The sequence below is a fragment of the Dreissena polymorpha genome, chromosome 3 (assembly GCF_020536995.1).
Source record: "Dreissena polymorpha isolate Duluth1 chromosome 3, UMN_Dpol_1.0, whole genome shotgun sequence".
In the NCBI taxonomy this organism is placed as follows: Eukaryota; Metazoa; Mollusca; class Bivalvia; order Myida; family Dreissenidae; genus Dreissena; species Dreissena polymorpha.
In genome coordinates, this window is record NC_068357.1 from 28,056,936 (window position 1) to 28,201,114 (window position 144,179).

General features: G+C 36.8%; 3 protein-coding genes and 1 long non-coding RNA gene across 6 annotated transcripts; 2 read left to right on the forward strand and 2 right to left on the reverse strand.

Moving 5' to 3' along the window:
* Positions 1–17,336: 17,336 nt before the first annotated feature.
* Positions 17,337–98,656, reverse strand: LOC127873415 (uncharacterized). 2 transcript variants are annotated; one of them, XM_052417260.1, is made up of 8 exons: positions 97,804–98,656; positions 94,491–95,536; positions 92,358–92,447; positions 90,151–90,240; positions 87,221–87,442; positions 82,338–83,555; positions 24,422–24,873; positions 17,337–21,316 (listed from the first exon to the last, which is right to left on the reverse strand). In XM_052417260.1, the coding sequence occupies exons 1-8, from the start codon at positions 98,203–98,205 to the stop codon at positions 21,057–21,059; spliced, it is 3,780 nt and encodes a 1,259-aa protein (XP_052273220.1). In that variant the 5' UTR covers positions 98,206–98,656; the 3' UTR covers positions 17,337–21,056. The 2 variants fall into 2 exon arrangements, with proteins under 2 accessions (XP_052273220.1, XP_052273221.1); XM_052417261.1 differs by lacking the exons at positions 17,337–21,316; positions 24,422–24,873 and adding an exon at positions 71,867–73,041 and having other exon boundaries at positions 81,892–83,555; positions 97,804–98,648.
* LOC127873429 (uncharacterized) lies at positions 41,139–49,239 on the reverse strand. Its single transcript, XM_052417294.1, has 3 exons — positions 48,959–49,239; positions 45,963–46,154; positions 41,139–41,199 (listed from the first exon to the last, which is right to left on the reverse strand). The coding sequence occupies exons 1-3, from the start codon at positions 49,222–49,224 to the stop codon at positions 41,169–41,171; spliced, it is 489 nt and encodes a 162-aa protein (XP_052273254.1). The 5' UTR covers positions 49,225–49,239; the 3' UTR covers positions 41,139–41,168.
* Positions 98,657–116,105: 17,449 nt separating the features above from the next.
* On the forward strand, positions 116,106–142,133 carry LOC127873422 (delta(14)-sterol reductase TM7SF2-like). 2 transcript variants are annotated; one of them, XM_052417275.1, is made up of 11 exons: positions 116,106–116,205; positions 116,681–116,706; positions 117,118–117,357; positions 118,226–118,414; positions 118,980–119,172; positions 120,210–120,404; positions 121,353–121,576; positions 127,109–127,277; positions 128,267–128,347; positions 132,679–132,801; positions 140,126–142,133. In XM_052417275.1, the coding sequence occupies exons 2-11, from the start codon at positions 116,701–116,703 to the stop codon at positions 140,284–140,286; spliced, it is 1,581 nt and encodes a 526-aa protein (XP_052273235.1). In that variant the 5' UTR covers positions 116,106–116,205; positions 116,681–116,700; the 3' UTR covers positions 140,287–142,133. The 2 variants fall into 2 exon arrangements, with proteins under 2 accessions (XP_052273235.1, XP_052273236.1); XM_052417276.1 differs by lacking the exons at positions 116,106–116,205; positions 116,681–116,706 and adding an exon at positions 116,780–116,890.
* LOC127873435 (uncharacterized) lies at positions 128,363–130,730 on the forward strand. The gene is made up of 2 exons (XR_008046148.1): positions 128,363–130,090; positions 130,228–130,730. It is a non-coding gene; the product is annotated as an uncharacterized LOC127873435 (long non-coding RNA).
* Positions 142,134–144,179: the final 2,046 nt, after the last annotated feature.

The window sequence follows — 144,179 nt, forward strand, 5'->3', positions numbered from 1 at the left end:
AAAATATACCAATATCAACTCGGGCGGCTTTAAATTGCATGATGAATGACCAAAGTACTATTGGGCCAGGTTTTTCGCAGCTAAATTAAACAGTATCCGTCTGCAAAAGATGATTAATATTTGTGGAAAACGATTTGAAAACTGCAAAAGTAATGACAAAGTTAGGCACCTGCCAAAGTTGGAACATACGCACACATACTAGTTTTGCACATATATACACTAGACCAGTGTGTTTTATAATTATATAGAGCTTTCATTAATCAGGCTATAACAAATTTAATTTATAGAAGTGCTCATGTTACAAACAGTTTAGGCATACTCACCCAATTGTTTTGCTTTGGACAACACAAGTTTTGCTGTTTTTATTACTTGTTCCTACATGCTTTGTGGTTTCTTCAAATGTCACACTTTTAGTTCTGAGGTCAAAAATGGCCATAACTGAGCTTGTCCAGGTCATATCTATGTCGTTCATTGTGCGATTTTAAAATCATTTGGCACATTTGTTCACCATAATTGGACGGTGTTTCATGCGAAAGAATTATGTCGATATCTGGAACGTCAAGGTCACACTGTGAGTTCGAAGGTCAAACATGGAAATAAATGATCTTGTCCGGGCCATAACTATGTCATTCATTGTGATAATTTGAAAATTACTCGGTACATTTGTTCACAATCATTGGACGGTGTGTCATGCGAAAGAATTACGTCGATATATCCATGGTCAAGGTCACTCTTTGAGTTCAACGGTCAACAAGAGCACCGCATAACGGGTGCCACGCTCGGCTGCGAAAGCTTGTCAGAATTTTTTTAAAGAGGTCACTGTGACATGGACCTTTGACCTAGTGACCCAAAATAGGTGTGGCGTGTAGAACTCATCAAGGTGCATCTACATATGAAGTTTCAAAGTTGTAGGTGGAAGCACTTTGATTTTAGAACAAATGTTAAGGTTTTTGTTAAAGTTTTATATTAAAGGTCACAGTGACCTTGACCTTTGACCTAGTGACCCAAAAATGGGTGTGGCATGTAGAACTCATCTAGGTGCAACTACATATGAAGTTTCAAAGTTGTTGGTGGAAGCACTTTGATTTTAGAGCCTATGTTAAAGTTTGATACAAGAGGTCACAGTGACCTTGACCATTGACCTAGTGACCCAAAAATGGATGTGGCGTGTAGAACTCATCAAGGTTCATCTACATATGAAGTTTCAAAATTGTAGGTGGAAGCACTTTGATTTTAGAGCCAATGTTAAGGTTTTAGCACGACGCCTACGGCGGACGTCGGACGAGCTGGCTATGACAATAGCTCGGGTTTTCTCCGAAAACAGCCTCGCTAAAAATGACCATACATGATCTTGTCCGGGCCATAACTATGGCATTCATTGTGAGATTTTAAAATTACTCGGTACATTGTTCACAATCATTGGACGGTGCGTCATGCGACAGAATTACGTCGATATATCCAAGGTCAAGGTCACACTTGGAGCTCAATAGTCAGAAATGGCCATAAATTAGCTTGTCCGGGCAGTAACTATTTCATTCATTGAGAGATTTTAAAATGACTCGATCTGTACGTTAATTTTGTTCACAGTCATTGGACGGCGTGTCGTGCGAAATAATGCAGGAGTTCAAAAGTCAAAATTACCATACATGATAATGGCATAATAATTCTTAAACAAGAGTGCCTGAAAGGCCCAAAGTCGCTCACCTGAGATAACAAGATATTATTGGGACAAATCTTCTGACCAAGTTTCACGAAGATCGGAAAATAAATGTGGCCTCTAGAGTGTTAACAAAATTTTACTAAAGCAATATTAAGAAAAATGCCCCGCCCCTTGGAAGCCATTTTTTTCAAGCAAACATAATTAATTTCGAACTCATCCAAGATATCATTAAGACCAATCTTCTGACCAAATTTCATGAAGATTGGACAATAAATGTGGCGGCTGGCCTCTAGAGTGTTAACAAGGTTTTACTATAGCCATATAAGGAAAAATGCCCCGCCCCATGGCGGCCATGTTTTTCAACCAACCAGCATCATTTTTTACCTCGTCCAAGATATTATTGGGATGAATCTTCTGACCAAGTTTCATTAAGATTGGACAATAAATGTGGCCTCTAGAGTGTAAACAAGATTTTACTATAGCCATATACGGAAAATGCCCCGCCCATTGGCAGCCATGTTTTTCAAGCAAATGTTACCATTTTTTAACTCATCCAAGATATCATTTAAACCAATCATCGGAAGATTGGACAATAAATGTGGCCTCTAGAGAATGAACAAGGCAAATGTTGACGTCGCACAACAGACAACGCACGACGGACAAAAGGCGATCACAAAGCTCACCATGAGCACGTTGTGCTCAGGTGAGCTAAAAATCGCAATAAATTAGCTTCTCTTTTTTATGAGTGTGTTGCATGACACACCGTTCATGATGGTGAACAAATGTGCCAAATGATTTCAAAATCTCACAATGGACGACATAGTTATGGCCTGGGCAAGCTTATTTATGACCAGTTTTGACCCTTGAACTCAAAGTGTGACCGTGACCTTGGGGATATCGACGTAAGTCTTTCGCTTGCCACACCGTCAAATGATGGTGAACAAATGTGACAAATGATTTTAAAGTCTTACATTAAATGACAAAGTTATGGCCCGGACAAGCTCATTTATGGCAATTTTTACCTTTGAACCCCAAGTGTGACCTTGATCTTGGAGATATCGACGTACTTCTGTCATCGTACTTCTGTCTCATGACACACCGTCAAACGATGGTGATCAAATTTACCATTTAGTCATTTTAAAATCTAACGGCAAATGACATAGTTATGGTCCGGACAAACTTTCGGTTAAAAACGCAACGACCCGGCATTACCCATATTCAAACTTGACCTAGACATCATCTAGATAATACTTCTGACCAAGTTTGGTGAAAATCGGATGAAATTGTCGGAACAGATAGACCAACCGACCGACAAAATGACTTCTATACCGATGGTAATGGGGGTAAAATTAAAATCTGAGTGAAATTTTACTGTCTGCTAACATATAAAAAAATCTAATAAATGTTAGTCATTCTTATGCTTCAACCACATCAGTAATGGATAAAAAACAACACCTTTTTCTAACTTCTGTTACAGATTTTCAATAACCAATATGTCCTTAACAGGGACATCTTAATGCTTAATAACTAGATACGAGTCGAAACGAAGAATGTGTATGTTGAGGTTTACTTATTTGCGTAGAAAAACAAAAAGTATTACATGTACATGTATCTATAACATATAAGTCCTGTGATGACATTGTTGTGATATGATTTGTGAAATCATATATTGTTCATTGGCACCACCTCCTGTTCTTAGCGCCATCTCCTTGGCATTTGCTCCACCTCTTTTTGAAGAATGCAATATTACATATTTAAAATGAAATATAACTAGGCTTCCAGTATAGTCTTTTATCTGTCGAAAACATTTCACTCTTACATTAAGTGTGTATCCGTTGTACTTCATGTATATACAATATAAGTATTGATGCAAAGCATCAAACGGCGTCGGGAATTTCAGTGTAAAAGGCCCTCAATGAAGCTACATGGAACGATTTTTTTCTACTGTAAATATCAATATATTGGCCGATTATTTTAAACAAAATAGAACAAGAAACGGTCGGAGACGGGTGATGCTCCCGATAGATTTTTTTGTCACAATATTGCACTATATATTCAGATAAAAGGAAACGTCTTGAGGGCACAGTAGTTGGAGGGACAATACATTTTTTATAGAAAATTTCAAATTTCAAAGGGCCATAACTCTGTGAAAAATCATCCGACCAGAACCCGCTGATAATATGCACATCTCCTCTTGGTAGTGAAGCTTCCCATTAAGTTTAATTGAATTCCGGTCATTAGTTGCTGAGAAATAGCCCGGACAAGAATTGCACTATATGTACAGTTAATGGAAAATTTCAAAGGGCCATAACTCTGTAAAAAATCATCCGACCAGAACCCGCTGATAATATGCACATCTCCTCTTGGTAGTGAAGTTTCCCATTAAGTTTAATTGAATTCAGGTCATTAGTTGCTGAGAAATAGCCCGGACAAGAATTGCACTATATGAACAGTTAATGGAAAATTTCAAAGGGCCATAACTCTGTGAAAAATCATCCGACCAGAACCCGCTGATAATATGCACATCTCCTCTTGGTAGTGAAGCTTCCCAAAAAGTTTCATTGAATTCCGGTCATTAGTTGCTGAGAATAGCCTGGGCAAAACTTGTGCACGGACGGACGGACGGAAAGACGGAGCGGCGACTATATGCTCCCTCCAAAATAAAGTTTGGGGGAGCATAAAAAGATACTGATAACCATTATCTATGATTGTGAGTTATAACTCACAATAACCAATATCTATGATGTTGTGTTATAACCACCAAACAACCATTATCTATGATTTTGTGTTGGAACCCCCAAATATTTCATAGTTCATTTTATTTACATTGGTTTCCTTTTTTTACTGGCATCCGTGTGCGTTTTCATTAATGGAACAGAACTGTGTAGGTTTAAAAAAAATCTGCTTCATCTTGTAAGCGTAATTTCATATTTTTCTCAACTTCAAGGGGAGATGATTCTAAACTTATTCTTATGTTGCTCATTTACGATAGGGGTTGAGTACTCATTGATATGAAAACACTGTAAAAGTTTTAATGTGTTTACGAAGACGCCCCACCCTCTCACACATATATTTCATGGGCATAATAAAAACAAAAAATGGTTACAATAAAACAGCATATTTATTTAAACTAAAATGTCTACATCAAAACAAAAAGTTAACATATAACACAAATAAAATAATTTGATTCTACTGGTGCTCGAACCTTGGGCCTCTCACATGTGAAGCGAGCATGTAACCACTACACTACGGAACCGCTTGTAAAATCACCTTCTAACTAAGATATTAATAAGTGACTGTAGTGTAACGGTTATCAATAAAGCAATAAACCGTGTAATCGCTGTCGTCTTGTGAAATAGAAGAAAATACGCGTTAACCAAAACTCTAACAGCAAAAAGTCAGCGCTATTGTTAGAAAAACCACAAAATAAATATATTTTGATTATGTTTTGTTTTTATACAAAACCAGAAAGTTTCACCGGTTCGTGTATTTGCCCAGTCCCTGTGATCTTTTATTATTGCCCAGTCCCTGTGATCAGTTTTTAATTAAAATAATTAACTTTGCATTATAAGCAATAAATGTTGTAGTAAATGTAATAGGCACAAATGCAGTACTTATTCACACTAATTTACACAAAAAAGCACCACTATGCAAGATATTCTGACAACAAAAATATATACATTGATCCGTAAAATAACTTCTCCTCCCATAAGCGAATAAAAAACGTATTACAAACGAGTCGCCGCACTTCAGTGCGACGCCAATAATGCGTCACCTGACGCCATGTGTGCATTGTGTAGTGTTGAAATTCTACTACGATAAACAATGGACAACGGAATGTAAATTTAGACTTCTTGAAAGATGCACAAGTCATTTTCTGAAAATCAGAGAGAGTGAGAGTAATAGTTTTAATAAACCAAACTTTGCTTGTATTTTAATAATCAAAATGGTCAAACTCATTTATTTTTTATTTCGTCTTTGTATATTGTTTTGGTTCTAAAGTATGTTAGCAATTCTTATGAAAATAAATATCGTTATTATTATGTTGCAAGCAAATCTCTACTCCAAGATCATCTTCGGGATTTTACTTTGCGTTAGGTTTTGGGTCTTGATACGGCAACAAAACAAAGTCAATAAGCGCATCTGGGTATATAAATCAAGTGACGAGTGTACTGCAAACTGCATAGGTATGGTAAATTTAAAAACAAGAAACCGTCGGAGACGGGTGATGCTCCCAAAAGGTATTTTTTGTCACAATATTGCACTATATATTCAGATAAAAGGAAACGCCTTGAGAAGCATAATTTGGACAAAATAATGCGATGGATGGTTTAGCAACTTAAAAATTTCAAAGGGCCATAGCTCTCTAAACAAGGCTATATTGTCAAGCAATATGGTCCCCTACCGGCTCCACCATTGTCAAAAATTCCACCATATTCAGAATATTTTTTTGGGTTGCCATAGCAACAACAATTTTTGACGTAGGAACAAAATGAAATGACGTGCATAATGTCCATATTGCCATCTATCCATGTTGCAAGTTTCATTAAAAAAATATTGAGAACTTTTAAAGTTATCGCAGGATCCAGAAAAGTGTGACAGACAGACGGACAGACTGACTGACTGACAGACGGAGTGCAAACCATAAGTTCCCTCCGAAGAAACCGGTAGGGGAGAATAAATCATCTAACCAGAACCCACTAATAACATGCGCATCCCCTCAAGGTAGTTAAGCTTCCCATAAAGCTTCATTGAAGTCCAGTCGGTAGTTGGGGAGAAATAGCCCGGACAAGAATTGCACTATATGTACAGTTTATAGAAAATTTCAAAGGGCCATTACTCTGTGAAAAATCATCCGACCATAACCGGCTGATAATATGCACATCTCCTGTTGGTAGTGAAGCTTCCCATAAAGTTTCATTGAATTCCCGTGATAAGTTGCTGAGAAATAGCTCGGACAAGAATTGCACTATATGTACAATGGAAAATTTCAAAGGGCCATAACTATGTTAAATATCATCCGACCATAACCGGTTGATAAATGCACATCCCCTGTTGGTAGTGAAGCTTCCCATAAAGTTTCATTGAATTCCCGTAATAAGCTGCTGAGAAATAGCTCGGACAACAATTGCACTATATGTACAATGGAAAATTTCAAAGGGCCATAACATTGTGAAAACTCATCCGACCAGAACCGGCTGATAATATGCACATCTCCTCTTGGTAGTGAAGCTTCCCATAAAGTTTAATTGAATTCCGGTAATTAGTTGCTGAGAAATAGCCCGGACAAGAATTGCACTATATGTACAGTAAATGGAAAATTTCAAAGGGCCATAACTCTGTGAAAAATCATCCGACCAGAACCCGCTGATAATATGCACATCTCCTCTTGGTAGTAAAGCTTCCCATAAAGTTTAATTGAATTCCGGTCATTAGTTGCTGAGAAATAGCCCGGACAAGAATTGAACAATATGTACAGTTAATGGAACATTTCAAAGGGCCATAACTTTGTGAAAAATCATCCGACCAGAACCCGCTGATAATATGCACATCTCCTCTTGATAGTGAAGCTTCCCATAAAGTTTTATTGAATTCCGGTCATTAGTTGCTGAGAAATAGTCCGGACAAAAATTGTGCACGGACGGACACACGGACGGACAGACGAAGCGGCGACTATGTGCTCCCCCCAATTTTTTTTTTGGGGGGGGGAGCAAAAAACAAAACAATCCCAGCTCTACGTAACCTAGCAACACATTTAGTAATAAGACGACGGGTATCTGCAAACTTTGCATAATCAACTGAATGGCTAGTTGCATTTACTGAAACAATTACCTGATCGGAAAATTTCAAGCGCCCCGGGGACTCTGATTTCGAACTTTAAGCGTCCCGCCCAGTGACCGTTAAAAAGTCCATGGAAAGCACATAATACCTTTGTATGTGTATTTAATGGCAAATACATACTTTGAATCTTCAAAAAAAAGGCAAATAAATACTTTTGTCTCAGTATAAAATGGTCAAAATACAAAGTTGTGTCTACAGCATGCAAAACATGTGCTTGAAAATACACTTGCCATTGAATTGGTTTGTAAAGTAGCGATTAAACAACAAAAGTTATGGGCAATGGTTAAGTTTTCGGACGGACGCACAGGCTGACAGACAGACGGACGGACAGTTCAACTGCTATATGTTGTATTATAGCATCATAAGGGTTCCCGCTAAAGCCTGCTCCGGCGATAAGCCATGCACACTAAATATCTAGCAACGCGACAGTATAGACGCTTATATGCTACTTGTAAATATGTTCAATAAAATTGTAGAATAGAAGTTCGTGTTTCTTGTGATATCGCCTTCACATTAGTGTTGACATTCACAGACCAAATACACAATATACAACATGGTGTCAGAACTACGGACTTAACGTTCACGTGAATATGATATAAACTGGATTTTGTTCACGACGCGCGGAATACTAAACAGTGACAATGAATATGTCTGGAATTACACCGCCCAGCATGGACTGGGAGAGATCGAATCTACCTGAAGCATGGGAGAAGTTCGAACGTCACACCGAACTTGTGTCCAAAGGGCCGTTAAATGACTAAAAGAAGAAGAAAGAATCGCTTACGTTCTTCTATGGATTGGCGACAAAGGGCGAGACGTATATCAAACTTGGCAGCTCTCCGACGAGGAAAACACAACTCTTGAGGCACACTATAAGAGATTTCAAACGTATGTGCAGCCGAAACTTAACACTGTCTTCGCCAAATTTCGTTTTTACAATAAAATCCAAGGGGCAGACTCAGTCGACACGTTCATCAGCCGACTTTGCCTCAGAGCGCAAAATTGTCAATTTAAAGATAATGGCATCCAATACGAGATGATCCGGGACAGACTAATGATCGGTACCAACAACACACGAATTCGAGACAAACTGATCAACGAGGGTTACAACTGCCAACATCAAATGGCACTGATGAACATTGTTTCAAATCAAACCGGCGCAACGGTCAATGACGGCAACACCAGTGGACATCATCGCCTCCAAGCGGAAATCAGGACCGAAACGACGCCAGACATCGCATAAGCAGTTCCCACAACAACAACAACACCGTGGACAGCAACCCTGTGACAACTGCGGCAACAACCATGGATCAAACAAACAATCATGTCCTGCTTTCGGAAAGCAATGCAGAAAGTGCCACAAACTCAACCATTTTGCCTTTAAGTGTAGACAACAACGGATAGCGCACAAATCTGTGCATGACATTGGCAGTAGTGCTGTGGAAGGTGCATGTGAACGAACACAGTGATAATGGATACGGCGACAATTTGGAGTACTACGTTGACGTGTTAAGTGCACATTCTTCACAATCTCCAGACCGTGCATTTGTATTTCAATTGGGCCAAACATGACTCTCGTCAATTTCAAAATTGATACAGAAAGTGAGTGCATTATAATCCCTCACGATACATTTCGCAATTTTAAGCTGAGCAGCCATTTGGAACCCCCCGACAGTAAACTAACCTCATACTCAGGTTACCTCATTAAGGTTATAGGTAAAGTGCGTATCCCTTGCCCCAAATATCAGACACAGTAGAAGCATTATTCTATGTAGTCGGAAACAAAGCCCCTCAACTGTTTGGCCTCAAATCATCACTTGATCTAAAATTGATCAAATTGACGTATTCAGTAGAAAACTCCCCAAAAGAGCAGACGCCTCTTACCAAGGACACCGTGATGCCTGAATTCAAAACGCTATTCAGCGGTGTAGGGGAAATTCCAGGTTATGCCATGTTGCATTTGAAAGAAAACGCAGTCCCCGTCATGACCCCCCCCCCCCCCCGCGCAAAGAACAAGAAGCCCTCAAATCTAGGTTTAAGGCTGAGATTGATCGAATGGTTTCCGATGGAATCATCACAAAGGTCACCGAACCAACCTCGTGGGTATTCAGTACAGTTCTTATAGAGAAACCGAAGACGGGCAAACGCAGAGTATGCATAGACACAAAAGCTTTGAATGACGCTATATGCATACCCCATTACCAAATGTCCACGTTAGAAGACGTTACGAATGACTTATCAGGAGCTTCACACTTTAGCATCCTCGATATCACACATGCCTATTGGAGTGTGAAACTGGACCACGATTCTTCCCTACTGACGTGTTTTTCGACACCGTTTGGAAGGTACCGATACCTACAACTGCCGTTCGGAATAAGTTCCTCGGGTGACATTTTCATGCGGAAATGCCATGAATTTTTTGAAAATTCACCAGGAGTCCATTGTTTTGTCGACGACATTCTTATTAGTGGCGGGTCAAGGGCAGAGCATGATCAATACTTGCGCAACGCGCTAAAACTAGCTAAAAAATGATGTCCGTTTTGACCCGGACAAGTGTAATTTCGGTGCGACTGAAGTGCCATTCTTTGGCCATGTCGTTTCCAGTCAAGGTCTGAAACCCGATAGTAACAAAAATGTTACGCAATTACGGATCTAAAAGCCCCACAAACTCGAGCCGAGTTAGAGACGTTTCAAGGCATGGTCAACTTCCTGGCGAAATTCGCGCAATATCTCGCAGAAATTACAGCCCCCTTAGGAGCCTCTTGCAAAAGGTGGTAGAATTCCTCTGGGATGACCCTCAAACGCGCGCTTTCAAAAAAGGCCAAGGCCGTGATTACGAATAATGCGACGCCTCTCAAAACGGGTTAGGTTGCACCTGTGGCAGAAAGGTAGGCCAATTGCGTATGCTTCAAAAAGCTTGACCGCAAGCGAGAAGCTGTGTGCAAACATTAAACGCGAACTACTTGCAATTGTGTTTGGTTGCAAACGATTCAACCAACTGACGTTCGGACGACACGTGACTGTTCACAGTGATCACAAACCGATTCCATCAATCATAAAAAAGCCTCTACCGGCAGCGCCACCCAGGCTGCACAGACTACTTCTGTAATTACAGAAATACGACATTACCGTGGAGCATGTGCATGGTAAAAACATACCCCTCTCCGACTGTTTGTCAAGACGCTCGGTAAATGGCACGTACCCAACTCTAATTGACGGATTGACACACACGTGCATTCGGTCAAAAAGCAACTGCTGGTGACTGACAGACGTTTAGAAATTATCAGACAAGCAATTCGTGACGAAAGTCAGATGCAAATTCTAAAGCAGACGATACTTGATGGCTGGCCAGAATCTCGGTCAAAATGTAACCCGTGGTTACGGAATTCTTCAATCATAGGGATGGCTTTCTTATGAGGATGACCTAATTTTCAGTGGTCAAACACGCCTAATCCCGAGATCTCTGCAGCCTTACATGATCAGACAGATAGGTCATTTAGGCGTGACCAAGACCCTGCAGCGGGCCAAAGACTATGTTTTGGCCTGGAATGGAACAGCAAATCTAAGAGCACATTTTACAGTGCTCACTTTGTCTCACTCACAGAGACTCCAATGCTAAAGAGCCAATGAATACGTCAAAATTCCCAGACGGACCGTACCAAGTATTGTCAACAGACGTGTTTCATTTTGACATTAGGAATAACCTACTCACAGTGGACCATTATTCAAATTTCTTCGAGATTGACTTTTTATCGGACACAAAGTCGAACACAGTAATTCGAAAATTGCAGACACATTTTGCTCGCAACTGAATTTAAAAAGTGCTGCATAGTGACAATGGACCTCAGTTTTCTAGCACTGAGTTTGCAGACTTTGCCAAATCGTAGAATTTCACACACTCAACAACATCGCCATTACACTCGCAAGGAAACTGTTTAGCCGAGCGAAGTGTAGGCATCGCATAAAAACTTACGAAAAAGGCTAGAGATAGCAATCAAAATATCTATGTCGTACTGTTATAGTACCGAAACACACCACTCAACTGTCAGCCCTGCACAGATGTTACTCAATCGCAGAACTAAGTCAGTCTTGCCGAATACAAACAAAGCAATGTGCCCCAAGGTTATCAATGCCCGCAAGGTAAAACAGTGTTAAAACAAGGATATCAGTAAAACTTATGGTTGCCAATGATGCTTTGACGATATATGGGTTAATTGTGTGGAAAAAAGTGAGACCTTGAGAAAATCTAATATTAGCCTCAGTGACCTTGACCCCAGTGACCTCAAATCTCATAAAAAAGGTCCATGCAAGGTATCTACATGCCATATATGAAAGAGATCGGTAAAGTATTGAAGGTGCTATGAGAAACTGTAACAAAAGTGTGACGGAAACATCTATTATTAGGTTTGGTGACCTTGACCCCAGTGAGCTCAAACATCATCAAAAGGTAGAGGTCCATGCAAGGTATCTACATGCCAAATATGAAATAGTATTGAAGGTGGTATGAGAAACTGTAACACAAGTGTGACGGAAAAATCTATTATTAGCCTTGGTGACCTTGACCCCAGTGACCTCAAACGTCAGCAAAAGGTAGAGGTCCATGCATGGTACCTACATGCCAAATATGAAAGAGATTGGTAAAGTATTGAAGGTGCTATGAGAAACTGTAACAAAAGTCTGATGGAAAAATCTATTATTAGCCTTGGTGACCTTGACCCCAGTGACCTCAAACGTCATCAAAAGGTAGAGGTCCATGCAAGGTATCTACATGCCAAATATGAAAGAGATCGGTAAAGTATTGAAGGTGCTATGAGAAACTGTAACAAAAGTCTATTAAAAGCCTTGGTGACCATGACCCCAGTGACCTCAAACGTCATCAAAAGGTAGAGGTCCATGCAAGGTATCTAGATGCCAAATATGAAAGAGATCGGTAAAGTATTGAAGGTGCTATGAGAAACTGTAACTTTTTTCCGTACGGAAGTGCGGAAGGACAAACTGGCAAGTATATGGTCCCCATATATATATATATATGGGGAGCATAACAACACTCAAGCGAGAAGCAAGCAGAACTACGATAGGTCGGTCAGATCCCTCCCGCCGCTTAATGTAAATGACCCTGTTAGGATACAGATGGGTAAAATTTGGGTTCCGGGAAGTGATACAAAAGCACTGTCCAAGTTCTTACACCGAACAAACGCGAGAAGGAGTAGTGTATCGCAGAAATCGCATTGCTTTACACAAAACTAACAAAACTGTATCAGACATATTTGTACCACACTACAACATTCTTGCAAATACCCCTATGGAACTCCCAATCAGCTGCTTCAGCCAGGACTGCCCAGGTCATACCTTCAGACAAATCTTAAGCAACACGGTCTGGGAGAGTAGTAAAGAGGAATGCGCGCTTCTATGGAGCAGAGTATGATAACCGAAGATTTGTATGATCATTCAATACAGTACAAACTCATTACATATACAACTTCATGTTCTATAATTATGCTTGAATTTTAATCTTGTTATATTTTTATTTAATCATAGCACATAAAATCAATACAATACAAACTCATTACATGAGTTCTTTGTGTTCCATAATTATGCATGAAGGTTAATCTTGTTATATTTTGAATTATGCATGTATTTTAATTTCCATTGTTTATGAAGAGGAAAATGTTGTATTATCAGAACATCATATCAACCATGTGTTAAGGGTTCCCGCTAAAGCCCGATCCGGCGATAAGCCATGCACACTAGCAATCTAGCAACGCAACTGTAAAGACGCGTATATGCGACCTGTAAATATGTTCAATATAATTGCAGAATAGAAGTTCGCGTACCTTCTGATATTGCCTTCACATTAGTGTTGACATTCCCATACCAAAAACACAATATAAAACACTATATGCCACCCTATCGGGGGCATAACAAATAGTCAGAGCAAGTTTCTTTTTGATTGTGAAAACCATGACTTTTAACGTGTTGAAAACATTATGCTATAGGCTACAAGGAAAGCTGCCTATGCTAGTGGTGGTTATATTTTGTGTTTAATAAATACCATGCCAGGGCCATTTAAGACCCTTGGGGCATGAGTTGAACTTACTTGTAAGATGACCACAAAATAATGTTACATAACAATTGACAAACATCTGTATAAGGGAATGGAAACAACAGAAACATGCTACCTCCAGAATGTTGACAATGTTGAAAGCACATGCATGATTTGGAGAAACTTGATAGAGAATCTGATGCTACATACGAAATACTTAACCTCTACCTTGAGGTTTCAGAGGAGAATATTTATTTGTTCGGACAATAAATGTTGTCTCTAGACTGTTAACAAAGTACATGTGTCCGATGCAAGAGGGACAATACAAAAGGCAACCACAAAGAAGTCTAGAACATAAACATTTCAAGATAACTGCGTCACCTCATTGCAGTCAGGTACTTATTTCGAAAAAATGTTTGAACTCTCCCGAGATAATTATGTTTATATAACAAGAGGCCCGAAAGGCCCAAAGTCGCTCACCTGAGATAACAAGATATTATTGGGACAAATCTTCTGACCCAGTTTATTGAAGATTGGACAATAAATGTGACCTCTAGAGTGTGAAAAGGTTTTACTATAGCAATATATAACCATATAAGGAAAAATGCCCCGCCCTTGGTGGCCATGTTTTTAAAGCAACCAAAACCATTTTTGAACTCATCCAAGATATCATTGGGACAAATCTGCGGACAAACTTTCATGATGATCGGAAAATAAATGTGACCTCTAGAATGTTAACAATGTTTTACTACAGCCATATAAGGAACAAGAGCTGTCACCATAGGATGACGTATGCCCCTATAAACGCTTTGATAGAAGTTATAGCATTTTTTTCGAAACCTAAAAGCATATTTCGAAACCTACACGCGGACACTAAGTTCAAGGTCAAGGTCAAAGGGGTCAAAAATTTTGTGCGTATGGAAAGGCCTTGTCCATATACACATGCAACACAAATATGAAGGTTATATCTCAAGGGACATAGAAGTGATAAGCATTTTTCGAAACCTAAACGCATATTTCGAAACCTAAACGCAGGCCCTAAGTTCAAGGTAAAGGTCACAGGGGTAAAAAAATTTGTGTGTATGGAAAGGCCTTGTCCATATATACACATGCATATTAAATATAAAGGTTATATCTCAAGTGACATAGAGGTTATGAGCATTTTTCGAAAACTAAACGCAGATTTTGAAACCTAAACGCGGATCCTAAGTTCAAGGTCAATGTCACAGGGGTTCAAAATTGTGTGCGTATGGAAAGGCCTTGTCCATATACACATGCAAACCAAATATGAAGGTTATATCTCAAGGGACATAGAAGTTATGAGCATATTTCAAAACCTACACGCAAAGTGTGACGGAAAGAAGGACAGACAGACGGACAGTCCGATCACTATATGCCCTCCTTCGGGGGCATAAAAATGCCCTGCCCCCGTGGTGGCCATGTTTTTCAACCAACCGGCATCTTTTTTTAACACGTCCAAGATATTATTTGGATGAATCTTCTGACCGAGTTTCATGAAGAATGGACTATAAATGTTGTCTCTAGAGTGTTAACAAGCAAATTCGTAGAATTGATATCCCCCGCAAATATATGCTTTTTGACACAAAAGTGTTATATTTGACACTCAAAAAAGCATTTTTTCAAGATACAAAGGGTCATAACTCCGTTATTAACAGATGGTGTACAATGCCATTTGGCGTGCATCATCATCTCATCCATGTATATACTCATATCAAGTTACAATGAAATCTGCCAAAGCACTTCCAAGTATGGCTCCAAATGGACGGACGGACGGAAAGATGGACGGATGGACAACGCCAAAACAATATCCCTCCGCCTATGGCGTGGGAAAACAAGATTTTACTATAGCCATATAAGGAAAAATGCCCCTTTCAAGCAAACGTAACCATTTTCGAACTCATCAAAGATATCAATAAGACAAATCTTCTGGCCATATTTCATGAAGATTGGACAATAAATGTGGCCTTTAGAGTGTTAACAAGGTTTTACAAAAGCCATACATAGCCATATAAGGAAAAATGCCCCGACCCCCGGTGGCCATGATTTTAAAGAAACCAAAACCATTTTCGAACTCATCCAAGATATCATTGGGACAAATCTTAGAACCAAGTTTCATAAAGATCGGAAAATAAATGTGGCCTCTAGAGTGTTAACAAGGTTTTACTATAGCCATATAAGGAACAAGATGCGTTTGTGAAACACAATGTCCCCCTATATGACGTTTGACTTTGAAGGATGACCTTGAACTTGTGAAGGATAACCCTGACCTTTCACCACTCAAAATGTGCAGCTCCATGAGATACACATGCATGCCAAATGTCAAGTTGCTGTATTCAATATTGCAAAAGTATTCATAAAATTAGCGATTTGGGCCACATATATTTGACCTCTGACCTTGAAGGATGACCTTGACCTTTCACCACTCAAGCTCCATGAGATGCACATGCACGCCAAATATCAAGTTGCTATCTTCAATATTGCAAAAGTATTTATACAAGGGCTGTTTGTAAAAGTATAAGTTGTAGTAGCAGCCATTGTGTGAATACGTTTTTTGTCACTGTGAATGGTGGTGGTGGTGGTGGTGGTGGTGGTAGCAGAAGAAGAAGTAGTAGTAGTAGTAGTAGTAGTAGTAGTAGTAGTAGTAGTAGTAGTAGTAGAAGTAGTAGTAGTAGAAGTAGTAGACTAGTAGTAGTAGTAGAGTAGTAGTAGAAGTAGTAGTAGTAGTAGTAGTAGTAGTAGTAGTAGTAGTAGTAGTAGTAGTAGTAGTAGTAGTAGTAATAGAGTAGTAGTAGTAGTAGGTGGTGGTGGTGGTAGCAGAAGAAATAGTAGTAGTAGTAGTAGTAGTAGTAGTAGTAGTAGTAGTAGTAGTAGTAGTAGTAGTAGAAGTAGTAGTAGTAGTAGTAGTAGTAGTAGTAGTAGTAGTAGTAGTAGTAGTAGTAGAAGTAGTAGTAGTAGAAGTAGTAGTAGTAGCAGCAGCAGCAGCAGCAGCAGCAGCAGTAGTAGCAGTAGTAGTAGTAGTAGTAGTAGTAGTAGTAGTAGAAGTAGTAGTAGTAGAAGTAGTAGTAGTAGTAGTAGTAGTAGTAGTAGTAGTAGTAGTAGTAGTCGTAGTAGAGTAGTAGTTGAAGTAGTAGAGTAGTAGTAGTAGTAGTAGTAGTAGTAGTAGTAGTAGTAGTAGTAGTAGTAGTAGTAGTCGTAGTCGTAGTAGAGTAGTAGTAGTCGTAGTCGGTGGTGGTGGTGGTAGCAGAAGAAATAGTCGTCGTAATAGTAGTAGTCGTAGTAGTAGTAGTAGTAGTAGTAGTAGTAGTAGTAGTAGTCGTAGAAGTAGTAGTAGTAGTAGTAGTAGTAGTAGTAGTAGTCGTAGTAGTAGTCGAGCAGTAGTAGAAGTAGTAGTCGTAGTAGTAGTAGTAGTAGTAGTAGTAGTAGTAGTAGTTGTAGTCGTAGTAGTAGAGTAGTAGAGTAGTAGTAGTAGTAGTAGTAGTAGCAGTAGAAGTAGTAGTAGTAGTAGTAGTAGTAGTAGTAGTAGTAGAAGAAGTAGTAGTAGTAGTAGTAGTAGCAGCAGTAGCAGCAGCAGCAGCAGCAGTAGTAGCAGTAGTAGTAGTAGTAGTAGTAGTAGTATGCATTACAAAAATGCAGTTAGCCTTACATTTGGTAAAATTTAAATATATTACAAGGGAGGCAAATCTGTAACAATAAATTTAAACTTATTGCATTTGTTTCCCCTGTAGTGTATTACCTCCCCTGTCCTGCTTATATTTATATTAATCAACAAAATTAAACATTAATACAATATTTAATATACAAAATATACAAAAAATCTCATATTCTGATAATATTTTTACTGATCCACTGTATTTTACTAAAAGGATGATGTTTCATTGGACTGATAATTATAGATTTAGGATTACAGACCAATTGCTTCAGTTATATTGTTCAGAGTGTGCCCTGTTGGCCACGTATGCATTCTTGAATTATCATTAAAAAAAACACTTTACTATTTCGAGTCACCGTGACCTTGACCTTTGACCTAGTGACCTCAAAATCAATAGGGGTCATCTGCGAGTCATGATCAATGTACCTATGAAGTTTCATGATCCTAGGCCCAAGCGTTCTTGAGTTATCGTATGACAACCACCTGGTGGACGGACAGACCGACCGACCGACAGACAGACCGACATGAGCAAAGCAATATACCCCCCTCTTCTTTGAAGGGGGGCATAAAAATAAGCGATTTGGGCCACATATATTTGACCTCTGACCTTGAATGATGACCTTGACCTTTCACCACTCAAAATGTGCAGCTCCATGAGATACACATGCATGCCAAATATCAAGTTGCTATCTTCAATATTGCAAAAGTATTCATAAAATGAGAGATTTTGGCCATATATATTTGACCTCTGACCTTGAAGGATGACCTTGACCTTGACCTTTCACCACTCAAAATGTGCAGCTTCATGAGATACACATGCATGCCAAATATGAAGTTGCTATCTTCAATATAGCAAAAGTTATTGCAAAATGTTAAAGTTGGCGCAAACAGACAGACCAACAGACAGACCAACAGACCAACGGACAGGGCAAAAACAATATGTCCCCCACTACTATAGTGGGGGACATAAAAATGCCCCGCCCCTGACGGCCATGTTTTTCAACCAAAGGGCACCATTTTTGAACTCGTCCAAGATATTATTGGGATGAATCTTCTGACCGAGTTTCATGAAGATTGGACAATAAATGTGGCCTTTACAGTGTTAACAAGCTTTTCTAAAGCCATATATAGCCATATAAGGAAAAATGCCCCGCCCCAAACGGCCATGTTTTTCAACCAACCGGCATCATTTTCGAACTCGTCCAAGATATCATTGGAATGAATGTTCTGACCAAGTTTCATGAAGATTGGACAATAAATGTGGCCTCTAGAGTGTTAACAAGATTTTACTATAGCCATATTCGGAAAAATGCCCCGCCCCTTGGCAGCAATGTTTTTCAAGCAAAGGTTACCATTTTTTAACTCATCCAAGATATCATTGGGACAAATCATCTGCGCATGTTTCATGAAGATCGGAAAATAAATGTGGCCTCTAGAGTGTTAACAAGGTTTTACTAAAGCCATATAAGGAAAAATGCGCCGCACCCTGGCGGCCATGTTTTTCAACCAACCGGCATCATTTTCGAACTCGTCCAAGATATTATTGGAATAAATCTTCTGACCAACTTTCATGTAGATTATGCAATAAATGTTTACAAGGTTTTACTATAGCCATATATGGAAAAATGCCACGCCCCTTGGCAGCCATGTTTTTCAAGCAAACGTAACCATTTTCGAACTCGTCCAAGATATCATTGAGCCCAATCTTCTGAATAAATTTCATGAAGATTGGACAATATATGTGGCCTCTAGAGAGTTAACAAGGCAAATGTTGATGGCGCACGGCGGACGACGCACGACGGACAAAAGGCGATAACAAAAACTCACCATGAGCAGGTTGTGCTCAGGTGAGCTAAAAACAAAAGTTCCGATCAAGGTGCAAAATGATTATGCAAAAAAATGTGAGTTCTTTCTTGTTCACAATGTTTCAATTAAGTCACACACAGAACTGCCCAACTCAAGCAGCAATGCTTTAAACCACTGAAACCATTGGTAATGAAAGTGGCTTTAAGAGTGTTGACCATAAAAAATGTTTCATATTTAATACTGACATTCAAGGGCATACAAAAAAGCTCCGTTGATGACATAAAACAATTTATATGTTAACATATTCAGGACTTTGATGTATTACAAACTAAATACAGACATGCAGCCGGATTGTTTCTGAAACAATCAGTTATGAAAATAATACTTTTGTTTAAAGTAATTTATGACACATCAATATTTAATTTCTAGGCAAATTGTAATGACAAAACATGTGATAATTGTAAACATTTCCACTACAGAACGATCTATATGACATGTACAATTTTAACCCTTAGATTAATGTATGGGTGACAATTCTACTGGCATTACAATTATGAAACAAGAAACTGTCGGAGACGGATGATGCTCCCAAAATGTTTTTTGTCACAATATTGCACTATATATTAAGATAAAAGGAAACATCTTGAGGGGCATAACTTTGATCAAAATAATACGAAGGATGGTTTAGCAACTTAACAATTTCAAAGGGCTACAACTCTCTAAATAAATCATCTAACCAGAACCCACAAATAACATGCGCATCTCCTCAAGGTAGTTAAGCTTCCCATAAAGCTTCATTGAATTCTAGTCAGTAGTTTGGGGACAAGAATTGCACCATATGTAAAGTTAATGGAAAATTTCAAAGAGCAATAACTCTGTGAAAAATCATCCGACCAGAAGTGGCTGATAAAATGCACCTCTTCTCTTGGTAGTGAAGCTTCCCATAAAGTTTCATTAAATTCTGGTCATTAGTTGCTGAGAAATAGCGCGGACAAAAATTGTGCACGGACGGACACACGGACAGACGAAGCGGCGACTTTATGCTCCCCCCAAAAATACAAAGATACAACTTCTGACCTAGTTTGGTGAAGATCGGATGAAATTTTGGGACAGACTGACAAACTCTTATATAGCCCGCATTACCAATGGTAATGGGAGTATACAAAAACAAGAGGGCCATGATGGCCCTGAATCGCTCACCTGACTAACCAAATACAATCCCAATCCAGATTTCATCAAGATAAACATTCTGACCGAATTTCCTAAAGATAAGATGAAAACTGTGACCTCTATTGTCTACACAAGGTTTTTCTATTATTTTACCTAGTGACCTAGTGTTTGACCCCAGGTGACCCAAATACAATCCCAACCCGGATTTAATCAAGATAAACATTCTGATAAAATTTTATAAAGATTGGATGAAAACTGTGACCTCTACTGTCAACACAAGGTTTTTCTCTTATTTGACCTAGTGACCTAGTTTTTAACCCCAGATGACCCAAATACAATCCCAACCCAGATTTCATCACATAAGCTCACCATGTCACTTTGTGACAGGTGAGCTAAAAAGCCAAAAGAAACTGTACAAATCATTAAAATATGATTTGTACCTTTTTTTTGGCTATTATTTGGATACCCCCATTACCATTGGCAATGGGGGTATACAAATAAAAGCCAAAGGAAAAAGTACAAATCATTTAAATATGATTTGTACAGTTTCTTTTGGCTTTAATTTATGACAATAAAAGGTAAGTAACAATGTTCTTTTGGAGCACAGCCTTTATATTAAATGAGACTCTTTCTGGTAAAACAGGGCCTAATGCATGTGCGCAGTGTCGTCCCAAATCAGCCTCTGTAGTCCGCACAGGCTAAAAAGAAACAAAACTCTTTGCCCAAACTTTATTTTTGTTTAGAACAATTCCATAAAACCAAAGTGTCTTCCCTTATTAGCCTGTGCAGACTACACAGGCTTATCTGGGATTATCCTTTACATAGATGCATTAAGCCCAGTTTGCCCAGAACAGGCTCAAATGGCATCAACTGGGGTGCTCCTTCTTGTTGTGAGCATTCAGCACTTTAGCGTTCTTGAACAGGACATTGCAGGCCACACACTTGATGGCAGTCGGTAAGCTGTGGATTCCCCGATGCTCCTTAAGCTGAACATTCCACGCAGCCGCATAGCTGCATTGGTCACACTTAAATGGCTTGGTCCCTGTGTGCGTGCGCATGTGGGAGGTCAGCTGGAACGGCTGAACAAAGCTCATTGTGCATTGGTCACATTTGTACGGTTTGATACCTGCCGGAGAAGAACATCGGAGCATTAACCGATATTCACAATGCTCAAGAAAAAATCAAGATTTAACCCTTTACCACATAGATACACACTTTGACACATTTGTAGGCCCTTAAGAAATCAAATTAAACTTTGTTTATCAAAAGTTTTAAATTGTCATCCCTAACTTTAAGATAACGATGAGCACTAAGCAGTAAACAGCAAAACCTAAACAGCCTTCCAGTTACTAGCCAGCTGTTCTGGTTTTATGCTGGCTGCATATACCCATATTCACTTTGCTTCTGAGGAAAGGGTTAAACAACAAGGATAGGCTCTATTGTGTGATGGAGCTTCAACAATCATTTCTGTAAAGAAAATTAAGTTAACAAATTGTATTTTTCGGTATAGTATATATGTGAAAACTTATTGTGCGCCGTTACTAGGGTTATTCACAGACTAAAAGAATGGCAGAGGCCTGAAAAAGGGGCTGGGTGACCATTTTTGTGAAATTTAATGGATTGTAGACAGTGTAAATTATATGTGATTGAATTATGCTGTTTGTGCTTGTACTTATATTCAACTATCCGTTCAACATGAGTAATGTTCTTTACTAAATACCATTGATGTTTATATCAAGTAATGCTTCATGTTACTTTTTGAATGGTCAATAGGAAATAAAAACACATAAGGTGTTTCTTTATTAACAATTTTCTGTAATCTGTATTAACTTGACCTAGCAACCTGGTATATATGTATGTCAGACTACTTCCCACAAAGGTTCACTTCTGCGCAGTTATTTTAAAATCGATCCCTCCTAGGCTCACACCCAACACTATGCCTCATCATTCTCATAACTTCGGCCAAGTAATTTCAAATTCTACTCAAGGTTGACAAGTGATGATCCTGACACCTAAAGGTCCTTGAACCCATGCAACAACAACTTTTTCCAAAATGTGGGTGCTTTATGACAGGCATATACAACTTGTAATAATAATTGAATCTTTGTCTGGGAAAACGGGGCTTAATGCATGAGTATTAATTGTCCCTGATTAGTCTGATTAGTTTGAATGTTCTGCTGAAACTGGATTTTTTCAGCGAAGAGACTTTGTTTGAACTTAAAATACCATAATGGCAGAAAGTGGCCTGTGCAGACTGCCTAGGCTAATCTGAGATGACACATAATGCACATGCATTAAGCCCCATTTTCCCAGATTGAGGCTCAATTATAATTTCAGAAACCCCAAACATCAGTTTTTTTAAACAATATTCACCCTAAAAAATATATAATTAAATAAACATCACATTGCTCTTTATGTGTGAAGCAAGTTGAATAATCATAATATTATATCATGTAAGTATACATGTACATGTAATGTACTTTTCCAGTCATGACAGTATTTATTGTTGTATACATTTATAATCAGTGTTATCTGTCACCTGATGTATCCTCCAGGTATGACAATATTTAGTGTTATATAATCTGTATTATTTGTCACTTGATGAAACCTCTCTCTAAACATAACTATTAATTTCTTTAACATCTAACACATGTTGTGTGATATAACAGTTCTTGCAGACATGAAAGCAAGATGATAAAAGTGGGGCATAAATCAGTGATTTTTTACCATTTGGGATCATGAATGGTATCTGTAAAATCAGGAAATTTCAAGTCGTAAAACTAGGATTGCAGAAAATGGTTTCCAGATCTCGCTCTTGAGGAAAAGTATTTAAGTAAGCGTGCCATAACATCTAATGTCAAATACTTAAAGGGGCCTTTTCACGGTTTAGTAAATTGACAAAATTAAAAAAAAGTTGTTCCAGATTCGCAAATTTTCGTTTTAGTTATGATACATGTAATTGTGAGGAAATAGTATTTCTGAATATTAACCATGCTCTAAATATCCTCTTTATGCATCTTTTGATGATTTGAAAACTCGAAAATTATAAAGCGTTGCAACGCTAAACGATTAAATAATTTGGAAAGTTCTGTTGTTGTCGTTATATTTTGGGAAACTACGTGGATTGCTTACATAGGTAAAAAATACATCCGCTCATAGCATGAGCATGGATGGTCAAGTGGTCTAAACGGGGACTTTTTACTCCAGAACTCCAGGGGTCAGTGGTACGAGCCCAGTTGAGGGTTAACTTTGTTATTCATTTTTTAAAATTGTTTTCTTGTTTCCTTTACTGGAGTTTTTAGGTCCAATGTTTAAATTTATCAATATAAAACATTTAATGACCAGCTTCAATACATGCCAAAATCTGTGAAAAGGCCCCTTTAATAGCATTTGCTACCCCACCCATTATAACAAATACAATAACACACATCTGAACCAAACTGTACTTGATTAAACAATTTCATAAATTGAAGGACCTGATATAGTTTTAACAGACAGTGCATTGTTTGGGCATGCAGAAGACAATACTCTAAACCAAAGCAGAATGATTTGAACAATATTTAGAGAAATATGCAAACTAAATTAATGTTCAGTTTTTATTGGGAATTTTTGTAATATTTAAATAATGAAGGGTCCATTCCATTTGGAGAATGGGTTGGTCATTGGGAACAGGTCCGCAATTTTTTATTTAAGAAAAAAAATCAATGGGTCAATTGACAGCTTAAGGCACACTCAAATCTCAAAGATACCAAGTATAATTTAAATACATGTACCTTTATAAAATATTAGCCTCATTCTGAGTAAACAGGGCATATATCGTGGTCCCAGATTAGTCTGTGCAGTCCACACAGGCTAATCAAGGAAGATACTTTTTATAAGTTAATTTTTCACTTAAAAATCCAGTCTAGGCAGAAAGTGTCGTCCCAGATTAACCTATGTATATCGCAAAGGCTAATCTGGGACGATACTTTACGCAAATGCATCAAGGTCTCTTTTCCCAATGGAAGGCTCACATGTAGTAGCAAGTAGTTTTGTTTGCAAAAATGCAAATTTGAACCTCACAAAAATGACAAAAAGGGCTTGAACTGTGCTAAGTTTAAGTCGAGAAATATTGTCTTTGGGCGATTACCTTACATAATGACCCAGAAGGCAGTCTAAACATGGTATGTGGGTATCTGTAATAGATAATTTCATTGCACAAATCTTACTCAATCTTACTCACACAACCTACCATCATGAGTCCTCATGTGATACTTGATTTTGCTTGAAGATTTTGCAGTGTAGGAACATTTTGGGCACTGGAAGTCTCGAATGTTGCAGTGCACATGTTTTATGTGTTGAGTGAGATCATTCTTAGAGTTGATCAGTTTTCCACAATCATGACAAAGCCAGCCTTTTTTCACATTGTCTTCTGATGCGCCTTGGCAATTTGCTACATGTTGCTCATAACAATCCTTAGTCATGTCTAAGAAACGCAACTTGCACTTTTTACAGTATGCCATAATTTCGGGGTGAACTTCACACTTATGTTTTTTAAGCTCACTCTGCTTGAAATAAACAGCTTCACACTGGCTACAATTCCACCTAGCTTCATTGTGTTGTTTAGCCATGTGATTTCTATATGCTTCTAGCCCTGTGAATTCTACTCCACACAGTTCACAGCTATAACCCATGATGACTAACCTCTTTGTCAAGTTAGGATGAGCATCCTTTTGATGCTTTTTTACATCAGCTTGCTTGTTAGATTCATAGTCACAAATTTTGCAGCGTAGAATTCCATTCACATGCTTTTCAATGTGTTCTTCAAATGCTGTCTTGTCCTCTGCTTTGAAGCGTTTACAAACTAAACATGAAAACAGTTCCTCGAAAACATCAAGATTCCGATCTTTCTGAGAAACAGATGGTACTTTCACAACAGTGTATTTGTCTGCATGATCTTCAAGCTTTATTGATTTCCATTTCAACTCACTTTTAACTTTCATTTTCATGTCATCTGTGATTCCAACACATGTTTCTTTCATGATCTTTTTCTTTTTAACTTTGGGTACTTTCCTGGCACAAAGATGGTTAGATGACACAACATTCTTTTTCATTTTATTTTCACTGGATTTTAACAATTTATTATCTTTACTATTAAGCTGCAATTGAAAGTCAGGGTCTGCTTCAGATGGTTCAGAGTCAGATTCTTTGTCAGATGCTACAAAGTCAGGGTTTTCATCAGATAATTCAAAGTCAGGGTCTTCTTCAGTCTCTGACATTTTTTTCTTTCTTTTTCTTCCCCGATTCATTTTACATGCTTCTACAGTCATACTCATAGTATCTGTAATATCATCTTCACTTGAAATATCTTTAGCTAAATCACCAAAATGTCTATCATTTGTTTCTTCGTCTGAATCATCAGGTAATTCCAGAGCTTTGAAGTCAGGTCGATAGCCCTTTGATCGTAATCGTGTACTTTTCCTTCGAGACTCAAACTTCTTATCAAGTTTTTCATCCTCTTCATCAAGGTACCTTACTTTAGATTTGTTCTGAATGAAGTTTTCTAGCAGTTTCATTTCTTTCTGACAGCTTTCATTATTTGACTGATCCTCCTCCTTGTCAGACAGGGCAAAGTCAGGGTTTTCATCTGATAATTCAAAGTCACATTCTTTGTCAGACAGTCCTAAGTATGAGTTTTCATCAGATATTTCACATTTAGGATCTTCATAAGTCGTTGACATTTTTCGCTTCCTTTTCTTCCCCCAATTGTTCATGTTAGGAGTTGGTACAGTCATACTGGTGGTGTCTTGTACTGTTAATGTATCAATTACTGAATCATCCAGATCTTTCTTTATAATGATGTCTTGTTCACCTTTTCTCGTCAGGCTTTTGTTGTCTATGGTGGCATCCATATGTTCATCCTCAATGACTGCTTTATCTGACATCAACTCTTGTCTAATAAAAGAATAAAATTTCAATCAAATTAGTTGAATTGATATCTGAGATATATCCCTGAAAAGTTTGTGACAGATTGACAAATGGTCAATGCCAAAACGATATCCCTCCTCCTTTAGCTGGGAATGATAAGTAAAAGTACCCCCCCCCCCTTGGAAATGTGTTTGCTTGTGTGACAGCATTTGTTTTAGAGAGTAGAATAAAATTTGTAAAACATGGCACTGGAGTTATGCTGTAGAGAATTAAATATATGGAAATGAAAGAAAAAAATAAGGCTATAAATAGTTACTGTTCTTGATCACTGTATTTTTCCTTAAACTCATCTATTCATTTTACAGTGAATACTTCAGTGTTCAAATTTATATATTATTGTAAAATTAGATAAAGGGAGATATTAACAATGGCTGTTTGTAAAACATGCATGCCCCCCATATGGGCTGTCAGTTGTAGTGGCAGCCATTGTGTAAATACGTTTTTTGTCACTGTGACCTTGACCTTTGACCTAATGTAAGTTATCATCCAGAAAAAATTGTACTATTTCAAGTCACTGTGACCTTGACCTTTGACCTAGTGACCTGAAAATCAATAGGGGTCATCTGCCAGTCATGATTAAGGGGGGAGTGAGAGGGGGGTATTATGTGGGGTGTGGTAATTTATAAGATGTTTAAAAAAAATTGGGGGGGGGGTGGGGGTAGGGGAGTGAGAGGAGGGTAAATGTGGTGTGTGGTAATTTATTAGATGTTTAAAAAAATGGGTGAGGGGTGGGGTGGTGGGGGGTGAGAGGGGGGTATAATGTGGGGGTGGGGTTATTTATAATATGTTTAAAAAAAAGATTTGGGGGATTGGGGGGTAGTGGGGTGGGGAGGTGAGAGGGGGGTAATAATATGGGGTGTGGTAATTTATTAGATGTTTAAAAATTATATTTTTTTTTGGGGGGGGGGGGGGTGGGGGGTAGGGGGGGGGGGTAGGGGGCAGGGGGGTGAGAGAGGGGTATGATGTGGAGTGTGGTAATTTACAAGATGTTTTAAAAAATATTTTTTTTTTGGAGGGGGGGGGGGGGGTAGGGGGGTGGGGGTAGGGGGGGGGTGGGGGGGTTAATAATGTGGGGTTATTTATTAGATGTTTAAAAAAAATTATGGTGGGGGGTGGGGGTGGGGGGTAGGGGGAGTTAAGAGGGGGGGTCTTATAATGTGGGGTGTGGTAATTTTCTTAGATGTTTAAAAAAAATAAACTGGGGGGGTGGGGGGGTAGGGGGGTGGGGGGGGGTAGGGGGGGGGGGGGGGTGAGAGGGTGGGGTTATAATGTGGGGTTGTGGTAATTTAGAAGATGTTTATACCAAAAAAAATTGGGGGGGGGGTCGGGGTGGGGGGGAGAGTGAGAGGGGGGTTTATAATGTGGGGTGTGGTAATTTATTAGATGTTTAAAAAAAAATTAGGGGGGGGGGTGGGGGGTGGGGGGTAGGGAGGGTGGGGGGGTAGTGGGGATGGGGGTGGGGGTGAGAGGGGGTATATTTGGGGTGTTGTGGTTATTTATTAGATGTTTTAAAAAAAAATAGGAGGGGTGGGGGGGGTGGGGGGGGTAGGGGGAGTGAGAGGGGGGGTATAATGTGGGGTGTGGTAATTTATTAGATGTTTAAAAAAATTAACTGGAGGGGTGGGGGGGTGGGGGGTAGGGGGGTGGGGGTGAGAGGGGGGTTATAATGTGGGATGTGGTAATTTAGAAGATGTTTATACAAAAAAATTGGGGGGGGGGGTGGGGGGATGGGGGGGGTAGGGGGGAGTGAGAGGGGGGGTATAATGTGGGGGTGTGGTAATTTATTAGATGTTTAAAAAAAATAGGGCGTGGGGGTGGGGGTATAGGGGGTGGGGGTAGTGGGGGTGGGGGTGAGAGGGGGGTATAATGTGGGGTGTTGGTAATCTAAAATGTTAAAAATTAGATGTTAAAAAAAAATGGGGGGGGGGGGTAGGGGGTGGGGAGGTGAGAGGGGGTAATAAAGTGGGGTGTGGTAATTTATAAGATGTTTAAAAATTATTTTTTTTTTTTTTTTGGGGGGGGGGTAGGGGGGGTGGGGGGGTATGGGGGGTTGGGGTGAGAGGGGTAATAATGTGGGGTGGGGTTATTTATTAGATGTTTAAAAAAAATTAGGGGGGGGTGAGGTGGGGGGGGGAGTGAGGGAGGGGGGTATAATGTGGGGTGTGGTAATTTACTAGATGTTTAAAAAAAAAAAAATTTGGGGGGGGGTGGGGGTGGGGGGGGAAGGGGGGTGAGAGGGGGGTATAATGTGGGGTGGTGGTAATTAATCAGACGTTTTAAAAAAATTGGAAGGGGTGGGGTGGGGGGTGGGGGTGGGGGGTAGGGGGGAGTAAGAGGGGGGTATAATGTGGGGTGTGGTAATTTATTAGATGTTTAAAAAAAATGGGGGGTGGGGGGGTAGGAGGGGTAGTGGGAGTGAGAGGGGGGTTATAATGTGGATTGTGGTAATTTATTAGATGTTTAAAAAAAACTTGGGGGGTTGGGGGGATAGGGGGGGTAGGGGGGATTGAGAGGGGGGTATAATGTGGGGTGGGGTTATTTATTAGATGTTTAAAAAAAAAATTGGGGGTGGGGGTGAGAGGGGGGTTTAATGTAGGGTGTGGTTATTTATTAGATGTTTAAAAAAAATGGGGGGTGATATCCTCTATTCATTAAACATGAAATTTTAACTTATTGCATTTGTTTCCCCTGTATATAAGAAAGATATAATAGTGTATTACCTCCCCTGTCCTGCTTTTATTTATATTACTCAACAAAATTAAACATTAACACAATATTTAATATACAAAATATACAAAAAAAATCATATTCTGATAATATTTTTACTGATCCACTTTATTTTACTCAAAGGATGATGTTTCATTGGACTGATAATTATAGATTTAGGATTACAGACCAGTTGCTTCAGTTATATTGTTCAGAGTTCGCCCTGTTGGCCGTGTATGCATTCTTGAGTTACCATCCAAAAACCATTTTACTATTTCGGGTAACCGTGACCTTGACCTTTGACCTAGTGACCTCAAAATCAATAGGGATCATCTGCAAGTCATGATCAATGAACCTATGAAGTTTCATGATCCTAGGCCCAAGCGTTCTTGAGTTATCGTCTGACAACCACCTGGTGGACGGACCGACAGACAGACCGACAGACAGACAGACAGACAGACCGACATGAGCAAAGCAATATACCCCCTCCTCTTCGAAGGGGGGCATAAAAATTGAAAAGCTAAATTATTTTCTATGAAATTAAATTAAATATAATTTAAAGTTAAAAAACAAATAAAATATATAAACATATATATATATATATAAAGGGAGATAATTTAAAAAAATACGGCCAAAAGAGTTATGGTTTATGTTCACTGCACTTCTCCTAGTTGCCATCTGTTTATATTTTTAGTTTCAAGTAAATCCCTTCAGTAGATTTAGAGTTGTGCTCCGGACAAAAATTAAATTTGAAATTAAATAAAGGGAGATAATTAAAAAACTTAGGTAGATAGAATCATGGTTCTTAGTCAATGCACTTTTCCTACTTGCCATCTGTTTATATTTCAAGTTTCAAGGAAATCCCTTCAGTAGATTTAGAGTAATGCTCCGGACAAAAATTACTTTGAAATTATATAAAGGGAGATAATTCAAAAACTAAGGTAGATAGAGTTATGGCTCTTAGTCACTGCAGTTCTCCTACTTGCCATCTGTTAATATTTTAAGTTTCAAGTAAATCCATTTAATAGATTTGGAGTTATGCTACGGACAAAGTTACAGACGGACGGACGGACAGACACGGACGGGACCAATTACTATATCCCCTTCAAAAAAAATTTCGCTGGGATAATTAGGGATGGGGAATGAATTCTGAAATGATATTTAAATATATGTGTTTCCTTATTTGTATATATTTGAATATTTGCTTTATAATCATCTAGATTCAATGTTAACCTAACCTTTCCTTTTCATGGTATTCCTTCAAAATGATTGATGTGCAATAAACTCAATTTTGCGTCATACCATCAAATGTTAAAAAGTAAAAAACACCTATCCCTATATTGATGTTTACACAAGTTCTGATTTAGAATTGAATTTTAAACGCCTTTTGTATAAATTGTTTGTTTTGCAAGAAAAGAGCGGCAATTTCTTAAAAATTCATGTAATGTCACCTCTTCCGCATACTTACAATGGTTTGGGGATTGCCTGTTGTATAACAACTTTGTAACATTTTATCTTAAATGCGAATGAAATGCAATAAATATTTCCATTTAAACATAGAAACACATAAATGAAAATGTAATTGTTCAGATATTGAATTGTGGCATACAATTACTATATACATCCTCCCTGTTGACATGCTATTCTTATGCAAATTAAAGCATCTTATTTAAATGAAGAGGTTGTATGAGAAGAAATGATGATAAGAATCAATAAGTGACACCAGTTAAATGTCCACAAAAACTGTGTTGGTGTCAGTATTGGCTTGGTGGTGTTGTCATAAAAATCAATTAACCCTTTCCCACTCAGGCTGAATGGGTCAAGTTCCCTACGGGTACTACTTCCCCGTACCCCGGGTACTTTGAAGTATACTTCACCTTACACCGATTTTAAATGATACTTTTGGGTACCTCGGTATTCTTACAGGTACCCCATTTTTCCTAAAATAAAATTATTTGTACCCAAAAATTTTCGTACCCAATTTTTTTTTCATACCCAAATTTTTTTTTTGTACCCAAATTGTTTTTTTGTACCAAATTTTTTTTTCGTACCAATTTTTTTTTTCGTACCCAAAATTTGCGTACCCATATGTGAAAAATGTGGGAACAAAAATTTTGGGTATGAAAATAATTAGGGTACGACAATTTTGGGTAAAAACAAAAATGGGTACGAAACTTTTGGGTACAAAAATATGGGAAAAAAATTTGGGTTCTAAAAAAATATGCCAGAAACAAGAGATGTGTTTGTCAGAAAAACAATGCGCCCTACTGCGCTGCTTTGATTTTTGTTTTTGACCTTGAAGGATGACCTTGACCTTTTACCACTCAAAATGTGAAGCTCCCTGAGATACACATGCATGTCCAGTGGTCATTCTGGGCAGCGCCATTGCGGGATTCCCGCATCAAAATATTAATGGGCGAAATCTAAATAATATCAGTGGGCCATTAGGGCGCATACATAATATAATTGGCGCATTAAAAATTATATCAGTGGGATATTTGATTATAAAAAACAGAGCGACGGAATTGTACTGAGAACTCTAAACACGGGTTTGCTGAGTCGAAATGTAGGTGGAAAATAACCGTTGCTTGGCTACCGCGGGCGCACTGTGTTGAATCCTGCACTTCCATTGGTTGATAGATGTCACATGTCAGCAAACTGTGTATACGTCATCAGAAAGTGTTGACAAAGTTTGTCAACATATTTTGTTGCGATTTTCAAACGTTTTTAAGAAACAATAAAGTGTTTAAACATGTCAAAGTGTAAAGCAGAAAAGGAGAGCAGCGAGAGACAAACTCTCCTTCATTTTTTTTAACAAAAAACCAAGGGAAAGTGAAAAGACTTCTGATCAGTATGGTGGCAAAACAGCAGATGCTTTGGCCGAAGCGAGTAGGCCTACATCGTTTGCTGGTCAAGCTGGCCATTGGCCCACCAGCAATCTGGCCCAGAATGAACACTAGCATGTCAAATATCAAGTTGCTATCTTCAATATTGCAAAAGTAATGACCAAGGTTAAAGTTTTGTGACACATACAATGACAGACAGACAGGCCAAAAACAATATTCCCCCAATCATTTGATCCGGGGAATAAAAAGTTAATATTTTCAGTATATTCGGTAATAAAATTTTGCGATGTGAAATTGAAACCAAATCACGAAAATAGGTGACATAACGATATACAGACTATAAATAACGCAAGTAGATTGAAAATTTTACATATTAAATATACTTTATACAATTTACTACGCATGCACAATTTGCATTCCTGGGTTTACCATGTGACGATGATGTGATGATTATCTGGTAGTTACCTGGTACACATATCCAATACAATTTTAATCAATATAAACTAACAAGCGGGCCAAGATGGCCCTAGTTCGCTCACCTGAGAGGAGTCGGTTCATTAAATCTTTACAAACTTGACTAGATATTGTCCAGACAAACATCCTTTTCAAGTTTCATCATTATTGAACCAAAACTCTAGCGTATGGAGTGCTTTTGTTTTTTAAGATTTTACCTGGTGACCCATATTTTAAGTTGACCCCCCTTACCAAACATCAAACTTTGCTTACGAAAATAAATCTTTTGACCAAGATTCATAAAATCTTTAAAAAAAAATTGTGACCTCTAGAGTGTTTACAAGGATTTTGTATAATATAATGAAAATTTTGACATTCTTAGGGCAATAATTATGGCATTAATTATGTGATTTTGCTCATTATCAAACTTGACAGAGATCTTTCAGCAACTTTCATAAAGAATGCTTGAGAAGTGTGAATGCTAGAGTGTTTACAAACCAAATGTGGACCAACGGACGGCGGACAAAGACCAATTCTAAAACCTCACCTGAGCAAAAAGGTGAGCTTAAAAGTGTGTTTCACCGATCTGAGCCGTTTTCCACCTTGTCCGAGAAATCAATAAAACCAATGTATTGACTAAGTTTCATGATGATTTGGCAAAAAATGAGACTTCTATAGTGTTCGATCAAAGGTTTCTCTCTAGTCATATAAGGAAAACTGCCCCCCCCCTGGCGGCCATGTTTTTTTACCGATCGGGACCATTTGCAAACTCATCTGAGATATATATAAAACCAATCATTTCACAAAGTTTCATGATGATTAGGCAGAAAATGTGACTTCTAGAGTGTTCACAAGCTTTTTTTACTATACAAATATAAGAAAACTGCCCCCACCCTATATACATATAGAGAAAAATGCCCCGCCCACTGGCGACCATGTTTTTTCACCGATCTGGACCATTTTCAAACTCGTCCGAGAAATCAATAAAACCAATGTTTTGACCAACTTTCATGATGATTTGGCAAAAATTGTGACTTCTAGAGTGTTTACAAGGTTTCTCTATAGCCAAAAAAGGAAAACTGCCCCGCCAACTGGCGGCCATGTTTTTTGACGGACCGGAACCACTTTTGAACTCAACCAACATATCATTAAGACAAACACTTTGACAAAATAACATGAAGATTGGGCATAAAATGTGACTTCTACAGTGTTTACAAGTGTTTTCCCTTTTTTGACCTAGTGACCTAGTTTTTGACCCGGCACGACCCAGTTTCGAACTCAACTGATATTTCATTGGGACAAAGCTTCTGACCAAGTTTCATGAAGATCGGACAATAAATGTTGCTTCTAGAGAGTTTATGAACAAATGTGGACGGACGGACAGACGACGGACAAAGACCGGTCACAAAAGCTCACCTGAGCAATCAGGCGAGCTAATAATTGTAAAAACTAGAGAGCAGACACCATGCTAAATCCTTGAAATGCACTTAGTGACCCAGTGACCTAGTTTTTGAACTGGCATGACTCATATTCGAACTTGACCTAGATATTGTCTTGATACAACTTCTGACCAAGTTTGGTAAAGATCAGATGAACACTACTTCAATTAGAGAGCGGACACCATGCTCAATCCTTGAAATGCACTAAGTGACCCCGTGACCTAGTTTTTGACCCGGCATGACCCATATTTGAACTTGACCTAGATATTGTCTGGATACAACTTCTGACCAAGTTTGGTAAAGATCGGATGAAAACTATTTGAATTAGAGAGCGGACACGAAGTGTGACCGACCGACCGACCGACGGACAGTGCGAAAACTATATACCCCCTTTTCTTTGAAATGGGGGCATAAAAACACAATTAACGCGCTTCAAAATTGACCCCAGCATTTTTCAATTTGACTCCTCAAAATTTCAATCCAGGGGTCATTGACTTCTGGTTTTAAAATCTACTGAAATCCCTGCATCATATTCATTATCATCATCATCATCATATTCATCCTAATCATTATCATTGTGCACCAACATCCGCATTACAACTTTTAATTTTTTTTAGAGTGTTGACATGGTTTTAATATAGTCATTAAAGGAAAACCTCCCCACCTCCTGATGGCTATGTTTTTTAACAGACCGGAACCATTTATACAGATTATTAGATGTTTAAAAAAAAAAGATATCATTACAAAAATCTTCGGACCAAGTTCCATGAAGATTGGACTATAAACGTAACTTCTAGAGTGTTTACAAGTTTTACTACAGCCATACAAGGAAAACTGCCCCGCCCCCCTTGGCTGCCATATTTTTTAACGAACCGGAACCAATGTCAATCTCAAGCGAGCTATCATTGAGACAAATAATATGAACAAGTTTCATGAAGATTGGACTATAAATGTGACTTCTACAGTGTTAACAAGGTTTTACTATAGCCAAATAAGGAAAACTTCCCCACCCATAGTCCATATAAATGGACTCCCAGAGCCTTTGATAATTTTTGCTTTGGCAGCTCTGAGAGTCCATATGCACCCCTTCATAAACATGGGTGCAGTTCAGCGCACGGAATGCGTGCGCTTCACTAAACAGACGTCGTTTGAGACAAATTGAGGAAAAATAATGAATAAACTTCATAAACATGTTAAATTTACCCGAATGGCAACCTACAGATGTTATCCTTTGCATGCACCCTATAAAAACACGACGATGTTTCAACACACTTTTCTCGATGACATTTTTATGTTTAAATTTGAAACAGTGTATTCTGTATCGATTACCACATCGTTATGGACTTTAATAGGCTCCATCACATAACCCGACGTGCAAAATATTGGTGTACTGCGACCTAACGAATATTGGGTCAATTGGTCAATTTTCCAATATGGCGGATACAGCATACAAAAGAAAAACTCAGTCAATAAAAAGCAATTATTTCTTGCTTTAATGGTACCATTTGGATGAGTTTGTGGTTTAGACAGGTAAACTTTAATAAGTTCTTGCAGTTTCAGTGTTCCTTAACCCTTGCATTGTTGATAACATTTTGCACCCATGGACAAGACAGAGCGCGCATTGCAACTCTCAGCAACCCATTGGGTTATAAACATGATAAAGCTGAGAATTGAATTATTGCCACTACCCCACCCCTTTTCGGCCATATTTTTCAACGGACCGGAACCACTTTCAAACTCAACGGAGCTTTCATTGAGACAAATAATATGACCAAGTTTCATGAAGATTGGACTATAAATGTGACTTCTATAGTGTTCACTTTAGCCATATACGCATAACTGCCCCGTCCCCTGGCGGCCATGTTTTTCAATGAACCGAAGTCATTTTAGAACTCAGCCCTGATATCATTAGAACAAAAGTTCTGACCAAGTTTCATGAAGATTAGACTAAAAATAAGACTTCTAGAGTATTAAAAAGGTTTTACTAAAGCCATGTTAGGAAAACTGCCCCGCCCCCTGGCGGCCATATTTTTCAACTGACCAGAACCTTTTCGAACTCAGTTGAGATATTATTGGGACGAAAGTTCTGACAAAGTTTCATGAAGATTGGACAATAAATGTGACTTCTAGAGTGTTAACAAGCTTTTTCTTTTATTTGACCTTGTGACCTAGTTTTTGACCTCACATGACCCAGTTTCGAACTAGACCAAGATAGCATTGGGACAAATCTTCTTACCAAGTTTCATGAAGATCAGAGAATTATTGTGGCCTCTAGAGTGTTAACAAGGCAAAATGTTGACAACGGACGACAGATGACGGACGACACACGAAGGACAAAAGGAGATCCTTAAAGCTCACCATGAACAAGTTATGCTTAGGTGGGCAAAAAATAATGTTAGCAGACACTGTTGTCTCTGATCAGCCTGTACAGACTGCACAAGCAAATCTGTGAGGACTCATACCCACATGCATTAAGCACAAGCTGCCTAAAACGCGGTTCATATACCGGTAAACTTACAGATAAACACCTGTGGAGTCTACCACAGCATCTCTGGTTGCTGTCAGAGGGGTCATATCTGCCACATTGGATTCAGTGGCCGGAACAAATGGAACTATGAGGAATATCCCACTTCTCCATGACACGGACCCTCCTTTAGGCTCGGTATACTTGGCTTTGAATGCCTGCATGATGGGCAGACTGCTCAATGTGCAGCCAACATAGGGCGACTTCTTTAAACTGGACCTGAAACGATTGGGGTTCTGTTTTAAGATGACTTCTATTGATTGATATCCTTTGACTTACATAATTTATAGACCAGATTAATACAGTAAAATATGAAGCAAATAGCATTAAAGCAGCCGAGTTGATATTTCTCACAACAATTCGGTTATCTCAACTGACCAGAATTGATCAGTATTAGTCAGATACATTCCTGTATATTGATGTGTAGATTCTGCATCACCTAAATATATTATCTCAGAATCTTTTGACAAGTCTTATTATTTGGACTACTAACCCAGTCTATATGCTAATCATTAGTCTGAAGCCCTCGGCTAGTTTGACGTAACCATTTGATCTTTGACAAAAACCGAGTGTTCTGAATGAATATAAAGCCAACTTACATCATAGCGAATGAAAAGGACATCATGTTAGACAAACCCACAGGATAGTACAGCAAACACACAGCATACCATGATAAACACACAGCATACCATGACAAACACACAGCATACCACGATGAAAACACAGCATACCATGACAAACACACAGCATACAATGACAAACACCTAGCATACCATGTCAAAACACAGCATACTACAATGTATGAGCAGCACACAGCATGCCATCACAAACACACAGAATACTATCACATACACACACCATACTATGGCAAGCACACAGCATAGTATTATAAGCACATAGCATATGATTTTTAACCCACATCATTTCAATGACATTCATAGCATACCATCACAAACACACAGCGTACCATCACAAACACACAACATACCATTTCAAACACACAGCATGCCATGAGAAACACACAACATACCATGACAGACACACAGCCGACTATGGTAAACACATATCATAACATCACAAACACACGGAATACCATCACAAACACACATTATAATGCCATCACAAACACACAGCATAATATGGCAAGCACACAGCATATAATAATAAACACATATCATATGATTTAAACCCAAATCATTTCAATTAAACCTCCAATATACCAAGAGTCAACAGGAGACAGACTAGGCGTTCCATACTTCAGCAAATATTTCAAATTATTAGTACGACAAGACCGACTTTAAAAAATAAGGTGTTCCAAAGTATTCACAATAGGCCTATATAGAAAATTACCCCACCCACCCTGGCGGCCATGTTTTTAATACCCAGATTTAAAAAAATATATATATATAAGGAAAATGCTTCTTACAAACATTTAGAGAAAACTGCCCCATCCCCTGGCGGCAATGTTTTTCCACTGATCACGACCATTTTCAAATTCATCCAAGATATCAATAAAATCAATGTTTTGACCAAGTTTCATGATGATTGGCCAAAAAATGTGACTTTAAGAGTGTTCACAGGCTTTTTCAGTATATAAATATAAGGAAAATGACCCCCCTCCGGCAGTCATGTTACTAGATGGATCAAAACCATTTTTGAACTCAACCGTCATATCCAGGCAACAAGGGTTGTTAACATTGTTTTGTGAAAAGAAAAGGTTTGCTGTTTCGGAGAATATATAAATTATGCGTTATCAGTAGTTTTGTGTGTGTGTGTGTTTAATTTTTTTTAAATAGACATTTGTTACCCGTAGCGACAAAGCTATTATTTTGGATAAAAGTAATATGAGGACAGAAATTTAATCAAAGTACTGACAGTACTGGTGTGACGATGCTTTTGAGAGGATGGATATAAAAGCATCAAGTTAAGTTTATCTACATCACCACAATCACCACAATTGTGTATGTTGGTACGAAAAAAAAATTTGGTACAAAAATTTTGCGAAAAAAAAATGGGTATGAAAACAAATTTGGGTACGAAAAAATATTTGGGAACCAAAAAATTAAGACCGAAATTTTTTTGGGTACGAACAAAAAATTGGGGATGAAAAAAAAATTGGGTACGAAAAAAAAAAATTGGGTACGAAAAATTTTAGGTACGGAAAAAAAATTGGGGGAACGGGAAAGTAGTACCTGTGGGGAACTTGACCCACACTCGCACATTTTCGGCCCTTTCCGTCGATCATCAGGTAAGTTCCTCGAAGGCAATAGTATGAATACACATTTCGGAAGCAGTAATGCGGTCCTACCTACGCGCGTCAAAATGTAAGCGAAATATGTACACAAGTCTGTCAGGAATGATTGAATTAACAAAGAAAATCGTGTATTGATGTAATTTTTTTGAAGGAATGTGCAGAAAATATATTAAACAAGAGCTGTGTTTGTGAAACACAATGCCCCCTGCTGCGCAGCTTTGAACCCATATATTTTACCTTTGACCTTGAAGGATGACCTTGACCTTTCACCACTCAAAATGTGCAGCTCCATGACATACACATGCATGCCGAATATGGAGTTGCTATCTTCAATATTGCAAAATTTGACCTTTGACCTTGAAGGATGACCTTGACCTTTCACCAATCAATATGTGCAGCTCTATGAGATACGCATGCACGCCAATATTGAAAAAGTTATGGCCAATGTTAAAGTTTTGGGACAGACAGACAGACGCTTTATGTTTGACATTTGACCTTGAAGGATGACCTTCACCTTCACCTTTCACAACTGAAAATGTGCAGCTCCATGAGATGCACATGTATGCCAAATATAAAGTTGCTATGTTCAATATTAAAAAAGTTATGGCCATTAAAGTTTTCGGACGGACGGACAGACTGACACACTGACTGACTGACTGACTGACAGTTCAACTGATATAGGCCACCCTACCGGGAGCATAAAAAGCAATGGCGATATTTTTCTCAGCCACATAATTGTTAATAGTTTGATATCACAAAATGAAAGTGAAAGTAGAACTGTAAAAAATGACAACCTGTCAACGTGTTGTTTTTGCTGGCACGAGAGGGCGATTACACTCAATGTGTTCACATTTTGACCATAGGCTTTGTCAATGACCTTTATAGTATGGGTAGCTTTGATATTATTTATTGCTATCATGTAACTGCATGATTGTGTATATGTTTACAATACACAAAGCATAAATAATGATATAAATATACTGATTGAGCTTATAATAATCTGAGAACTATAGCCAGGTCAATTAAGGACTTAAAATACAATTTTGTGTCCTGATTTCATGAAGAAATTACCATGCATGTCCTAGATTTCAAATTCAAGGCCCTGGTGTGACACATTGGTAGCATTACCGTTAAACTGTTACCAGGCTTATGAAATTAGTTTTTATTGAACTATCTAAGGAAATCTAAATCATGCACTGATTTTTCTTGTTTTAATACAGTCATAGAACAGTTGTGGCCTCTGGGTAATGACCAATTTTTGCTTACTTGTCACACCCTTAAAACTTTCCACACGTCTATAATAGCAAATCTGGATTTAGGCCATCTTCAATGGTACATTTAAATTTTAGCTCTGTTACAAGAGTGCTGGTAAAGTCCAGTCACATATTTAAATCTAGGCCATGTCAAAATCAAAGTGTCAAAGACAAATGAAAGATGCGTTCATTAATTATTGTCCAGTTGTTTACTACTGCTGTAAGTTTTTATATAATATGACTGATGAACATCATGTGAGAGAAAATTCACATTATCATTGTATATCAGGTTTAGCAACCTTTTAGATAACAAAGTATGCTAGTTTTCAATGTCGCTTCTGGGGATCGAACCCGTAGGGCTTTTAGGAAGATTCTGAAATTTTCGATCCCTCGAGAGCAACCAAACCAAAAATTAAGTCAAATATTGCCGACTCGGTTTTTTGAGTCGGTTCATGACGGATAATGGAGCTTGATTGGTCATTGTTGGCTCTGGTACTACTTACATGTACCCCGGGTACTCTTAAGTATATTCACATGTACCCTGGGTACTCTTAGTATACTTACATGTACCCCAGGTACGGTAAATAAACGTAATTGTACTTGGTCTATATTAGACTGTACCCGAGTTGTATTCGCGCCCAAAATCCGATGTCGTAAAACGCGCAACCGATTATCTTAAACACACTTCTCTTCAAAAAACACTGCATCAACATGCTTTTTGAGTATGTGTTCCGATAATATAGAGGCCATTCTTCAAAAAATTGACATAAATGTGTATATATAATTATTACAAAAAAATAGTCGACAACAACTGATTTAGGGTTAAATTTCCCGGGTACATTTTAGTATATTTACCGTACCCGGGATACATGTAAGTATACTTAAGAGTACCCGGGGTACATGAACGTAGTACCCGAGCCGACAATGAACAATCGAGCGATACTGGAAGGTGCAACATCTCTCACGCCCCCTAGCATTGCCTTTAGCAGTATTCAATTCTCAACAGGAAAGTGCTGGAGTCATTGATCCTGAGGGACAAGAAAAACAATTGATTAATGTTCGAAATAAATAATTTGATTAATGACAATTCTGTTATTTGAGCCAGGTCACAGGAAAAGCGCAGTCAAATCAGTATCCAATTAAATTATTTGTTATTGTCAGAAAAAAGCTTTTAAGCAAACAGCTTTCAAGCGACTGCTGGCTGATCTAAATCCAAACTGGCCACAATCGCCTTAACCCTTTGCATGCTGGGAAATTTGTCGTCTGCTAAAATGTTTTCTGCTGAATTTGTAAAATAAGCATTTTCTTCATTTTTTTTTCAAAGAATACTATCAGAATAGCAAACAGTTTGGATCCAGATGAGACGCCACGTTCTGTGGCGTCTCATCTGGAACCAAACTGTTTGCAAAGGCCTTTAAAATTCGGTCACGCACTGAAAGGGTTAATGTCACTTTTACTGTGACACAGTTCATTTAACTTTAAAATGATAAAAAGTACTAACACTAAGAAAGAGTACTAACCAGTAAAAGTTTGAAATCAATGTTGAATCTCAGGACAGCTTGGTGATCTGCAAATACCCGATGAAATGTTGATATCGGGTATCATAGTCATTCAATAAGTCGCAAAATGCTCGAATACAATTTATAAAGCACAATGTGACTTATATTGATAACTAAAAATACCAGTAATCAGTATGCCAGTTTTGCCGTGTCAAGCTGTTACGATCCAGAGACCAGAAAGTTCTTCATTCACATCTAGTATATATCCTTCGAATTCCAACTATTGTTGTCATAAGCGGAGATTTAGTGAATAAATAATTCATATATCCTAAATGACAGCTTCTAAATAGCGAAACAAGCCAATGTATGCAGTAAGAAAGTTTTTAATCGAAACTCTCATTAAGGCGGCCATTGTTGAATGTTGAAACACGAACGACAACTCTGCTAGGAGAATGTTATCAATGCTAGGATCCTACGCAGTGGCGTATGCCCAAGGGAAGTAACTGAAAAATCGAGTTATCTCAATCGGACTGGCTCGGTCTTTTACATAGATGGCCATTGTAAAAATTTTTTAGGTGATTATCAAACCTTGGACGCTGCTGTTCCAGCATCGTCAAAAATGGGCATCAGCAAAAGAAAATGGAAGAACATTTTTCAACCAATTGTTGTCCAAATTCGAGATCATTAGATAAGCATCTCAGCATCTTATAGGGGATGACTGTTTACAATCTGTTAAGCAAGAACAATTTTAGATACTGAAAACAACCGTATTTGTTCAAGAGATTGTGTTTTTATAAATTAGTTTTTGCATAATTAAACAAAATATGTTGAATTGTTATCATATACCAAAGTCAGTTATAAAAAAGTAAATGAGTGCGAGAACATGTACAGCTACTAGAAATTCAATATTGATCTTCTTTTATAGTACAAAACATCACTTGATCTTTCTAACAGTTATAAATGTGTGCAAATATAGAAGTAAACACACAAGACATTTGAAAATGTATCATATCAAAACAACTACCAAACTATTTGTAATTAAAATGCACAACAAATCTGTAGCATAATACATTATTCTTGCAAAAACACAACTTTTCTTCAAACAGTTGTGTGTGCTTCTTAAAAGATGTGATAAGTTGTTGTGTTTTTACTACCAAATTGTTCACATTTTTGACAAAGTGTTTTTAAACAACTGGAACAATTTTAGGACTCACCTTGCATTGATATTTCCAATTGAAACAACAATAAAACCAGCTAAAATCACAAATCTTTCATAATCACACACACACTACTGACTAACTGAAAATGGAAGGGGTTAAACATTTCAAGTTGTAATGTCTTATCCATCTTATGAATGATTTCCATCTGACACCAACACAAAGGTCTTTGATGAAAGTGCCCAGTTAATTGTGGTCAATTTCCAGGAGTGTTAAACAATACCCTCCTGGCAACAATGCAGGCACAGGTATAAATCAGTTATATAGAGAGTAGCCTAGGATAAGTGAATAAAAAGTCAAATAAGATTCATATGCAACACTTCTTGTTTTATTGGTTTTACCACTATGTTAAATTTCTGCAAAGATATAGATAACAATTCATAAGTAATGGCAATAATTAATTTCAGTAATGCAATAATTATAATTAGATATTTGGGTTGTGGTTAATGTTTCTGAATCCATTACCAGTATCATCATAATCATCATCATCATAATCATCATCATCATTGTGAACCAACATCCGCATTACATCAAGAGTTTGGTTTTAATATAGGCATATTATGAAAACTGTTGCTACCCTGACAGCCATGTTTTTCAACAAACCGTAACCATTTTCGATCTCAGCCAAGCTATCAATACAACAAATCTTCGGACCAAGTTCCATTAAGATTGGGCTATAAATGTTACTTCTAGAGTGTTAACAAGGTTAAACTATAGCCATATAAGCAAAGCTGCCCCGCCCCCTGGCGGCCATATTTTTCAACAGACCGAAACCATTTTCAAACTCAGCCTAGCTATCATAAAAACAAATGTTCAGACCAAGTTTCATGAAGATTGGACTATAAATGTGACTCCTAGAGTGTTAATAAGGTTTAACTATAGCCATATAAGCAAAACTGCCCTGCCCCCTAGCGTCCATGTTTTTTTACTGATCCGAAACATTTTCAAACTTAACCGTCGTATCCAGGAAACAAATGTTCTGACCAAATTTCATGAAGATTGGACCAAAAATGTGACTTCTAGAGCGTTCACATGTTATCACTACATACATTTAGAGAAAACTGCCCCGCCCCCTGGCGGCCATGTTTTTTCACGGATCTGGACCATTTTCTAACTCGACCGAGATATCAATGAACCTAATGTTTTGAGGAAGTTTCATGATGTTTGGGCTCTATAGCCATATAAAGATTACTGCCCCACCCCCTGATTACCATGTTTTTCAATGGAACGAAACCATTTTTGAACTCATCCAACATATCATTTAGACAAACATTTTGACAAAGTTACATGAAGATTGGGCATCAAATGTGACTTCTACAGTGTTCACAAGGTTTTTCTTTTTTTTTGACCTAGTGACCTAGTTTTTGACCCAGCATGATCCAGTTTCGAACTCGGTCGAGATATTATTGGGACAAATATTCTGACCAAGTTTCATGAAGATCGGACAATATATGTGGCCTCTAGAGTGTTCACAAGGCAAATGTTGACGACAGACGCACGACGGATGACGGACAAAAGGCGATCACAATAGCTCACCATGAGCACGTTGTGCTCAGGTGAGCTAAAAATATAAATTTATATTGTCAGGCTTTTGGATCTGTTTCTATTAATGCATAATGATATGGACTAGTGGTTAAAAATGCTAATAATGAAGACTGCTAGCTCAAATAACATTAAATTTAAGTGTCTTGTTGTGATTTTCAAGTAAAATATTTCAGTTTATCAATCTGGTGGATTTTTTGTGGAATACAGTTTGTCAACCAGTCCAGATTAATCAATTAAGCTAATGCGAATAACCTTCTATTTTCATGAAGATAATGTTTGTATGTTATTGGACGATTTACAAAATCTATATCCTTCAAAAACCTGAAAGATTTTGGTACCAGCAAGTATGATTTTTTGCCAATGACGCTTTTGTTTGTATGACATATTCAACCACTTCCAGTTAATTAAAGGTGTTACAAAAAATTCATAATGGGGTCGTCTCAAAATGTATTTTAACTGTCAGATTTGACAGATGGCCAGCTGTTTTGACAGATCTCATATTTGAGATTGTGTGTATGCTTTTGAAGGCTAATTTTGTTATCTTTTAGTACTGTCTTTAATGTTTACCAGTACTGATATATATATATGATCATTATATCAAGGACAGTCTATTTACCCAGGGACCTATACAGACATATGTTTATCATTTATATTCTTCATGTATTTATATTCCATGTACTGTATTTGTGCAAGATTTTATAACTGTGTCTGAAATGTAATTTCTGTTTCTTTTTTTTGTTAGGCCAAAAACAAAGTCTCGGTTCAGGGAACCCAACCGACCCTATTTTTTGCCCCTGACACTAACATTTTTTTTTGGTCCGCAGAAAAAGATCCGATGGCGATGATTTTCGCCTTTACAGTACGAGTTTTATATATCGGGCATTGTATCTTATAACGACAGATCCATTCGTTTACCCTTTATAAACATGACAGCATCCACGTCTCTTCTGTTGGTGATTAACATCGCAATTTGTGACCACAAAAAAGACTGTCAGGTTATGAGGGTACCCCAACCTCATCAACAGCAGCCAAGATTTTTGACGAGCTTCGTGGGCTGGTGGATTCACAACAAAATGGCGTTAAATGCCTTGTGGAAACATCGCTGTATGGGACATCTTTCTGGGAGATACTCGTCTCATACGTTTAACCGGACGTTTTTGTAACACTTTGAGAGATAACTTTTATGTTGACGGGTTGATTTTTCTGAAATTTCATCTCAACACAATTTGATTCCCAAGTAATAGATTCATACCAAAATATTTGCTTAAAGTCGATGTTAACATGGTTAACGCCTGAATTGAAGTACTGAATTGTTCACTACTAAAATTGTCCGTCAGTGTTTACATTACCCGGAACACTGCTTATAAAAACAAGAAAATGTTAGAGACGAATAAAAACAAGAAACGAAATCATCAATGATAAAATATCTGTTGTCTAACACCGATTGGAATAAATCCATCAACTTACTTCAGAATAAGTTAAAATTTAGTGCATCTCAACTACAGCAAATAAAAATCTATTTTTAGCACAATGCACATAATTATTTCTCTTTTGTCCATCCGTAATTTTCTGAAGTTCACTAGTGACTTCCAAATTCGGCCTTACACTACTAAATTAATACTGTTGACTTTGCGATCATTTTTGCGGTCTTTATACATACTCAGGACCTGAGTGCACTGTTATGAAGTACACCAAGATCGAGCTTATGCCTTACATGGGTCTCTGTGAATCCACTCACCATGTCACCATGTACACATGTTACCAACAGAATTCGCAAAAGGCAAATATGTAATACAAAACAATCCTTTGAATATGTGATAAATTAATACCTTTATCATGAATATAAAAAGACATTGTATTTATGGATGAAAAATGAATACATGACGTGTTCTCTTTTGTGAATTCTGTAAGTAGGTTAGCACTAGTACAGAGGGTGATTAAAAGGCAAAAGGTGCAACTTTTTTATTACAAATTTTTGACTAAGATCTCATAGACTATTCAAAACAGAAATTTAATAATCAAGCCATGAGGAAATATAATTAAAGTAGACTTATAAGAAATGAATTTACCCTTCTGAAATATCAGATATTTCTTCCAACATAGGTCTGATGTCTTTTGTATCTGTAAATGGTGTTGATGACAATGGCACTGTGGCAGATGACATACTCTTTACTGGAGTGATATCTTGAGCTTGATGTATCTCGACATCAGTGTCTGTTTGCATCTCTGTAGGTTTCACAGACTTAGATCCGTACTGTTCCCTGAATATAGAAAATCAAATAAAATTGGATTCAAATTTTTATTACCAGTGCCCCAGATAAGCTGCGTATCTGCGTCTTTCACCCTATTAAAATGTATAAAAACGCAAATAAATACAATATCATGCGTATTGAAAACGCAACCAATTTGACTTTTACGCAAATTCCTTAAATTTGATGCATACAATACAATAGCTTCAATCGAAAATTCTTTGCTCATTTTCGGTATATCCTCTTTGCAATCATTATCGTAATGCGACGTCGCTTTTATTCAGCAAGCGTTTTGATGAAGGAGCAGGCAAACAGTCAAAGTTATTCAAACGCTCTGCGGACTAGATTTCATAGTTTAATTACAGCATCTGACCAAATTCTTTACAACATACATGCATTTTCAATCTGATTTAATCCGTTGCTCATTGTGCATGTATTTGTAAAGCGTCTGTACTTTCAGTTTCTATAATGATGCGAAATAAAAATGTCTAAGAGAGGTTGAAAGACGTCCGCAATTGTTGCGCCAAAATATCAATCGATAGCTAATTTTTTTAACCAAGAAGCAAGAGCCATTTAGTGACAAATCATTCGTGTTATCGATTTTTTAAGTTTAAAGTTTATATTATGGACAGTTTCAAGAATTAAAGATGTTATGAAACATCAGTTTATTATAGTTAATTATAATAGTTTACAGTTTTATTGAATCAAATCAAGTGTGCAGCTTCAACAGAAGTAATCTGAATCTGAATGGATACGTTGAAGTGACCAAGATTGGCTTTTATTCCACGGGGAAAGCAGCAATGATTTTAAGGTATGAATTTGTATAACTCGTTTCACCCTATTTCAAGACCGAAATCACCCTATTTTTTTAAATAAATAGGTGAAAACCCTATTTCCCAAATAATTATCTGGGGCACTGATTACACAAACAAAATTTCTTGCTTAATTTTTGCTTTTAAAACACAAAAACTACAAAAATAATCAAAACTGGATATAGAAAATTTATACGAAAATTAGGAGTATTTGTATGTGGTGAAACTCACAAGTAAAATATCAAAAACAATGAATTTCCCATGGAAAAAAATATTTATTATTTTATTTTACAATTTCCCCCTTTTGAGCCCAGTGTAAAACACTTTCGTTTAGATCGGACTTTCACAATTACAGAGACAAAAATGACAGGCATTCATTGACAAGTGGACAGGCAGTGTTTTTTTTTCAGTTTTGGGGGAAGGGGGTCGGGTCCCCTGAGGGGGGGAAAATTCGCGGGTAAAAGGGGAAAAGGGGGAAATTTCTATGCTTAGCTACATGTAGTAACAGTACAAAATCAAGTTTTAACACTATAATTCACCATACAGAGGGAGAAAAACATAATTCAAACTCTTTTATTCATAAACATGTTATGTTCATGTTCAAAGTTCAACATTTCTGGGCTTTTCAGCGTATTTATCAATTATTCTGGTGACCTCCTCTTCACCAAGTCTCTCCGTGTGCAGACAAAGTCTGATCAGGGACTCCAGTGTAGCTTCCCCAAGCCTGTTTCTCTGTGGCGTGCAAAGCAGGTTGAGCAAACTAAACAGTCTTTCAACACTCTCTTGACCGGACGTTTCTGGCGTTTCATTGCCGGCATTTGAAGAAGACTGACTTTTAAGCTGTACTTGTTTGTAAAGAATATCAATTTATTTTTAAGTTAAAACAGATTTGTCAATTTTTTTACGATAGCTTTTGTTGTTGTGCGACATGATGGAATACCTATGGTTTGCGGTAGATGTCGTAAAGCGAAAGTCGTGATAGTGAACTACGTACGGTTTGCGGTAAAGGCTAAAATAAAGTAAACACGCGGATGCAGTTCAGGAAAATTGTAGTAAATTCGTAACGAAAGACGTATTTAAATGAGGTATTGATTAAAATTGAATAACACTTCCGAGAGGGGAATTTAAAAAATATTTGGAGGAAAAATATATACTCTAAAGATGGGGGAATGGGGCCGAATAACGCAGAATATTTCATCCAAAAAAACCCTGACAGGCTTAGCTACATCAACCGAATTTTGGACAATTTCTCGTGTTTGAGGCCATGTGGAAAGTTTAATACTGCGTTAAATGGAATGACAGAGGTACCGTTTGAAAGATAATTTATTTTGCTGTAAATCTGTGCAGAGTTTTTGTTGATAAACATATGAATTGTGTAGCAGTGCCTTGGAATTCATGTCCGGTAGTAGGATTGCGTTGGTGCCCTTTTCCATTTTCTTACATATACTTTTTTCTTTTTTTTTATTTTTACTGGCCCCTGTGCCTACACCTTCATCCGGAAACTTCTCTGAATGCTAAATTATCTAAATACTCATTAAATCTGTTTATTTTTACAAAATTGATTTGTTAGTTTGTAGGGATTCAAAGGTGTTCTTTATTTTTACAAAGGTGCAGATTAAATGAATTTAGATATTAACGACCCGTGTCAAGTAATGTGTTAATCAATATGTAACAAAGGTGCAGATTGTGTAAATTACGATATTAATGACCAGAGTCTTGTAGGTGTTAATAAGTATTTAAAGGTGTTGATTAAATCATGAAATACACAATTTTCAGACAAACCATAATTTGATGCAAAATTTATTAACAAAATTTGCATCAAATTATGGTTTGTCCGAAAATTGAGTAGTTCATGATTTAATGAACACCTTAAAATACTTATTAAGTATTTTGTGTGTATGTTGTGTGTTGTGTCTTACTAGAATTTAATAATAAAAAATAAATCATAACGTTACTGTCAGTTTTTGTTACCATTTTACACAAATTCAAAACATGTTCGCTTACCAGCAGTCCATCAAAATTGACGCAAATTTATCATGTGTTTGCTGGCAGGACTGCAATTTCAATCTGTTCCACCTTTCCCACACGATCGAAACCAACCGCACAGAGTGATGGCTTTCGTTATATTCTTTTTTTCTGTTTTCATTTTTCTTTCGTACGCGTGTGATTCCTTTCGTCGCCATGTTGTTGTTGTTGTTGTTGTTAAATTCCGGGTGTGTATAAGACGCAGCTTTTAGCGCAGGCTGCAGGCAGGCGCTATCGGCACTCATGTATGTATCAGAGTTTATTTTCAGGTCCTACCGGCCTCTTCACGAAGTCTTTATGGTCCGACCTGCCCCTGTGACCTTTCAGGGGAAAAATATAAATTTTGAGCCAAAGTAGGTCAAATTTACCCCGGCTTCACGGGTATTCGCCAAAGATATAATTTAGATCCAAATATACTAGTGCACGGTGGCCAACGAGACCTTAATGTGCACAGGAAGTTGACAATACAAAGACAAATTCTTGTCTGTACGCAGCTCCACCAAAGGAGTGCAAGCAAGCAGCTCTGCCTTTATGGCCCCTCTCGCTGTCACCGGCCGTCGTCTTCATCCCCGAGGCAGTTTCCCCAGTGCGTTGAGCGTTCTGAGTACCGCTGTCCCGGGGTCCCTCAATAAGGCCACCCCCTCGAAGTTCCAGGCATGCTTCAATACCTCCCCAGGAAAGAAGCTTGTTCTGGTCCGCCCCGTATTTCCTCCACACTGGTGGTCTCGCTGTCCCACTATTCCCGTCCCCCTACAGACGGGACCTCTGGCAGGACCGGGTCAGCGAGCTCCCGAAGATAAACAGCGGTTGGCATGTACGACCGCTGCATCATGGGGAAGACAGCAATCCCAGCAATGTGGAAGACGTCCGGCTCGAGGGTAGCGGATTCAGCTGGATTAGCAGAGCCACTCGCAGAAGTTACCTCTAGGAAGATCCTCTGCGGGGGACTCTCGCCTCGGTCGAGACGCGCACGCTCAAGCTGCTGACCGAGCTATCGGCACTCTGGATCCAACCGGCTTTTTATTACATAAGGAAACTTTACTGAGAATCCGGAGATGGACAAAGTGTTACGATTGGCGCTATCGTGCCATAAAACGCAACCAAGGTGTATCTAGAGCTAGTAGTTCTGCCCTTGGCAGCTTGAGGTTGGCGGCATCTCGTAGTGTCTGATGCTGTCGCACAGAATGAATCCTCACAATCAATCATAAATCTATATACATACGCGATAAAGCATGTCTTTGCACATTATATAAGGTACCGGATGTTAAAATGAGTGTCCATCACGATAAAATGTAAGTTAAATCCGGTACACAAACTTAAATATAATACTAATAAATTGGCACAATAAAATAGATGTATATAGAGTTTGTAGACTAGTGTGCCTTCGTAAAGTACAGCCTATAGTATAAGACGATCTTTGTTTGAAAGCATAGTAGTAGCTAACGCATATGGGGTAAAAAGTTAAAATTTAAAAGCGTATACATTTAGATAAAAAAAATCGCGAGTAGCATCAGATATGCGTTAGCATTGCCCTTAAAGTGATCATGACCCTTTTGCTAGATCACGGCACCAAAGTAGATGGATACTCCAGATGTACTTTCTGGACAGCAGCTCTTTGTATTCTATCTCCTTCTCTGAGGGAAGGTGTCCTTTGTTGACACTAGGATGCGTGCTGTCAAGGATCAGCTGTGTGAAACTATCTGCGTTGTTCACAAGCTCCAGCGGTTCTTCTCTCCCGTGTAGGCGCAAGCACGCATGGAAAAGGGCTCTGTATTTGTCTCTCACAGCAGATCGTCCGCACAAGTAGTATGTGGTATATATGTCGATGAGGCCGATGCTAGCTCCCCTGAATCTCTCTTTTAAGTTGAGGAGAAGAATCGCTTGTAGTGTTCTGTGAAGAGAACACCCCCTCCCCCGGCGTACACATTGACATATGTTAAATTGCCCGGACATTATTGCCTGCTACCTAACACATGAACTTGTGTTTTGCCTGCTACCTCACACATGAACTTGTGTTTGAGTAGATATTGCAAAGAAGTAACCATTCAGCTGGATCGATTCCATCTAAAATCAAGTTGCGCAATAGGATATTATGGTTAACGACGTCAAAGGCTTTCCGTGTGTCCAGTGTTATAAGGTTTAGCTGGTTGTGTATTGTTTCACCGCGCATGCGCCCGCAACCATGGGACCTTATAATTTGCATAACTCGCGACGCTGCAATGATTTTCGCCTATTGCATGTATTTATGATCATTTATACTAGTTTATTATTTTATCGATTCAAAACCGATTTTGACCAGGTCTCCCAAGTCAACCACGATAAAAATATATTTCAATGAATTTATGTAAAGTTTATCTCTCGCTATACGATTTATATGCAAAACAACGATCTATTCTGCAAACTGGGGCTTTAAACTGAAAACGATGGGACTTCGTGGTTGAAGAACCCAAACACGCGTTGGCTAAAATAGCAATCGAGTTAATGTATTTTATGATCCTCGACACCTACAAGGGACAAAGTTTGAAAAACAAACATGTATACATCGCGGTGAGAAGTAATCGAAAAGGCAAGGTTGTATGGAAGAAACTATCGAACTACTGCAGAAAACTAAACTTCTTTAATTAAAAGTTTAAGGTGAAATTGCGGAGATAAGTCCTGAACTATTTTCCAGGAATATAACTTTGTCCAGCATTGACATATTTAAAACAAACGTGGCAAAACGGCTCAGCATGATGAGAATGTGCGTCGCGCGCAAGAACCATATCCCTGGTTACAAATCCAATGCCACAATTTGGGCTCAAACTATTTGGTAAATTTGAAAATGAAACTTTTTCTGTATCACAACTGTGTCCAGCATGAATGAATTTTCAAAAAACTTAGAAGAGATCTGCATAGAGATTTAGAGTGTCGTGCTCAAGAAGCAGGTCAATGGTCTTTGTCACAGTTTCAAAGTCTAATGTTAAATTTAAGAATTTAATCCATAATATGTTGCCCGGAACATTTGTCAAGAATGTAATAATTTGTAAACAAAAAACACATATGCTTAGGTGGTTAGAATGATGAGAATGAGTGTCGCGCGCAAGTCAGGTAACTAGTTCCAAGGTCTAGATGACCATTTAAAGGCAAACTTCAACATTAGGAAATCATTTTGACTAGCACGGATTGATTGTCTAACGATTTTGCCGAAATTATAATACTGTGTGTCGCGCACAGGATCCACGCCAAACCCAAACGCTCAAGGTCAATTCACATTTCAAGTTTAATGATTCAATGGTAAAGAAAAATATTAAAACACAAAGTTTACACTGCTCCGGACCAGCATTGATCAATTTTCAAAAAAATATGGCAGACACGATCCTGATGAACAGACAGAGAGTCGCGCACAAGAGCCAGGTCTCTTAGTCCAAGGTCAAGGTCATTTAAGGTCAATTTCCAAAATTAAGTTTTTTTCAATAACCTTACAAAAGCGATCTCCGTGATGAGACTGTTGCGAAGAGTAAGGCCCTATGTCAAAAAAGACAAAGTAAAATAAAATGAATCATTACAGACTTTATCCAATATTTCCTAAAAACAAAATTTTACCGAAAGCCTTATCTATATGACAAACTAGCTATTTTTAAAATTTGGTTTCAATGTGTTTTGGAGTTAATCTTATGCAATCGAACTTCTTCAAACTAAGTTTAGCAAATGACTTCATGTTTCTACGCTAAAATGAGAGGGTTTCTGAGCCATAAAAATGGCTTTTCTATTTACCTAAGTAAGGAAACGGTTTCTTTTTGAATAAACAGTTTGTAATGATGCCTAGCAAAGAACAAAGGCGAGCCGAAAAAATATATATAAAATTGATGTTATTTGAATTTCAATACTTGTGAAATTTAAAACATGGCAGTGTACATTATTTTCAAAATATAGGGGATTCGAAATGTTTACACATTTTATTAAATTAATTATTGTTTTATATAATTTATAATAGTTCAATCTGTAATAAACTGTCATTTTGTAATACTTCTTTAATCTTTATTTTACATAATAAGAGAAAACGAGTGTTATGAACTGAATATTTGGTATTTTATAATAACCTAGCACAGCCATCTGAATGATGGGACGGGGTGTTGTGCGCAATAGCCATGCCCCTTGATCCAAGTTCAGGGTCACACATGAAGATCAATTTTCAACTTTATGAAATTGATTCTTAACAATGTGTCCCGAGTATACGTTTGAACAGCATTTATTAATGTTTAAACAACATGACAGACGTGGCAATGGCAATCAGACAGAGTGTCGCGCGCTAGGTCACTAAAGTAAAAGGCTAAATTCACAATTCAATGTCAAAATCATGTATTTTCAAATAACTTTCCAAGGTGATCTATATGATAAAAGGAGTTTACGAAAAGCAGTTCTCTAAGTCGAAGGATAATTTTAAAATTTAAGTGCAAAGGTTAAATAAGATAAATCAATCAATTCCAATATATACCTTAAAGAACTGTATTGACAGGCTTATCTATGAGACCAAGACAATCTTAATAACTTGGTTAATATTTATGCTGGAGTGTTACTTATGCAATCGCCTATCTTCAAAGTAAGTTCATCAAATAACTTAATTATTCTATGCTAAATTAAGAGACGATTTTCTAGAAACCAAGTAAGTAGAATATGTCTCTTATTGAAATAAAAGTGTATTGTGATCAAAAGACATGCTGAACAAACTATATACAATTTGGTGCTGCTTAAATTGCCGTACGTTCAAAAAGTAAATGTTTAACTTATATACACATTATTTCTCAAAAAGGATGAGGCATGTAAACAAATTGTTTAATACAATTATTGTGTTAAAGTAGTGGTCAGTGTTAAACATGTTATAATTAACCTAGTGTAATAGTAGTTTAATTTTTATTAGACCGAAACGACGATCTTTTAAACGAGTCTTGCACCAGAGCAAGAAATTGTAAGTTCCACTTCAACTGTATTGATGTTCAAAACATTATACGAAACAGGTTTTAGTAAGTTACCTGTATATTTTTACAGGCAAAATAAACTTTTTTTAGATATTTTAAATATGGATAAGATTGGAAGTCATTAAAAAAATAGCATTGTATTCACCACAAAGATTGTGGTATAAAACAATGTGTAAACTATGTACATGCGTAAAATACTTAAGGTCCAACCTTTAGCCCGTCCAATATGGTCAGTTTGTAAATTTATATTTAATCAGGAAATCACACACAAAAAACTCATTTATTATCTCTCTTATTTATGCTTTTATGAATAACGCGTTTAAAAAACAAATTTCAGCAGTATGTTTGCATCAGCAATGTCTATATATTAGATATGTATAATCCATTTATAGACAAGTAGATCTAGTATATTCTATTTTGAAGATAATGCACAAACGAATTGAATGTTTACTGTGTTTGTCAAGACGCATGAATCAAGTAAACTTGGAAGAAAGAAATAGTAAGACACGACAACCGAGGATGGTGAACCAGTTATCATATCTTGATTTGAATATTCCTGCCAAATACTTGCATCAAAGTGTGTTTTTTATATTCTTGTAAACATTAAGAGTACACATGCAAGAAAGCAGTTATTGAAGAAAAGTAATCACAGTCACTAATAAATGAAAGATGATTAGGTATTTTATAATGCTTTCCGTTTTCGACAACAATTTTTACGCTCATCCTCGCACAGGGGCGTAGCTGCTATTAGGCACAGCTGGCCCGAACCTACAATTTTTTTAAACGTGAAAAATAAAAAATGCTTCAACTTCGAAAAACGAGTTTAAATATTGACCCTGAGGGGGTTAGGTGTAAGAAATCTGCATTTCATATTGACATAATCCTCAGACGATGGATTCCGGTCGTGTACAAAAGACACATCTTCCAATCATCAACTCTAATTCTTTTTATGTGCATAGATTCTAGCTCGCTTCTTTTCACGTGACTTGCTGTTACAAGTTTTAAGAAACATCCCGAATGATGTTTATGACCGCGGAAATAGAAAATGGAGCACTTGACCCCGTATCCCGATCCATTGACTGAATCTGGGTCGGTTCGGTCCCTTGATGCCGAACAAAAACCAAAATTTAGTTCTATGACATTGAGATAAAACAGTAAAATATCAAAGAAAAACAGGCCAAAGTCTTATATTTTCTTATCTTATTATTTGTCTAGATATGCTTTAAATCTCACTATAGTGTTATATGATTTAAAAAAAATCTGGGGTAGAACCCCCGAACCCTCCGTTTTATTCCCGGACCTAGACCTTATGAAATGCCAGCTACGCCCCTAATGAAGAGTTATTGTTGTGGGTGACTTAACGGCGTCCGTCGTCACCGGCGTGTGTCGTGTGCCGTTCTTCGTATTGTTTTTTTATATAATCATAGTGTGCAAGTCCTATGCCTAGTGTGTTACAATCATGCCCCAGTGGTCAAAATTGGTCCCGCCCTTTGTTGTTACTTAGTTGCCTTAGCGTCTATATAGTTTTATAGTGGCAATTTTCAAAATCGTCCACTCTGAAAAAGCAAGTCTAAAATGTACTTGCTATTTGATATAGGTTATAAGTCATCTAATAGTTTGTTCAAACCATGTCCTTGGGATCAAAATTGACCGCACAATTCGGGTAAATTGTTTCGCTAATACGTATGCAATGAACGATTTAACATTCTTTGTCTCTAAAACCGCAAGACCGAGAAATTAAGTATTTTTATGTAACATCATAGAATGGTCCTTTACCAAGTTTGGACAAATCATGATGCGGCGTCTCATCAGGGTCTGCGCTGTTTGCTTATAGGAATAAATATACTAGACATCCCTAATTTTGGAAATAAATTGGTCCAATTTAGAAGGATAGGAGAGTCCACTGGGCATAAATGGCTTAAGAAGCACGCAGTGGTCCTGAAACAAGTTTGGTTCTAATCATGCTCATTGGAATAAAACTAACGCTCTCAGGGACACATCGCATATATACAATATAATAGAAAATTGCCCTTCACAATTTGCCCTTGAAACCACAATGCTCAGAGGTTTGGTATTACATATTAATGATTATATTGGCCTTTTACCAAAATTTATTAAAATATCGAGTTTGTTGTCGAAATCGATCGCCTCCATAAGTTGTTTCCTTATTGTGCTAAGTTTATAGTTGAAACGATTTCCTACCTACGATCATTCTAGTATCACAATGTTAATTCAGAAATTCGGGGCAATCATGGTCCGCTTGGTATTATTTCTGTAATTGACAATCCGGTCTTAAAGAGGCCTTTTCACGTTTTGGTCAACTGACAAAATAAAAAAATGTTTCAGATTCGCAAATTTTCGTTTTCGTTATGATAATTGTGAGGAACCAGTAATACTGAACATTTACCATGCTCTAAAATAGCCATTATATGCATCTTTTGACGATTTAAAATCCTGAAAAATATACGGCGTTGCAACGCGAAACAATTGAATAATTTGGAAAGATCTGTTGCTGACGTTATATTTTGTGAAACTACGAGGATTGCTTATATTAAGTAAAAAATACACAAAACATTGTATGAGCACGGATGGCCGAGTGGTTTAAGTGTTAGACTTTTACTCCAGGACTAAAGGAGTCAGTGGTTCGAGCCCTGTTGAGGGTTACTTTTTTCTTCTTTTTTATAAATTTCATTCTTGATTTTACTGGAGCTTTTTTTGATCCAATTTTTACATTTATCAATATAAAGCATTTAATGACAAACTTCAATACATGCCAAAATCTGTGAAAAGGCCCATTTAAAGGTATTAAGCGTCATCAATGACAAATACAAACCTTTGTATTCAATACATGAACACAAAGCAAAGCCTCCCATTAAAGAAACAATCTCTCTCAAAAACGAAATAATTATGTAAAACGATCTTTTCTTTTTAATTCATGCATTACTTTTAGTTGAAAACACTCATTTTATAGCAATGAATTGCATTTTAACACAAATCATTTACATATCTTGAACTTTCATTCGTCTCAGGAAGAGAAAGAAAGTGTTGTCGAACGAATTGAAGAAGCAGATCTAGAACAAGTAAGTTTGTCTCCAACTATATTAATTATAACAATGCAAGCAAGACAAGATTTAATGTCAAAAGCATGATATTGCAGTTTATTCGCCTCTTCCTTCCTGTATCTCACCCATCCCCTATCCGCCGCGAAGCAGGAGGGTGTAAAAGGCATGCCTTTTGTGCGTCTGAATGCCAGAAATAATTAAACTTGGCTCGAAACATACGCTATTGACACAATGGTGCAGAAAGCACAATACAGTCGCGCCGTCTCAAGGGTCACAAACACAATCCTAAATGATATGCATAAAGAATGTTGGCATTTAATACAATCTCCAAGTCAACGTCACATGCAAAAGATTACGCTTTCTGTGATATGTGAACGTTCATTATCACTTTAATACTTTGAAGGATTTTTACTATATTGTATTAAAGTGCTCATTATGACCAACCTGTGCAGAAGGAAACCAGAGATGCAGTTTAAGGTAGCGCACCTCTAATGATTTCCCGCGATTTCTTCGAAGGTTGAAGAGCCTACTATTAGGTGCCGTAGCCTAGTGGTTAAGGCGATAGACTAGAAATCTTTTGGGATATTCCCGCGCAGGTTCGAATCCTGCCGACGACGTATACTTTTTTTGCGACGCGTTTTATTTATTTTCTAACGTAATTTGATTTAATATGGCATATAAGCTATATTTATTGTTAAATATGTTGCAATTTTTATGCAAATTCTTCAATTATTAAAATTAAAACAACGTTATGGCGAAATTGGGTGATTTACTGTTGAAAATACGAACCATGCATGTTGCATTTTTATTTTTATTTCAAAAAGTAAACGGTAAATCTGTCTAGTTCTTGGTATTTTTGCTGTATATAGTGTTTCTGTAAAAGCTAAGTTTAAAATATGACTTAAATGATACTATTTTGAATTTTATGACACTTTGTTTTTAACCGACCCAATTTTTACTTGGCTGAAATCACTTACATTTCATGGCGCTCTTCCATAGATAAAAAATTGTAAAAAATAAATGTCTGTAAAAGAATACTTATTTCATCTTGTTTAAACTTTAAACACCTTTACAGCATCTGTACACACCAACTGCATGCCCATATTTGGAAATTTGAATGAATTATGGAACTTTTATATACCCCAGGGGTGAAAATAAACTGGACAAAAGCCGAGCGTGGGGGTGGTTTTGAAAAAAATCGGTATCTTTTTTTTTTAAAAGCATGGAAAGCCTACCTACAAATTTGCATGTAGTTCAGTGAAATGATGCTGATTAAGAAAATAATTAATTAGATCATATTTGGATATGGTCTGACCTGTATATAAACTCTGACATTCAAACACACTGACCGCGAATTGACCCCTTATACCTCGCGGGTTGAAATGCAATGCATTAAAGTGAGGCCTCGCTTTCACTGCTCTTAATACTTTTACATATAACATGTTGACAGGAATATGGAAGTCAGTACTAAATATGAGAACATGGCCTTTAAGTACACAACGTTCTCGCGCTGAAAATCCTCTGAAAATAAAAGGTGCACGCACAAACTGTATTGATGTCGAGATTGAGTGTAAAACTGTTCTATCTATAAAGCCTTTTCATTAGAGATAAAACTGTTTCATGCTGAACACGCAGTAAAACAGTGTTACAAAGACGCGGACATGTTTCCAATGTTCTAGTGGTATTATCGAATCAGCCAATGCAGTCAATGAAGTGTATTCATCTGTACTTGGCCGCGGGAAGTTTTATTTGAATTCTATTGGACGCTAACAAAGGTCAGGCTAATGTGAAAAACATTTTGTTGCTCTTTGAAAGAGGCACAGTATGGTCTTTTATCAAATATTATATGGACATACACATTATGTACAAGCTAAGTTTAAATTGCATAAAAAATAACTATTCATTTCAACACACGGCACATGTATTATCACTTTATGGACGTCGTATACAATTCGTAGGATTCCCTACTTAAACGTTACGTACATCATTTGTAAAGCCAATCTAACAAATTATAAGTAGACTAGCGATCTTATTGATTATCTCAATATTTATTGTGTTTATGTTCGACCGTGCAAACGCTGAAAAGTTTGGGCATGCAAACTGGTTGTGCCTTTTTTCGCCATATTTAAAACAAATGACTTCTTTGTTGATGGGGCCATTCTTAATAACATGCCCCTTTAGGTGATAATGACATCATTATATTTCAACATTAAATGTTGTATGTGCACCTGCTACTCAATTACTACCTATATTCAATGGCTACCACCCATATTACCAATCTCTATTGCACACAAACCTCTACCACTGCAACTGTTATAATCATCACCTACATAATACTGTGGGTGTTTTGCCTTATTTCAAGCTGTTGAATTAGGCTTTTAGACTGCTTAAGCAATTTTTTCATCTCAGGTCAGGTGGGGTTTTCTTATCAATTTGAACAACAGGAGTGGTGCAAGACTATGATTCTTATGGCGAGTCTTTCACATCAGTTTCAATCATTCCAAGTTTGCGCTTGAACTCTTCATAACAAGCTCTCTTGTCACACTTGTAAACCCGCATGCAGAACAATCTTCAAGACTTCCATATCGGACCTCTTGAAATCATAAAAAATAAATAGCGGTTTCGAATAATTCTTGAAGTATTACAGCATGAGCTGTCACAGACTCTTCTGTCAGTTGCTGAGTGGAACAAAACTTCCGAAGTATACTCTGCCTTGATTCTCCGGTGTTATCAAATCCTAATCGACGAATCACATCGCCTACACTTTTCTGAAAAGTGCGTCTTACTTCCAATTAAAATTTATTTCATTTGACTACATTACGTTTCTTGTCTCCTTACCCTTTTACTTAAATGTCTCTAATTGACCACGTTTTCTTCGTCATCAATATAGAACACAGACAATTTAGGATACTGGCACTCTTTGTCCTCGTTTGCTTTATGCACGACTTTTTCTGGCTGTTCATTCATCGCATTCCCTATTGCTTGCAGAATATTCAGTTAATCTAAGAGAGTTTGATGCAAATAATCAACAAGAGGGCCATGATGGCCCTGAATCGCTCACCTGACTCATTAAGATCAGATGAAAACTATGACCTCTATTGTCTACACAATGTTTTTCTATTATTTGACCTAGTGACCTAGTTCCTGACTCTAGATGACCCAAATACAATCCCAATCCAGATTTCATCAAGATAAACATTCTGACCACAGTTCATAAATATTGGATGAAAACTGTGACCTCTATTGTCAACACAAGGTTTTTCTATTTATTTGACCTAGATTTTTACCCCAGATGACCCAAATACAATCCCACCCAGATTTCATCAAGAATTCTGACCAAATTTCATAAAGGTTGGATGAAAACTGTGATCTCTAATGTCTACACAAGGTTTTTCTATTATTTGACCTAGTGACCTAGTTTTTGACCCCAGATGACCCAAATAAAATCCCAACCCAGATTTCATCAAGATAAACATTCTGACCAAATTTCATAAAGATTGGATGAAAACTGTGACCTCTATTGTCAACAGAAGGTTGTTCTATTATTTGACCTAGTGACCTTGTTTTTGACCCCAGATGACCCAAATACAATCCCAAACCGGATTTCATCAAGATAAACATTTTGACCAAATTTCATCAAGATGGATGCAAACTGTGACCTCTACTGTCTACACAAACAAATTGTTGACGGACGGACGCACGGACACACGCAGGCACGCACAACGGACGCCGGACATCACACGATCACATAAGCTCACCGTGTCACTTCATGACAGGTGACCTAAAAATATGTGGTCGGAGATAAACATGAACAGTTGTGGTTAAATCCCATAGAAACAAGGGCTGTTTGTAAAACATGCATGCCCCCCTATATGGGCTATAAGTTGTAGTAGCAGCCATTGTGTGAATACGTTTTTGTCACTGTGAATGGTGGTGGTGGTGGTGGTGGTGGTGTAGTAGTAGTAGTAGTAGTAGTAGTAGTAGTAGTAGTAGTAGTAGTAATAGTAGTTGTAGTAGTAGTAGTAGAAGTAGTAGTAGTAGTAGTAGAAGTAGTAGTAGTAGTAGTAGTAGACGTAGTAGTCGTAGTAGTAGTAGAAGTAGTCGTAGTAGTAGTAGTAGTAGTAGTAGTAGTAGTGGTAGTAGTAGTAGTAGTAGTAGTAGTCGTAGTAGTAGTAGTCGTAGTAGTCGTAGTAGTAGTATAGTAGTGGTCAAAGTCGTAGTAGTAGTGGCAGTAGTAGAAGAAGTAGTAATAGTAGACGTGGTGGTGGTGGTGGTGGTGGTGGTGGTGGTAGTAGTAGTAGTAGTACTAGTAGAGTAGAGTAGATTCAATATTGACTTAGATATTGTCCAGACAAACATCCTGGTCAATTAAGTTTCATCATTATTGAACCAAAACACTGGCGTATGCAGTGTTTTTGTATTTGTAAGATTTGACGTGGTTACCTATATTTTGAGTTCACCCCCCTTACCAAACATCAAAATTTGCTTACAAAAATAAAAATTATGACCAAGATTCATAAAATCTGAAACAAAATTGTGACCTCTAGAGTGTTAACAAGGATTTTGTATAATATAATGAAAATTTGAACAATCTAAGGGCAATAAATATGGCATTAATTAATTGATTTTGCTAATTATCAAACTTGACGGAGATCTTTAAGCAACTTTGATAAAGAATGCTTGAAAAATGTGAATGCTAGAGTGTTTACGGACAGCGGACAAAGACCAGTCCTAAAACCTCACCTTAGCCATCAGGTGAGCTAAAAAGTGTGTTTCAACGATCTGAGCCATTTTCCATCCTGTTGGAAAAATCAATAAAACCAATGAATTGACTAAGTTTCACGATGATAAGGCAAAAAATGTGACTTCTAAAGTGTTTGATCACAAGGTTTCTCTCTAGTCACATAAGGAAAACTGCCCCACTCCCCTGGCGGCCATGTTTTTTTACCGATCGGGACCATTTGCGAACTCATCTGAGATACATATAAAACCAATCTTTTCACCAAGTTTCATGATGATTGGGCGAATAATGTGAGTTCTAGTGTGTTCACAAGCTTGTTTTACTATATAAATATAAGAAAATTGCCCCTCTCCCGGCAGCCATGTTATTCAACTGACAGGAACCATTTTCGACTCAACTCTGGCGGCCATCTTTTTTTACCAATCTGGACCATTTTCAAACTTGTCCGAGATATCAATAAAACCAATGTTTTGACCAACTTTCATGATGATTGGGCAAAAATTGTGACTTCTAGAGTGTTTACAAGGTATCTATAGCCAAATATGGAAAACTTCCCACTGGCGGCCATGTTTTTCATCCGAAACCATTTTTGAACTCAACCAACGTATCATTAATGCAAACATTTTGACACAGTTACACGAAGATTGGGCATGAAATGTGACTTCTAAAGTGTTTACAGGGTTTTTCTTTTTTTTTTGACCTAGTAACCTAGTTTTTGACCCAGCATGACGCAGTTTCGAACTCGATCGAAATATCATTGGGACAAATTTTCTGACCAAGTTTCATGAAGATCGGACAATAAATGTGGCCTCTAGAGTGTTTACGAACAAATGTGGACGGACGACGGATTGACGGACGATGGACAAAGACCGGTCACAAAAGCTCACCTGAGCAATCAGGTGAGCTAAAAAAATGCATCGCCCCTAGTGGCCATGTTTTTTAAGCAACCGAAATCATTTTTGAACTCATCCAAGATATAATTGGGACGATTCTTCTGACAAAGTTTCATGAAGATCGGAAAATAAATGTGGCCTCTAGAGTGTTAACAAGGTTTTACTGTAGCCATATAGGGAAAAATGCCCCGCCCCCTGGCGGCCATGTTTTTCAACCAACCGGTATCATTTTGAAACTAGTCCAAGATATTATTGGGATATATCTTCTGACCGAGTTTCATGAAGATCGGACAATAAATGTGGCGTCTAGAGTGTTAACAAGATTTTACTATAGCCATATATAGGCATATAAGGAAAAATGCCCCGCCGTTTGGCAGCCATGTTTTTCAAGCAAACGTTACCATTTTTGAACTCATCCAAGATATCTTTGGAACAAATCTTCTGACCAACTATTATGACAATAGGACAATAAATGCGGCTTCTAGTGTTAACAAGATTTTACTAAAGCCATATAAGGACAAATTCCCCGCCCCCTGGTGGCCATGTTTTTAAAGCAACCAAACCATTTTGGAACTCATCCAAGATATAATTGCGACAAATCTTCTGACCAAATTTCATGAAGATCCGAAGATATATGGCCTCTTGAGTGGTAACAATGTTTTACTATAGCCATATAAGGAAAAATGCCACGCCCCCTGGCGGCCATGTTTTTCAAACAACCAGCATCATTGTTTAACTCGTCCAATATTGTATTGGGATGAATCTTCTGACCAAGTTTCATGAACATCGGACAATAAATGTGGCCTCTAGAGTGTTAACAAGATTTTACTATGGCCATATATAGCCATATAAGGAACAAGTGCTGTTTGTAAAACATGCATGCCCCCCATATGGGCTGTCAGTTGTAGTGGCAGCCATTGTGTGAGTATGTTTTGGTCACTGTGACCTTGACCTTTGACCTAGTGACCTGAAAATCAATAGGGATCATCTGCCAGTCATGATCAATGTACCTATGAAGTTTCATGATCCTAGGCCTAATTATTCTTGAGTTATCATCGGGAAACCATTTTACTGTTTCGAGTCACTGTGAACTTGACCTTTGACCTAGTGACCTGAAAATTAATAGGGGTCATCTGCCAGTCATGATCAATGTACCTATGAAGTTTCATGATCCTAGGCGTAAATTAAAGCATTATTGAGTTATCATCCGGAAACCATTATACTATTTCGAGACACTGTGGCCTTGACCTTTAACCTAGTGACCTGAAAATCAATAGGGGTCATCTGCCAGTCATTATCTATGTACCTATGAAGTTTCATTATCCTACGCATAAGCATTCTTGAGTTATCATCCGAAAACCATTTTACCGTTTCGAGTCACTGTGACCTTGACCTTTGACCAAGTGACCTGACAATCAATAGGGGTCATCTGTCAGTCATGATCCATGTACCTATGAAGTTTCATGATACTAGGGGTAAGCACTATTGAGTAATCAGCCGGAAACCATATTACGTTTTCGAGTCACTGTGACCTTGACCTTTGACCTAGTGACCTGAAAATCAAAAAGGGGCATCTGCCAGTCATGATTAATGAACCTATGAAGTTTCATGATCTTAGGCGTAAGCATTCTTGAGTTATCATCTGGAAACCATTTTACTGTTTCAAGTCACTGTGACTTTGACCTTTGACCTAGTGACCTGAAAATCAGTACGGGTCATCTGCCGGTCATAATCAATGTACCTATCATTATCCTAGGTGTAGGCATTCTTGAGTTATCATCCGGAAACCATTTTACTATTTCGAGTCACTGTGACCTTGACCAGGTGACCTGAAAATCAATAGGGGTCATCTGCCAGTCATGATCAATGTACCTATGAAGTTTCATGATCCTAGGCCTAAGCGTTCTTGACTTATCCTTCGGAAACCATCTGGTGGACGGACGGACCGACCGACCAACGGACTGACTGACATGTGCAAAACAATATACCTCCTCTTCTTCGAAGGGGGGCATAAAAATGCCCTTCCCTTAGAAGCCATGTTTTTCAAGCAGATGTTACCATTTTCGAACTCATTCAAGATAATCTTCTTACCAAATTTCATGAAGATTGGACAATTAATGTGGCCTCTAGTGTTAACAATATTTTACTATAGCCATATAAGGAAAAATGCCCCGCCCCTTGGCAGCCATGTTTTTCAAGCAAATGTAACCATTTTCGAACTCATCCAAGATATTGTTGATACCAATCTTCTGACCAAATTTTATGAAGATTAGACAATAAATGTGGCCTCTAGAGTGTTAACAAGGCACATGTTGACGCCGCACAACAGACGACGCACGACAGACAAAAGGCGATCATAAAAAAGCAGGTAGTCCTTTCCCAAATAAATATAACCGGTTAACCAATCGTTTCGGTAGGTGAAAGGGTTAACCGGTTAACCTCTTGTATCCCTACTTGAAACTGAAACGGTTGCAACATTATATATGAACGAATTAAGACTATTAACAATAGCAGCAATATTTCGGAACTAAAAGTGCAATTGCAAATATTAGAATCAAACAATGCAATCAACTACCATTAATTTTAGTGAATATTGTTAAATGTAACAAAACATAACTTCCTTATGCATGTAGTACAATGCCATCCACAATGAGTAATTTACCAGATGTTAAGAGTTCTATTTCCATTCCTTTTGTTTTTGAAAAATAAAATGAACCACACATATCAAAATGTAAACAGAAATAACTGTCCTATAAAATTGTTTCTTACACGTCCAATGACCCGTGTGCACTAGAATACACAGTCAAACAATATACAAAACTGGTTTAGTTTAGTATTTAATCATCCACACATGTTGTATATTGAAAATCTAGTGTTTGATGCTTACAAACGCCAATGTTGATTCCTCCGAACAAGCGAGCGTCTTTCTACACATCCAATCGTAACACCAAACAAACCCAACAAGCGTCCCTCCAAATGACAGAACGCACGTTCTTGAAACGGACCGCAATTGTGACCGTCCTTCCAAAGGATTGACCCTCAAAACGCCTTACAAAATTCACGCTGCCCCGGTAAAAAAAGCACAAGAACAGAACACATTACAAAAAAACAATCATAAATACACATGCGTAAAAATAACATTTTTTATGCATTTTGAAAAAAATAAGACTTGTGAGAATGTAATATGTAAGAAAAGGCTCTTAATTATTCAATAAAATCCGTTATTGCTTAAAAAAAAAATAATTATAGTTACAAATTATATAAACCTGATTCTTGGAAAAGATCCTTAATGTTTGATGCCCGTGCCTTGGAGTGAGGGTTATCACATGCTTCTTTACATTGTTTATGAATTATATTACTCAAAATACAGTTAGACGATTTTTTGTTGAACAGTTTTAAGAAATATTTAACTACTCGTAAATATCGACATATATACATCAGGTGTCTACCTACTTCGGCATACAAAGCATTTGCATTTGTAGAAGTTTTTACATGTAAAAGCCATTTACAGAATTTGCGTTGGACTCGCTCAATATGTTCAGCTTTAGTAAATCCCCATACCTCGCTGTTATAATCTAGAATGGAGTCTACATAGGAATCAACCAGATAAACCTTATTTTAACAGGAACATTCAAAGCTTTCGTAACAGTAAATAATGCATTCATCGCCCAAAGAGCTTTGGCTGATAACGTACGTGTGCATTGCATAAATGCGCCGCTGCTTGACATAGTTATTTCGAAATAATTAAAATTGTTAACGATTTCATTGTTATACACCCAACTTTATCCATTTAATCTCCCTTTATGAAAAATAACATTTTTTGTTTTGTCGACATTGACCTTTATATTCCACTTTGTGCAATACTCCAACAAATTGTTCAGGGAAGATTGTAATCCATCAGTGGATTCAGAGATTAATACTGCGTCGTCTGCGAATAATAGAAGTTTGATAATTGATCAATAGTAATACCCGCTTTTATATTAACTTAACACCAAGGCTGTGTAATTTGCAGTGACATATATTTTATAAAATTTAAACAAAATGATTGGTTGAGGAAAAGAAGTAAGTAAGGATTAACAACTAAGTTTAGTTTTAAAGTACTGGCAGGACTCACCATTGATAACAAATTATAACAATTATCAAATAACCGTAGAAAACAAAACAGTTCAAAAACTTATCCTCGAATAAGTGTAACGCAAACAGGAATCAAGAGGGGCTGGTGGCAATAATTTTTGAAAAACCACAACAATTTTCTAACTCCGCTAAGACATCATAAGAATTTTTTTCTGTTGAAGTCTCTTGAAGATTGGTCTAAAAATGTACATCTAGAGTTTATTTAAGGTTTCACTTTAGGCATAGAAAGAAAACTGCCCCGCCCCATGGTGGCCATTTTTTGGATGAGTCGAAGCCAATTTTTTTGAAGACATCATAAGAACAAATGCTCTGACCAAGTTTCATGAAGATTCTACTATAAATGAGATTGTAAACACTTCATTTCTTTAATTTGATAAAGTGACCTAAGTTGTCACACTTACGCGACCCAGTTTCGAATCTGGCCAAGATACCATTGGGACAAATGTTATGACAAACTTTCATGAAGATTGAACAACAAATGTGGCCTCTAAAGTGTTAACAGGGTAAATGTCCACGAAGCACAACAGACTACGCACTATGGACAAAAAGTGATTACAAAATCGAGAGCGAGAGCAGGTATTAATAAGGTGAGCTAAACCATGTTTTGTATTTTGTGTTGGACAAAATATCGCTTGGCAAAAGAAGACTAGTCACGAAAAAAAGGGACGAAAGAAGTAATTGCTGCCGTAAACACTTAATATTGACCAATTAAGAAACAAGTCAAGATTTCATTAGAACAAATGTTCTGAGCAAGTTTCTTTTTTATATGGAAAACAATTACTTTTAAAGTCTACGATAAAAGCTGCCTATGCTTGTGGCGTCATATTTTGTGTTTAATAAATACCATGCCAGGGTCATTTTATACCCTTGTGGCATGAGTTGAACTTACTTGTTAGATGACCACCACATAATGTTACATAACAATTAACAAACATCTGTATAAGGGAATGGAAACAACGGAAACATGCTACCTCAAGGATGATGACAATGTTGAAAGCACAGACATAATTTGGAGAAACATGGTAGAGGACCACCATATGATGCTACATACCAAATACTTGACCTCTACCTTGAGGTTTCAGAGATTATTTATTTGTTCGGACAATAAATGCTGTCTCTAGACTGTTAACAAGATAAATGTTTCCGACGCAAGAGTTACTGGAGCACAAACTATCATATCATTACAGGAAAACTGTGTCACCTCATTGCAGTCATGTACTTTATTGGAAAAATGTTTTAACTCCCGAGATATGTATGATAATTTAAAAACAAAAAGTTCCAATCAAGGTGCAAAATGATGATGCAAAAAAATGTGAGTTTTTTCTTGTTCACAATGTATCAAGTAAGTTACACTACACAACTGCCCACCTCTAGCAGCAATGCTTTAAACCCGTGAAACCATTTTCAAATAAAACATGTTTTTCAATAGAACACAAAAATAGCTTTTGCAAACTTCATGATAAATGTGCAAAAAATCTGACTATCAAGTTGACATTATGACATAGCTGTTGACCCCACATGAAAGAGTATTGAACTCAGCCCAGATTTTATATAGACAACATTAAATGTAAATTGTTCTTACCAAATTTCAAGAATATTTGTAATGAATGTGGCTTTATGAGTGTTGACAATGAAAAATGTTTCATATTTAATACTGACATGCAAGAGCATGAAAAAGCTCCTATGATTACATAAAACAATTTGTATGTTTACATATTGAGGACTTTGATGTATTACAAACTAAATACATGCAGCCAGATTTTTTTCTGATACAACCAGTTATGAAAATAAAACTTTTGTTAAAAGTAATTTATGACACATCACTCTTTAGTTTCTAGGCACATTATAATGACAAAACATTTGATAATTGTAAACATTTCCACAACAGAATGATCTAAATGTTCAAATTTAACACTTTGATTTATGTATGGGTGAGAATTCTACTGGCATTACAATAATAAAATTACAAGAGGGCCAAGATGGCCCTAGTTCGCTCAACTGAGAGGAGTCAGTTCATTTAATCTTTACCAAATGTCAAACTTAACCAAGATATTGTCCAGCACACATCCTGGTAAGTTTCATCATTATTGAACCAAAACTCTGGCGCATCGAGTGTTTTTGTTTTTGTAAGATTTGACCTGGTAATCTATATTTTGAGTTGACCCCCTAACCAAATATCAAACTTTACTTACAAAAATAAATATTATGACCAAGATTCATAAAATCTGAAACAAAATTGTGACCTCTAGAGTGTTTACAAGGATTTTGTATAATATAATGAAAACTTGGAATTATGGCATTAATTATGAGATTTTGCTCATTAGCAAACTTGATTGAGATCTTTCAGCAACTTTGATAAAGAATGCTTGAGAAATGTGAATGCTAGAGTGTTAACAAACCAAATGTGGACGGACGGACGGCGGACAAAGACCAATTCTAAAACCTCACCTGAGCAATCAGGTGAGCTTAAAAGTGTGTTTCACCGATCTGAGCCATTTTCCATCTTGTCCAAGAAATCCATAAAACCAATTTATTGAATAAGTTTCACGATGATTAGGCAAAAATTGTGACTTCTATAAAGTTGATCACAAGGTTTCTCTCTAGTCACATAAGGGAAACTGCCCCACCTCCCTGGCGGCCATGTTTTTTTACCGATCGGAACCATTTGTCAACTCATCTGAGATCTATATAAAACCAATCTTTTCAACAAGTTTCACGATGATTGGGCAAATAATGTGAGTTCTAGTGTGTTCACAAGCTTGTTTTACTATATAAATATAAGAAAACTGCCCCTCCCTCGGAAGCCATGTTATTCAACTGACCAGAACCATTTTCGAACTCAAGTCTCGTATCAAGGAAACAAATATTCTAACCAAATATCATGAAAATTGGGCAAAAAATATGACTTCTAGAGTGTTCACATGTTTTCACTATATAATTTTGAGAAAAATGCCCCGCCCACTAACAGCCATGTTTTTTCACCGATCTGGACCATTTTCAATCTCGTCTGAGATATCAATAAAACCAATGTTTTGACCAACTTTCATGATGATTGGGCAAAAATTGTGACTTCTAGAGTGTTTACAAGGTATCTCTATAACCAAATAAGGAAAACTGCCCCGCCCACTGGCGGCCATGTTTTTCAACGGACCGGAACCACTTTTGAACTCAACCAACATATCATTAAGGCAAACATTTTGACAAAATTTCATGAAAATCTGGCCAAAAATGTGACTTCTAGAGTGTTAACATGTTTTCACTATATACATATGGAGAAAAATGCCCCGCCCACTGGCGGCCGTGTTTTTTCACCGATCTGGACCATTTTCGAACTCGTCCGAGATATCAATAAAACCAATGTTTTGACCAACTTTCATGATGATTGGGCAAAAATTGTGACTTCTAGAGTGTTTACAAGGTTTCTTTATAGTCAAATAAGGAAAACTGCCCCGCCCACTGGCGGCCATGTTTTTCAACGGACCAGAGCCACCTTTGAACTCAACCAAGATATCATTAAGACAAACATTTTGACAAAGTTACATTTAGATTGGGCATGAAATGTGACTTCTACAGTGTTTACAAGTTGTTGTTTTTTTTTTACCTAGTGACCTAGTTTTTGACCAGGCAAGACCCAGTTTCGAACTCGACCGAGATTTAATTGGGACAAAGCTTCTGACCAAGTTTCATGAAGATCGGACAAGAAATGTGGCCTCTAGAGTGTTTACGAGCAAATGTTAACGGACGGACAACGGACAAAGACCGGTCACAAAAGCTCACCTGAGCAATCAGGTGAGCTAATAAAGATAAAAGCCAAATGAAAATGTACAAATCATATTTTATATATGTTTCGTACAGTTTCTTTTGGCTTTTATTTATGACAATATTAGGTAAGCAACAATTTTCTTCTTGAGCACAGCCATTATATTAGATGAGACTCCGGTAAAACAGGGCTTAATGCATGGGCTTTATGCATGTGCGTAGTGTCGTCCCAAATTATCCTGTGCTGTCCGCACATGCCAATAAGAATCAACACTTTTTGACCAAACTTTATTTTTGTTTAGAACAATTCCATAAAACAAACAAGAGGACCAAGATGTCCCTAGTTCGCTCACATGAGGAGTCGGTTCATTTAATCTTTAACAAATGTCAAACTTTACCTAGATATTGTCTAGACAAACATCCTGGTAAAGTTTCATCATTATTGAACTAAAACTCTGGCGCATGGAGTGTTTTTGTTTGTGTAAGATTTGACCTGGTTACCTTTATTTTGAGTTGACCCCCCTAACAAAACATCAAACTTTGCTTACAAAAATTAATATTATGACCAAGATTCATAAAATCTGAAACAAAGTTGTGACCTCTAGAGTGTTAACAAGGATTTTGTATAATATAATGAAAATTTGGACAATCTTAGGGTAATAATATGGTATTAATTATGTGATTTTGCTCATTATCAAACTTGACTGAGATCTTTCAGCAACTTTGATAAAGAATGCTTGAGAAATGTAAATGCTAGAGTGTTTACAAACCAAATGTGGACGGACGGACGGCGGACAAAGACCAATCCTAAAACCTCACCTGAGCAATCAGGTGAGCTAAAAAGTGTATTTCACCGATCTGAGCCATTTTCCAACTTGTACGAGAAATCAATAAAACCAATGTATTGACAAAGTTTCACGATGATTAGGCAAAAATTGTGACTTCTATAGTGTTCGATCACAAGGTTTCTCTCTAGTCACATAAGGAAAACTGCCCCAACCCCCTGGCGGCAATGTTTTTTTACCGATCGGGACCATTTGCCAACTCATCTGAGATATATATAAAACCAATCTTTTCACCAAGTTTCATGATGATTGGGCAAATAATGTAACTTCTAGAGTGTTCACAAGCTTTTTTTACTATATAAATATAAGAAAACTGCCCCTCCCCCCACCGGCAGCAATGTTATTCAACTGACTGGAACCATTTTTGAAAAACATTTTTGACCAAATTTCTCGAAAATTGGGCCAAAAATGTGACGTCTAAAGCATTCACGTTTTCACTATATACATATACAGAAAAATGCCCTACCCACTGGCGGCCATGTTTTTTCACCGATCTCGTCCGAGATATCAATAAAACCAATGTTTTGACCAACTTTCATGATATTTGGGCAAAAATTGTGACTTCTAGCGTGTTTACAAGGTTTCTCTATAGCCAAATAAGGAAAACTGCCCCGCCCACTGGCGGCCATGTTTTTGATCAAACCGGAACCACTTTTGAACTCAACCAACATATCATTAATGCAAACATTTTGACCAAATTTCATGAAAATTGGGCCAAAAATGTGACTTCTAGAGTGTTCACATGTTTTCATTATATACATATAGTAAAAAATGGCCCACCCTGCACTGGCAGCCATGTTTTTTTACCGATCTAGACCATTTTTGAACTCGTCCGAGATATCAATAAAACCAATGTTTTGACCAACTTTCATGATGATTGGGCAAAAATTGTGACTTCTAGAGTGTTTACAAGGGTTCTCTTTAGCCAAATAAGGAAAACTGCCCCGCTCACTGGCGGCCATGTTTTTCTACGGACTGGAACCACTTTTGAACTCAACCAACATATCATTAAGGCAAACATTTTGACAAAGTTACATGAAGATTGGGCATGAAATGTGACTTCTAAATTGTTTACAAGGTTTTTCTTTTTTTGACCTATTGACCTAGATTTTGACCCAGCATGACCCAGTTTCGAACTCGATCGAGATATCATTAGGACAAATCTTCTGACCAAGTTTCATGAAGATCTGACAATAAATGTGGCCTCTAGAGTGTTTACGAACAAATGTGGACGGACGGACGACGGACGGACGGACGACGGACAAAGACCGGTTACAAAAGCTCACCTGAGCAATCAGGTGAGCTTAAAAGTGTCATCCCTTATTTGCCTGTGCAGACTACACAGGCTTATCTGGCATGACACTTTTCATAGATGCATTAAGCCCAGTTTTCCCATAACAGGCTCAAATGGTATCAACTGGGGTGCTCCTTCTTGGTGTGAGCATTCAGCATTCTAGCGTTCTTGAACAGGACATTGCAGGCCACACACTTGATGGAGGTCGGTAAGCCGTGGATTCCCCGATGCTCCTTAAGCTGAACATTCCACGCAGCCGCATAGCTGCACAGGTCGCACTTAAATGGCTTGGTCCCTGTGTGCGTGCGCATGTGGGAGGTCAGCTGGGACGGTTGAACAAAGCTCATTGCGCATTGGTCACATTTATGCGGTTTGATACCTGCGAGGGAAAAACAGTGAAGCGTTTAACAGATATTTTCAATGCTCCTTAACCAAGTCTAAAATGTTTTGTGATATTACAGTTCTTGCAGACATGAAAGCAAGATGATAAGAGTGTGGGGGCAAATCAGTGATTTTTAGTTGTTCTCTTGCGAACAACTAAGGTTAGTACTGCGCATTGCAAGTGAGTGGGCTATATATATGATGGGCGCATATGGAATAAGACCCATTTTCGCATGACAAGTGTCATTAAAAACCTCATTGCGAATTGTAAATGGCACATTTTAGCACAATGCTTTTGGATACTTAATTGAATTCAAAATAGCAAACTTGTAAATAAGGGCAGCCTTTCCAGGCGTTCATGAACGATTTCCAGCCCGAATACGACAAACATTTGTGATTGGATAATTAAACGAGAATCCTCTTATTGTGAAACTATACTTCATGTATTTCGGTAATGTTTGTTATCTCATCTTGAAAGAAAAACAGTGTTTATCGAGTACTGACCCTGAAATTCTGTGAGATGGATTTTAACGCGTAATTGTCACTGGGCCACAATTTGTGTCTTTTAAACATACAGAGAGTAGTCCCGAATTCCTTACACTGAACAGTGCTACATCCTTTGCGCTGAGCACAGACACAGTGATGTAGACAAAGTTCAGAAGTTTTATCTCGAATCAGCCTATGAAATATTCGAAAATATTCATGCGTGTCTGCTGGTGTTATGTAAAAGTCATTTTAGGAGAAAAGCTGGGTAAAACAGCTACGCCGAAAAAGCGCATTAGTGCTCTTAACCTATGTTTAGGTCAGAGTTGTTGACAACGTGTGAACTGCTAGGGTAACAAACTAAGCAAAAACAACAAAGTACGGGTCAACAGGGCTGCCTTTATGACTACCTAATTCGTGAGTAAAAAGTATTGCATGCAGATTTATTTATTTAATTTATTTTCATCAATTATCTTATTGTATATTTCGAATTTGTATATGGTGTCAAAAATGAACAAGAGCTGTCAGAAGACAGCGCGCTAGACTATTCGAGTGCTTGACAGTAAAACGCAAGCCATCATGGGAAAATTGTTAATATTCAATATGGTCAAAGTAATATAGTCATATTCTAAGTGGAAGGTCCCATAATTGAAAAATATTGATCTATTATGTTTTAAAGAAGTTGTACTTTATAGACGATTCTGAGTACAGGTATATTTTCCGCAATCTACTGAACATTTGAAAAGACATAAAACAAACTAATAAGATTTTATTTCAAGTTTGATAACAATAGCTTTGGTGGGATGGTTGGACGGTCCTTCAAAAATAAAATAAATATTTGTGTTTTTATGGCCATGTATCAAAAAAAAAATTATTTTTTTTTTTGGGGGGGGGTGGGGGGTGGAGAGGGGGGTATAATGCGGAGGTGTGGTCATTTATTAGATGATCTTTCAAAAACAAGGGAAAAAAAGGATTTTTTATAATTTTTGGATTCTGGGGTGGAGCGTGGTGGCTGGTTTGGGTGGAGTCCATTGTGGTATGTCAGTTAAGTGTTGTTTTGTCAAAGTATGAATAAAATCTGATCATAAAAAAAGTAGTTATGGCAATGTTAGCAAAATTTATTAATTTGACCTCGAGAGTCAAAGTCATTCAAAGGTCAAGGTCAAAATCAACTTGCCAGGTACAGTACCCTCATGATAGTAAGAAAGTTTTTAAAGTTTTAAAGCAATGGCTTTGAAACTTTAGAAGTAAAGTGGATCTAAACACGAAATTTAACCAAATATTCAAAGTTACTAAGACAAAAAAGGGCCATCATGCCGTTAAAATGCCAACCAGAGTAATGCAACTTACCCTGTACAGTCCCCTTAGGATAGAAAATGAGTTTTCCAAGTAGGAAAGCAATAGCTATGATACTTAAGGAATAAAATGGACCAAAACACAAAACTTAACCAAATGTTCAATTATCTAAGTATTAAAGGGGCCATAATTCAGTCAAAATGCCAGTCAGAGTTACATAACTTTACCTGCACAGTCCCCTTATGATAGTTAGTAAGTGTTGCAAGTATGAAAGCAATACCTTTAATACTTTAGGAATAAAGTAAACCTAAACACAAAACTTTACAAATTTTTCAATTTTCTTAGTGGAAAAAGGGCCAATATTTTTTACAAAATGCTTGATACAGTTTATCTGCTCTTGTTTATAGATTGGGGTCATGTTTGTAAAGAAGTATGCAATATATAAAAGCAATATGTCAAGGGACAAGGGAAATATTTGAGGTGGTACGCAAAATTTCACATAGATTTATCAATATTAAATATGCATATTCTAAGTTAAAAAAGAGCCATAATTCTAACAAAATGCTTGATACAGTTGTCTGCTCTTGTTTATAGATTGGGGTCATGTTTGTAAAAAAGTATGCAGAATATAAAAGCAATATGTCAAGGGACAAGGGAAATATTTGAGGTGGTACGCAAAATTGTACATTCCAATGCTAACGCTTACGCTCACGCTTACGCTCACGCCGACACCGGGTTGAGTAGGATAGCTCCACTATATATATTTGGCCATTCTTAAAAAATTGTTTGTTTGACATAACCCGACCCAGGTAAATTTGGGTGCGTCGGTAGGGATTTCATTTTTTTTTGTATTTTTTTTTCTGACATTGAACTTCGACATATACCAAACTGAAAGGTAATTATCAAATAAAGCTCCAAGTCTTCTGCGTCATGAAAGGAAATTGGTAAAGATTTTTCTGCACCGTCCGTATCACCGCACGTGCATTTGTAAGTCTATTTTTTCTATAAAGAGCTTCTTTTCATTTACTTATTTTTTATATGACTTTTGCCATCGGCCGTTATATTGTAGACAGACAACAATATCAACTGTGTATTTCATTATCTGCGCATGAATGACCCAATATTACCCGATAGCGATCTCAATGTTGATTACCATATGTGCTTCAAATTGTTCATGGAAACAAAGAGAATAATAGTTTTTTAAAAACACTCCAGATTAAAATGGCGGATGTTTTCAATGAAATTTAACGAGATTAAGGCATATTCGCAAATTATATTTTTCAAGAGCCAAATTCGCTATACTTTCGCAAATGGCGAACAACAGCGCAACCCTGTAGTAGTGAGCATTTATTCCAATAATAACACGTTCGCAATGCTCCCGCTGTCGTTTGCCATTTGAGTCATTTGCAAAACTATTGATAATTTTGCTCAAGAAAAATCTAAATTGCGAAAATCTAGTAAAATTTCGTTGAAAACATCCGCCCTTTTTAATCCGGACTGGTTTTCTATATTTGTCTCTTTGTTTCAGTGAAAGTGTTTGCAATTCGAACAGTTAACAAAACCCGGTCTGTACCCGATTAGACATTGCTTGACCTTATTGTTAATGAAGTGCACATGGTAGCTGGCCAATCAGCATTGAGCTCACTTACACATGACATGACGTTGTCGAATGAAACTTGAGAACGGGTGGAACTATCAGATAATATTGGGTCATTCATGCGCAGATGTTGTATAATTTGAATACACATTTAATATTGCCGTCTGCCTCCAAAATAGCAACCGGTCGGAAAGTCGTCTAAAGAGATAAGCAAATGAAACAAAAACGTGACAATACCCATCAATAAATATTTCTAAGCTGACCACTTTTTATCTTTCTACCGAATATTAACCGATCTGAATTAAAGAGTGATAATTAATTCATTAGTTATATGGCGATAATATTACACATCTCTGCCGACTGCAGAATTGAATTGAACGGTAATAATTAATTTATTTGTTTTTTTTACTCCCAAACTATTATAACGACAGCAGCGTATTTTAATTAAAGGGATACGAGAAAAACCAGAGCGGTTTAATTGTATTTAAAGTCTAATTAATCGCATATGCATATGTCAAATAAATAGGTGACTCAAATAAATACCGGTACGCGTTTTGTTCATTGCTATTCTAGATATCCTTGAAAGAGCATTCAATGAAATGACGCAAATAACCGGTAAGAATAAAAAGCGGAAAGGACAAATTTAGCGGAAAGAAGTTTCAGCAAGCAATAAAAAAATTTTTTTGTGAAGTAAAAAAAAAAAAATTCAGTGGGCCGATTTTAGTGGGTAGGTCGGGTTATGCCAAACAAAAGAATTTTTAATGATGGCCTTTCATATATTAAGAGGGCCGAGATGGCCCTAGTTCGCTCACCTGAGAGGAGTCGGTTCAGTCAATCTTTACCAAATGTCAAACTTGACCTAGATATTGTCCAGACAAACATCCTGGTCAAGTTTCATCATTATTTCATCTGCGAGTCATGATCAATATACCTATGAAGTTTCATGATCCTAGGCGTAAGCATTCTTGAGTTATCATCCAGAAACCATTTTTCTAAGTTGAGTCACCGTGACCTTGACAGCCATTGTGTGAATACAATATTTGGCACTGTGACCTTGACCATTTACCTAGTGACCTGATAATCAATATGGGTCATCTGCTTGTCATGATCAATATACCTATGAAGTTTCATTAACCTAGGCATAAGCGTTCTTGAGTTATCATCCAGAAACCATTTTATTATTTCAGGTCACCGTGACCTTGACCTTTGACCTAGTAACCTGAAAATCAATAGGGGTCATCTGCCAGTCATGATCATTGTACCTATGAAGTTTCATGATCCTAGGCAGAAGCGTTCTTGAGTTATCATCCAGAATCCATTTTACTATTTCAGGTCACCCCGACCTTGACCTTTGACCTAGTGACCTGAAAATCAATAGGGGTCATTTTCGAGTCATGATCAATGTACCTATAATGTTTCATGATCCTAGGCATAAGCGCTCTTGAGTTATCATCTGGAAACCATTTTCCTATTTCGGGTCATCATGACCTTGACCTTTGACCTAGTGACCTGAAAATCAATAGGGGTCATCTACTAGTTATGATCAATGTACCAAGGCCTAAGTGTTCATGAGTTATCATCCGGAAACCCTTTTGTTTTTACGGGTCATCGTGACCTTGACCTTTGACCTAGTGACCTGAAAATCAATAGGGGTTATCTGCGAGTCATGATCAATGTGGCTATGAAGTTTCATGATCCTAGGCATAAGCGTTCTTGAGTTATCATTCAGAAATCATTTTACTATTTTGGGTCACCGTGACCTTGACCTTTGACCTAGTGACCTGAAAATCCATAGGGGTCATCTGCGAGTCATGATCAATGTACATGTATCTATGAAGTTTCATGATCCTAGGCATAAGTGTTCTTGAGTTATCATCCTGAAACCATTTTACTATTTCGGGCCATTGTGACCTTGACATTTGACCTAGTGACCTAAAAATCAATAGGAGTCATCTGCAAGTCATTATCAATGTACCTATGAAGTTTCCTGATCCTTGGCATAAGTGCTCTTGAGTTATCATCCGGAAACCATCTGGTGGACGGTGGACAGACCGACATGAGCAAAACAATATACCCCCTCTTCTTCGAAAGGGGGGGGGGGGGTGGGCATAATGAGAAAACTGCCCCCCTCCCAGCAGCCATGTTATTCAACTGACCGGAACCATTTTTGAACTCAACTCTCGTATCAAGGAAACAAATGTTCTGAACAAATTTCATGAAAATTGGGCCAAAAATGTGACTTCTACTGTGTTCACATGTTTTCACTTATTATATAGAGAAAAATGCCCCGCCCACTGGCAGCCATGTTTTTTCACCAATCCCAACCATTTTCAAACTCGTCCGAGATATCAATAAAACCAATGTTTTGACCAACTTTCATGATGATTGGGCAAAAATTGTGACTTCTAGAGTGTTTACAAGGTTTCTCTATAGCCAAATTGGGAAAACTGCCACTATATACATATAGAGAAAAATGCGCCGCCCACTGGCGGCCATGTTTTTTCACCAATCTAGACCATTTTCGAACTCCTTCGAGACATCAATTGAACCAATGTTTTGACCAACTTTCATGATGATTGGGCAAAAATTGTGACTTCTAGAGTGTTTACAAGGTTTCTCTATAGCCAAATAAGGAAAACTGCCCCGCCCACTGGCAGCCATGTTTTTCAATGGATCGGAACTGTTTTTGAACTCAACCAAGATATCATTAAGACAAACATTTTGACAAAGTTACATGAAGATTGGGCATGAAATGTGACTTCTACAGTGTTTACAAGGTTTTTCTTTTTTTTTGACCTAGTGACCTAGTTTTTGACCCGGAACAACCCAGTTCCAAACTCGGCTGAGATTTCATTGGGACAAAGCTTCTGACCAAGTTTCATGAAGATGGGACAAGGAATGTGGCCTCTAGAGTGTTTACGAGCAAATGTTAAAGGACGGACGGACAGTAAGCTGAGTGGTAAAAAGTTACACACTGCAATGATCAATATCTGGGGTCTAACAAATTCTAGAGCAGAACTAAACATAGATTGGGAAATATGACTCAGCAGGTTAATCAATGGAGATAGATAATGCAAAATTGTGTACATGTTGTCTTCATTTCAGCTTTCTCTTAGTTGATAGGCTTACCATAAGTAATAATGACTAAAACAGTTGTTAATTATGAAAATTCTGTGTTATGAAAAATTAAATAAAACAGTTAATGGTACATAATACTGACATCATAAAACCAAACTTTACTACACAGGGCACAAATGTTCTGACCAAATTTCATGAAGATTGGGCAACTGAATTAAATAAAACTAGAGTGTTAACAAGATTTTACTATAGCCGTATAAGGAAAAATGCCCTGCCCCATTGGAAGCCATGTTTTTCGAGGAAACATAATTATTTTCGAACTCATCCAAGATATCATTGAGACCAATCTTCTGACCAAATTTCATGAAGATTGGACAATAAATGTGGCCTCTAGAGTGTTAACAAGGTTTTACTAAAGCCATATATAGCCGTATAAGGAAAAATTCCACGCCCCTGGTGGCCATGTTTTTAAGGCAACAAAAACCATTTTCGAACTCATCCAAGATATCATTGGGACAAATCTTCAGACCAAGTTTCATGATGATCGGAAAATAAATGTGACCTCTAGAGTGTTAACAAGGTCATACATTTCAATATAATTTAAAATAAAACTTTCGAAGAACATGTGTCGAAAAATGCCAAATAAGCGAGAAATTTAATTCTGAAATCAAAAATGTCTGTACAGTAGAATTCGCCAGAATGTATATCATGCATGTACGATGTGAATCTTAATTTAGTTTAATGGTTGTTTTCAAATTCCTGCAGCGATGTCTATTCATTCGACACACGAACACTATTCAACTCCGATCCTGATAAAAAGACGAATTGTTCGGTTATTGTAGGAAAATATGTACGAAATATCTTCGTCACCATCAGCTCGGGGCGCTAATTTGTCTTTGCTGAATTTTATGAAATTCGTCTTTCTTATCTTGCCTATTTTGTGTTATTGTAACATGTACTATCAATATATTACAATTTAACACCTATAAAAATCGTATAGTCTCGTTTTAATTGTTTGACAAAAGAATGCCATATTGTACAGAATCAAACAATAAAAAACATATTCAAAAGTTTGCTATCTGCCAGATTGTAAAACTATCATTTATAATTAATTCCACTTAATCTTCTTGTGCTTAAAACAAATATTTTAAAAAGGGAGACAACTGTGTCAATTCAACATAACTTTTCATTTGCAGTTACTTCCCTTGACATGATAAACTATATAGTGTTCAAAAGCTGTTATTACTATATAAATATAAGGAAAATGACCCCCCCCCAGTGGCCATTCTTTTTTACTGATCCGAACCATTTTCGAACTCAACTGTCATATCCAAAAACACATATTTTGACCAAATTTCATGAACATTGGACCAAAAATGTGACTTCTAGAGTGTTCCCATGTTTTCACTATATACATATAGAGAAAAATGCCCCGCCCACTGGCGGCCATGTTTTTTCACCGATCTGGACCATTTTCGAACTCGTCCAAGAAATAAATAAAAACAATGTTTTGACTAATTTTCATGATGATTGGGAAAAATTTGTGACTTCTAGAGTGTTTACAAGGTTTCTCTACAGCCAAATAAGGAAAACTGCCCCGCCCACTGGCGACCATGTTTTTCAACACACAGGAACCACTTTTGAACTCAATAAAGATATCATTAAGACAAACATTTTGACAAAGTTACCTGAAGATTGAACATAAAATGTGACTTCTACAGTGTTTACAAGGTTTTTCTTTTTTTTTACCTAGTGACCTAGTTTTTGACCCGACACAACCCAGTTTCGAACTCGGCCGAGATTTTATTGGGGCAAAGCTTTTGACCAAGTTTCATGAAGATGGGACAAGAAATGTGGCCTCTAGAGTGTTTACGAGCAAATGTTTATGGACGGACGGACATACGACGGACAAAGACCGGTTAGAAAAGCTCACCTGAGCTATCAGGTGAGCTAAAAAAGTTACCATTTTCATCATACTTTCTATGCTTTCAGAACGTCAAAAATGGCCATGTTGTTGTGACTTTGTGGAATAGGATGATACAAATCTCAAATCTCGACTCATGCGTAATGACACACTCTTTATAAATTTGAATGGCATGTGTACATCACAAAGGCTAATCTGGGACGATACTTTACGCAAATGCATCAAGGTCTGTTTTCCCACTGGAAGGCTCACATGTAGTAGCAAGTAGTTTTGTTTGCAAAAATGCAAACTTGAACCTCACAAAAATGACAAAAAAGGCTTGAACTGTGCTAAGTTTTAGTCCAGAAATATTGTCTTTGGGCTATTATCTTACATAATGACCCAGAAGACAGTCTAAACATGTCATGTGTGTATCTGTAATATATAAATTTTATTGCGCACATCTTACTCAATTCAACTACACAACCTACCATCGTGAGTCCCCATGTGATACTTGATTTTGCTCGAAGAATATGCAGTGTAGGAACATTTTGGGCACTGAAAGTATCGTATGTTGCTGTGCACTTGTTTTATGTGTCGAGTGAGATCTGAGAAGTACAGTTTTCCACAATCAGGACAAAGTCCGCCTCTTTTCACATTGTCTTCTGATGCGCCTTGGCAATTTGCTACATGTTGCTCATAACATTCCTTGGTCATGTCTAAGAAACGCAACTTGCACTTTTTACAGTATGCCATAATTTCTGGGTGAACTTCACACTTATGTTTTTTAAGCTCACTCTGCTTGAAACAAACAGTTTCACACTGGCTACAATTCCACCTAGCTTCATTGTGTTGTTTAGCCATGTGATTTCTATATGCTTCTAGCCCTGTGAATTCTACTCCACACAGTTCACAGCTATAACCCATGACGACTAACCTCTTTGTCAAGTTAGGATGAGCATCCTTTTGATGCTTTTTTACATCAGCTTGGTTGTTGGATTCATAGTCACAAATTCTGCAGCGAAGAATTCCATTCACATGTTCTTCAATGTGTTCCTCAAACGCTGTCTTGTCCTGTGCTTTGAAGCCTTTACAAACTAAACATGAAAACAGTTCCTCAAAAACATCAAGATTCCGATCTTTCTGAGAAACAGATGGTACTTTCACAACAGTGTATTTGTCTGCATGGTCTTCAAGCTTTATTGATTTCCATTTCAACTCACTTTTAAGTTTCATTTTCATGTCATCTGTGATTCCAACACATGTTTCTATCATGATCTTTTTCTTTTTAACTTTGGGTACTTTTCTGGCACAAGGATTCTTAGATGATACAACTTTCTGTTTAATTGTATAATCTCTGGATTCAAATAATTCATCATCTTCACTATTAAGCTGCAATTGAAAGTCAGGGTCGGCTTCTGATAGTTCAGTGTCAGATTCTTTGTCAGATGCTCCAAAGTCAGGGTTTTCATCAGATATTTCAAAGTCAGGGTCTTCTTCAGTCTCTGACATTTTAGTATCTGTAATGTCATCAACGATAATATCATCTTCACTTGAACCATTTTTTGCCAAATCACCAAAATGTTTATCATTTGTTTCTTCGTCTGAATCATCTGGTAATTCCAGAGCTTTAAAGTCAGGTCGATAGCCCTTTGATCTTAATCGTGTACTTTTTCTTCGAAACTCAAACTTCTTATCAAGCTTTTCATCCTCTTCATCAAGGTATCTTACTTTGGATTTGTTCTGAATGAAGTTTTCCAGCAGTTTCATTTCTTTCTGACAGCTTTCATTAATGGACTGACCCTCCTTGTCAGACAAGGCAGAGTCACTGTTTTCATCTGATAATTCAAAGTCACATTCTTTGTCATTCAGTCCTAAATACGGGTTTTCATCAGATATTTCACATTTAGGGTCTTCAAAAGTGGTTGACATTTTTCGCTTCCTTTTCTTCGCCCAATTGTTCATGTTAGGAGCTTGTAAAGTCATACTGGTGGCATCTGTAATGGCTTCTAGCGTCAATGTATCACTCAATAAATCATCCAGATCTTTCTTATTAATGATATCTTGTTTACATTTTCTTTCCAGGTTTTTGTTGTCTATGGTGGCATCAATATGTTCATTCTCAATGACTGCTTTATCTGACATCAACTCTCGTCTAAAAGAATAAAATTAACCGATTTCAAGCACGTTAGTTAAATTGATATACCCACCAAATTTATGTATTTTTAATTCTTGTTTAGAATCTGAGATATAGCCCTGAAAAGTTAAATAAAACAAAAACAAAAAGAACAATAACTCTTTTTTCAAAAGTGTATGGTTTTGATTCTTGTGCATGGCATTTCTCCACATTGAAATCTATACACCCATGAAGTTTGAAACTTATGTAGTATCTGAGATATATTCCTGAAAAGTGTGTGACAGACAGACAGATGGATAATTGCAAAACTATATCCCTCTTCCTTTAGCTAGGGATAACAAATAAATGGGGAATGAATCCTGAAATGATATTTAAATATATGTGTTTCCTTAAACACGAATGATACAGTGTGCAGTAAATAACTAAATATTTCCATTTCAACACAGAAACACATAAATGAAAATGTAATTGTTCAGATATTGAACTGTGGCATCCAATTACTATATACATCCGCCATGTTGACATGCTAAAGTGATGCTAATTAAAGCAACTTATTAAAATGAAGAGGTTGTCATGAGAAACAAGAGCTGTCTCCATCGGAAGACATATGCCCCCAAAAAAACGTTTTTTTGAAACCTTAATGCGGACCCTAAGTTCAAGGTCAAGGTCAAAAGGGTCAAAATTTGTGTGCATAATGAAAGGCCTTGTCCATATATACATGCATACCAACTATGAAATTTACATTGAAGCGACATAAGTTATGAGCATTTTTCGAGCCGAAACGCAATTTTTTGATGATTCAAGAGCTATAACTCAGAAGTGCCTAGAACACTGTATTATGTGAATTGGGAATAAGACATCAAACTGGGAATGGACATCATTTTGGTGATTTTCTCAAACAAAACTATTCATTTCATGATCTACATATATTTTTGTAATATATTATCTATAATTTAAGCTTAATAAGAAATTTTCCATGACTTTTTCATTAACAGTGATTGAAATTTTATCATTTAAAGTGTATTTTTAAACCGTGTCCATGCGCGGCATGGACACAGTTTCATTTCATGAGGATTTTTTTTTAAATTAATAAAAAATCCAGTTTTGAAGTAAAATCAATTTAAATGATGCTATTATATATGCAAGTATATGTTTTAATTATAATTTGTAAAACTAGATAAATACAACATATAAAACTGCATATTATGCACTTTTGATAAAACACAATTTATTCCCAAATTGATGTCTTATTCCCAATTCACATAATACAGTGTTCTAGGTAAATTTGGCTGATTATCGAACCAAACCTAGATTGTATTGCCTTACACATTTTTATGAAGTTTGGTGAAGATCCAATGACGATTGCTTGAGTAATTGAGCGGCAACGAAAACAAACTCAATTTTTCGATGATTCAAGGGGCGTAACTTAGGAGTGTCTAGGTGAATTTGGCCAATTATCGAACTTAACCTAGATTGTATTGCCTTACTAATTTTTATGAAGTTTGGTGAAGATCCAATGACAATTGCTTGAGTTATTGAGTGGAAACGAGAAAAAACACAATTTTTCGATGATTCAAGGGCTGTAACTCAGGAGTGTCATGGTCAATTTGACTGATTATCGAACTTTACCTATATCTTATGACCTTACACATTTTCATGAAGTTTGGTGAAGATCCTATGACATTTGCACGAGTTATTGAGTGGAAACGAGAAAAAAACACTTTTACAATTCAAGGGCCGTAACTCAGGAGTACCTGGGTCAATTAAGCCGATTATGGAACTTGACCTAGATCTTATAGCCTAATACATTTTTATGAAGTTTGGTGAGATCCTAAGACTATTGCTCGAGTTATTGAGCGGAAACAAGAAACATCACAATTTTACGATAATTCAAGGGCCGTAACTCAGGAGTGTCTGGGTCAATTTGGCTGATTATCGAACGTGACCTAGATTGTATTGCCATACTAATTTTTATGAAGTTTGGTGAAGATCCGATGACAATTGCTTGAGTTATTGAGCGGAAACGACAAAAAAATCAAATTTTCGATTATTTAAGGGCCGTAACTCAGGAGTGTCATGGTCAATTTGGCTGATTATCGAACTTGACCTATATCTTATGACCTCACACATTTTCATAAAGTTTGGTGAAGATCCTATGACATTTGCTCGAGTTATTGAGCGGAAACGAGAAAAAAAAACAATTTTACGATAATTCAAGGGCCGTAACTCAGGAGTGTCTGAGTCAATTTAGCCGATTATCGAACTTGACCTAGATCTTATAGCCTAACACATTTTCATGAAGTTTGGTGAAGATCCTAAGACATTTGCTTGAGTTATTGAGCGGAAACAAGAAAATCCCAATTTTACGATAATTCAAGGGCCGTAACTCAGGAGTGTCTGGGTCAATTTGGCCGATTATCGAACTTGACCTAGTATAGACACATATTCATGAAGTTTGGTGAAGATCTGATGTCAATTGCTTGACTTATTGAGCGGAAACTAATCCGGACGGACTAACTGACTGACGGACAGTGCAATTTTAATATGCCCCCAGAACCTATGTTCTGGGGTATAAAAATGATGATAAGAATCAATTAGGGACACCAGTTAAATGTTCACAAAAACTGTGTTGGTGTCAATAGTAGCTTGCCGATATTGTCAACAAATCAATTAAGTGGTTGAGGCTGTACTGATCATTGATGAGTTGTTATAACTTTCATCCATCTTATGAATTAAATGCACACAATGCATCTCGGCAATAAAGGTATGACATCTTTAAAGCATTTTACGAATTAGAGGGACAAAATGCATTTCGGCAATGACGGCATGTCATTAATTAACAAGGAGACAATGTTCAAGCCAAAGAGACATTGATACTCTCCTGTTTTGAAAACATAACAATCATCTCATTAATTGGTGACAGCTGTAACCAAAAACATTACTAAAACCCAAAAGTCGTATCCAAAACAATTTTAAATGTGACTTAATTTGTATATGCCCAACTTTGGCTTTTAATTATGCAATCTTTATTTATTTTCTTTACATAATCTTTGAAATGGAATTTCCGATTTAAATATTAAGCCAGTTTTTATATACATGGGTATCTGAATATTCGTTCCCATCTCAAGTTATCTTCCAAATGTTTTTATTATCACAAGAATCCTCATAACTTAAAAGATTAGAAAATATATGTAATGTATGTATGTAACATGATAAAGACTTACATAATATTGCAATTTCATCTGAAATGTTTTAATGAGTTACCATTTATGCAAATTTAATATCAGTAGCAAACCCACTTTTGTTTAATGTGCAGATGTATTATTAGGATTGAACTTAATGCATGACATGACCCTTGATAAGTAGGATAGCTGCATTCTGCAGAATGTATTTAATAAGTCTCGTTCGGGGAAAACTGTTCTTAATGCATGTATGTAAAGCGTCGCCCCACATTAGCTTGTGCAGTATGCACAGGCTAATCAGGGACGAAACAATCTGCCTTACCAGGGACCTATACATATGCCTGGATTTTTGCTAAGTGGAGAGTTTCTTAAATAAAACAAAAACTACAATAAAAGTGTCTTCCCTAATTTGCCTGTATGGACCTAACAAGCTAATCTGGGATGACACATACCCACATTCATTAAGCCCAGTTTGCCTAAACGCGGTTCATATAAACTTACAGGTAAACACTGGAGTCTACCACAGCTTCTCTGGTTGCTAACAGCGGGGTCATATCTACCACATTGGATCCAGTTGCCGGAACAAACGGAACTATAAGGAATATACCACATCTCTGTGACACGGACCCTCCCGTGGGCTCTGTGAACTGGGCTTTGAATGCCTGCATGATGGGCAGACCGCTCAGTGTGCAGCCCACATAGGGCGACTTCTTGGAACTTGACCTGAAAAAATTGTGGTTCTGTTTAAAGATGACTGCTATTGATTGATATCCTTAGACACACATAATTGATAGACCAGATTAATACAGTAAAATACAAAGCACTGTAGCATTAATCAATTATCAATTCATTAGTTCAATGTTTTGATAGAAAGCAAAACCCATCTGACAAAGAAGCAATGTGTGATATGCCCCTTAAGATAATGGTTGTATGTGTGTTTGTGTGTGTGTGGGGGGGGGGAGGGGCTGAGAGGTCGAAAGGAATTAATTACTCACTTACTGAACAAGGAGTTGATTACATAGTACCCATTTATTGCAAAATCTTAAATGAAAATTCAGGACAGTTGACCTTGATTTTCCAGAGGTAAAAAAGTTGCATATGACACACAACATATCATAGGGAATAATAACAATTAAATTCTTATTTAATTTCAATAATTGTGCAATACCAAGCTACTTCTGCCTACAGGCTACATACACATACAATTTCAGGGCAATATGCCTCAATCCAATTCAATATCAAGTTATTGAAAGGAAAATAGTGTTTCCTATGAAGTTAGAATGACCACAACTTTGATCCAACTGGTCCCAAAAGGATCCCCCAGCTAACATAGCTGCAATGTCAACACATAGGCTACAATCATACTCAATTTCAAAACAGTACCCGCTTAAAAACTGAAATTGTCGAGGGAAAACAATTTTTCTAAATAAAGAAAGGGACCTTAATCTCAACCCAACTGGTACCAAGCTACAAAATGAATGAACGATATCTAAATCCCAATTCAAGTAACTGAGACATATGTTTTTGTATTTTTAGTAAGTGTCCTTGACCTTAACCAAAATGGAACTTATAAAACTCCATGCTACGTGTAGGTCAGCATATAATCAACCCACACACACATTTTCCGTGTAATACCTCCATCAAAGCTCTAATTATTCACCTGAAAACAATCTCTTATTTTTAGTAAAATTGACTTTTACCTAAACCAGACAGGCAACAAATGCTATCCAAGGCTAAGTCTGCATTTAAACTTCTTACATGCAACAATTCAGAGAAATACATATATCCAAACTGAAGTAATTGACTTAAATACCATTTTTCCATTTTTGTTACAGTGATCTTGACCTTCACCCTTCATGACTTTCATACCCCAAATATAATTCCAAGCTAGGTCTCCCTGCAAACTTGATATGTTACTACATATAGGTTGGTCAATTCAATCAAAAGTTATTGACCCATTTCCAACCTAGGTCTTTATGTAAGTCACCTTATCAAATAACTTTAGATGAAGTATATTCATAAACAAGGGCTGTTTGTAAAACACGCATGCCTCCGAAATGGGCTTTCCGTTGTAATGGCAGCCATTGTGTGAATACGTTAGAAACCATTTTACTGCTTCAGGTCATTGTGACCTTGACCTTTGACCTAGAGACCGGAAAATCTGTAGGGGTCATCTGCCAGTCATGATCGATGTACCTATGAAGTTTCATGATCCTAGGCCTAAGCTTTCTTGAGTTATCATCCGGAAACCATTTTACTGTTTTCAGTCACTATGACCTTGACATCTGACCTAGTGACCTGAAAATCTATAAGGGTCATCTGCCAGTCATGATCAATGTACTTATGAAGTTTCATGATCCTAGGCCTAAGCGTTCTTGAGTTATCATCCGGAAACCATTTGGTGGACGGACCAACCAACCGACTGACTGACATGTGCAAAACAATATACCTCCTCCTCTTCAAAGGAGGTCATATAAATTAAGTTATTCAACAGAAACAGTTTTTCTATTTTTAGAAAAAGCAACCTTGACCTGCGTGGAAAATACCTTTTAAATTGCTTGATGAATGACCAAAGCAAAATTGGGAAGTTTTTTACGCCCCTGGTATGGTGGCATATAGCATTTGAACTGTCTGTCCGTCCGTCCATCCGAAAACTTAAAGATTTGCCATAACTTTTTGCATTATTGAAGATAGTAGCTTGATATTTGACATGCATGTGTATCTCATGGAGCTGCACATTTTGAGTGGTGAAAGGTCAAAGTCAAGCTCATCCTTTAAGGTCAAAGGTAAAAAAAAAAAAATCCAAGAGAAGTAACAAGCTTTTAAGGGAGAAAATTTCTATTTATCATTTGGCAGGTACAGATCATTTTTACAAGTGCAGTAGTATTTTTTTAAGGGATATAATCAAAACCAAAAAATAATAAATAAAAGCGGCGCATTTGGGGGCATTGTGTTTCTGACAAACACATCTCTTGTTTCCAGCTTAATTTAACAGTTTCCATCTGCAAAAGTTGTTTCATGGCTTAATTCAACATGTTATCTCAATGCAACCTATGCCATTAAAGTCAGTGTGACCTTGGCCTTTAAAGTCAGTGTGACCTTGGCCTTAAGTCAGTATGACCTTGGCCTTAAAAGTCAGTGTGACCTTGGCCTTTACAGTCAGTGTGACCTTGGCCTTATAAGTCAGTGTGACCTTGGCCTTTCAAGAAGAGATGGGTGTAACAAGCGAATATTTGTGGATAACGATTTGAAAACTGCATGAGTAATGACAAAGTTACACACCTGCCAAAGTTGGAACATACGAACACAAAAGTCATATACTTGCACATATATACACTAGACCATTGTGTTTTATGTATCGAGCTTTCATCAAGCAGGCAATAACAAATTGATAAAAGTGCTAATTTTACAACCAGTTCAGGCATACTCACCCACTGGTTTTGCTTTGGACAGCACTAGCGCTGCTGTTTTTATTACTTATTCCACCATGCTTTGTGGTTTCTTCTCCAGACATAATGAACCTTAAAAGAAACAGGGCTGTTTGTAAAACATGCATGCCCCCCATATGGGCTCTCCGTTGTAGTGAAGCCATTGTGTGAATATGTTTTTTGTCACTGCAGGTTTTTTTTTGGCCGGATTTTATAGCCGAAATTCGGCTTTGTTCCCAATCCCAAAAAGTATACTTTTTTCCCAAAATGTGGCAAAAAATTCCCAATTTCCAAAAAAAATAAAAAAATAATTTTTTTTTTTTTTTTTTTTTTTTTAGAAAGAAGTGTCTTATGCGTATTTTGTCTCAATTTTTATTCAATTACATCTAACATAGTATTATATGATTGTGTTCTTTTAATTTGAATGATGATAATGAGTTATATCAAATTTAGTATTTCCCTAATCAGTGGACTTTTAGTTTGGAATAAAAAGGCTAATGAATTTATTTTCCCAATTTCATGTAAATGCCGATAAAATTCCCAATTCCAAAGCCATGGGCTATCTTCCTAAAAAGTGGGGAAAAAAACCTGCACTGTGACCTTGACCTTTGACATAGTGATCTGAAAATCAATAGGGGTCATCTGCCAGTCATGATCAATGTACCTATGAAGTTTCATGATCCTAGCCATAAGCGTTCTTGAGTTATCATCCCGACACCACTTTACTATTTCGGGTCACCGTGACCTTGACCTTTGACCTAGTGATCTGAAAATCAATAGGGGTCATCTGCGAGTCATGATTAATCTACCTTTTAAGTTTCATGATCCTAGGAATAAGCGTTCTTCAGTTATCATCCGGAAACCATTTTACTATTTCCGGTCACCATGAACTTGACCTTTGACCTAGTGACCTCAAAATCGATAGGGGTCATCTGCGAGTCATGATCAATGTACCTATTAAGTTTTATGATCCTAGGCACAAGCGTTCTTGAGTTATCATCCAGAAACCATTTTACTATTTCGGGTAACCATGACCTTGACCTAGTGGCGGTGACCTTGACCTTTGATATAGTGACCTGAAAATCAATAGGGGTCAACAAAAGTGGGGAAAAAAACCTGCACTGTGACCTTGACCTTTGACATAGTGATCTGAAAATCAATAGGGGTCATCTGCCAGTCATGATCAATCTACCTATCAAGTTTCATGATCCTAGGCATAAGCGTTCTTGAGTTATCATCCGGAAACCATTTTACTATTTCGGGTCACCGTGACCTTGACCTTTGACCTAGTGACATGAAAATCCATAGGGGTCATCTGCCAGTCATGATCAATGTACCTATGAAGTTTCATGATCCTAGGCCCAAGCGTTCTTGAGTTATCATCCAGAAACCATTTTACTATTTCCGGTCAACGTGACCTTAACCTTTGATCTAGTGACCTGAAAATCAATAGGGGTCATCTGCCAGCCATTATCAATCTACCTACGAAGTTTCATGATCCTAGGCATAAGCGTTCTTGAGTTATCATCCGGAAACCATTTTACTATTTCGGGTCACCGTGACCTTGACCTTTGATCTAGTGACCTGAAAATCAATAGGGGTCATCTGCGAGTCATGATCAATCAAGTTTCATGATCCTAGGCCTAAGCGTTCTTGAGTTATCATCCGGAAACCATTTTACTATTTCGGGTCACTGTGACCTTGACCTTTGACCTAGTAACCTGAAATCAATAGGGGTCATCTGCGAGTCATGATCAATCTACCTATCAAGTTTCATGATCCTAGGCCTAAGCGTTCTTGAGTTATCATCCGGAAACCATTTAACTATTTCGGGTCACCGTGACCTTGACCTTTGACCTAGTGACCTGAAAATCAATAGGGGTCATCTGCGAGTCATGATCAATGTACCTATGAAGTTTCATAATCCTAGGCCCAAGTGTTCTTGAGTTATCATCCGGAAACCACCTGGTGGACGGACCGACCGACAGACCGACCGACATGTGCAAAGCAATATACCCCCTCTTCTTCGAAGGGGGGCATAAATATAGTAATAGTTAATGATGTAAATTTGATTTTTTTTGTGCTTCTTTCTCTTTATTATTCTTTAGTCATTTCATTTATACACTAAACAATGAAGCCTTATATATCTAGCTTTCATCAAGCAGGCCAGATAAAATTGCTTATTTTACAACCATTTCAGGCATACTCACCCACTGGTTTGGCTTTTCTCAGCATCAGTGTTGGTGTTTTTATTACCTGTTCCAACGCGTTTTGTTGTTTCATCTTCCCACTCTATGAACCTTAACAGAAAAAATATAAATTGCATAAATAAGTTTTTTGACACGGATTTCAATGTCTTATTAATTGAAACAACAATGCTCCAATTAAATTCTGAGTTAAATTTTAGTTTAGTTAGTTTAAACCTATTTATTTTAGCTCGATTGCATCGAAAGCCTTAGGCTTATATAAACGCTCTCGAGTCCGTTTCCTGGGCCTAGAACCAGTACTTGGTGTCTTTGGGGGAGATCTAAAGAACGCTCCCACGGTGGGGATCGAACCCGTGACCTCCCGGTCGCTTGGCGGACACCATATCCATTACACCACTGCGACCTATAAAATTTTGTCTATAGACTTATAAAATGTCACAATTCTCATAAATTGTTGGTTCATCCTTATGCTTAAACCACATTGAGTAATGGATTAACAAAACTTTTCTAACTTCCGTAACAAAGTTTGTAATTGAAGCCATTATTTAAATTTGTATCAATTACCAGTATTTCCTTAAAAGAGACATCTGAATGCTCAATAACTAGAAATGTGTCCAAACAAAGAATGCGTATGTTCTGTAAAGATTAAGGTTTACTTATTTTCGTTGAAAAATACAAAGTACTATAGAAAAAGAAATTATTTATTAAATTTAAGTCATGTGATGATATTATTGTGATATGATTTGAAATCATATAGTGTGCATTGGCATTTGCTCCACCTCTTTTTGAAGAATGCAAAAATATTATCTATTAGATTGGCAAGCAGCCAATAGTTTTGTGTATACAGCAACTGGTATAAGTTGAAAGATATCATAATGTTAGCGATTTAATTGGATGGACATTGAAAACTCCACCATGTTTCAACTTGTAAGGTCCTTTTATTACAGGTCGCCCTGGCGTAGTGGCAATAGTGTCCGCCTAGACTAGAGACGGTAATGGGTTTGATCCACCTTGTGGGAGCCTTCTTAAGATCTCCCCTATGGACACCAAGTACTGGTTCTACACAGGAAACTGATTCAAATAGTGTTAAAATAAGCCTTAGGCTTTCAATGCAATCAAGCTTAAATAAATATGTTTAAACTAAATGTCCTCACATGTCCAATTGGGTAATGTTTGTATGCTTCTGTACATGTATGGATAAATAAATCTTCATTGAATCACACTTGATTGTCTGATCTTTTAAATAATAAGAAATATGTTTAAAAAAACATAAAACCTGCGCATAATCCCATTGTAGACAATTCTCTGTGTATTTTTTTAAACTTCTGGTCTGTCGCGCAACCTAAGAATTAGTATTGGCTCATTTATTATACATCTCAAGATAAGACGCCCCTGTGATTATTTTTTGAGTTACACAAGAAACAAGTTATAACCATCTTGATTGTTTTGTAAAAAAGGGTCCATATATGTGTAGCTTCAGTTATGTAGAAAATGTCTGGACCAAAATACAAAGGTCCTTATAATTGTTTACATATAAAGGAAAAAAAGAGGCCCTGAAAAGCCCAAAGTTGCTCACCAACTATGGAACTGACCTGTTTTGTGCAGCTGAAGAGTGAAGATATAATAAGAACAAGTGTTCTGACCAAGTTTCATTTAGAATGAACAATAAATGTGACTTTTAGACTGTTAATAAGGTTTTTAACTACTGGTAAACTATAGCCATAAAAGGAAAAATGCCCCACTCCCTCACTAAGTACATAAGGGGGCAATGTTTTTAAACAAATCGGAACCATTTGTTTATTCTTCCAAGATATCATTTGGAATATCTTCTGACCAAGTGTCATGATGATCGGATAATAAATGTGGCCTTTAGAATGTTAACTGCTAAACAAGGCAAATGTTGCCGAAGCACAACGGACAATAGGTGATCACAAAAGCTGTGACACGATTCAGAATGGACAATAAATGTGATTTCTAGAGTGTAAACTAGGTTTTACTAATGCCGTATTATTAAAAATGCTCCACACCCTGGCGGCCATGTTTTTAACCAACAATTTTCAAGCTGAAAGACGGACTAACAAGTACAAAAAGTTGGGGCATAAAAATGAAATATAAAATACGGAACAGAATTCTTACTTGTCCAATAAAAGTTTTGCAAAAGCATGATGCGATTTGCAATTGTTCTGATGTTTTAACTGCGACCATCTCTGGAATTCCACACCTAAATTAACACAACCTCTAGTATCTTTTTCAAAATTCTGATCATTCTCTTGGAGCAGTAAACATGGGGTCTCTTGACTTTCGTTGATATCATCATCTACACAGACGTCAGCATCTTCAGTGGTTGACCCAGCATCAGATGTTACCTCAAAATGCAAGCAGGGACCTTCCACATTTTCTCTGCTAACCAGCAGCTGTTTAGGAAATGATGAGTGTTCATCCAACTTGACTGTAGATGAAACATTTCTTAAGAGGCAATCATCTCCATTGAGGTTTTCACAATTATAGGAAGGTCCATCACAGTAGTTGTTCTGTTCTGTCTTGAAGGCAAAAGAAGTCATCATCAAATTCATTGCACTTGTATTCTCAGCAAACTGTTTATTATCAGATGTAGTAATATATGGCTTTTGTTCATTTCCATGTGATATCTCTGACACATTCTGAAAATTCCCATTTAATTGCTCTGACATGTTTGGTAAATTCCCATGCGATAGTTCTGATATGTTCTTTATATGACAAACTTTATTAACCATCATACTTGAGCTTACAGTGTCAAAGCCAGAATCTTCGGATATTTCAATCTTAAACTCGGTGAGTAAAGATTGTTCAGAGACTTTGATCTCAGGCTGTTGTACATTACCATGTGATATGTTCTGTGTATTCCCATGTGATATATCTGATATGTTCTGTTCATCCACAGGTGATATCTCTGATATGTTCTGCAAATTTCCATGTGATAGCTCTGATGTGTTCTGTAAACTCCCATGTGATAGCTCTGATGTGTTCTGTAAACTCCCATGTGATAAATCTGATATGTTCTTTATATATATACTTTTTATAACTCTCATACTTGAGTCAAAGCTAGGATTGTCCAATAGTTCAATCTTAAAATCTTTAAGCACACCATTTTCTGACACTTTGTAACCTTGCAAAGCTGTCTTTGATGAACTCATCTTGGTGAACTGAAAAGAAACAACATTATTTTAAACTATTCAACAGCCGATGGTGAAATTTACAAACTAGTGGTATGAAAAAAATGTGCATTTCCACATTGAAGGATATCAATGTACACATCTGAAGTCACGGGTTCCATCCCCACTATGGGAGCGCTCTTTAGATCTCCCTCAAAGACACCAATTGCTGGTTCTAGGCACAGGAAACTGACTCGAGAGCGTTTTGAATAAGAAGTAAGTACTTAAAATGCAATGGAGCTAAAATAAAAAGGTTTAAACTAAACTTAACATCTGCAATTAATATAAACATTTTAAAATATGTATTGAAGTTTATTAATGTTATTTCAGTGCACAGGGGTTTTCAGCCTTATATAACAGGGACCTATTAAAGGCCCCTTCCCAATTGAACATTTTCTTTAAAATCATGTAGTTTTCCCAATATCCTAACTTACACCAGCCTTTTCATTTCCCAAAGCAGTAATTTAAGCGAGAATTCTTCCCAAAATGAGCAATTTCTACCCAAAATCCATAGGCTAGGGCCTCTTCCCAAAGAAGCGAGGAAAACCCCTGGTGCATGAACGTTGAAATAGAAACCTGATTTATGCAATATGTCTAAGACATACTTACTTCATAAGGCGGGATAAACACAATACATATCATGAATTACGTTACATCAATCATACACAATCACTGTATAACTTACATACACAGTTAAAAGTCGTATTAAAAATAAAAGAATAAAAGGCGTGACAATAAATTACTTATTTGAAACTGATTATTTTACGCCTTTCTGTTGAGTATTGATCTTAATTCAAGAGTGTTAATTGTACACTATTTTTTTGCATACAAACCTATTTGAGATAGGCATAATCTAATCAAATGAATATGTCAAAACCAAGCGTGGTTTAATTGAAATAAAAAGTTTTATTAGTTTTGAATTGGCAACATAGAGGTACCGTAGGGTAATTCATCTACTGTAGCTTACTACAGAAATGGAAGTAACCCACAATCTTTCTGTATAGAAGAAATGGTTTCTTAAAACTTAAGTGTCCTGAGGACAAAAATGAGTCTGACCAAACAAATTAAATTACAAAACAAAAGAGCATTTTAAGACTTATAGAAAGTTAATAACAAGTGGCTCCTTTTTTACCATGAAACAATATTAATGTACGGTGACCTACATGCATAAACATTAAAGGTACATTCACAGTAACTGTTGGTTGCAATAATATATTTTGAACAAAAGACTCAGTGAAAAAACACAAACTCTTAAGGTTAGAGTTTTTAAATGAAGATTTATGATGCTGTGATGTTGTTCTATAATATAAATGTAGTTAGCAGAAATTCTTTGTAATGTATGTGGTGAATGAAATGTTCTCATAGTTTACATTCTGTTTTAAAATCTATGTTGTTAAAATTTACTCCAAGTGATATCCCTACAGTGCTGAGGATTATTGCTATGATAATTTGGCTTCCATGTGTTAAATAAATGATTTTGTGTTTTTGACGTGTTACCATTGACACAATATACTATAGACATGTATTGATAACTGTATGTTGGGTTTAAACCTATTTATTTTAGCTACATGTAGATTGGATTGAAAGCCTGAGGCTTATTGAAACGATCTTGAGTAGGTTTTTTGGTTATTTCCTGGATAATATAATTACCTGAAAGTTGAAACATAAAGGCATGATGATGATGCATTTCCGAATTTCTAGCAACAATAATACATTTAGTTTAATGTTGTGCAATGTCTTAAATTACAAAAGTAAGATTTTGCGATATATAAGGAATCAAGAACTAAACAAAACTGTATTTAAATATACTGTACACTAGCCTGTTTATAGTGTGCGGGAATACAAATCAGATGTTTTGGGATTCAATGCTTCCTCTATGCTTGATTGGCAAGTATTTGGCATTTACGACACTACGATGATTTCTTATATAAAGTATCAAATACATAATTGATTGAATGAGCAAGGATAGCTCTAAACAACAGTGGTCTAAACGTTTTTTCTCCAGGGATCAGTTGTTCGAGCCCAGTTTAGGGTTACTTTTTTCTTTAATTGTATTCTTGTTGTTTTACAGAAGCTTCTTAGATCAAATGTTTACATTTATAAATATAAAGCATTTAGTGACAAACTTCAATACATGCAAAAATCTGTGAAAAGGTCCCTTTAAATGTCTGTCAACCATTATTAGATCTATATTTAGCTGCATCAAAATTTTTAGCACTGAATTTTAAAATAACAAGCATGATATATTTACAACATACCGGTTTCTGGTTCCTTTTGGCAAACGCCCCATACTTCTCTCGTTTTTGCTTCACTGGTCCAAGGTCGTTGGGATTCAGTGGCCGTTTCTTTGAAGCTTTGTACTTGTCAGTTTCAGGAAATATGGTTGGAAAAGCACCAGCTTTGAGCAAGAGCCTGAACTCCATTCCAACACTAGCCATAACACTTGGAGGGTGAACAAAACAACTGTCTTCAAAATGCTTCGAGCACAATTTAGAACACTTACTAGGTTTGAAATCAACCACTTTCCCATCAATTATCCTCCTCGAATGGACTGCCTTGATCCATTTTTTACGAGTAATATCGTCCGAGGGAAAACTAAAAAATCCATGGTTTCCTTTCCCCGGACGCTCTTTGCATCCGAAAGCAGCACACTGAACCATGCCGAATAAAAATCACAAGTGACACATGCTTTCGATAAAACTATATGAAAAACTATAGAAAAATAGCACGATATTGATGGTCTCCGTTTGCGTTTAGCGCGAAATTTTCAAGCTCTACTGCCTGCTAGTGACAATATGGCTTTTGTTGTTGTTGTTGTATCTAATTATGGCGTCGTTGTCGCATAGATGGTGACGTCACTACGTTATTGTCAGTAAGACCGGTGTGTACACAATGGTCGTTGTCGCCTATGGTCTCAAGGTGCTGAGACGACTGTTGTAGTCGTTTCCATCTATGTGCTGTAGTTTTCTCTTGCTGCATTTTCAATAGGTACAATTTTAAATTTTCATTTAATTAACATCTAAAGTCTGTTTGTTTCCATGATGAATTTGCCAAATGAATTGAACAGTTCTTCTTTTGTATGTAATGTGATGTCCAGTATTTCTCCAACTAAAGTTGCCAGTGTAATATCAGAACATGATATATTATTTTTATGTAATATTTCTTCAGTTCTGTCTTGAAGCCTTGATCTTTCTTGTGAGTATTTTGAACAGTCAAACATGAAGTGTTTTATAGTTTCTGGTTTCCTTACATACTGCACACTCCACATCTGCACTGTTTGTTAACTTCGACCAGTGAGCCTCTAAGCGAGTATGACCACTAAGCAATTGGTTTACTACATTGAATATTTTTCTATTATTTTTCTCCAACGCAAGCTCTGCATCCTGGCTTTAAAATGCACTCTTGGATTTTTGTAGTTTTTTCTGAATTCATATACTGAACTTCCCATTTTTGTATTGATTTTATTTTCATTTAATTTAATACTTCTTTTGCATCTTTCTTTTCATAATTTTGATTGTCTGTTTTTGAAGTCATAATTTCTGTTGCTGCTAGTTTAGCCTGTTGGTCTGCTAATTCATTGCCTTGAATATTTCTATGGCCTGGTATCCAGTGTACTGCAACAGTATTTCCTCGTACTTCAATGTTTTCTAGTTTAAGCTTGATATTTAATATAATTTCAATCTTAATTTCTTGTTGGAATTTCACATGAAAAAGCCGTTGTTATTGCTGCCTGGCAATCTGTGAAGATATGTATTTTCCTGTTTGTAATGTCCTGTAATTCATCCACAAAGTTTAATCCTATTTCAATACCCACTAATTCACCCATGTAGTTGTTAGAAATTTTTGAAACACCTTGCTTGACAAGTATTGGGCTACACATATACCCATCAGTCCTGGATTGCCAATTGTAGATCCATCCGTTAATATTAAGATTTCATTGTTTGAGCACCTATTCAAGATTTCATTTATATTTTCCATTTGATGATCTCTGTTTAATTTGAAGTCCTCAGTGTACACTTTTTCATTTGTTCTCAAAAGTCCCATGTATTCTTTCTTTTATTCAAACTCTTTTTCAATACATTCGAATTGCACATTTACTTCGTGTCCTATGAATGTGCTCATCAGTATGGAATACAGCTCGTTGGGTCATTGTCGACCTGAAACGGCCCACAAGTCACCCGGGGTGACTAGAAGCCGATTCATGTCACCCTAGGGTGACTTCCAGCCGATTCATGTCACCCTGGGGTGACTTCAAGCCGACCGGGTGACTAGAATCGGCTTGAAGTCACCCCAGGGTGACATGAATCGGCTTCTAGTCACCCCCGGGTGACTTCAAGCCATTTCAGGTCGACAATGACCCAATGAGCTACAATAAAGGGTAGGTTTGTTACTGTATTGTGTTGGATTTGAAAGCCATCTATTAAAATCTTGTCTCAAAGTGTCCTTTTCTCTTTTTGCTGCAATTCAAACCACCTCTTATGCCTGTCTTTACTTTAAAAGTATATTTATTGGAATGGTGTTAGTTAGTATTTCCAATGTTTCTGTGCTGGTACTGCTTAAACATCCACTGGCTTTAAGCATTGCACTCCTTTGTACTGTGCCAAATTGTTGTGATGCTTTGTCTGTAGCTGTGGCTTAAACTGAAGCACCATAATCCATAATTGGACGAACTATGGATTTATACAGTTTCATGTAGGTCGATTGACTGCATCCATGGTTGTTGTCTACAAATTTATCCAGGCTGTGTAAAGCATTTAATCCTTTAGTAGTTTTTTCTTCAATATGTTTTTCAAAGTTTGGTAAGCTATCCAAAGTAATTCCTAGATTTGTTTTGTTTTTTTATATATTTTCAGTTAATTTGAGTTTAAATTAAGTTTGTCTGTTGCTTGAAGCTCCTTTCCAACCAATAAGACTGTTATTTTATCTGGGGCTATGCTCATGTTCCAGTTTTTGCACCATTGGTTAATTTTCTCCAAATCTGTATTTGTATATTGTATGGCCTTGTTAATATCTGTATCGCTGTTGTAGAGACAAGCATCGTCTGCAAATTCTATGTGCTGGCACAGCACATTTGTCATACTGTCACTTGTATATAGGTTGCAGAGAGTGGAACTATACGAACAGAACCGTGTGGGATGCCTATTTTTGATGTCATTACTTGTGATTTAAAATCATTGATCTTTAGGTAAAATTTTCTATCTGTTATAAACTCTTTTAAATAAATCCACAGTCTTCCTCTAATGTTGTTTTATTGAGCTTTTGTAACTGATGGAAGTATTTTCGTGTCAAGCGCTTTTGGGAAAGTTATACGTAATCACCAAAATCAATCGGGACTCCTCGGACAATTCCGCCATAACGGCGATCGTCTCTCGGGTGTATTTGGTGGAAGGATATGTCTAACGCCTCTAGGCGGAAGATATTACACCGAAAATATAGTTCGGGTTACACACCAATAAATTTGCACTAAATCAACCGGTAATACAGATATATAAGGACCAATATCTTTAAGGAGTAATATAATAGAATATTCATTAATGTTAATGTTTAAAATTAGATATTATTGCATGCAAAATTTTCAAATTTTAATAAAATGTTAAGAAAGCCAATTAGTTGTTTATTGAAGTGAAAACAACAACATTATTCAAACTTAAAAGAATCAGTATTTCTTAAATTATATTCATTGCAAAATTGCTGATGTTCGGCTGCCGGCAACAATCTTTGAGATTTAATCAATATGTTTATGTTCTATACCATAAACAATCGTACAACACTGTACAATGGTACAGAGAAAACTCTTCCGTGTAATATAAGAAATAGTAAACTCCACGTTGGTCCCAATGGCATTATAGTGACCAGCCAGGCAGTCACAAACTGTATATGGACCATAGCCATAAGGCCCTCAGTGGGGCTATTATCAGTATTGAGACACCTGAAAGGTTTCATGGAATGGAATGAGTGGGGCTTGATTGAATTTCAAAAACGATTCTTTCTGTACATTTGATGATGGCAACCATACAGTACTTCTGGCAGATATTGTTTATATTTTATCCTAGGCATTTATCCAGATGTTGTTATCCCGACCAGGCAACTATCTTTTCAAAGCCTTAAACAATCAAGTGCCATTAAAATTAGGGACAGTGTAACAATGTTCAGTTTGGTAATATTAATATATTAAGGCATAACTTTGCCCTTGGAAATGAACTCAATTCAGAATGGCCTCTCAAAAAAAGACATACTGTACTGGAAATGTTAAAACTGAGCAGTGGTGTTGTTAAAATTTATATTATTTATCTTTTAAGAAACTTTAAGATACATATCACAGGCATGCCCATGGTTTTGGGTCTTTACTCTTTAGATGAGAAACAAAAGCACTAAATATGGTCGACAGTGCAGGCAACAATTGTAAAAAGATATTTTCCATCCCTGACTGCCATTACTGACATGAAGTAATTTAACTGTAATATGTCTGGAAACAGTGTCAGTCACACTTTTCTAAATATTGATTGATTCATGCATATGTATATATATGTCATACAAGTACAGATCATACAATACAGTCAATTTAGAACATTTAGCAATTGGAAAACAATTATCACAGGTTTTGGATCACAATGCATTGATATATCACATTTTGAATATCACAGTCAAAGTTAATCATTTACATTCAGTTACAAGTAAATAGTCAGTGTATTTGGAAGAAATCTGAAATAACAAGTAGTAACAAGATGTTGAAATCAAGACATAATATATATACCACAGGATGTCCCATGAAAGGTTTGCAACTTATTTCCAATGGGGCCCTATAGATGGGTGGAAAATGTACAAAAATGGTGGCATTAATACGCATAAAAATATCGTTAATTTAAACTTGAGACTATAGTCTTGAGATCAAATAGTAATTAGCATATATTATTAAAGACTCTTTAATAAAGAGCATTAGTTACACAATGTTTACTACTATCTTGTCATCACATTTAAATGTACGTACAAATACTTTATTGATGACTTATTTGAACAACAGTAATATATATTCCGGTTATATATATATATATAACATATTCAGGCCTCAAAAAAAATGCTAGCTACGCCCCTGAAGAATCTTATTCTTCAGTTCACCTTTTTAATAATATTATTAACAATAGATGTAGCAGAAAGATCAGCTTCGAATATTGAACCAAGGTTTCCAACAGATGATTGAGAAACAATAGTGTGATCATTGCATTTTACATTAAAATAGTGAAGTTTAGATAATTTCCTTTTGGAACCAAACACTAAACATCCAGTTTTTCCAAGGCAGTTTGTTATCCACTAACCATTTAATACAATTTTCAAGTTCTTTACAAAAAACACTACCGATGATACTAGGATCTTTGTGAAAATAAAGGATGACACTTTCATCAGCATAAAGAATACGTTTACATAAATACAATAATCAAAAATCACTAATATCCTATATCAGTGTTAAGGCATTATGAAATGGAAATGGGTGTGAAAAGTAACAAGAACCCTACACATTTACATCACAAAACATCTGATATCTACAATTACTGGATATAATATACATGGTGAAAGTTAATATAAAGAGGGCAATACAAAAGAATGTACAAAAGTAGTAATAAAGACAAAACAACCAATTTACAATGTTAAGATTTATGCAGTTGTTGGCAATAAGAGAACAATTACCATTCTTTACTTTGAATTTTGCAAGTGTAAATCAGAACACAAGAATTTGTTTCCCAGTCACTTTGAGCTATATAAGTGCCCAATGTTTACACTCAGTGAATTTGTAAAACCAACTTATATGTGCTAACTGTCTGTCCGAAAGCTTAAACATTTCCTATAACCTTTGCAATATTGAAGATAGCAACTTGATATTTGGCATACATGTGTATCTCATGGAGCTGCACATTTTGAGTACTGAAAGGTCAAGGTCATCCTTAAAGGTGAAATATAGGGCTTCAAAGCGGTGCAATAGGGGGCATTATGTTTCTGACAAACACATCTCTTGTTTTTACATGAAAAACCACAGACATTGTTGGAATTTGCCACATATTAGGCATTGTGTATACATTTTTTAACTCAATTTTCCACACAATGAAACAACTTTTTTAAAAGGCACCAACAAATGTTCCTCCATACCCTTTGCACGCTAAACAAAGAATCAGTTTTTAGCTCCACTGGCCAAATTTGTTCAAATTATGCCCCTGGGTCAAATTTGACCCTGCCCCGGGGGTCACAAAATTGAAAATTGCTTATTTAACGCCTATTTTGTGAAAACTTTCAAAATCTTCTCGTCCATAGCCATTGGGCCTAGGTCTATCAAATTTGGTATGTAGAGACATCTAATAGTCCTCTACCAAATTTGTTCAAATTATGCACCTGGGGTCAAATTTGACCCTGCCCCGGGGGTCACAAAATTGAAAATTGCTTCTTTAAGGCTTATTTTGTGAAAACTTTCAAAATCTCCTCGTTGATAACCATTGGGCCTAGGGCTATAAAATATGGTATGTAGAGACATCTAATAGTAGTCTACCAAATTTGTTCAAATTATGCCCCTGGGGTCAAATTTGACACTGCCCCGGGGGTCACAAAATTGAACATATGCTTATATATGGCCTTTTTTTGTGAAAACTTTAAAAACTTCTTGGCCATAACTGTATGGCATATGGCTACCAAATTTAGTATGAAGTGACATGTAATAGTTCTCTTCTTAGTTTGTTAAAATAATGCCCATGGTGTCAAATTTGAAACTGCCCCGGGGATCACAAAATTGAATATATGCTTATAAAGTGCTTATTTTGTGAAAACTTCAAATATATTCTTGTCCATAGCCATTGGACCTAGGGCTACCAAATTTGGTATGTAATGACATCTTATAGTCCTCTACCAAGTTTGTTCAGATTTGAAACTGCCCCGGAGGTCAAAAAATTGAATATATGCTTATAAAGTGCTTTTTTTGTGAAAACTTCAAATATATTCTTGTCCATAGCCATTGGACCTAGGGCTATCAAATTTGGTATGTAATGACATCTTATAGTCCTCTACCAAGTTTGTTCAAATTATGCCCCTGGGGTCAAGTTTGACCCTGCCCCGAGGGTCACAAAATTGAACATATGCTTATATAAGGCCTATTTTGTGAAAACTTTAAAAACTTCTTGGCCATAACTGTATGGCATATGGCTACCAAATTTAGTATGAAGTGACATGTAATAGTTCTCTTCTTAATTTGTTAAAATAATGCCCATGGGGTCAAATTTGAAACTGCCCCGGGGGTCACAAAATTGAATATATGCTTATAAAGTGCTTATTTTGTGAAAACTTCAAATATATTCTTGTCCATAGCCATTCGACCTAGGGCTACCAAATTTGGTATGTAATGACATCTTATAGTCTTCTACCAAGTTTGTTCAGATTTGAAACTGCCCAGGGGGTCACAAAATTGAATATATGCTTATAAAGTGCTTATTTTGTGAAAACTTCAAATATATTCTTGTCCATAGCCATTGGACCTAGGGCTACCAAATTTGGTATGTAATGACATCTTATAGTCCTCTACCAAGTTTGTTCAAATTATGCCCCTTGAGTCAAGTTTGACCCTGCGCCGAGGATCACAACATTGAACATATGCTTATATAAGGCCTATTTTGTGAAAACTTAAAAAACTTCTTGTCCATAACTGTATGGCATAGGGCTACCAAATTTTGGTATGTAGTAACATGTAATAGTTCTCTTCTTAGTTTGTGCAAATTATGACCCTGGGGTCAAATTTGAAACTGCCCCGGGAGTCACAAAATTAAATATATGCTTATAAAGGGCTAGTTTTTTGTGAAAACTTTAAAACCTTCTTGTCCATAACCATTGGGTCTAGGACTACCAACTTTGGTATGTAGTGACATCTTATAGTCCTCTACCAAGTTTGTTCAAATTATGCCCCTGGGGTCAAATTTGACCCAGCCCTTGGGGTCACAAAATTGAACATACGCTTATATGGAGCCTTTTTTGTGAAAACTTTAAAAACTTCTTGTCCATAAACATTCGGCCTAGGGCTACCAAATTTTGTAAGTAGTGACATCTTATAGTCCTCTACAAAGTTTGCTCAAATTATGCCCCTGGGGTTAAATTTTAACCAGCCCAGGGGGTCACAAAATTGTTCATGTGCTTAAATAGGGCCTATATTTAAGTATTTGCACATGTTAAGAAATATTTGTTTTAGCCTTTTTTTAGCAGTGGAGCGATACAGGGCCATCGTGGCCCTCTTGTTTATAAGAATATGTCAAAATGGGCAAAAGTCAGGGACAATACTGTCTAAATGCCCTTTTAACAACTCTGTTGACATGCGGCTGTAGTATATTTTCTCTGTAAATTTACAGCGAACACATAATGTCATCATCATAAATGTATTGCTTACATGTATATAAATATGTTACGAGGTCTTACCCAGTATTTATACAAATTAACCTGGATATTTATGAAAAACACCATCTCCTTGTAAAGTGTAAAGAGAGAAGGCATTTGTTCACCAGTAACATTATGTTCATGACAGGTAAATAAAAAGCAGAGAAACATGAAAAATTCAGTTCCCAATTCATAGAGTTTTTTTAAAGTTCAACTTTGCTTAAGTAATAATGCATCAATGTTGATTCTAAAGAAAAAGAGTAATCATTTATGCCTTAACTGTTCTGCTGTCCAAAAGCAAGGACGACATACACAACTTGACAAGCTTTACAACATTTATAGTTTTAGTTACTTAACAATCTAAAATAAATGTCCATTCTAAGTTTGCTGTCGTATTCTTCCCTTAAATCATACATGTTTTCTTGCATAATTGAATGTTCATGTCCATGGATCACAATGTATATAGAAACAAACATTATTTTGAATTATCTTTCACAGTTATATATTTAATATTAGGTTAATTTTGGGATACACTAAAGCAAATATTAACATTTGTCTCAAAATGGATCATCCTCTGAAGCCCCCGATGGGATTTAAACCCATACCTCTTTCCTCTGGAGAGGAAAGTATTCTATCTTAAAATACAAGGGCATGTAAGAGGAAAACTAGCAATTTCAAAGGGACATTTTCACAGATTAGACATGTATTGAAGTTTGTTATTAAATACTTTAAATTGATAAGTCACAAAATCTAACTATAACATAAGAACTCCCCAAATTTTTTTTGCATTATAGACTCTATGCTATTTTGATAAATGCAAACATTGGATCTAAAAAGCTGCAATAAAAAAGACAAGAATAAAATTGAATAAAAATATAGAAGTAACCCTCAAACGGGCTTGAACCATAGCGCATTGACCCCATGGAGTAAAAGTCTACCGTTTAGACCACTCGGCCATCCATACTCATACAATGAGTGATGTGTTTCATACTTTATCATGTTTATGTAAGCAATCCTCGTATCTCACAAAAATTCAAAATACAACGAAAGTAGTCGATTTAATTTTAAATTTACTCGATGTCAATACTATAAGTACTCCTATCAGTATGTCAGTAATGGCATCTTTAAATTTTAACAAGTGTTTAAGTACGTTGTGGGAATTCACAAATCTACATTAAATTATTACTTAAAGAATGTTATCTTGAAAAAGACGAGCTAAAAGACACATTTTAATTTTTCCTCTTTACGAGAAGGCCGCCATCTTGTTTTCTAAAGTAGTTCCAAATCCAATATGCCGGCAGCCTACGTACATCAGAGAGACGGTGTGGTGTAGCCCACTGTCCGATGCGTTCAGATTGCACCAAAATAGGAAGCGGATTTACCCGAGCATGTTACGGAAATTGCCGATCATCAAAATAATTTTTAGTCTATGTACAGTATTTTGCCCGGGGGGGGGGGGGGGGGGAGGTAAATTCCTATATACGGGTATATAGGGGTGTGCCGAAAATATGGGGTGTGCTTTTCGACTAAAATTATAGATACGGGTATGGTTTTGAGCATATTATATATATATATATATATATAGTTATATAGTTATATAAGTAAAAGTACTTTTATTATATATATATATATATATATATATATATATATATATATATATATATATATATATATGGGTATTGAAATCAGAAATTTGCTGGTATATATAAATGTATATAGATTTACTGGTATCAAAATGGGTATGATAAATTTAATTTGGTGTATGACTACATTTAATATACAGAAATATTTTTAAATGGCAAAGTTGTATGATACAAATAAACATATAATAGCAAATTCAATAAGTATTTTGCCCGGGGGGGGGGAGGTAACTTCCTATATACGGGTATATAGGGGTGTGCCGAAAATATGGGGTGTGCTTTTCGACTAAAATTATAGATACGGGTATGGTTTTGAGCATATTTTATATATATATATATATAGTTATATAGTTATATAAGTAAAAGTACTTTTATTATATATATATATATATATATATATATATATATATATATATATATATATATATATATATATATATATATATATATATATATATATATATATATATATGGGTATTGAAATCAGAAATTTGCTGGTATATATAAATGTATATAGATTTACTGGTATCAAAATGGGTATGATAAATTTAATTTGGTGTATGACTACATTTAATATACAGAAATATTTTTAAATGGCAAAGTTGTATGATACAATTAAACATATAATAGCAAATTCAATAAGTATACTGTATTGATATGATAGAGATTAAAATTCTAGTACGAAATGTGTCCACTTTATCATATTCTAGTATTGAAATGGGTCCAGTTTATCAAAATTCTGTATTGAAATGGGTCCACTTTCTCAATGGTATCGTATACAAATGGGTCTGCTTTTTCAAAAATCTTGTATCAAAATGGGTCTACTTTATAAGAGTTCCGGTATAAAAATGGGTCACATATAGGAAGTCTCAGTGGGACACCCATACCCTAAAATTTGGGAAGTTACCCCCCCCCCCCCTCCCCGACTATGCGCAACGCAAATAGACTTTAGTAATACCGCATTTCAAAATCACAGGGGAAACGGTTGTCCTTTTCCAAGCCTTCCCTGATTTTGGGCAGACGTAATATATATTTAATATAGTATTTCATAATTCTTACAATTGTTGATTTAAAAACTTTTTTTCTAACATTTTCTTCCAAGAACATTTCTTCCGCCATTTTTAGTGAATTTTTCTAAGACCGTTTTACGTGAAAAAACGCCATAGAAACTAAATCAAATTTCGTTCGTAAAACAATTCTGTTATTGGCAAAAGCAAAGACCTATAGATAACATCTATAGGTCTTTGGCAAAAGCAAAGACCTATAATACACTCTAGTATAGGTCTTTGGCAAAAGCGAGTGACTAGAAACAAGGCAAACTTAAAAGAATTATGTCCCTTGAAAACAAAGGGAGACAATTAGATTACTGATTCATGCGAGGTAGGGGACTTTTATTGCTTGGCAATACTCTTGTTCTTCATAAAAATAATCTTTTTGATAGCCTTTTACATTTTCATTCAGACAACTAATCCTTTAATATTTACTTCAGCAGAAACTTCCCTGTCGCTTGCAAAAAGACTTTCAACGCCATCGGCGCTCTCGTTCAATCTCTTGCAAGATGGTTTATGTATGTGAAAGCATGGAACGACAACTCTGCATGGAGATTGATCATTTTTAGTAGCACACTTTTGTTGTTGTTGATGTTGTTTTCAAATATTTTAATTAAATCAACCATTGATTGATATATTTATATATAACATAGCATCATTTGTAAGTAGCATGACCCGACAGACCGTTAAGCTTAAAGCGAAATTTTCAGATTACATTTTCCTTGTAAATCCAAAGTTTTCTGCTTACATATTATTATAGTTATTGCATGCTCGGACGTAAGTTATGCCTAACCGCTGGTCTATAGTTCAATCCGAAACTGTAAAATTGCACGAATTGACAAGAACCATGCAATGAGACCCCTTCAAACACGTGATTATAGCATGAGTATTCAAAATTAGGACTTCCATTGTGTGAATATGTCACGAGTATTCAATAGTATGACTTTCAATACGTAATAAATAGCATGCTTATTCAATAGTAGGCTTTCAATTGATTTAATTCGGAACTCGCGCGCTGTGGTTTTTTTCCGATTTCTGAGCGCACGCGGGAGGTACAAACATTCTCATTAAAACAGTAATGACCAGTAAAGTCGATATCCAATTTGCTTCCCATTCAGTAGTGGATAATAAGTATTTATACGACAGTAGTGTTTCTTTTAGGAAATGTCAAAATTCAAGTCTTAAATTTGTTATTATTATATTACTTTTATTATGAATAATTACACATAACAAATATAACACTGATATACATGTATGTCAGACGTTTAATACAGGATTAAAGTCTAAATATGCCGTTCAGGTGTACAGCTGCCTATACGAATGGGTCCAGTAGCTAACATCCTTAACAGACATGAAAAACAGACTTTGTCAGCTGTATGGTAATGAAGGAACCTATACAAACGGCTTGACATATGCAATATTTCTTCTGAAAAACATTATTCATGTTCTTGCTTTTTCGGCATGCTAATATAGATATAGCAAATAAATGTATGTAATGTTTGGTAAAGCTCGCACAGTTAGTGATGTGCCTTCTAATCTTAAGGTCCTAATCTTTAGCGAATAATTTTCTTTACTTTTCAGATTAGATTTAAGAAAAGCATCACAATAAAGCTATATCAATAGACATATAAATATCCAACTGATATGGAACGATATATTAGTTCTAGTACTACGAATGGACAGAGGATAGTAAGGTTTTTGTTGTTTGGTACTTGTCTGAATGATTTTATATATATTTGAATAGTATAATATATATACGATGGAGTCAATGTCTTGGTAGTTTCGTTGACAATTTTTCTTTAAAACTGTATGCCCAGGCCTACTTACAGTATATGCAATGAAATAGTTACGTGACCGAAGCTGTTTACATTTGCATGCAGAATTATATCGTGTTACATAGTATTCTTACAAATTAAACACGATCGAGATTAGTTCATCTAAAGAAAAAATATTAAATCAAGGTATTTTCCAACTATTACGAACGTTTGAGCAGAACAAGTGGTGTTTACTATTCAGCGATGAGAGAAATTATTGATTCACTCTCTTTTAAAATTTGCTAGTCAGCTTTTGTTTGTACCTATCGCGCGTGCTCAAATATCGGAAAAACCCAGACTGGAGAGTTCCGAATAACAACTATTGTGTGATCATATAACTAGTATTCAATAGTACGACTTCTATTGTGTGATCATAGCACGAGTATTCAATAGTACGACTGGCATGGTCTGATCATAGTATGAGTATTCAATAGTCGGACTTCCAATGTGCGATCATAGCAATCTTGAGTATTCAATAATACGACTAACATTGTCTGATCACAGTTTGAGTATTCAATAGTAGGACTTTCAATGTGCGATTACATCACGAGTATCTATAGTAAGACTTCCAATTTATTGTTCCAATAGCACGAGAACCAATGACATGACTTACTATATGTGATAATAGCACGATTATTTAATACTAGGGTTTGCATGGGGTTTGCATTGTGAGATCATAAAACTGGTATTCAATAGTAGGACTTCCACTGTGTGATCACAGCAAGAGTATTCAATAATATGACTTCCATTGTGTGGTCAAAGCACTATTCTACCACTGTCACACACGCATGCACATTAGAATGAGATAGGAGCTTACCCCGATATACCAACGGTTGTTTAAAGTGACGCCACTTTGATTATCCGCGCACTGTTTATGAATGAAGACGACGTCATTTGATTTTCATTGTTGTGGTGACGTCACGTTTTCGCGGAAAAGTGGAGGACGTTCGGTTAATATAATTCTCATCTATTATAACCTTAAAATTGCGGATAACTTATTAATGAAATCGTGTTAGAATCGAAATAATCGACGTGTAAGTATTGGTTATTGTGGTAATAACCAACGGTTCGTCGTTCCGATGCTTGTTACCAAACTACTCGGACTACGCCTTCCTGGTTTAGTTACTACGCATCGGAACTCCAAACCGTTGGTTATTACCGCAATAACCAACACGTACACGTCGATATATTTCTTAAATGGAAACATTGATATGTAATTATAAGTTGAATAAATATCTTTAAATGCTAAACTGAAACAGAAATCCTTGATGACAAAATGGAATTATATTTATCTTTATGAATACATTGAAACATAACTTCTAAATGAAATCACTGAAATATCAACTCTGAACGAGAACAGTTAAGCAATAAAAGGAAAACAAGGATTTTAACAAAAATATGACACAGCATAAATAAAATCGCAAAATCAGTATAGTTTAATTAAAACAATGAAAAGACTTAGATTTGATCTTATTGTTGCTGAATTCAAAATCTGCAATAATTCTAAAAACGAATAAACTCTAGTTGTAGCTTTAATTAACACACAGTAACGGCATCTCTAAACGAAACATCAAAACTTTTTTCACTTCATGATAACCCTTTGGTTTATAGTTTAAACTACGAAATATGTCTGTTAGTAAAAAGTCGCGCCTCTGGTCAATAATTCTAATTGTTATTATTAAACAAGCTAATCCATGCGTGCACATGTTGTCCTTCGACTTTTCTTGCGAACTTGACTTTAGACACGTCTCCCACGTGGTTAAAATTGATGTTAAGTTATTTTACAATTTCACTACTAATGACGAAGTTACTTCCTGTGGATCACTTAATATCAAATATGCGTGCGTAATTCTCTGCCAGGACAAGTCCTGTGTTTCAAAAATGTGCTTGCACAGTTTAATATAAGAAGTATCAAACACATCATCACTTTTAGTGATGGACTATTTTAATCACATATATATATATATATATATATATATATATATATATATATATATATATATATATATATATATATATATATATATATATATATATATATATATATATATATCGCAAAACAGTTTTTCTCGAAAGTTGTGTTGTAAAAATAAATAATAGAATATATATTTTATTCTGACGCCCAATGTGTCATTATATTAAAAAAATGTCGCTTAATGTTCTTTCTTAGTCTTCTTCCAATTAAGCAATCTTTGCTGCTTTATATGATGTTATATTGCTTCGTTAAAATGTCATGTTTTATATAGCAATGTAACGGTTGCCCATTTATGAATGATATACCGATGCTTCCGATTTTCCTACTTTTTTTCAAATAAAAAATAAAGATTAATACAATCAACTTAATTTTTATTTAAATATTTCGAGACAATAACAAAGTACACTACCTAACATGCAATAATTTGCGCGACATTTCTTTAATTTTACTACGAAATATCGTTTATTAAGATACTGAATTAAGTAAGCAAATAATTTTTAACTTTGCAGCTCGAAAGTATCATTAATTGTTCGAATATTATTATCAATTATTTATAATGTCCATATTGGTTTTCATGACAAACATAATTTAAAGCTATATATCTTAGTTTCATTGGGAGATGGAGTGTGTTTGTGTATATGTGTGCGTTTTTCTTTTGCACACGAATCAAAATGTTCCACAATAACTCTCTGAAAGGAGAGGATAGCGCAAGTCCACCTTTGTCGGTTTCGCTGCAAACTTGCTGAACACGAATCATATCATTACTCCTTCAAGCCATCTAATTCTGACCTTTGGCAGGGATGTGATTCATTGTTTACTATATCAATCATGGCAAATTTCATAACTTAGAGTTTAATAGTGTAGTTGTACCAAATAAATAACAAAACTGTACTAAATATCTATCTCTCAAAAATCGAGCATTAGTCAACATGTCCAATGTGTCGCTTTGTTTCGGCAATAATGGATGCGAATAATTTGCAAAGATTGAGCCACACCGTTGTTCCTATTCCAATCCTATCAATACGCGTTTGATGGTCCTTCTGCAAAACGAAGCGGGAATGAAAATTGCCATGCATCGGTCCGTTGATACATCCGTCTTATTTTTGATAGATAACCAATACCATACCTCTCAATCAGGGAATAAGGGAAAACCATACCCTAAACAAAATGGCCAAGTAAAATGTACAAAAGTCTGGTAGATTCAGCTGCGTACCGTGCACTAAACACGAGTCAATTTTTGATTAACAAGGCCCTCATTAATTAATTCCGATATACGACTTATTACTGAAGACAATGCACTGAACACAACACTTGAAACTGCGACAATAAAAAGCCCGGACAATCCAGGCGTGTTGCAAAATACTTTCAGTATTGGAATTGGAAAAAAATCGTAAAAATATTTGGTTATACCGCCATTCACAATTTCGCATCATTGATCTAAAGAACCATCGTGCCAACTTGGGAGTTGCAAACAAACGCTGCATGTTAGGTTGCATATGCGCGACACTTCACATGTGCGTCATTACCCTAAGAGACAGAATCAAAAATGTATACCTCTTCAGTGTGCCAAACCGTTCTTGTCGTTACATAAAGCATCAAAACTAACTGCCCAGCGCCGTTTGAAACAGTTGTTTACATACATTTTAAACACACGAGTGATTTCATTGGTCCAATGCGAAGGTGTGTCTTTACACCTGAAGATTTCATTAATGATCTGATCGAATACGAGTAGGTCGCGCGAGTTGTGTATCGTGTTATTTCTTAAAATTTGACCAAGCATTTGAAAAAATCTTGAAAGATATGTACATTTCCAGAAAGGAAATTAATTTCTGCATTGAATAAGACCGAGTTCGTGAAAATCGCTGCACAGTTGATGAAGTTATGGCTGTTCAAAGCGATACACCCCATTTTCGGGTGATTTTGAGTTGAATACCTTGTTATAAAAAATTATTTACTTGTTAGTTATTTTTTTCCGAAAAGTAGATTTTTCGTTATAATTTGATTAATACTCATTCAAAATTATGTTTTCACTAATTAATATCATAGCCACACGCTAACCACCTGTGTCATATAAACGCAAGTTTTCGTAGCAGTGTGACTATGACAATAAACAATCTTATCATAAGAAGTAGAGCATATGTACGTTTTTCAGATTGCTAATTTATCAGTGATGATTGTGGTGTTAAATTGAACATACTACACACCTTTTTAAAAACGAGACTATCCAAACATTGTTCACGTTGTTCACGAGGTGATCCAACGCATGCAAAAATAATTTACATGAATTTATCTAAAGCGAGGCTATTCCAAAACGAGAATGAGGCATGTCCGAAAACGATAATGAGGCAATGGAGTCCCAAATTAGAATCGTTCAATCGGACTCGAGGCAAGCTAAATTACAACGAGGCCGGTGAACCAAACTGAGAAAGAATGTTATTTCCATGTCGAGGCTGTATTCAGAACGAGACCGTTGATTTTAGAAAGAGTCTCTACTGCTATAATGATTTTAAGAACCAATATCACATCAAGCGTATAGTTAAGAATAGGTATTAATTATTTTGCAGTGTCAAGCCCAGTTGTTTATAGTTGTAGATCGCAACATTGCGTTGAATTAATACGTACTGTAGTTCAGAAAGCAAGTGTTAAGATGTTTATTTACATTCCGTATTACGGTAAACCAGTTAAGACTCTTAATGACACTTGATATTCTACTATTGTTTGCTTCAGTTAAAAACTACAGTAGGTATCAGATAGCATTGCTCGGGGGATAAATATGAAGCGTTGCGTACTCAAGACCCTATTTTAAGCTAGAGTATTCTATAGAAAACATATTACGTATTAAAACGGCCATTTCCTTAAACATGATATGGTTCATTTTGATTTGCGTGATAATTGTTATTAAATATTAGTATACAGAAGCATAGTACAGCTCTTAATCTTATATTATTAAAGGGATCTTTTCATGCTTTGGTAAATTGACAAAATTGAAAAAAGTTGTTTCAGATTCGCAAATTTTCGTTTTAGTTATGATATTTGTGAGGAAACAGTAATACTGAACATTTACCATGGTCTAATATAGCCATTATATGCATCTTTTGACGATTTTAAAACCTAAAAATTATAAAGCGTTGCAACGCGAAACGATTGAATAATTTGGAGAGTTCTGTTTTTGTCGTTAAATTCTGTGAAACTACGAAGATTGCTTATATAAGGTATAAAATACGTCAAGTAAGTATACTCGGCGGAATAGCTCAGTAGGCTAAAGCGTTATTACTTGAGGACTCTGGCAGGACTCCAGGGGTCACTGGTTCGAAACCTGGTCCGGGAAATGTTCTTTTCCTTTTTTTAATTTTATTCTTGATTTTTTACTGGAGCTTTTACGATCCAATGTTTACATTTATCGATATAAAGCATTTAATGAATAAGTAAAAAAATCTAGATACGCTCCGTGATTTGAGCTATTAAAGCTTGCTGATAAGTTTTCTTAAATAATGTTCTTGTCTTTTGAATGAAAAATAACTCTATTAGTTAACTATGAATGACATATTTTTTTTGCCCAGAGCCATTGTTAATTTGCGATTGTTATCTAAGTCTTTTATCTTTAGTAAATTCGTGCAATTTGATCAGTGTACAACATCTACGAATTAATAATGTTTGTAGGTTGTAAATTCGACCAATCAAATGCACTTTTATAAAAATTGTTTAGATTGTAGACCAATCAAAATACGGCCCGCCAACGGCGACTAGCGTCTTCCATTGTGTACGTAGAAGGGATTACGAAGTTAAGGTAATATTTGCATTGTTTTCTTAGCAAATAAGTTCATATGTATGTGTATTTATGTAAGAATCTTACTTTTATAAACTTTACATCAAGACTAACAAAACGCACTCTTTTAATCAATTGTAATTACCCCGAATTCGTAAGTGGTTATTTTGGCATTTTGTATAATGACCAATGTTGGTCGTTTAGATTTGTACATGTTCAAGTTGCTGCCCACCTTTGCATCGATATTTACCCGAGCGCTGTTTATTCCACGCAAAAAATGATGTATATTGTGTTTATTGTATTTTTATCGAAAACTGTATTGTTATTTGACGATGTAAGTTAAATTAATATCGAAACGGAAAGTAAAATGAATCGGGTGCCCAATGAATCGCATCAGAGATTGTTCACATCGATAAATTTGTTGGGATTAATTTTGGTAGTTTTTTTTTATTGTAGAATTAAAACACTCATTGAAGGTATTTGTTGTATTTTTCAGGTCCGTCAAGAAGACCAGCAATGGCGGTATGTTAATATGCATAATTACAAAAATATTTTGACTTCTGCAACCTTGTTGTGTGACTAAAAATAGAATTACCCATGTTTCTGTATTGCTATGTATACATGTCATTTGATCAGATGATAAATATATGTTATTACTTATTTTTAGTTATATAAGTGTTGCCTTATGTGACATATCCATTTAAGGGTGATTATATTTATTTGTGTTTCATGATTTTATTTTAATGTTGTTTCTCCAGTTTTGACATGACATTGCTTTTACAACATTTGTGTTGTTTGCATGGAGTGTTCACAGTGCTTTTTAGATTTTGTTCCAATTCTTTACATGAAAGTAAACATTCTCTTGAAGCATTGAAGAGGATTTTAAGCTTGTACAAAAAATGCATTAAATTGATTGTTTTTTTTTTCAATCAGTCGAAGACCAACAAAAGAAGAAGCAGGAGCAGAAGTACCCGCAGTCGCAGTAGAAGTAGATCCAGAGGAAGGAGCCCAGGACGCAGGGCAAAGACCCCCACAAAGATGCCAACCGGAAGCAGAAGCCCAGGACGTCCCCCAAAGCAGCCCACTACACCAAACCGCAGTTCGCGGCCAGTAAAGAGGGAAGGTTCAGCAACACCCACCAGAATGTCAGCCAGACTTGCTGCACAGATAAAGGTTTAGTTTGGTTCTAAGATTTCATTAAATGTACTACTACATTTCAAATGAGCAAGACAGTTTAGTATGGTTAACAGTTGAATGTCTACCAAAAGTCGTCAATCAAAAATGGCGAGTTTTTCTCAGGGTTATGCATGTCATTTTTCAGTTGACACAGATACACCTTTTATCTTGTAACCAGACTGTGTGCAAGTCCATCAGCACTTAAACAAAACCAGTGAAACTGGATGAGGTCCTGAAATAAATTGGAATATGGACCAGTAGTAGTTATGCTTTTACCAGACTTAGTTAGTAATATGTTTGTGACTGAGACTGCTTGAAGCATTGAGCTCTGGGACCATGCACACTTTTATTGGGTTCAAAGAAACAGCTTAGGGCAGCTTAGATGATGCATGTGGACAGCTTTAGTTGCTTTTAATTCATGATTGATTTGCAAAGCTTGACCAATTACACATAATTTTAGCTCGACTGTTTCTGAGAAAACCCGAGGTATTGTCATAGCCAGCTTGTCGTGTCGTCCGCCGGCGTCGTGCTAAAACCTTGACATTTTGCTCTTAAATTAAAGTGCTTCAACCTACAACTTTGAAACTTCATATGTAGATGCACTTTGATGAGTTCTATATGCCACACCCATTTTTGGGTCACTAGGTCAAAGGTCATGGTCACTTTGACCTCTAAAAAAATCTTACAAGCTTTCATTTATTCAAAACTGCACCCGCAGCTGAGCGTTGGCACCCGTTATGGGGTGCTCTTGTTGAAAGACTAAGTTTGATTTGTGTTTTTGTTTTTGTATGACCAGTAAAACTTTGTTTCCTCTTTCGTTTAAATTTTGATAATGCTTAAAGTCTATATATTCATTGCCTGATAGGATGAGAAAGACTCAGTCACAGTTTCTCATCAAGAGAGGAGTGAGAAGAGTGTTCAGGATATTGAGCCCAAATCAAAGAAACAGAAACATAACAGCAGTCCTTCTGAGTTTGGGGGTGCCTTTGGTACTTTCTGTATGATGTTTTTCCTACCAACTACTGTTTTCTACATCAACATGGCTTGCTCCAAGGTTTGTAGTTAATAGTTTGTCTACATTTTTCATTCACATATTTTGCATCATTTCTTATAACCTAATACATTTGTAGAAAGGTAAAAAAACGTTTTTGAAAGGATCTTTCTCTCAATGATTTAAAAAAAAAACAACATCAGTCAATTGAAACAGAACCTTGCTTTTTTATGCAAGTACTTGATGTTTTTTCACTTGACTCCTCCACATTATCTGCCTTGCATCATTTTGAAGCAAATGATACAATAAAACTATTAAGACAAAAAATGTGCACAATATATTACACAATTATTTTTTTAATTGAATATACTAATATTTATACAAAGCAATAATTGTGGAGCAATCAACAAATATATAGAAACAAAATATATAGACTTCAGTGGTTTAAACACTGAAAATTTCATTTTACCCCTTACATTTTTAAGTATTGGGTCATATGACTCCCGATTTTCAAAAGCTAATGTAATCCCTGTCAGTAATATGTTATATGGAAGGAAGAAAATCCCGAAAACAAAGGTTCAAATTACAACCAGGTGGTCAGATTGTAAAGTCCATGTTTATTTTGTAGGATGAATGTACCATAATGAAGATGCCACCATGCACTGCCAAGTGGTCAGCCTTCTTTGACCTGGAGGCCACTCTGATATTCCTGGGTTGGTTTGCATTCCAAGCCCTGCTGTACATTCTGCCTACTGGGAGAGTGGTTCAGGGACCAAGGATCATTATAGGGAATCACAAGAGCTTGTCATACAGGGTCAATGGTATGGAAGGCTGTTATTTGAATTCTTTATTTTATGGTTCAATAAATCTTGTAAAGTATTTAGGAACATGATTAACTTTTCTGGCTGAAGTCTTTGTTTGTTTTTACTTTACAGTGATTTTTTGCACAAAATTACAGCCTCTTACAGGCTATTTCCCACTGTCAAAAAGTAAAAAAAGTCATTTTCCCAATGGAAAAAGGGAAAAAAAATATGAAAAAAATTTCCCCCAAAATATGCCGAACTTTTCCAATGAACTCAAAAATTGGTTTATTGAGTTTATTATACAGCAAATTAATTCAACAGCACTTTATAATATAAATTTTAGAAAGCTGTTAAAAATGCACTAATAAACAATTGGTTTACTATTATTTTTTAGTCATATAAATAATGGTAAATTTTTATGCCCCTGAAGGATGGCATATAGTGATCGCACTGTCCGTCTGTCTGTGTATATGATAATGGACAAGGCCTTTTCATACGCACAAACAATTTTACCCCTTGACCTTGAACTTAGGGTCCACGTTTAGGTTTCGAAATCTGCGTTTAGGTTTTAAACAATGCTCAAAACTTCTATCAACGCGTTTAAGGGGGCATATGTCTTCCTATGGTGTCAGCTCTTGTTCTCAATTTCATGTTCTATCGCGCTTTTTCCCAATCAAAAGGCACAGGCTGTAAAATATAAAGCAAAAAAATATAATCACTGCTTTATAAAGTAAATAATTAATTGAATTTTGTGTTTTATTGCTTATTCCATGTGTGTGATGTGTTGTCTCAAATAAGCCTGTGCATTTTCTGAGGCTAATCAGGGACAACGCGTTTTGGCTTTTATCGTATATTTTGTTTAAAGAAAGTCTATTCTTAGTGAACATCCAGTTTAGACAGAAAGTGTTGTCCCTGATTAGGTACGGAAATTCTTATCGGGTGCAACACTTAATGCACATGCATTAAGCCCTATTTTTCAGAGCACTGCTCATATGTGTAATTTACAGTTACAAGCCAAAAGCTACTACAGGTTGTGTTCCTTGTGTGTGTTGCAGGTTTCTTTGCCTATGTTGTGAGCCTTGCTGGACTTGCTGTGGCCGTGTACATGAAGGTCCCAGTGACCATCGTGTATGACAAGTTCCTGCAACTGGCCACCACTGCTGCTGTGTTCGCGTTTGCTCTAGCTGTGTTTGTGTACATCAAGGCTCGACTTGGACCTTCAAGCAATTTGTCTCCTGCGGGGAATACTGGTAATTACTGTGATAAATACTTTTTGATTGAAGTTTGGATTTGTTAGTTATAGCCTAGAAAGTATTAGCCATATAGAGGTAACTATTATTTCGCAAAAAATTTATCTGGAAATGCTTGTTAAACTGTGAAAATAGATAGTTCAACTGGTACATGACATATAAACATGAATATTGAGATGTCTTTTGGAGAATGATAGTGTAACTAACTAGTTAGGTTTTTTTCGTTCAAATTCGGGGCTGGTATTTGGCCCCATTCTCAATAGAAAAAAGTGCATATTTTATGCAAATGGGACCTAAAAATTCCAAATTGAAGATTTCCAAATGAGATCTCAACATTTAGTTCCTATTAGTTCTCTACTAGTTGAAGCTTTGTAAATATTGTGTTTGCCACAGTTAAGTCAAATGCCACGATTTTTCCAAGTCCAAATGTCCCGCCCACCTATTCCCAAAATTATGAGAGAAAATTAATTATTCTTGGACATTGTACATGCATAGAATTTTGGGTGGGTGTGGGGAGGTGTACATGTATAGCATTTTGTGTGGGAAAAAATGCTGAAGAACGTATTTTTATAATTAAAATTGAAATAATAAAGAATTTTATTAATATTTATGATAAAACTCGAAATAATTAAAGAACCTAGAAAAATAATGTGATCAATTAATAGCATAATAAATATGAATAGGATAAAGAAAGAAACAAAGAAAAAAAACTAAAACATTTATAAAAATCAAAACTTGCACAACGACTCATGTAAGTATCTGACTCTTGTGGGAAATTGATTTTGACTTGAAAATCTAGCTTCAAGATTAATTGACTCTTTACATTCTTATGTTAAGCCCTGCTGATACTTTTGTATGAACAATCAAAACTCACTGTAATTCTTGTATGATTTACATCACTATTAGATTCAAATCTGAACTCCTCAGAAAAAACTTGTGTTATTTCAGGCAGTATTGTCTACGATTTCTTCATGGGTCACGAGTTGAATCCACGCATTGGTTCGTTCGACATAAAGTTCTTCTGTGAGATGCGCCCTGGTCTAATTGGATGGACGATGCTCAACATCATCTTTGTTCTCAAGGATTATGAGGTCCATGGCGTTGTCAACCCTTCACTGGCATTTGTCGTGTTCTTTCAGGCCCTCTACGTAGCTGATGCATTGTGGTTTGAGGTGTGTAATCTTTTATTTTGTTTGAAAATGATTTTATTACAGGGCTTGAAATTAACGCTCGCGCACTCGCAAAATATGAGTTAAAAATACTGATTGCTAGGTAAGTTTAAAGCCACTAGTATTTTTTTGCGAGTAAAGTAATAGTGGAAAAAACGAGTAATATTGCTAAATTTGCTCGATGTGTGAAAGCTAAACCATAGGTCAATGTATAGCACGTCCGAATACCCGTATGCGGAAGCGCGCACCTTGTATGTAGACTGGTTTACTTATAGTACAGATACGCCGATGGTATTGGTACAAACAACGTGAAACAGTCGACTAATTCACAAATGTTCATTGAACGTGAACAGACATGGCGTTGAAGCGAAAAATAACTAGTTTCTTTTTGCCCACAGATAGAAATAACAATACGAAAGTTACAGCAAAGTTAATCTTTGAGTTAGAAAAAAGAAAGAAATTAAATTATATGTTTTCGGCAAAATTTGTGAGAATGTTTTTGATTTTGCGAGTTGGTATTAAAGCTGCTCGCAATGTTTTGCAAGTAGAAAAAAAAGTTAAATTCGAGCCCTGCTATTATGGTGCTTATAATTATAAGGTTATGTTATCAGCTCAGGGTCTTTCCCAGGCCATTTAAGCGCCCCTTGTCGGGGCGCTTGAATTTCGAAATCAGAGTTCCCGGGGCGCTTGAAATTTTCCGATCAGTGTATTCTTCAGTAAAAGAAAGTGGAGATTGTCCAAAAAAATCAAGGTTTCCCTATCAGTGTATCAATATTCCCTGTTTTAAAAGAGCACTCGGTACCTACTTTCACAAGTAATCGCCATACACACCACATGGGGTAATGGATAATCCACTGATAAGAGAATAGCATGACGCGCGTATCGATTATTCTAGCCACATTACACGGTCATTTAAATGCTGACAAGGATGTATCTGGTAACTTTCCAGTCGTCAAACTGTGAAGTTCATCGTCCAATCGGTTACGCGAATGCTTATGAGGGCGGGGTCAACTATCGACCATTATTTTTGACGTCGGGCATGAAGTAAGAGTTTATCGCAGCTTGATTAGCAAGAAGTTGTACCATTTGAGTAATATAAAACCGGTAATTAGTACAGTACAGAACATTAAAGACGGTTTCGGGCATCATCATCACACCTTTTTACTGTAAACAAGTGTTACCTATGACTCATAATTAATACGAGAAATTAATTGCAAGTGGTAAACAATTAATTATTATAGTGAGTAAGTTGTGCAAATGACTCCCAGTTACAATTATGTGATAACAATTTATTTAATTCCAGTACATGTATATTTCAACATGTCCATTTAAAGAACTGATTCACCTCGTTTTTCTGTCATTTATTCGACACGTAATGCGCTTTAACAAATTTTCGTTGAATTAATTACGCACACTTGTAAATGTTTCGTCCGATAATCGATAGTTAGAAGCCTGATGATGGCAACCGGCCGTGATCCTCGTGGACAACGTGAATTTCATGCATAATTCCGTCAAAACATTTATTCGACTCGTAAAGTGTGTAAACAAATTATCGTTGAATTTATAACGCAACGGTTAATATTTGTTGAAATCTCAAATGGGAATAATTAAATTTGTAATCCAAAACCCATTACCGTAAGTCGATGTTAACGCGTTTTTAATCCGAAACACACTTCCGAATGTAAATGTTACCGCAACGTTAAATATTTTTGCTTCAAATTAGCAGTGCAAATTTATTTTGTGTCGAATCTTTTTCTCAATTAAAAAGAGCGCGAAAATTATGCAGCATGTACAACGTCGCGTCTATTGCATACAAATGGTGTGTATTGAGCGTTTTAACAAGCACACAACAGGTCAGGGGATTGACGCATATTCAGAGGCAATATTTCATCAAATCTATAAATAGTCACTTAAAAAATGGCAAGGTTTGTGTTAAAGAAATAACTGAAAGCTTTTATCGTAAATATTTACCAGAAAGAGATTGATATAAACGGGATTATCGGGTAATAAATAGAAACTTGAATAATAGTAAGTATACAGTAATAGAGTCGGGTTGAAACGGATGTATTGGGGAATCGTTCGAGTCGGGAGTTTACTATCTGTGCGGAAAAGTTTTAAAACAAGCAATATAAAAAAAATATATTTTTAAATGACTGGGGGATTTTTTTGAAGAGTCATAGCGCACCAAATGACGTCTTTTGACGCTGTTTTTTTAGTTATAACGCACCACAGAACGTGAATTGACACGTTAAATTAAAAAAAAAAATCAACGTCTGGAGGGGACACCCCTCCCGAACCCACCCCCGGGGCGCCTGAACAAATTCCTGGGGAAGGCACTGCAGCTTTAAATGTTTTGGAGTGTTTATTGTGATATAAAAATGTAGCGCAGAGAACATTGAAATCTTAACTTTTGTATAACTGTTTTGAAACACATATGGCTGAACAATTTATGTATGCATCATAACATTTTTCATAACCTGACATATTAGGCCCGATGTGGATTGTAAATGAATATGAATTGTAAATTTTTGACTGTATTTAAATAACAAAGGTTTCTGTTTGAAATCAAATGATACAGATTATCAGCAGTCTTCATCTTCTGATGCCATCCATGTAATTCAGATTCAGAGAGGTGGATGGCTGCCAATTTCGAGTCTAATCCAGTAATGACTGGTTCTCATGTTAAATGCAATAAACAAACTGTCATAATTGGGCATTCCATTTGCTTTATACACTGTAACTCCATATATATTGCAGCTGGTGTGGTCCAAAGATCGTGGCCACGATATAACCCGCACGTGATGTAACTTGTCAGGTCATTCATGCATATATCTGTATGAATTAGCATATTGGCAATTTCAAGCACACTATTTGCCTACCTTATTGCATTATGTGTCATGTCCATATGGTATACATTTGTATAACATAAAGCATTTCTCCCTGTAAGTATTTTCAATTGCGTATGCTTAAGTTTGTAATCCAAAATCATTGCCAAGTTGTATTGATCATGAAGATGACACAATCTAGCCCAGTGCCTTCCCCAGGCCATTTAAGCGCCCCTTGCCGGGGCGCTTGAATTTCGAAATCAGAGTCCCCGGGGCGCTTGAAATTTTCCGATCAGTGTATTCTTCAGTAAAAGAAAGTGGAGATTGTCCAAAAAAATCAAGGTTTCCCTATCAGTGTATCATTATTCCCTGTTTTAAAAGAGCACTCGGTACCTACTTTCACAAGTAATCGCCATAAACACCTCATGGGGTAATGGATAATCTACTGATAAGAGAATAGCATGACGCGCGTATCGATTATTCTAGCCACATTACACGGTCATTTAAATGCTGACAAGGATGTATCTGGTAACTTTCCAGTCGTCAAACTGTGAAGTTCATCGTCCAATCGGTTACGCGAATGCTTATGAGGGCGGGGTTAACTATCGACCATTATTTTTGATTGACGTCGGGCATGAAGTAAGAGTTTATCGCAGCTTGATTAGCAAGTAGTTGTACCATTTGAGTAATATAAAACCGGTAATTAGTACAGTACAGAACATTAAAGACGGTTTCGGGCATCATCATCACACCTTTTTACTGTAAACAAGTGTTACCTATGACTCATAATTAATACGAGAAATTAATTGCAAGTGGTAAACAATTAATTATTATAGCGGTTACAATTATGTGATAACAATTTATTTAATTCCAGTACATGTATATTTCAACATGTCCATTTAAAGAACTGATTCACCTCGTTTTTCTGACATTTATTCAACACGTAATGCGCTTTAACAAATTTTCGTTGAATTAATTACGCACACTTGTAAATGTTTCGTCCGATAATCGATAGTTAGAAGACTGATGATGGCAACCGGCCGTGATCCTCTTGGACAACGTGAATTTCATGCATAATTCCGTCAAAACATTTATTCGACTCGTAAAGTGTGTAAACAAATTATCGTTGAATTTATAACGCAACGGTTAATATTTGTTGAAATCTCAAATGGGAATGATTAAATTTGTAATCCGAAACCCATTACCGTAAGTCGATGTTAACGCGTTTTTAATCCGAAACACACTTCCGAATGTAAATGTTACCGCAACGTTAAATATTTTTGCTTCAAATTAGCAGTGCAAATTTATTTTGTGTCGAATCTTTTTCTCAATTAAAAAGAGCGCGAAAATTATGCAGCATGTACAACGTCGCTTCTATTGCATACAAATGGCGTGTATTGAGCGTTTTAACAAGCACACAACAGGTCAGGGGATTGACGCATATTCAGAGGCAATATTTCATCAAATCTATAAATAGTCACTTAAAAAATGGCAAGGTTTGTGTTGAAGAAATAACTGAAAGCTTTTATCGTAAATATTTGCCAGAAAGAGATTGATAAAAACGGAATAAACGGGATTATCGGGTAATAAATAGAAACTTGAAAAATAGTAAGTACACAGTAATAGAGTCGGGTTGAAACGGATGTATTGGGGAATTGTTCGAGTCGGGATTTTACTATCTGTGCGGAAAAGTTTTAAAACAATTAAACAATATGAAAAAATATATTTTTAAATGACTGGGGGATTTTTTTGAAGAGTCATAGCGCACCAAATGACGTCTTTTGACGCTGTTTTTCTTTGAGTTATAACGCACCACAGAACGTGAATTGACACGTTAAATTAAAAAAAAATCAACGTCGGGAGGGGACACCCCTCACGAACCCACCCCCGGGGCGCCTGAACAAATTCCTGGGGAAGGCACTGCTAGCCACAAATAAAAGTTCTGATTTAAAGCATGCTCAAATTAGACCTTGTGTACAATATCACATCAATCATCCTCATGGAAAGCATGGGCTTTCATATTTTAATGCCGAATGAAAACTTCTTACCGCATGGGAAATCACTCTTTTCGTTTCAATAAAAAATTGGTAGTGCAAAAAACTGGAAATTTTTCCTCTTAATTAAAAACATGTTTATGCTGTATCTAACGCACATATGTTGTTTAGATAGGTCAGCATGGATCTGTAATATTTACAGTTATTGAATACACCAACAATTAGGGGACTGTGTGTATTCGACAGCTTAAGCACTGATTGGCTGATGTGATTATAAAGAAGAAAGTAATTGACAGCTGGTATCATGTCAGTTAAATGCAAATTCAATATAGAATATTGTCAAAGGTGACAAGTGAAATGACTATTGATGATGGACAATAGAGGTAATTGATTTTCGCAGTACACAAGTGTTAATGTGATGAACAATGAAGGCACATAATCTGGACCAAGCTGGATTTATGAATGTTGGATTACACAGAAAATTGAAGTGGGTGAAAAAAGGGGTCCACAGAAGATTCACGATATACTGGACATCGCGATTTAACGGACTGCAATATAACAGAGTTGCAGTGTACAAGAAAGAACGTGACATCAATAGATGCACATTATGTTAAAAACCAAAACGCCCAGGTTTTCGAATTTTCTAATGTATGTTTTGGTTAAAATAGTGAGTTCCTTGCCTCACTGGTCTTAATAAAAATCCCGACCTGCTACAGGAGGCCATTCTGACGACGATGGACATCATCTATGAGGGTTTTGGCTTCATGCTGAGCTTTGGTGACCTGGCCTGGGTTCCTTTCCTGTACACACTGCAGGCCCGCTACCTCCTAGAACACCCGCTTTATCTGCCCTGGTACTGCCTGGTACCCATAGTCATTCTCAATGGTAAGTTTGGGACCCTGTCAGCTTGTTTTTGTACCATTTTGGGAATGGGGCCAGGGAAAAATTGCGTCTAGTTTTACCTTAAATTGGATAATTAATGTTTCTGTTGTTTTTCTAATACCTGGTTAATGTTTTAAAATTGAGAAAAGAGGTGATTTCTCTATATTATTAACTATGGTTCAACTTCCAGAGCAAGATGGGAGATAAACTAAACCAATACCAGCCCCAATTTTGAACAAAAAAAATATGTGTAGAGCAGGCATGTTTAAATCTAGCTTAGATATGCATTTTGAAGTGTGTGTTGTGACTGTTGTCCCTTAAAAAATTAAATTAAAGATCTTTCTTAATAGATCAAATTTTAAAGCTTCATTTCCAACCCTAAGATGCTGAAGAGAAGCAAACTGCAAAAAACATGAAGAGCATTCGAGTGACTCGCATGCTGTTTTTTATGCTGCTTACATATAGCCAGTTTCATTTTGCTTCTTATCGGGAAAGGGTTAAGCATAGTTCTGTGATATGTTTATTGGCACTGTATATTGTAGACAGACAAAGCCGAAGGTGTCTAAATGTCAATTTGAAAATGACCCAAAAAGATTGTCTGACACCAAAAGTTTTACATCTCTGCACAATTTGTTATTTCACTTTCATTATTGTTGTCTTGATTGTATTGATGGTTAGACAGTGCATATGAGCCCCTTATTGTTCAAGATGTCTGTGTTGGCATTTGATTTCATTTTTATGTGCATTAAAGTTTTGTTTCGGTATCCCAGTCACAATCAGGGACGACACTTTCCGCTTTTATGGAAATATTTGTCTGCAGGAAGACTTCTAAACAAAAGTCTATTTTACACAAAAAAATGATGTCCCTGATTAGCTTGTGCAGACTGCACAGGCTAATCTGGTACGACACTTTAGGCACAAGCATTGATTCCTGTTGTTCCAGAATGCTTGAATGTAAGCTCTTCAACAAATGCTTTTGGTTTCTTCTGCAGCTGTCGGGTATTTCATCTTCCGAGGAAGCAACTCCCAGAAGAATGATTTCAGAACGAACCCCAACAACCCAGCCCTGGCTCGTAAGTCGCTATCTTTAATTTCTTCCATTCTTGGTGTACTCGTGTAATATCCCCATGATTTGTAAGAACTTGCACACAATCTTACATTTGACTATAAGCTTATAAAGAACTTATTAGAATGTACATTTGTTGATTTGTGTTTAACTGTATACTTCTTTTTCCAGCAAATCATGTTAAAAAAGGAATCAATGGAATGCTCATTGTACTTTCATTTATTGAATTAATAAATGGTTGCCTGAACTTTTGATCAATGTATTTTGCAGTTACTGCAACTAGCCATTCTTAAGATCAAAGCGATATTGACTAAGCTGAAAATGTTGAAAGCCAATTTACGATCCTCTGTCAATTGCATGTATCGCTTTACCCAACTAAATTATAAAACCCGCTTAAGGGGGAGTGTCATTGTATTGAACAATCAATATTGACAGATGAGAGCGCCGGCCGCTTTATGAGCGACAGCACTCAAAGGCATGCAATACCATCAGTAAAATCACGCATATGACAGGTGCGGTACTGTGTAATTGCCAAAGAAATCTTTGGAAGTTAATTAGAAGACTGATGATTAGGGATTTTTCAAGTCGGGATTATACTATCTATATGGGAAAGGTTTAAAATTAATAATAAAAAAAACCCAGTTTATCTTGATCTATGCTTTTATGGTTGTTGTTTTTAAGATTCATAGTGCACCAAATGACGTCACTTCACTCTCAAAATGTATATATAAAATAACGAATTGAAACGAGTGGAAAATTCTTAAATACCCATCCCATCTGCCCTGAGGCATCTGATAAAGTTCCTGTGGAAAGCACTGATTAACAGATGTTGCTTATTGTAATGTGAAAAAGCTTGCACTTAACCAGTCATTTTCCTGTGGATTTTGACAATTTAAAACGTAAGAATTCATAAAAGTGGTATTATTGCATATACGGTAATAATACCTCATTAACTTTTAATGACTTTTGCCTAAAGAATTTACAAATAAACCTGCATATGACGGCCGACTCATTATCTATTAATGACTTTTGCTAAAAGAATATACAAATAAACCTGCATATTCCGGCGGACTCATTACTATTAATGACTTAAGCTAAAAGAATAAACAAATAAATCTGCATATCTGGTTGATATTTCCATTCTATAAAATTAATTGGTTTATCCAAAAAGTATCTGGATATCACATACAATTTATTGTATTAGGTACTACAGCTACTGCTGCTGCTGTTACCACTACTACTACCACTACTTCTACTTCTACTGATACAACTACATCCACTACTACTATTACCACTACCACAACTACAAACTCTACCACTACTACTACCACTACTACTACCACTACTACTACTACTACTACTCCTACCACTACTACCACCACCACTACTACCACCACCACTACTACCACCACTACTACGACTAGTTATGCCCCCCATCGAAGAAGAGGGGGTATATTGCTTTGCTCATGTCGGTCTGTCGGTCGGTCCGTCCACCAGGTGGTTGTCAGACGATAACTCAAGAACGCTTGGGCCTAGGATCATGAAACTTCATAGGTACATTGATCATGACTCGCAGATGACCCCTATTGATTTTGAGGTCACTAGGTCAAAGGTCAAGGTCACGGTGACCAGAAATAGTAAAATGGTTTTTGAATGATAACTCAAGAACGCATACGCCTAGGATCATGAAACTTCATGGGTAGATTGATCATGACTTGCAGATGACCCCTATTGATTTTGAGGTCACTAGGTCAAAGGTCAAAGTCACGGTGACCCGAAATAGTAAAATGGTTTCCGGATGATAACTCAAGAACGCATACGCCTAGGATCATGAAACTTCATGGGTAGATTGATCATGACTCGCAGATGACCGCTATTGATTTTGAGGTCAAAGGTCAAGGTCACGGTGACCCGAAATAGTAAAATGGTTTTCAGATGATAACTCAAGAACGCATACGCCTAGGATCATGAAACTTCATAGGTAGATTGATCATGACTTGCAGATTACCCCTATTGATTTTGAAGTCACAAGGTCAAGGTCACGGTGACCCGAAATAGTAAAATGATTTTCGGATGATAACTTTAGAACGCTTTTGCCTAGGATCATGACACTTCATAGGTACATTGATCGTGACCCACAGATGACCCCTATTGATTTTCAGGTCACTAGGTCAAAGGTCAAGATCATAGTGACAAAATCGTATTCACACAATGGCTGCCACTTCAACGGACAGCCCATATGGGGGGCATGCATGTTTTACAAACAGCCCTTGTTAGTACATTATGTTGCTGTTGTCTTGTCCTTCGGAAGATTTCATATTAAATACCGATGTTACACTTATATATGTGAATAGAATTACAGTTCATTCAAAATACAAATGTATAATCGATTCTCTCTCTCCCTTATTATCCCCCGCCATAGGCGGAGGGATATTGTTTTGGCGTTATCCGTCCGTCCGCGCTATATTGGAGTTACAGTGTATATTCAACACAGCTTGTATAACATTGAAATCTTTGAGTTTGAGCAAGCCCTTAATGGCCTATAAAATGAAAAAATGGGCCAATTGTAAATTTCACAGGCCTCAATTACACTGTAACTCCAATATAGCGCGGTCAATGGGGTCCAAGCCGCGAAACAGTGTTATAACGGATCCGCGTTATAAGTTTTGAGCTCATTTACTTCAGGGCGCTATAAAAAAAAAACAGGTATAGAATAGCCTATAATATAGGTCATGTATATTGCCATGCTGTGTTGACGCAAATACATGCATATAAACCGAATCGTATTGATAACAGTATACATACCGCTTTTCTTATGTGCACATTCATCCAATAATCAAATAAAATTGCAGCATCAATTATAAAATAATAATCTTGAACATTAATGACGATATATGTTTAAGAAATTAGTAAACACAACCGTACGCATATATGCCATTTTCAGAATGGTTAAGAGTACAGTGCATTATGGGGCAGAGCTTTCATTGGACGAGCGACTTTAAATTTAGAATGAATGCAATAGGATTCATGTACAAAAAATTGTTTTATTGCGTCATACGCATGCAAAAAAACGTGTTTCCCGGGGACTCTCTGATACCGCGCGAAAATGAAAGTGAAACTCTGTTAACAATTACCGGTGTACTGCGTTCGCATGTAAATAAATCGTCTGCATTATTTAATTTCTTATACACGAACTGAAAGATTAAATGACATAATACTAGAATGATAATGAAATGACAGAAAAAGTTGTTTTATACAGTGGGCAGTATATTTCACAGCCGCTCATTTAATATAGTCAAACTGCAACCATATCAAAGTAAAAATGTTTCAATCGTTTTGAATTACTTTAATTGTATAACTATCCCTCTTACACTTAACTTATGGAAATTATCGCACTGAACCGCTCTGAGGAGGAATACATGTAATAAACACTGACACGCGAGTTTTTCACACCTTTATTGACATTACACAACAGATTAACACCAATTAGCTGTCGGTGTTGTTTAACCTCGAGGCGATTATAAACGGTTTAACGGACGGTTGAATAAAGCAATCAACATGTGATTGATGAGTTGCATAATACGGATTTGAATCAGAAATCAATTGGAAGGTTGGAGAAAAAATGGGATCCAAGCACCCCCCGCGTTATATTGGATTCAGCGTTATAACGGAGCGTGTTATATTGGAGTTACAGTGTATAAGTGTTTTACCCAGTGGGGCATAGAGGCATGTAAAAAAAAAGCCATTTCAATGATTGCTGAAACTTGAGTGCTCCGGGAACTCTGGGAATCTATCAATACAGCATTGTACTACTGACCGTTGTTACACAATTTGATAAAAATTATGTTTAATTTCCCTAAATATTATGAATGGTTACCACAAAATAATGTGAAAAGTGCAAGAGGGTAAAATCTTTGGAAGCAAAAATTACCAGACAGTCACTTGAGTAAGTCCGACAATCTTGCATTTCACCCTAGGCATTTTGAAATGCTTGTCAGCAATGTCTGACGGGCTTTCACCATGTCTGGTATAAATAATTCAAAAGAAATGTAATTTTATGTAAAATATTGTTTTTATAATTTATTGAACTAGTTTCACTGTGAACATTTAATTAATGTATTGCAATTTACTGTATACATTTATAATGTGTTAAGATAAAAAAAAGGTATGGTAAGGGTCCAAGGGTGCTGGGTGAGATCTTGAGGTGGCAGGATGCTGAAACCCTCCAGTTAGGCCTACCTAGAGCACCGTACTTTACCCATATTATTAGTTTAAAAAGTGTCTCAATTGCTGCAATCATTGAGAGCAGATTTTACAGCTTCAGTTGTCCCCTTTCAGATCTGGAGACTATACCGACCTCAGTTGGCAAGCGGCTGCTGGTATCAGGCTGGTGGGGACTGTGTCGTAAACCAAACTACCTTGGAGACATTCTCATGGCCATCGCCTGGTCACTGCCTTGTGGTAGGTGGAATTTTTTATCTGCTTTGGGGAACTGTAATATTTGTTGCTTTGAAAGACCGCTTTGTTTGGAGGATATTTTTATGTTCTAGGGAACATGAATATTTTTAGGTTGAATTCGAGGATTTTTTTCCATATCACAGGACTTAACTTGTTTTAATATCATAAATACGTTACCTGTTATCTCTAGCTTACCCCTTTCCAAGGGAGTTATTTCATCCGGAAAATATTCAAGCGCTGGGAATCGTCCACCTCTATAAGAATCCAAATCAGGTTAAACATAGTACAATGCAACCTAACAGGAAATCAAGAACCACAACTCATCTTTCCTTTCCGGATAAAACCATGTGCACGCCTGTTTTAGGCTCAGGACTTATGTGTTCTTTTCACTGTGTTTTTGGCGGAGTTTAAAAGGATAAAGTTTATTTATCTTTTATTTGTATCATTCGGTTTATATTTCTATACTTTTTGTTGCAGTAATTGTCATATTTCTGCTTTTGCTGGGTTTCTTTGTTTGCATCGTCGCTCATGTACATGACGTCATGAGCACGTGAACCACGAGGAATTCGTGCCTATTCCCCAATAAGTAATTGAGGTCAATTGGACAGCGTTCTTTGTGTTTACATTTTGTGGTTTAACTTTTTATTTGAATTTATAATCATTAATTTGTCTTTTGTAGGTTCTTTCTGTTTCTTTTATTTCAGAATGAACTTACAGGATAGAGGTTCTTGTGGTCATATCAAAGCAAGGTGGGATTCCCACGATACTTGCTTGGCATGTACCGGTTGCACATTTAATAACAAATGTGCGGTTTGCGATTTGTGGGCTTACGACGTATGGACAAAAGCAGGTCGCCGGAGGACGTCGATCAGCCGCAAACGCAACGAACCTCCATCCGACGTTGATTACCCGGTGACTCCACTGGTCAAGGATTACCAGCGGTTTTGTCAGTCACTGGGTACCGGGCAAGATGGTGTTGTTGTCAGTCGATCGTCATCAGATCTTATGACTCACACCATGCATACCGGCGACATTGATCATGGAACGACTGGATCAATGACAGACCACATGGCAGCCGCCATTCTACGGTCTTTGTCCGGTGACGTAACCGGTCATAATATGACCGGCCGGTCACCGGTCATGTCACCGGTCCGGTCATGTCACCGGTCCGGTCCGGTCATTGATCACCGGTCAACAGTCATCAGTTGGGCCTGCCACCGATAACACCAATCGCCGGTCAAGAAGAACTCGGTCTTCATCATCGGCGTATTCTTCTACATCCGATTCGTCGTCGAATACATCGTCTTCATCAAGGAGTGGACATCGGACACGCTCTTCTTCGTCGAGCAGTTATCATCGTCGCGGCGCTCATAAGCGATCACGTCGTCACTCACGGAGACGGTATTCCAAAAAATCTCGATCCCATCGCAGCCGATCCACATCTTGACAGCGCAGCCGATCCAGATCTCAACATTGCAGGAAACGAGGACGTCGGCAACGTTCACGTAGACAGCATCGGACTTACCATACGTATAGTCGTTCACCATCGTGTTCCGTTATGGAATCGCATGTTTCCATGCCAAATGTATCGGTTCCAACGTTGACTGCCACACGTATTGCATCTTCAGGAGCTCATCTCACTACTACGGCGTCAGTGTCAACACCACGGGTATCATCTACAGTATCTAGTCGTGTACCCCCTACAGCTACCCTGTCGAATCCTGATACACTATGGATACAGAATTCGGCGGGACATTTTGTACCGGTCAATGCTGATAATTTACCTTCTTCCGGTTTACATTATCAGTTTACTGACGTCGGGGAAGATCATTCGCTGTTACCAGACAATTACAATCCGGAACAAGATATTCTCACTTCTGTTCCTGCTGATTCTATACAAACCGCTGGTGTTGTAGAGAGTGAGGCTGATTCAGATGCAGAATCTAATGTTGAGACGGATCAATATTTAGCTCCGATTGGTCAGATCTATGAACTGATGTTTCGTACTCTTGGTGAAGATTACTGTCCAAGACCTGCTGAACTGTCTTCAAATGCGACGATTTCTGTGACAGAACAACTTTTTCGTACATTTGATCCCAATAGGGTTATTAAGTCGACGGCTCGTCCTGACCCACGACTTCCCATTGGTTCTACTGTTCTATCTGTTCTTCAATCATTGGAATCAGCTAATAAGACTATTCCAAAACGAGGAGAAACATGGAAAATTTCTAAGGAACTAGCTGATCCAAAACATCAGGAAGGTAGTAAAAGTTACAAACCTCCTGTACCACATGCAACATCTGGGTTGGATTTTTTCAAAACTTCCGGTTCCAGATCCGGACATAAGCAAGCTATCTCTTGTAATGCCAAGTGGTTCCAATTCAGTTTCTGTTCCGTTTTCAATGTTGGAAACTTGGGAAATGAGGGAACGTAGATCATTAGGTTTGACTAACCATATTGACTTCATGCTAGCGACAATTTTACAAATGGTGTGTGATTGGTCGGAATCTGTTCCGGAGGAACTCCGTGATTTGTTAATTCATCTCTCACGGACCACACTGGCCTTATCTCACACTTCTGCTTCTTCAATGTCCGAGATGCTAAGGATTCGTAGAGATCTTATCCTTACTTCTTTACCTAAAGATTTTCTGTTGGAACCTGGTATGAACTCGCTCAGAACAGCTCCTCTCACATCAGGGTTTCTTTTTGGTGGAAGGATACAAGAAGCAATCACAGCTGACAAGGATGACCAACTTCATGCTTCTTTAGCTAGAAACAACTCTGGACAACGCCAAGGGGTCTTTAAGCATCCTGCTTCTAGGCCACCAGCAGTTCCAGCATTCAAGACGGCTAAGAGAAATAACCTTTTCTCTAAAAAGCCTTCTTTTAATCCACGGTCAGGTCCTAATAGGCAGTCTTCCTATAACAGACCTTCTTTGTCACACAAGTCTTCTAATAAAGATTCTGGGAAAAAGGGCAAACCCAAGCCGGGACAGAGGAATTTCAAACCTTCTACCGGCAGGGGCGCACCTCCTGCTTATCAGCCCTAGGTCCCTTCCCTTTCTACCGCCACAACCTCCGATGCCGGAAATACCAGTCGGGGCCAGACTTTTCCACTTCTCAAATCGATGGCTTCAAATTACTTCAGACGCATGGGTTCATTCTCTTGTGACAAAAGGCCTGACTTTTCAATTTGAAAAAAGGCCTCCACTTTCTCGCGTCCCTATAGAGCTGGTATCTCGGCATCCACATATTCCAGAGTCCATTCTCGGGCTCTTGGAAAAACAGGCGGTAGAAAGGGTTCAAGATCCTTATTCTCCAGGATTTTACAGTCGTCTTTTTCTTGTTTAAAAGAAAAATGGTTTCTGGAGACCAGTAATAGATTTAAAAGTGTTCAACATGTATCTCCTCAAACCAACTTTCAAAATGGAGACTCCTTCTTTCATACGGGAATCCATCAAACCCCTGCACTGGGGGGTGTCTTTGGATCTGGAAGATGCTTACTTCCATGTTCCTAACATCCCAACTACCGAAAGTACTTGCGATTCGCCTTTCAAGGCCAAGTCTACCAGTTCCGGTCTATGCCTTTCGGGTTGGCGACAGCCCCACGAGTTTTTACCAAACTAATGTCGGCAGTCGGATCACACCTCAGAGTTCACGGGATTATTCTTCTTCAGTATTTCGACGACTGGCTCTTACACCAGCTCGATCATCAAATGCTTCTGTACAACCTAGAATTCTCTTGGAAGGAGCTCTTGTTAGGGCTCCTTCTCAATGCAGACAAATCAGACCTCATTCCTTCACAGGACTTTACGTTTGTGGGAATGAATTTCTTGACCCACATCAATCGGGTCAGAGTGTCTATTCAACGTATATCAGACCTTCTGATGAAGGTCAACTGGGTTTTGTCCCAATCTCATATAACAGCTCAAGAATTCCTCTCTCTCAGCGGTATCCTGAGCTCAGTACCAGACTTTGTGCAGTTGGGACGTCTCTTCCTACGTCCTCTTCAGCACTATCTCTCAGCTTGTTGGAAATGGTCTCCAGGCAATCTATTAACACAGATTCCAATCCTTCCCTCCTTAAGGTCTCATCTTCAGTGGTGGCTAGACGAGGAGACTCTGTTGGCAGGAGTACCCCTTCTTCTCCCGCAACCGTCATTATATCTAATAACGGATGCGAGCAAGGAAAGGTGGGGTGCTCACCTGGAACCTCTCAGTCTGATAATTTCAGGGTTGTGGTCTCATCAGGAATCTCACCTTCATATCAACAATCTAGAAATGCGAGCAGTATTTCTAGCTGTATCTCATTTCCAATCACATCTTCGAGACTCTTGTGTGATGGTGTCAACAGACAACACATCTGTGGTGGCTTACATCCAGGCACAGGGGGGAACACATTCTCAATCCCTGTATCTGGAAACCAGAAAATTACTTGTTCTTTGCAAAACACTCAACATTTATCTGCTGGCAAAATATATACCAGGTCGCCTCAACGCCCTGGCGGATGGTTTGTCTCGCAAACACCAGTTACTTCCATCGGAGTGGACACTTCATCAAGAAGTGACCAACCAGATCTTTTTCAAGTTCGGTTATCCCCTGGTCGATCTATTTGCAACCAGACACAATCACAGACTTCCTCTGTATGTGAGTCCAGTTTACGATCCAGCAGCGTGGGCAATCGACGCGCTTTCGTTCGCATGGGACCAACTGGACGCTTACGCCTATCCCCCACCCATTCTAATTCCCCAAATATTGGGGAAAATCAGGGTGAGCTCTTGCAGGATACTCCTGATTGCCCCTTGGTGGCCCAGAAGATCTTGGTTCAACGATCTTCTCAGTCTCCTGTACGATTATCCCAGGAATCTTCCTCACAGGTCAGATCTTCTGTCTCAAAGCGGCAGACTACATGCGGACCCAAAAATGTTCCACTTACACGTCTGGCCGTTATCAGGCAATCTTTGCAGAAGAAATGTTTTTCTGTCAGGGCTTCAACCCTTGTTGCTTCGGCAAGGAGAAAATCCACCAGAGCAGTCTATGATGCTCGTTGGAAACTCTTCTCCAATTGGTGTTTTCGAGGGAAAATTAATCCCCTCAATCCCTCTGCTAGACGAATAGCGGATTTTCTCATTTATCTTTTTGATGATAAGAAACTTTCTCTTAGTTCCATCAAAGGATACAGATCTATGATTTCGCATACATTGGCTTTCACTAAGTCTTCACAAGTCTGTGCTGATCCAGCTATTTCAGATCTTGTTCGAGCTATGGAACTTAGTCGTCCTGTATCTCGTACACTTGCTCCTAAATGGGATTTAGCTTGTGTGCTTGGTTCCCTTATTAAGGCTCCCTATGAACCTCTTGATCAGGCTTCATTACAATTCCTAACATGGAAGACCGTTTTCCTTCTTACTATGGCTTCAGCCAAACGGAGAAGTGAAATTCATGCTCTTTCTATCGAGGATAGTCATCTCCGTTTTGACTCTTCTGATGGTTCTGTTACATTGTTGTGTCAGTCAGGATTCCTTGCTAAAAATCAACTCCCCTCTATGGCTTCCAAACCCTTCAAAGTTCCAAGTCTATCTAGAACTTGTGGACATGAAGATGATGATAGACTCCTTTGCCCGGTCAGGGCTTTGAAGTTCTACCTTAAAAAGGTAAAGTCTATTCGAGGTTCTCGCAAGAGACTTTTCATTCCATTAAAAGGGGGGGCGATGTGTCTGCGGCTTCTATTTCTCGTTGGATAGCCTCGACTATAAGGAAAGCTTATTCTTCTCTTTCATCGAGGGATTTATCCCTGTTTAAGATAAGACCGCATGAATTAAGAGCTCTTTCGGCTTCGTAGGCTTATATTAATCAGACCCCACTATCTGAAGTGCTTCAAGCTGCTTTCTGGAGGAATACGACCACCTTCTCCTCTTTTTATCTTCGTTCTCTTGAGTGCCAACAAGACAATTTGTATAAGTTGGGTCCTCTTGTAGTGGCTCAAACTGTAGTTTCTTCAATGGCGTAAGTACACTGGTGCCATCCGAGAATTAAGTACTATACTGTACTAACAAAGATTATAAGAGGACTTGATTCTACTATCTCTGGCTGTAAACCCTCTATATGGGTTTTGCTGTGATGGGAAAAAAATATGCGAACCTTCCCGCCGCAGCTGCAAAATCAGCTAGAGATAACAGGTAACGTATTTATGATATTAAAACAAATTTTCTTAAGTAAAATTCATTTTAATTATTAAATACTTACCTGTTATCGGTAAGTCCCACCTCCCACCCCGCTCATCGCCTTTTTATGTTTGCGTTAAGGAAAGATGAGTTGTGGTTCTTGATTTCCTGTTAGGTTGCATTGTACTATGTTTAACCTGATTTGGATTCTTATAGAGGTGGACGATTCCCAGCGCTTGAATATTTTCCGGATGAAATAACTCCCTTGGAAAGGGGTAAGCTAGAGATAACAGGTAAGTATTTAATAATTAAAATGAATTTTACTTAAGAAAATTTGTTTTGCAGTTTAGGTTCAAATTTTACACATTGTGGCTTTTAGAAAACTGGACAAGAGAATATAAAACTCTAATGTTTTGTTTTTTTACATTAATTAATATTACCTGTTTTTGAATGTTTGTAATAGATTAAATATTAGCCTTTGTAACAAAAATTTCAATTGTCAAAATTATCTGATGGACCAAGCTAGCCAAATTCTTATATGATAACTTGACTCCAAGAAAATGTCCACTTACAGGTTGGCTCAAGGAAATCTTAATAATTAGCCAAAATGCATGTTATTTAGATTGTTTGTTCAGAAAGTGTGAAAATCTGCATAATTTGACTATAATTTACAACATAATCTAATAGCCAATTAGAGACTTTAGCAGCCAATTTGAGAATTCAGTAGCCAACTTGAGGATTCAGTCGCCGTTGGCTTTTTTGGCTAATGGTAACACTTACATAGTGATGTACAAAACTGAAAATTACCAGTTTAGGGTTTGTGCTATTAATTACCATCACTAAATTATTTTGAGAACCTCGAGTTTGCATTTTTCATAGGCTTTAAATCTTGTTCTTAGTCATACTTTTGTGCATAACATGTCGTCCCAGATAAGCCTGTACAGTCTGCACAGGCTAATCAGTGACAACACTTTCCCCCTTTTATGGAAAGTTTCATTTAAATGAAGTCTTCGTTACAAAATCCAGTTTAGACAGGCAGTGTCCTCCCTCCCTGATAAGCATCTGTTGACTGCATGGGCTAATCTGGGACAACACTTTATGCACATGCATTAAGCATAGTTTTTCCAGAACGCAGCTCATTTCATCTACATTTTACTATTGCAGGTTTCCACAGCATTCTGCCTTACTTCTATCCCATCTACTTCTTCATCCTGCTGGCCCACCGTGAGAGACGAGATGGCCACATGTGCAAGGCCAAGTATGGAGCAGCCTGGGACAAGTATTGTGAAAGGGTGCGATACAGGATCATACCTGGCATCTACTAAGTGCCACAACTACTCTCCATTCCAGAGATTATGTATTTGAGCTGCACTTTGAGAAAAATGGGGCTTAATGCATGTGTAAAGTGATGTTTCATGTAAGTTTGTGCAGTCTGCACAGGCTAATCAGGGACAACATAATTTGGCCCAGACTGCTTTTTCGTTTAGAAGAGCTTTCCTTTAAACGAAACCATCCATAAAAGCGGAAAAGTTATCTCTGATAAATCTGGAACAACACTTCATGCATATGCATTAAGCCCCGTTTTCCCAGAGCATGGCATGGTTGAAGGGTGTTTGATAATGATTTGATTCTTATGTGAACGTTTCTTTTACTTAGTTTGCAATGAATTGTTATGGTCTAACTATTCTATAATACCATAGATAAGCATTACATTGGAAATACCTTATAAAAAACAAAACAAAAAATCTATCTCTCAATGTTCCTTTTTTGTTAGTAAAAAAACGCAGTTCACCTTCGTTTAACTTACCTCAGTAATGAAAAGCATAATTACTAGTGTATGAATGAGACATTTTTGGTTTGCATAGTGACAGTGTTTATGAACATTTGAAATTCTTAAGGTTTGGAAAAATCAAGTTCATTACCTACTACAGGTATCTTTTGATCTCATTGTTTGAACACTGCAGTATTTTTATTGTGTCAAAATTTTATTCTTTAGGAAATGTTGCTTTTAGCTAAGGTACTGTAGTAGACATGCATTGAATGTTTTTAATCAGTTTTACCCATTGTATTTGCATAGCTTGTTTTACAAATCATGTATTTGCTTTTACCAACATCATCTTTATAACAGACATTTTGTCTTCAATACAATTAGTTGTGTACATTTGCGGTTCAGCTTATCACTAAAGTAATATGCTAGGAGAAAACTGTACAGATTGTTTCTGTAAATTACCAGTTTTATTTATTGTAGATGTATTATTTCAAAATTGGAGTGCTGTAGTTTTTCAGTGAATAAAATAAGTAATAATGATACAAACTTACCACAAATGCCAAGTTTTACAGTTTGTAAATGCATACAAATTGGATTGAGTTTGCTTTTTACTTTGAAGCACTTCTGTGTTAATGATTTTATATGTCTTATTCTAATGAATTTTTAGTTAAATTGATTTAATGGAGTCTTTATTGCATATATTGATAAACCCACAAACTCATTTATGTTTTTATCAATGCATTCTTTCTGTAATATGTATTTCTGTTAAATCAAAATGGTTATAATTTGGTTCAAAAAAAAATCATGTTCATTTAAACATTTGTGCCTTTCCCTTTTTGACAGTTTATGTATGTTTTGTTGAAAGTGTTTTATCAATATGTAAATATCATAGATGTACTTACAGAATTATGGTACTTATATTTCAAAAACATCATAATGTGCCATTTTCATTATGAAGATGATCTCCATAATTTTTTTAAATTGCATTTAAATGAAATTCATAAATATTGAAGTAATTTTATTTAATTGCATTTAAATGAAATTCATATATAAGGTTGTTGTATCAACAAGTCTTGTCTTATTTGTGTATCAGTAAAACTCTCAATAGTATAACATTGCAAAGTCTTTGGATTACTGTGGAGTGTTTCACCTTTGATGTAAGATATAATGGATGATTATAAATGCCATTTTCATTATAACTATTTGTGTTAAAAGTTTCATTTAAATGTAATGCATAAATTATTTTTGATCATTAAGTCTTGAATCATAACGTGTGTCAGATTGAAAATCTCAATAGTTTAGCCTTGCCTAGACATTTGCTAACTGCTGAGTGTTTCATCTTTGATTCAAGATAAAAATGAAAGATTGATTTATGACATGTAAATAAATCTTCTTTGTACTATGTATGCTTTGTTCTGTTTTTCTTCATTTATAAAGAGACGAGGTATGTTTCACTACCAAGACTAAGCTTTTTATTCCCCCGCATCGAATGATCGGGGGTATCCCCGGTATATTGTTTTTTGCCTGTCTGTCTATCATTCTGTTCCAAAACTTTAACCTTGGTCATACCTTTTGCAATATTGAAGATAGCAACTTGATATTTAGCATGCATTTGTATCTCATGAAGCTGCACATTTTGAGTGGTGAAAGGTCAAGGTCAAATATATGGCTTCAAAGCAGCGCAGTAGGGGGCATTGTGTTTCTGACAAACACATCTCTTGTTCTTTAATTGTTAACCCCACATGACCCGTTTAAAACTTGGCCACGATATCATTAGGACAAATATTCTTACAAAGTTCATGAAGATTGGACATAAAATGTTGCCTATTGACGACAGTTGAAGCAAGATTAGCCAAAGGCCATATAGTGCGCCACTCGGTATCGTTTTTATGCCCCCCCTTTGAAGAAGAGGGGGTATATTGTTTTATCCCATCATCAGACGTGAATCGTCAAAATAAACCACTGTGGAATAAATTTTCCTCTATTTCAGCAGTGCTGAAATAAAGCTGTCACGCGCTGCGAAGAATGTTCATATTACTCGGAATCAACTATAAAGTTATCATTTTTAGTAAAATTGAATCAGATTCAACAAAACAAACAATTTGATACCAAGATGTAATATATTTTTAACACATAATGCAACTCAAAAAGCAAATATACATTATTTACAAATATGAAGTGCGCGTACTCGTGACGTCATTATTAACACGTCATACGACACAATGCATGTTGTTTCACGCTAAAGATGCAGTTGTTTAGTGTCTTTTTTTTTCATTATTTTTTAAAAATCGGGGGAGGTAGAGGTATTATAAACAGAAAAACAGGTTAGTTACTGAAATTTGTGTAATGTATTAGGCGTGACACAATTAAAATAAAGAAACAATGTTTGCTTAAAATATCTTTGGGATTTTCCGTCTAGTTCGATTTTCCTATTCTATTGTTAAAGAAATAATTTACGACTAAGAAAATTGATGGGATAAATCGAATACTAGGTCGGTGCCGAATAAAGCAAAGTTTATCTTGCTCGGCATGAAAATCTGAACCACTCGCCAAGGCTCGTGGTTCAGATTTTCTAAGCCTCGCAAAATAAACTTTGCTTTATTCGGCACCGACCTGGTATTCTCTATTTGCACGTTTGTCGGTCCGTCCACCAGATGGTTTCCGGATGATTACTCTAGAACGCTTCGGCCTAGGATCATGAAACTTCATAGGTACATTGATCATGACTGGCAGATGACCCCTATTGATTTTCAGGTCAAAGGTCAAGGTCACAGTGACTCGAAATAGTAAAATGGTTTCCGGATGATAACTCAAGAATGCTTACGCCTAGGATCATGAAACTTCATACGTACATTGATCATGACTGGCAGATGACCCCTATTGATTTTCAGGTCAAGGTCACAGTCACTCGATATAGTAAAATAGTTTCTGGATGATAATTCAAGAATGCTTACGCCTAGGCTCATGAAACTTCATAGGTACATTGATCATGACTGGCAGATGACCCCAATTAATTTTCTGGCCACTAGGTCAAAGGTAAAGGTCACAGTGACTCGAAACAGTAAAATGGTTTCCTGATAACTCGAGGATAATTAGGCCTAGGATCATGAAACTTCATAGGTACATTGATCATGACTGGCAGATGACCCCTATTGATTTTCAGGTCACTAGGTCAAAGGTCAAGATCACAGTGACAAATAAAATATTCACACAGTGGCTGCCACTACAACCAACAGCCCATATGGGGGGGAGTGCATGTTTTACAAACAGCCCTTGTTATTTCTGATGTTATTTCACAATCCTCAATTAGCTGAAGATTTTTTTTTACCTTTATTTGTTATGTCCGCCTTTAACCTGGTTCTTGCGTAGGACACTGTCTCGTCATGCTGATCACTTTGGACAAATCTATGTCTCGTAAAATGTATTAAGTATGAATTTTCCGTAATTTGA

What these genes read in the sequence shown, in the direction of transcription:
- LOC127873429 (XM_052417294.1), bottom strand. Translation starts at nt 49,224, where the DNA reads ATGAGTGCCGATAGCGCCTGCCTGCAGCCTGCGCTAAAAGCTGCGTCT. An exon ending in TCAATTTTGATGGACTGCTG is followed by an intron (nt 46,155 to 48,958) that starts GTAAGCGAACAT and finishes TTCTATATTCAG; the next exon opens with GGAACAGTACGGATCTAAGT. An exon ending in ATATCTGATATTTCAGAAGG is followed by an intron (nt 41,200 to 45,962) that starts GTAAATTCATTT and finishes GGGTATTTGCAG; the next exon opens with ATCACCAAGCTGTCCTGAGA.
- LOC127873422 (XM_052417275.1), top strand. An exon ending in CTTGTCATACAGGGTCAATG is followed by an intron (nt 119,173 to 120,209) that starts GTATGGAAGGCT and finishes TGTGTGTTGCAG; the next exon opens with GTTTCTTTGCCTATGTTGTG. An exon ending in GTCTCCTGCGGGGAATACTG is followed by an intron (nt 120,405 to 121,352) that starts GTAATTACTGTG and finishes GTGTTATTTCAG; the next exon opens with GCAGTATTGTCTACGATTTC.
- LOC127873415 (XM_052417260.1), bottom strand. Translation starts at nt 98,205, where the DNA reads ATGGTTCAGTGTGCTGCTTTCGGATGCAAAGAGCGTCCGGGGAAAGGA. An exon ending in CCAAAAGGAACCAGAAACCG is followed by an intron (nt 95,537 to 97,803) that starts GTATGTTGTAAA and finishes GTTTCTTTTCAG; the next exon opens with TTCACCAAGATGAGTTCATC. An exon ending in GAGAAAAGCCAAACCAGTGG is followed by an intron (nt 90,241 to 92,357) that starts GTGAGTATGCCT and finishes GTTTCTTTTAAG; the next exon opens with GTTCATTATGTCTGGAGAAG.